Below are 144,179 nucleotides of genomic sequence, written 5' to 3'. Positions count from 1 at the left end.
CCCATACATGCATGTGCACTCTCTCAAAACTCAGTAAACATTTAAAAAAAAAAAAAAAGAAAATGATTTTAAAAAAGAAGCACAGATGACAACCTAGACTTGCCACTGGGGTCTGAAGTGGGGGTGGGGCACAGTCTTGTAGGACTGAATCTTTAACCTGTGGGATCTGATGCTATCCATTTCCAGGAAGACCGTGTCAAAATTGAGTTGAATTGTAGGACACCCAGCTAGTGTCCAAGAACCGCTTGGATGTCTTGGATGTGTGGGGGGAAACCACACACATTGGAACCAGAGTCGAAATTCGAAATCCCATCACAAATGCCTGGGAAAGAGAAGGGGGATGGAGAGGACCCAGCGGCTAAGGTATGATGCAATGTCCCAATGGCAGTGGGGCAGTGGGGCACCAAGCCAAGTGCCGCTCACTGAGCTGGAAACCCCAGGGTTTCCAGAGCCTTTGCTCTGCAACTTGGGCTGCAGCTTAGTCCCAGAACCTGAAAGTCTGTCTCTGCTGGGCTTAGTGCCCTGAGCATCAGGAAATGCAGGGTCAAGAAATAGGAAAAAACGGACAAGTGACTGCGGCCGCAAGTGAAAAAAAATCAAAAGGTGCCACCTTCAAGGACTGGTCGAATAGAATTACTAAAATAATAAGAAAAAGGAGAAGGAAGAGGCAAGACTAGCATTTACTGAGGATTTAGATGTGCCAGGGATGAAGGCTTTTATGTTTCAGTAGCCTTTACAATAAGCCTAGTCCGTTGGAACTAATATTATCTCTGCTTCATAGATGCAGAAACTGAAGTCTGGAGAAGATGCAGAACATGTCTATAGTCACACTGTGAGTAAGGAACCAAGTGCCGACTGAGTCCACATCTGTCTGGGCTTCCATGCAATTAGCCATCTTGCTGTTGGGGACAGCTAAGGGCCCGACAGGGCTAATGCTGGGGAGCTTGCTCCTTTCTTCAAGGGGGTCTCTCCTCCCCGGGTGCTTCGGCCCATGCCAGAAGTTGCTGCACAGCATGATTTTCTAACACCTGTGTGTAGCATGCTCAAGAAAGCCAGAAACAGGAGGAATATAAAGAGTTCCTTGGCTGCAAGGATGCTTTGCCCCAAGCCCTGGGTCACTGTGTCCCTAGCATAGTGTCTGTTATCATTCACAAGCCCCTTTAGGAGATTTTGCCTGCTCCTCCCGGACCACATCTTGCACCAGGGGTCTGGCTTCTTCTCCACCGCCCGCCCTGCTTTCAGGTCAGCCTTCGCTTTGCTTTCCAGCTTCCAGGGAGACCTGATAATAAGCAGGGTGTCCTCCAGTCCCTTGCTGCTCAGAGTGTGGCCCACCGGCCAGCAACAGTGACATCACTGGAAAGCGGCTCAGAAATGCAGAGTCTAAGGTCACGCCTGCAGACCTCTGAGTCAGAAATGTTATTTGAATCGATGACTCAGATGTGCATTCAAGTTTAAGAAGCACTGGCCCAGCCCATAATATATATCCTTTTTTCCACCAGGGGCACATTGCCAGCACTCCTCTTTCTCCCACGGAAACCTGATCTTGAGTGAATCTGAAGTCAGTGTGTTTGTTTTTTTTTCTCCCAACATTAGCCTTTTAACAGCTTTATCCTCAGCTAAAGGAATTCCATGCTTGGTGAACAGCCAAACCATCTCTAGAGAGAGCTGATGGTGTTTTTCTTGCAATGGACTATATGTCTTCTCCAGGCCATGATTACAGACCAGTTTTGGGAGGTGCAATCAATCTCTTTGTGCAAGTCTACCTTCCATAGGAATACATGTTGAGTAAGAAGTTGCAGCATAGAACATACGTTATTAAGCCCCAACTGTTCTCCAAAATAAGCAACAACTCTTAACAAGAGGAGAAATAATGGCTAACAAGAGATACAACGTGGGTGGCAAGGGGTCGTTGGAAAGAATGCCTCAGGGAGACGTTATGAGTCATGGTATGACTACTTAGAATGAATCCCTATATATTTAGAAACAAACCTGCTCTCAGCTATCAACACATACATCATTTTCCTACTGTCACTGGAAACATTTAGGAGCAAAAGAAAAAAAATATCTGGGGATGAAACAGTACAATAGCTAATGAGGCCTTATAATTAAAGGATATAGTTACCCTAGAGGGAAAAAAAAAACACCATTATCAAATCAGCACTATAAGAAAACAGCTGAGTAAGAGCAAACCCTTTGTCCTTTATTATAAAAGGAAAATTATAACCTGGCCTGCTCTTCACACAGCCTTTGATGCTTGGCCATTCTGCCTGATGGTGCACATCTCTGTGACAATTCACTTAGAAAGAAGCAAAATTCAAAACTGAGCCACACCAGCTTACAAAGCTTGAATGGTTTCTACAGAAAGGCAGTGCACTTCTGTCACAGACTATGAGTCTGGAGTTCTCTCTTGTCCAACAAGAGAGAAGATGCAGAATTGAATACGAGAGAGGCTAATGTCCGGAAAGAGAGAAGAGTACTGAACAGGGGTTTCGTCTCTGTATGTATTGAGCTCATAAGATATTACTTACATGGTGAATGTGAAGAAAAGATTTTACACAATTGGACATGGAGAAAACAATCAGACACTAATCATTGTCAGATTAACAATAAGATAAACAATCAGACACTAATCAGTGTCAGAAGCAAAGGGTCTGAGGGGAAAGTGGAGTTTGTGATCAAGGTACAACAGTATATTGGCATCAGATGGAAAGTAATTTCCTGCAGGTGATAGATACAACAAGTTATTCATGATCCCATTAGAGTATCTCGCAAGCTAACCTCAGGTACGTTTTCCCCATGGTGGTGGCTTTCCACCCTAAGCTTTTTTCCTTTTTTTTTAATTTAATGTTTATTCATTTTTGATAGAGAAAGACAGAATGTGAGCCGGGGAGGGGCAGAGAGAGAGGGAGACACAGTATCCGAAGCAGGCTCCAGGCTGTGAGCTGTCAGTACAGAGCCAAACATGGGGCTCGAACTCATGAACTGCAAGATCATGACCTGAGCCGAAGTCAGACGCTTAACCAACTGAGCCACCCAGGCACCCCACCCTAAGCTTTTTTCTAACCCATTTATGTAAGCAGAACCTATTTCCCCACACACTTCCAAAATGACTCAACAATATCACTTAGCACTACAAAATAAGAAATATTTCTATGTGAATATATAAATGTTTCAGGCTTTGGATAATCATTAAGTAAGGTAAAATACATCTTGACCGTTAACTCTAAGTGGCAACCAAATGTACTAGCAATGAAAACGGTGATTTTCTTTTACTGTTTCATCAATATATTGCTTGTAGCCATCTACATCCCTTTTGTTTAAACAAAAACAAACAGTGGGGTGGGATATAAAGCTCTAAATCCTAAAGGATGTAAAGAAATTAATAAAAATCAAAACCAAACAAAAAGGAGTGAAAGGACAGTTACTGGTAGGGATGTGATGTGAAGCCCATAGTGAAGTTTGCGCACAAAATGCCGGTCACGAAGCTCTAGGCACTTCCATGGCAGAACCAAACACTTCCCCTAGTAGCCAATATAAAGAGGGAAACCAGACCGCAGTGTCCAAATGTTTGTTTTGGTCTTTAATGCCCCTCAGAAGTGCAACTGTTTGGGGAACCAAAGGGATTTCTCAAATGGACCTTCCAAGGGACAACTGTGGAAAGTGACGGACAACATTCTGAGCAAGGGCTAGCAGTTATAACCACTCACAGGGCCATGAGCATTTCATGGAGCCAGAGCACAGACAGACCCAAGTGTCATGTGTCATTACTGCATGACCCTGCAGCTGGACTGCAGGGTGCAAACCCTGAGTCTACCGCATGCTCACCTGTGACCAACAGCCACAGTTTATGTAACACCATCGGGATGCATATCTCTGAGCTTCAGTTTCCTTTTCTAGAAGCGAGGAACCTACCTTGTAAGGTTGTTGCAAAGATCAAATGAGTTAATACTCGAAAAGAGCTTAGAACAGTTTCTAGCATAAGTATGTTGGCACTAAACTCATGCTATAGCTGCCGTGAAACTTAGGTTTTTAAATTCTAAATTTATTTAGATTCTAAATTATTCATCTTGCGAAGCAAGATATTCTTCATAGTGCGAAGCAAGATATTCTTCATCCTGTGAAGAAAGATATTCTTCATCTTGCTTCATCTTGTGAAATTATTGAAAATTATTCACTTAGGGGCACCTGGGTGGCTTAGTCACTTAAGCGGCCAACTTCAACTCAGGTCATGATCTCACGGCTCATGAGTTTGAGCCCTGTTTCGGGCTCTTTGCTGACAGCTCAGAGCCTGGAGCCTGCTTCAGATACTATCTCTGTCTCTCTGCTCCTCCCCTGCTAAGCTCTCTCTCTCTCTCTCGCTCTCTCTAATAAAAAAAAAGAAAAGTATTCATCTTGCTGCATTTTGTGAGGCAGATGTTGAAGAATTTTCTAAGACACATGAGCTTATCTATCACAAGGAAAAGAACAACTCCTCCTCCCACCTATTTTTCTAAATGTTTAAATACCCTACAAATAAATGACCAAAAGCCCAACTTTTCATTATGTCTTCAGCATGTTCCAAATTACAACTGATAAATATTTTAGTGTCTATCTATCCCGTATGTATTGCTTTAGGTATGGGAGGGACATCTGTAAAACGGGCAGACAGAAGTAAGGGGCTCTGTACCCTTCATTCACATAGTAAACATACAATCACTGAATTCCTTCTCTGCACCAGGCATTCTCTATAGAATGCCGTTAGTCACCTCCTCAATAATTCCCTTTCATTCTTTCAGAGATGACAACTGAGGGATTCTGATCATTTCAATCCCTTGAAAAGCCTCCTTCACAAGTCAGAGTGCTGAGTGTCACTCAGAGCCCAGCGGGGGACAGACTGCCTACTAGAATGAAGTACTTGGGGAGAGTTTAATAAATTGGCTGTTTGCAAAGGAGTGGAGAGGGGTGAGGGAGGCCTTTTCACGATGGTGAAGAACCTCAGAGCGATGACATCGGAGAGCTCTCCCTGCCACGGGCCGGAAGGGCAAGGAGAGGAAGCAGAACCTGGAGCTGAAACAGGGCCGTAGCTGTAGGAGAAAGTTGTCGGCCAGGAGCCTCAATAGAAGACCCGAGATCCTGTAATCTGGGGGTGGGGGCGTGGGGGAGGGAAAAATGCCTCAGTCTCAATCTCCTCCCCTTCTCTCAGCTGAGCACTTTTCTGTACCTCCCACTGGCCAACTGTGCCAGAAGCCCCAGGGCAGGGGCTGTCCTCGAAGCTCACTGCACCAGGCACGGAGCAGGGTGGGGAGAGTGGAGGGACGGAGGGAGGGGGGGTAAAGGGACCATCTAGGTCACAAGAGGCCTAGGGCTATAGTCTTAAATAATTAAGTATCTGGAACTGCACGACCAAATCTGAGCCAAAGAAGAGTCTTAAGGTCACAGAAAGGTGACTTCTGAGGATGGGACGCAATGGGCATTGGTCCCTTGGAAGAAAATTTGCCCTGCGTGGTTTAGAGCAACACTTCAGAACGTGGCCCCTGGGCTGTCTGGTAAACAAGGGGAGAAATGCAGAGGAAGCATTCTGAAACCTTTGTAACAATTTGAAAGAATAAGGTGGAGTCTTTTGTGTCTAATTTTTTTTTAATGTTTATTTATTTATTTTAAGGAGAGAGCACACACAGTGCAGAGCCTGACGCAGGGCTGGATCCCATGAACCGTGAGATCAGGACCTGAGCCGAAATCAAGTCACTCAACCGCTTGAGCTACCTGGGCATCCCTCTATCTAATTTCTTTAATGGGCCTTGTATTTTGTATGTCTTTAGGTTTTATTTTTCATTTCCTTTTTCCTAAGAATTCATTTTTATTGTTTCCTGGTCTGTGACAGATCCGAAATGTTAATAAATAAAACGCGTCCTTTGTCACAGATGGTTTGAGGAACACTGCTCCAAGCGGCACTGCTTAAGTCTTAGCGCGCTCGTGACCCAGCTGAGGAGACTTAAATGAAGATTCCAGTCCGAGAGGTGCGCGTTCAGGGGCCCAGGACTCTGCATTTCTTGCCGGCTCCCAGTGGATGCCAGTGCAGCTGGTGCAAAGACTACACTTGGAGCAGGAAGGATGGGAGCTGCCCAGGCTGAAAAGGAGCAGGGTTTGGGGGATGGGGATGTGAACGGGTGGTGGGTTGTGTAGCTGTGGGGACAGTGGGGGTGGGGAGGCACACACGGACTGGCAGAAGTGGACAAAGGAAGGCAGGAAAAAATGAGTTTAAACAGCAGCCCGCGAACAGGGGCAAGTCGGGGCAGCCCGGGCAAGGTGCCAGACACACCTGTCCTAAATGCTAGGCCTTTCGGGTCCAGCCCTGCCCAGGCCTGTGCAGCGTGAGGGAGATGCCCTGCCCCTGAAATGCAGGCATTTGCAAAACAGCTGCCCTCCACCCAGTCTCCCTGCCCTGGCTCCCCCAGCACTGAGGTTGGACGCTGCCTTCCACACACCCCAGCTCACCCCCGCCGGGCCCCAGGCCCGCGCTCTCACTAACTGCCCCACTGCCCTGCCCACCCGCACCCTCTGGCCGACGCCAGCCTCAATTCACGCTGCTGTGGATCTGGGGATTCGGGTCTCAGATTTCCCTGAGCGGAAAGAGATTGCCCTGCATCTCCCAGCCCCCAGGCTCCCCGGCCCCAGCCCCCTCCATCTCTCCGGGAGCTCCGCAACACTGCTTGTAAGGGGCAGTGTGAAGGATCAGAGACCAGAGTCTGTTGCGCTAGGATGACTGTGAAAGGCAGGGGTAAGAACCAAATACTCCACCCCAGTATTCTGTGAGGCTGAGAACCTACAAAGGTAAACATACCATCTCATCGCTCAGGGAGCTTAAAGCATATAGAGCGGAGCACATCATGCACGGTGTACCGAGTCGGGAATTCCTCAGCTGTAGAATGTTTACCTTGGTGGTTTGAGAGTCCAAGAGAGAAGTGCAAATAGCACAGGAGCTTGCTGTTGAGTTAGAGAGAAAGGAGCCCGAAGCAGCCTTGTCTGTAGGTTACGCGGCCAAGAAAACAGCCCGTGTAAAGCAGTAGGAATTGCAACACCAGCAGGACATGGGGGAAATGAGACCCAGCCCCTTTGGTCTGGAAGCAGCTGCAGGAGCCCTGGGGAGGTGGGCTGCCCACACTACCTGTGCCAGGAGGCCACCTGTGGCCACAGCTGTAGCCAGGCGGTCTGCTTGGTCTTGGTGGAGCTGAGCCTCTTGGGGGAGGAGCCCTGACCTTCCCACTGTGGGGCTGGGAGGGCAGCTGGGGACACACACGCACAGCTCTTTCCTGAAGGCTGGCAGTGACCACAAGAAAAGGTGCTAGTCTGATTAGGTTTAAGTTAGGAAATGTAATGGAAGAATGCAAAGTGAAAAAGCAAAAGTGAAGAGAACCGTAGAAACTGGAATAGGGAAAGAAGAGGCATCAGGAAGAAAGAATAAACGAAGGTAGTTTGGTCGCTTGCCAGGTGGGGGGGTGGCGGGGGGCTCCAGGGTCACTGGGTTTAGGTAGGAGCCGGGACTCCATGGGGCTGAGGCCGGTGCCCTGGAAGACAGCTTGCGGAGGAGAGGGGGCATCGGGCCTGCGGATTCCCCTGAGACATTATATTTAACTTGAGCTTTCATTGGAAACATCAAGAATTTGTGAAATTCAGTTTTTCCTTATATATGCTTGCCAATAATAGTAAGAGGAAAACTGCCATGATTTCAAGCCAAAATATGCCTGAAATCACAAAAGTTTCACAAGGGAAGAAACATAAAATAGTTTCCAAGATCAGCTAAGGAATAAAATAGGCTCTTTCAAAAAAAAAAAAAAAACACATCAATTTCCATTTACTGGGCATTTTTCTGATTCTGTTGCCATTTAAAGATCTCTCACGGGGCGACCTCACTTGGGATAAAGTGGTCAGAAACTTACATGAGGGGGATGGAAGGCATCAGGAAAATGTCAGGTAAGCTTTTTGATCTCAGATCCTACCAGGAATAATTGTTCCTTTTGTCTTTTCTGTGTTGAACTCTTCTGTTTTCCCAAAAGGAAATATTTTCCCAATCAGCTTTATTGTCCTTATGTACAAGCCCATCGGGGGGAAAGAAAAACCAGACATAATAGCTGACATGGGCTGAGTTCTCACAGTGCTAAAAGTTCTAGAAGTTTTTTCAATATCACTTTCTTAATTCCTCACAACAACCCTACGAGGGTGGTACTAGGTTCATCCCCAAATTTCAGATGAAGAAACTTCCCTGGAGACATTAACTAGGGGGTCCAGGGTCACACAGAGAGAAAGCTACGAAGCCAGATTTGTATATGTAGGAAATAACCCAGAACATCAACATGAAGTACAGTGTAAATGGGATTTACAGAAGAAAGTAAAACTCACCAAGAACCCCACCATCCAAGGAGAAGCATTCTTAGTACTTTAGATTCTCTCTTTTCTTTTTTCTTGGCTTACATACACAAGGTAAACATACCGTGCCATGTATACAGCTTACATACAGTTTGATCTCTTCACAACTGAGGACAGACGTGCCATGTCATGTCATGACAGCCCTGTCAGTGAAGGCCCCCTCGATGGCATCATTCTAACGTTTGATGACCCACTGCATGAATCCATGCCCTCTTATTGGACACGAGATTGTTTCCCAGCTACGTTATTACCAAAAAATGCTCCCTTGCTCAAACATTTTGAGCATTTATTTCATTATTTCCTTAGGATAAATTCTTACAAGTAGCAGTTCTATGACAAAAATAGATAGTAATTTTTTTCATGAAAACATTCTGGGATGATACAATATCAGCACAGAGCTTCCAGAACTTTAGTGTCACTGTATCTACTTTACTCGCTTAGAAGAGATAAAAGCAGCGTAGGCTTATGGGAAGTGCAGAAAAAGGAGAGAAGGAAGGGCATCAGTGACGGTCTCTCTGGGTAATAATAATAAGATTCCACACCTGTCTCATGTTTCAAAAGGGTCAAAGCACATCACCTGCATCGTTCACAAGCATCTCTAGCCACAGTCAGTGAACCCTCCCCACGCTCAGATACCTGGCCCCAGCCCTCCCGGGCCCCACGCCTTGGTCTCTTTCCCACCCTGACCACCTCCATACACACAAAGGTTGGCACAGTGGCCTGAGTTCTGCTCAAGGAGCCAAAGTGACTTTCCTTCCTGTTTGGTTCCTGGCTCCACGTTACTCATTATCACTGCCTGGCACACAGTCTTCCTTCTGTCTTCTTAACTGCATGGCCAACCCTCAGAGAAACAGGATTAACCTTTTCTAAAAGGCACCGAGGACTTTGTTTCTGTTTATTTTTTCTCTCCTTGGCATGAACCATGATCCTGAGGGTTCTCAAGAAACCAACCTCGAGTGTTACGTTTGTGGTCTAACTTCATGAGAGAATACAGTGTGGGCTGATTCAGCAGGTGGGAGGCTGCCCGCTCTAGCACCTGTCCCTGCACTGAAGGCTTCACCTTCCCAAGGGATGCCCAATCCTGCTTATCACTCTGCCTGACAAGAAAGATCCCTCCGTCAACTGCACAATGACCTTGGTCCTTGGACACAGCCAATGTCACAGTCATAACAGTGTATGACACAAGGTTATCTGGCAAGAGTCACCAAGGGGGGGGGGAGGTCACAGTGACCTATGTTTATCACTTTATCATATTAACTTCTATCTGTAGAGAGTTTGGGAGAAAATTCCAGAAGAACAGTGTTGCTGCTTCCTAGTACCATTTCTATTCCTGCTTCTGTCTCTTGGATTTATGTTGTCTGCCTACAGCCTACTGAGCATTTTGGAAGGAAATATTTAACTCATTTTCTGTTATGTTTGTTATCCTTGTGCTGTTTATATGGAAACTAGCAAATGTAAATGTTGGGGATCTTTAAAAAATAAAACAGAGCTGTTCATAGTTATAGCAAGACATATAACAAGATGGGTAATGTGAAAAAGAACCGTATTGGAATTTTTCTTCCCATGTAATTTCGCATGTCCTGAGGACGTAGTACATTCCAGGACGTTGAAACCCTGTGGATAAGAAGAAGACTACTACACTCATGGCCCATGACCTCAAGGAGCTCATGGTGTTCTGCACCTTCACAATACAGCCTAGCAAGTACCTCAGAGTACACAGAGACAGCCCCAGAGGGAAGCAGGAAGCAAGAGAAGGTTTCCAGCAGGTGATACCTCAGTTACCTGAGGCTGGGATCTGGTTAGAAGACTCGTGGGCTAACTGCAGGAAGAGCAAGGACCAAACTAGGGTAGCGTGGTATTGATGGAGTGGAACTGGCTCCGCCATATTAAGGAGCAAGATGTAATAATCCGATGGTAAGAAGGGCGGGAGGGGGAAACGGTGGGATGCAGAAAGGATTCAACGAGTGGTGTGCTTGTGAACTAGCTCTTGGAAGAAAAGCCCTGATTGTTATCAGTTGCCATTTCTGTAGCCTAAGTGCTCTCACTGGGTACAGAGCTGGGAAGATTCACAGAATCAGCTCACCCAACTGATTGGAGCCACCTGCAGCACACCGTGGAAGAGACTGCTTCCCTGGTTAGAAAGCTCACTTCCTCTTTGTGGGCACCAGCTAGACTACTTTCCTGGCCTACTGTGCCATTAGGTGGGTCCACGTGACTGAGTTTTAACCAACGGAATAAGAATTTCCAGAATAAGGGGCGCCTGGGTGGCTCAGTTAAGCATCCAACTCTTGGTTTGGGCTCAAGTCATGATCTCATAGTTTGTGGGATGGAGCCCAGCATCAGGCTCTGCACTGACAGCAAAGGAGCCTGCTTGGGATTCTCTCTCCTCCTCTCTCTGTCCCTCTCCTACTCTCTCTCTTTCAAAATAAATAAATAAACTCAGGAAAAGAAAGAATTTCCAGAATAAGACTATGCCACCCCCAGCCTTGCCCATAAAAACCTCCCACACATAATCTTCCACCATCTTTTCTCATTCCCACTGGCCAGAATGGAGACAGCCTCCAGAGCAATCTTAGCAAACGAATATTGAAGATGGTGGAGACCAAACATGGAAGGAGTCTGAGTCTTTGAACCCTTGTTTCAGGGGAGCTACCTGGCCAAGGTCAGTTATGCCTGAATGGTCACATGAATGAAAAATAAGCTTGCATTGTATTTAGCTACCAGAGTCAGGATTTATCTGTTTCAATCTTAAGTAACTTTAAGTAATACACAGAGTAAATGTTGATTTATTTTATGGCTTGAGGAAGTGAGTAGATTCTTCTCAACATCAACTGAAAAGAAAACTATATCAACTGGGGAAAAAAGGTACTGAAAAGTAGCCAGTATGGCCAAAGAATATTTAGTTTTAGTTCAGAAATGGCTTCCCAGGGGCGCCTGGGTGGCGCCCAGTCTGTTAAGCCTCCGACTTCAGCTCAGGTCATGATCTTGTGGTTTGTGAGTTTGAGGCCCGAGTCGGGCTCTGTGCTGACAGCTCAGAGCCTGAAGCCTGCTTCAGATTCTGTGTCTCCCTCCCTCTCTGCCCCTCTCCTGCTCATGCTCTCTCAAAAATAAACAAACATTAAAATTTTTTAAAAATAATAATTTCCCAGACACTGTTTCCTCTAACAGTGTTTAAGGAGCTTGGAATCTATTTACTTAACATATATTATCAATGCTATTTGAAAGAGTGATGCACAGAACTAAACAAAGTTGACATCTCAGGGATTGCTTGTTGCTCTGGATCCACTCAGCTTCCTTGCAGTTTTTCACATGTAAAAAGAAAATTCCATAGTGCCAGCTTCTTTGTAACATATACATTACTTAAAAGGCATTTTAAAGGGGGGCACTTGGGTGGCTCAGCCAGTAAAATGTCCGACCTCAGCTCGGGTCATGATCTCATGTTTTGTGAGTTTGAGCCCCATGTCAGGCTCTGTGCTGACGGCTCAGAACCTGGAGCCTGCTTCAGTTTCTGTGTCTCCCTCTGTCTCTGCCCCTTGCCTGCTCATGCTCTGTCTCTCTCTCTCTCTCTCTCTCAAAAAAAAAATTAATAATAATAATAAACATTAAAAATAATTTTAAGGCACTTTAAAGGCAATTAACATTTTTAGGTTACTACATAAAGGATAAAGAATTAGCATAAAGAATAAAATTGCATCCCCAGTAGCCCAGGAGGCTTAGTTGGCCCCTTTTCTTATCCACTAACAAATTATTTGCTCCCAAAGGTTGAGTCCCATGATTTTATGTTTGTTAATAGAATATTTACAAATTACAAATTTGTTCTGAATAAGATCTAGATCGTCCAATTATGTTATTGTCTAGAACACTTAAATGATGTTGCAAAGAGACCCAAGTGTCATAAGTGCAACCAACCATCTAATTAATTACAGAGCCAAGAGTGGTTTGCCCAGAGATTTGGTCTCACAGCAACATCCTTCCATTAGTACTATGCCCTGGGAAATCCAGACTGACCCTGAGTCATCCTGGTTTCACTCTACACTCACTCAGTATATTTACTGAACATCTACGATGTGCTGAAAACTGGGCAAGATGTTGGGAGCAGAACATCACATAGTGAACAAAAGAAAGCACAGTCCCTGTCTTTCTGAAGCTTACAGTCTTAGACAATTCCTGAGGAATCTAAAAGACTGGGTCAAATCCTAGAGTCATCTACTTTCTGGATTGAACCGTATCCAACCAGGAACCCAAATGAGTCAGACTTTTAGTGACCTCATCTGCCTGGCATCCCTAGAATCGATTTAACGTCCAAAGCCCATTAGCCCAAGAAGAGCCAGAAAACAGCCCAGGCCTTCCTCCCATCGGCGTTCAAACTAACAAAGGCTACAAAGAATGTCTTGGGTTTATCCACCAAATTCTCACAAAAGTTGACCAGGAAACAACAACAACCACAACAAAGACTCTAGAAGGCCTTCTACATACATATTCACTCCTGGATGGTTGGATCCTATAGTTGCATCTGGCCCCTGGGGAGTTGACTGTCTATGCTGAGTTCATGAAAGAACAGGTAGAGTAATGACAAATTTCTCTATGACCTCTCCTTTTCTTTAAAAGTTATAATGCTGTTTCCTTTGTTATTTAACCTGAGAATGTTAGAAACATTTCCTGAATTTTCTGACTTATGACATTTTAAATAACTTTTTAATAGTGTTTGCTTGTGTGGACACATGTGGGGTGTTCAGGGTCTCGGCCTAAGCCCCCTTTCTTCCTTGTCTTTGTTTGGGTCCGCTCTAAAGCCAGCTCCAGGACAAAGACTGGGTACAGGCAGTTTATTTGGGAGTTGATCTCAAGAAGCATAAATTGGGAATGAGGGGGACACAGAAAAGGGAGAAAAGCCAGTGGCTGCTATGTCTATGGCAGATTCTTACCAGGGCCAACTGGGGCTCAATTCTGGTGGAGACACTCTGAAGAACCCTGCCTTGGAGAGGCAGAGAAACGGGGAATTTTTCTGCTGGGTTGAGGGATGTCCCTGGGGACATTAAATCCTACACTTCCCAGCTGGTCTATACACAGGCTAAGAAGCTGACCTCATTCTATTTGGCCAGATGAGATGAAAGTTTCCTATAAGTAATTGTGTTCTTATCCTATAGCCTAAAACTGATGAATACAGTATCATCAGATGAACTAGAACAGCCTCGTTAAGTGGCCCTGCCTCTAGTTAATCACAGAAACTTCATACATTTGCCACCTTGTAAGGGGAAAAGTGCCCCTAAAGACCGAGTCCTGAAGGTGATGCTTTTGTCAAACTGCATTGTCCAAGAAAAATAACAATGAAAACCACCAAACATTCCAAAAGGAGACAGAGAAAAGTGACCTCCCTCATGACAACATAAGCTGTCAAACTGACCACAGCACATCGAAATCAAATGTTGTTTCTCAGTAACTGGAAAAAAAAGTGATGTGGTAAAAATAAGTTTAGAGTCTATGTTTTATTTCCCAACTACGCATCAGAATTCACACTTCCCTCCATCTAAAGTCTATAGGTCACTATTCGGTTCTGAAATCTAACCTCTCAGAGACATTTTCATGGTTAATTCCAGCACAAAGAAGAAAACAGGGATCCCCCAACCAGGCATACAATACGAATCTTACAAGACAAAAACTAACTGAGCACAAACAGAAAGAAACATCTTCAGCCTGACATAATTTATGCTGCTTTTCCTGTTTCTAGTAGCTTTTCTAGAGTATTCTCTGCATTTTCGTATACAGTATTTTCTAGAGGAGCAGAAGTACTCAGTCTGTTTAATAATGAGCGTCTATTGAAATTTACTTTATTAAATAAAATTTATTTAGAAACCACTGGTCCAAGAGGTTTAAAAATGAAGCAGTTAACTCATTCAAACCTCACGGCAATCCTACGAGATAAGGATGATTATTAGCTCCCTTTATAAATGAGGAAACTGTAGCACAGAGCAGTCAAGTGTATTGCTCAGGGTCACACAGCGAGTAAGCAGTGCACCAGGATGCAAACCAAGGTGAGCCAGCTCCAGAATCCACCATCAATCAACCCCCCTTCAGAAGAGCCTCCCCAGTGGGTCAGAGGCTGGGTGAACACAATCTTCATGCAGAAGGAGGCCATGGCTAATGTCTGTCAGCAGCCAGCAAGCTGCTAAATTGTTCCTATGCTGGTATATGTTCTTTAATCCAACTGTCTTAGTTAGGGATTTTTCAGTACATCAAAAGGGTGCTTTTAAAAGGTAAGTTTTTTGGGGCGCCTGGGTGGCTCAGTCAGTAAAGCGTCTGACTTTGGCTCGGGTCGTGATCTCACAGTTTGGGAGTTCGAGCCCCGGGTCGGGCTCTGTGCTGACAGCTTGGAGCCTGAAGCCTGCTTCAGATTCTCTGTCTCCCTCTCTCTCTGCCCCTCCCATGCTCATGCTCTGTCTCTGTCTCTCAAAAATAAATAAATGTTAAAAAATTAAAAAAAAAAAAAAAGGTAAGTTTTTTGGGCGCCTGGGTGGCTCAGTCGGTTAAGCACCTGGCTTTGGCTCAGGTCATGATCTCACCGTTTGTGAGTTCAAGTCCCACGTCAGGCTCTGTGCTGACAGTTCTGAGCCTGGAGCCTGCTTCAGATTCTGTCTCCCTCTTTCTCTGTCCCTCCCCTGCTTACTCTCTCACTCTCTCCCTCTCTCTCTCTCAAAAATAAATAAACATTAAAAAAATAAAATAAAAGGTAAGTTTTTAAAAATAGCTTTAGGGTAGAAAGAGTAAATCCAGCAGGCATTGGTAATGATAGGTACACATCGTTTTGATGGGTTAAAATTCCCGGTTAACTACAAAAATCTTCAATTAAATAACTGGCCTAATTAAGGTAAATTCTGGTCATTACAGGTAAAATCTCTACTGAATTCATGGCCGAGGTGAGTTATTAGAGGGATAAGACTAATTCATAGTTGAAATTGCGCTTACAGAGTCTTTCAAACCAAGGTCTTCCTGAATTACCTAAGATGAAAATTGTCGGTGAAAATACTCTTAGGAGAGGCCTAATTTAACATAACATATGGTCTAAAGAGGTGGAGAGCCCTTCTATCACCAAACTGTCACCAACTAAAATGAAGATAACACACTCCTTCCAAGAAATCTCAGTGTGTCATTCAAGGTCCAGTCTGTGGGATGCATTGCCTTTTGACTGCTTTCAAGCAATGCTTTTTTTGGGATAAATGTTTTCCTTCTTTTTAACTGAAGTATAGTTAACATACAGTGTTACATCAGTTTCATGTGTACAATATAGTGATTCAACAATTCTGTACATTACTCACTACTCATCATGGTAAGTATACTCTTAATCCCCTTCACCCGTTTCATCCATCCTCCCAACCACCTTCCCTCTTGTAACCATCTGTTTGTTCTCTATAGTTAAGAATTTGGTTTTGTCTTTTTCTTTATTTGTTTTGTTTCTTAAATTCCACATATGAGTGATATCATACAGTATTTGTCTTTCTCTGACTGACTTATTTCACTTAACATTACACTCTCTACCTAGATCCATCCATAATGTTGCAAATGCCAAGATTTCATTCATTTTTATGGCTAAATAATATTTCATTGTGTATATATACCACATCTTTATCTAATCATCTATCAATGTACACTTATCGATTGCTTCCATAATTTGGCTACTGTAAATAACGCTTCGATAAACATAGGGGTGCATGTATGTTTTCAAATTAGTGTTTTCATTCTGTGGATAAATACCCAATAGTGGCATTACTGGATCATACGGTAATTCTATTTTTAATTTTGGGGAGTATCTCCATACTGTTTTCCACAGTGGCTGCACCAGTTTGCATTCCTACCAGCAGTGTGCAAGGGTTCCTGCAGCCTCACCCACCAACGAAAGCCTCTCAAGGAAAGCACCCTGCAGGTCGATGGGTCTACAGCCCCAGCAGAAGCGCTGAGAGCAGGCATCTGGTCAAGGCAGTATTTCCTAGATGAACTGTATTCTCTGTACAACTATGGCCAGCAGAAAGATTAGTTTAACATTAGTATTATTAGTACTATCATTAGTATCAGTGTTAGTGTTGTGTATATTTCCTATTATGAATCAGTTACCAGTCTTTTCTTGGCCTGACTTTCAATAGCTCTTCCCCCATTTCTTTCTCCTCATTGTTTCAGAACTCCTCAAAGTAGGAAGGAGGCAAACCATAAGAGACTCTTAAATACTGAGAATAAACTGAGGGTTGATGGGGGAGAGGGGGGAGGTGGGTGATGGGCACTGAGGAGGGCACCTTTTGGGATGAGCACTGGGTGTTGTATGGAAACCAATTTGACAATAAATTTCATTTAAAAAAAAGATTTCTGTACAAGTTTCGTTTCCTTTCACATTCTCTCTCAATCTTCCTACCGTTAGGTTTTCAATCCTATCATCAAAGCCACCAATGACCTCCAGATTAGCAAATCCAATGGCAAATTATCAGTCATCACCTGTCCTATGTTACTTGACGTAGTATTTGACACGGTCTATTTTTTTTCCTTGATACTCTCTTTTCATGAACTCTTTCTTGTTGTTTCACAGTTTCACTGAAGTGTAATTCACATACCATTCAATTCACCCATCTAAAATATAAAGTCCAAATGTTTCTGGTATGTCCACAGGGTTGTCCAATCAATCATATTCAATTTTCATCTGTCTCCCCCAAAACAAACCATACCTCCTTGGAGTCATCTCTCAATTCCCTCCAAAACCCCCAGCCATAGGCAGCCACTAAGCTACTTGCTTATCTGTGTATTTCATATACATAGAATCATATGATGCATGGTCTTTTGTGACTGGCTTCTGTCAAGCAGAATGTTTTCAAGGTTCATCCGTGTTGTAGCATCCATCAGAAATTCATTCCTTTTTATTGTTGAATAATATTCCATTGTATGGATATGAATATTTGGTTTATTTATCCACCAACTGATTGACATTTGAATTGTTCCCACTTTTTGGCTATTACAAATAATGCTATAATAAACATTTAGAAACAAGTTTCTCTGTGTATATATGTTTTCATTTTCCTTGGGTATATAACTAGGAGTGGAATTGCTGGGTCAGATGGTAACTCTGTGTCTAACTTTTTGAGGAATTACCAAACTGTTTCCCAAAGCATCTGTGCCATTTTATTTTGCCACTAACAATGTATCAGAGTTCCAATTTCTCCAGAGCCTCATCAGTACTTGCTATTATCTATCTTTTGGATTATAGCCACCTGCTGAGTGTGAAGTGGTATCTCATTATGGTTTTAACTTACATTTCCCTGATGGCTTATGATGCTGAGCGTCTTTTCATCTGTTTATTGACCATTCGTGTATCTTCTTTGGAAAACTGTCTGTTCAGATCCTTTGCCTATTTTTTCAAAACTAGGCTCTCTGTCTTTGTATTATAGAGCTGTAAGACTCCCTCATTTTTGATATACTTTCTTCACCTGGCTTTAGGACACCACACTCTCTTGGTTGTCCTCCCATCTGTCATTCCGTACCAGTCTTCTGTATTGCTTACTTCTCTTTCCCAGGACTTCTTAATCTTGGAGCACCCCAGGGCTCAACCCTAGATCCTCTCCTCTTCTCACTCTCATGCTCACAGGTTAACACCATCTATATGCCATCAATTTCCAAATGTCTATTTCAGCACCAGGCATCCTTGGACAGTGCACTGGGGAAGCATTCTCTGCCCTGAAGGTCAGTCTCAACCCCTATTAAGTGTTACTGGATCAGGAGAAGTTCATTCTGGCTCCATAGGCAGCAGTAATAGGAACCAAGCAGGAACCCAGGCACCAGATGAACAAAGCAGACTCGAATAGTATGCACCAGTTCTGAAAACCAAATTGTCATTGAAACCACAGCCTGTAAAAACAGGCCAGGACCTACATATCAAACCTAAACAGGGCGACCATCTGCTAAGGCAAAAGATTTAAATAGATTCAGAGTCTCCTTTTTAAAAAGATTTTATTTATTTATTTTGAGAGAGACGGAGAGAACATGAGCAGGGGAGGGAGGGAGAAAGAGAGAGAAAGAGAGAATGAATCTGAAGCAGGCTCCATGCTCAGTGCAGAGTCTGGCACGGGGTTTAATATTACGACCATGAGATTATGACCTGAGCCAAAACCAAGAGTCAGACATTTAAGTAACTGAAACAGCCAAGTGCCCCAGATTCAGAGTCTCCTAATATAATATCTAAAATGTCCAGAATACAACTGAAAATCATACCAAAACCATCATACCAAAAACCAGGGGAAAATAACAATTTGAATGAGAAAAAACAATCAACAGACCCCAAGAAGAGATGAGAAAACAGATGACAGAATTACCCAACAAAAACTTCAAAGTAGCGATCATAAAAATGCTTCAGTGAGAGAGTACAAATATTCTTGAAGTAAATGAAAATACAGTAAAACCTTGGATTGCAAGTAACTTGTTCTGCAAGTGTTCCACAAGAAGAACAACATTTATAATACATTTAACTTGATAAACAAGCAATGTCCTGCAATACAAGTATTACATGATGTCACGTGTCACATGATCACAAATAAGCCAATGGTTCTTGAAATTCTCTTTGATGTACACGTACTTGTGATTATGGATTACAAGCATGTTTCCAGAATGAATTATGCTCACAAACCAAGGTTTTACTAAAATCTCAGCCAAGGAATAGAAGACATAAAAAAAAACAAATGGAAATTATATAACTGAAAAAATACAATAACTAAAACTAAAAACACACTAAATGGGCTAGATAGGAGAACAAATATGAAAGAGAATGGAATCAGGGAATTTGAAGGGAAAGCAATACAACGACCTAATCTGAAAAACAAGAGAGAAAACCAACTGAAAAAATAAATGAAAAGAGCTTCAGGGACCTATGGAACAATAATAAAATATCTGACATTAATATCATCAGAATCCCAAAAAGAGAGAAGTTGAACTCATAGAAACAGAGAGTAGAATGGTAGTTACCAGGGGCTGGGGGATGGGAGAAGTCAGGAGATGTTGTTCAAAGGGTACCAGTCTTAGTTCCCAGAACTAAGGAGTCTAATGTACAACATGGTATCTATAGTTAATAATATGGTATTGTATATCCGAAATTTATTAAAAGGGCAGATCTTAAGTGTTCTCAACACATGCACACACAAAAAGATAAGTATGTGAGGTGATGAATGTGTTAATCAACTTCATCATGGTAATCATTTCACAAAGTATATGGTTATTAAATCATCACATTTTACACTTTAAAACACACACAATTTTACTGGAATACCTGGGTGGTTCAGTCGGTTAACCATCTAACTCTTTATCTCAGCTCAGGTCATGATCTCACAGTCGTGAGAGCCTGCTTGGGACTTCCTCTCTCTGCCCCTCCTGTACTTGTGCTCTCTCTCTCTCTCAAAATAAACAAATAAATATTTTTAAAAAACACATAAAATTTTATTTGTCAATGATACCTCAATAAAGCTGGAAAAGGAAGGAAGGAATAAAGGTTTTTTGAAAATAGCCCAAAGATGATGAAAGGTATAAATATACAGATTCAATAAGCTAAGAGATCCCGAATATAATAAAATCTAGTGAAATCCATAACAAATGTCTCTTCCAGCCCAGCCAGCTTCCCAGATTCATATCTTCCCAGATTCATATTCACACTAAGGTGTGCTTAGTCCACACCTCCACTTGCACATCCAAAGAGTATTTCAGTGTCCACATGTCCACAAAACTGTCCCTGAGTCTCCAACATCTCTGCAAACAGCAGTTCCAGTTGCTCAGACCAAAAGTCTTAGGAATCATCCCTGAATCCTCTCTTCTGTCTCCACATTCAATTCATTAGGAAAGCATGGAAGCTCTAGTATCAAAATGTATCTGGGACACAATCACCCACTTTCACTGCCACTACTGGCATCTTTCTTGTGGATTATGAGGACACTCTCCTGACTGGCTTCTACTCTTGCTCCCTGATAATCCTCAACAGAACAGCCACAGAAATCCTTTTTAAATATAAATCAGATGAGATCATTCCTCTGCTTGAAACTCTGTAATGGCTCTCGTTTCACATGAAGAGTCCAAGTCCTTATTGTGGCCTAGGGGCCCTACTTGATCTGGCCCTGTCTGTTCTCTTTCTGGCCTTTTCTCTCACCACTTCCCCCTCCCTGACTCTGCTCCAGCCACCCTGGCCTCCATGCTGTCCTGATACTTTCCAGACAAGCTCCCACCTTAGGGACTCTGCAGGGCTGTTCCCTTTGTCTGGGTGACTGATAGCTGCATGATGAATACCTTCACCTGCTTCCAGTCTTTGTTCAACAAACCCTCTCCTGAACATCCTAATTAAAACTGCAAACCACCCTTGTCCCTGGCCCTCATGATCTTACCCCAATCTACTTTTTCACTTTTTCCATAGCTCTCATCAGCTTCTAACATATTGTACTTACTAATGTATATTTTTGTTGGCTGTCTCCCACAACTAAATGTCAGTGTGTTATATGAGGAAATGAATCTCCATCTCTTTGGTTCTTTTATGTAACACAAATACCTAGACCAGGGCCTGACATAAATATTTGTTGAAGGAACAGAATGAAATAGACAGAAGGCACCCTCTAGTCTGAAAGGGGAAAGAAGAAGGTGCATCCGTTTTTCTATTGCTGCTTAACAAATGAACACAAATTTAGTGGCTTAAGCCAAAGCCACTTACTATCTTTCAGTTCTGTATTTCAGGAGTCCGGGCATGGCAGCTGCATTCAAAGCATTCACCAGATGCCTGGAAAGACCCACTCCCAAGTTTGTACATGTTGTTGGCAGAATCCAGTTTCTTACAGTTGTAGGATTGAGGTTCCCGCTTTTTTCCTAGCAGTTGGATGGGGCTGCTCCCAGCTTCTGGAACATTCTTAGATCCTTGCCACGTGGCCCTCTCCACAGGTAGTTTATAACATAGCAGTTTTCCTGTTCAAGGTCAGCAGGAAATTTTCTCATGCTTCAAATCTCTTCATTCGGGTAGGTCCCAGTCCCTTTTAAGAGCTCCCCTCATTAGGAGAAATCCTCAAAGATAATCTCCCTTTTGATCAACTGACTTGGGACCTTAAACATATGTGCAAAATCCCTTCATTTTTGCCATATAATGCCACTTTACCACAGGAGTGACTTCCATTATAGTGCTGCCACACTCAAAAGAGAGGGGATTACACTGGCCATGTGTGCCAAGAGGAAGGCATCCTCAGGGCCATCTTACCATACCACTGGAGAAGACTGAAACCAGGTTTTCTTGTGGACCAGCTGGCCAAACAAAGCCAAAAACTATGGTAGTCGATGTCCACAGAATCAAGATTTCTGGGAAATGCTATAAAAATATCTTGGGGTGCCTGGGTGGCTTGGTCGGTTAAGCATCCGACTTCGGCTCAGGTCATGATCTCACGGTCCATGAGTTCGAGCCCCGCGTCGGGCTCTGTGCTGACCACTCGGAGCCTGGAGCCTGTTTCAGATTCTGTGTCTCCCTCTCTCTCTGCCCCATCCCCACTCATGCTCTGTCTCTCTCTGTCTCAAAAATAAATAAACGTTAAAAAAAATTTTTTTTTTTAAATCTTAGCCACACCCATGTTCATAGCAGCATTACTCACAATAGCCAAAAGGTGGAAGCAACTCAAGTGTCCACGGACAGATGAATGTATAAACAAATGTGGTGCACACATACAACAGAATATTATTCAACCCTAAAAAAAAAGAAGGAAACTGACACCTGCTACAGTACAGAGGAACCTTGGAGACATTATGCCATGTGAAATAAGCTGGTCACAAAGGACGAATACTGTAGGATTCCACTTACATAAGATACCCAGGGTCGCTAAATTCACACAGAGAGAAGGTAGAATGGTAGTTGCCAGGCGCTAGGGAAAAAGGAGAATGGGGAGTTGTTGTTGTTTATGGGTACAGAGTGCCAGTTTTGCAAGATGAAAAAGAATTCTGGTGACTGGTTGCACAGCAATGTGAATTTAACACAACTGAACTGTACACTTAAAAAAATGTCTAAGATGGGGTGCCTGGGTGGCTCGGTTGGTTAAACGTCAGAGTTCAGCTCAGGTCATGATCTCGCAGTTCATGAGTTCGAGCCCCACGTTGGGCTCTGTGCTGACAGCTCAGAGCCTGGAGCCTGCTTCGGGTTCTGTGTCTCCCTCTCTCTCTTCCCCTCCCCTGCTCGTGCTCTGTCTCTGTCTCTGTCTCTCTCTCTCAGAAAATGAACATTAAAAAAATGACTAAGATGGTGCATTTTATATTGTGAGAACTGTACCATAATCAAAAGTAATAACAGTCTCTCTCTGCCCCTCCCCTGCTTATGCTCTGTGTCTGTCTCTCTCTCTCTCAAAAATAAATAAACATTAAAAAAGTAATAATAATAAATATATTTGCCAATAAAACTATTTTTTACTGTTTTTAACTCTTTTGATAGACAGGTATGGGAGTCTGCACTGTGACAGACTGGATGTTAAGGGATGCAAATATTCACATAACAGTCTTCACAATGATTAATGACTTAAAACTGATGCTTATTTTTTAAATACAACTACTATTGTATCAGAAATAACCACAGAAACAATGATCCAAACTAACTTTCCCCATTCCAGCTGGAAGCGTAGCTTACCTGCCCTAGATCCAAGGTGACATTGACTTTGTTGTACTGTGTGCCTGAGGAGAGAGGAGGGCTTTGCCACCAGCGCTCAGATCCGTCAATTGCATTGGTGACTGGATGTGCTTTCCTGGGGTCCTCAGAATTGCAATAGTCACAGAACTGGCCCTGGGGGGAAAAAAGGAAAGCTCTTTTTTTGATTTTCAAGTAATTTTTTCTTATCAATTTAGTAAAGAGGCAACTAAAACAAAGACCACTTCACACGGCTCAGAGATGTCAGCTGTTGAGATTCGTCATCATGTATTCTGCAGACAGTAGTGAGGCTTTTTCGTCTTCATTTAATCTTAAAGCATATCACCCATTTATACCTCTGTTTATCATGATTCTAGGATATATATTATACTTATCTTATCTTCCCATCTTTTACAGCTATGTTTTTCTTGTACCAGACGACACTTTAAGACGAATCTGTTGTACCTGACATGCAAAGATTATCTGCATGTCTCTTTATGTCCTACTCTGCAATCTCCATGTCAGGCACGAGGATACAAAGAGAACCCCCGTTTGCAGTCTCAGTGGAGGCGATAAGTACACAAACAACTGTAAGGCAAGGATATAGCAAGAGTATAATAGAATTCTGGGTCAAAGGTGATACATATTCCATGGGCTCGGAAAACAAGGTGGAAGAGGCAGAATTAAGTTGCTGGTGAGGGTAGACGTGACTTTGGTGAGTATCAGTGAACGGCAAACAGGGAAGGTGCTCCAGGTAGAGGAACCAGCACCAGCAAAGGCACAGAGGCCAGCAGGTCCAGTTTAACAACAGCGTGAGTAATCAAAGACAAGACCTGAAAGATAAATGGGAAGATAAAAGCTGGTCTGTGGATACCAAAGTGAGAAGCTGATAGTTAACTCCATAGATAAATGAGAATCCATTCTTACCTGAAGTGATATCTATTTGGTATTATCATCTTTACTGAATTCTGATTCTGCTGATATCAACTCATCTTTTTTTTTTTTTCATTTTTTTTCATCTCATCTTCTTACTGAATTACTCTTTTGGGGGAGGCAAACTCTTGATTCTGTTTTGTTTTGTTTTGTTTGTGATGCAGAATTTTACAGACATTACCACCTGAAAAGCTGATATATGGCCCTTTCTTATATACTGAATACATTTTAACTGGGTCCAAGGATCATGCTTATCCAGTGGTGAGCTTCACACACTAAACTGCTTTGCTCCCCAGTGAAATTACCTGAGAGCATAACTACCATACAGGAGGGGGATAAAGAAGTAAATTTACACCCACAGCCTTTCCAGAATGTTCTGCGACAAAATGGCAGCTCTGCCCCCTGACAAGCATCTTTAAAGTTCATTCTTTTTTAATTTTTGTAAATGTTTTTGTTTGGTTTTTGAGAAAGAGAGACAGGGCGCAAGCAGGGGAGGGGCAGAGAGAGAAGAAGACACAGAATCCAAAGCAGGCTCCAGGCTCTGAGCTGTCAGCACAGAGCCCGACGCGGGTTCAAAATCGTGAACCACAAGATCATGACCTGAGCCAAAGTCAGACGCTTAACCAACTGAGCCACCCAGGCGCCCCTAAAGTTCATTCTTAAGTGTTCAAAGATAAATTTGATCCTGGTGTGGAACAAAATGTGCTACCAAATGTTTTCATCTAGTGGGTAACTGAGGATTCTCCCATATGTGGTGATATATTTATATACAACTTTATCTTTTGATATTATGTGAAGACACTTGTGGAACTCAGAAGCAGCACCCTGGGATACGCAGCCCCATCAGTTCGTGTGATCAGAGACCATGTGCGTCTTCCTTGTCACCACACTTCAGCCAGCACATTGCCCTGCACATCACAGAAGCCCAATACGGGAAAGATCCCTTCAGAGATTTTTTTTTAAGTTTATTTCTTTATTTTAAGAGAGAGAGAATCCCATGCAGGCTCCACACCATCAGCATAGAACCCAACACGAGACTTGAACTCAAAATCTGCGAGATCATGACCTGAGCCGAAATCAAGAATCAAGGCGCTTAACGGACTGAGCCGCCCAGGCGCTCCACCATCAGCAATTCTTAAAAATAAATGGGGGTTAGGAGTGCCTGGGTGGCTCAGTCTGTTAAGCGGCCAACTTCAGCTCAGGTCATGATCTCGCAGTTTCTGAGCTCGAGCCCCGCGTCGGGCTCTGTGCTGACAGCTCAGAGCCTGGTACCCATTTCAGATTCTGTGTCTCCCTCTCTCTCTGCCCCTCCCCTGTTCATGCTCTGTCTCTCTCTGTCTCAAAAATAAATAAACATTAAAAAAAATTTAAAAAATGAATAAATGGGGGTTCTTTCTACAAAATGTTGCTATTATAATAAAAAGTGTAATTAAAAACTATTTAAGCTAAGACATCTAAACATCTGTCAATATTTTTCCTTTCGATGGTCTTTATTTTTCCCATTCTTTTCCAGAGAGAATTTTACCAATTTAGTTATTTATAAGGGAATTAAATTATGACTCCTCAAAGTTTACAAGATTTATATACAGTTAGAAGCAAATCTCTTCCAAGGATGTGGATGCCTATGACCTCTATTTATCTCCATCTCCATAACGTAGATGTAAGGAATGGAGATTATTCTTTTTGTTTTTTCGGTGATTCTCAATTTTCAAATAATTATGTTAACAATTAAAGTGAACATTTACAGAGCACCTTTAATGCACCGGGCATCATGCAGTTCCTATTTGCACCCTAAGATTATAACTTCTATTTTACAGTTGAGGAAACACAGTGAATTACGTTAAGTAATTTCCACAAGAATCACACAACTGGTAAAATGGTAGAAGCAAAGCTTAAGCCTAGGGCCCCAGAAATATGTGGTCCACCACCCTGTACCTCTCTTCCCCATCGAGGGGCTACAACTCTGGTTTATTAGACATTGTGGATAGTCTGTAACATACATTCCCTCCTGTAACTGGTCTTAAAGATAGCCTTCACAATAACCTAAGAGTTCCTGTTCCAAGGTCTCTCTCATTCAGAATCATATTGTTTCTGCTGATACCCTACTCCTTCTGCTACCCCAAATCAAACTGTGACCTGTTATATTATGGATAGGAACACTGGCTCCAGAGCTTTAGCACTACTAATTGTCTGATCAAGGGCTAATTACTAAAATATGAATTTTGAGTGTGTGAACAACAAATAATTTGAATGTACGTATTCAAAAAATTATAATTTCTTGAGCAAGAGAGCACTGCAGTTATCCAAGTTAGTGTCAACACTGATATTTGGCAAGCTAACTAATATAACAGATACATAAGTTAAAGATGGATTTCTGGGGCGCCTGAGTGGCTCAGTCATTTGAGCATCCAAGTCTTGATTTTGGCTCAGGTCATGACCCCAGGGTCATGGGATCAAGCCCCATGTTGGGCTCCACACTCAGGTGCTTAAGATTCTCTCACTCCCTCTGTCCTCCTCCCCCACTTGTGCTCTCTCTCTCTCTCTAAAATAAAATATAATTAAAAATTAAAAATTATAAAAAAGATGAATTTCTAGTAGTGAACTTTGCCTAGGTGACAAAAATAAGCCAAACCCTTCTGTTCATCTCTACATGTCTACATGTGTCATTAGTAAAACCCCTGGCGTTCTTCAGCTGCTGTTAAGGTGCTTGGTCCTTTTGAGAAAGCTAAGGCCATGTGGGGTCAGGGGGGCTCTCACTTCATCCAATGACTAGCTCCGCACCCAGCGCTCGCCCGCACCATGGCTTCTGTCTTGGAGCTTGCCTGTGTCTGCCAGGCCTTCACCCTGCACAACAATGGAGTGACAGTCCCGGAGGAGATCAGTGTCCTCACTAAAGTAGTGGGCATGAATGTTGAACTTGTCTGGCCAGGCTTGTTTGCAAAGGCCTTGGCCAATGTCAATGTTGGGAGCCTCCTCTGCAACGTAGAGGCTGGTGGACCTGCTGGGGGTGCTGCGGGCTGGTAGCTGGGCAGGGTCAGCGGTCAGTCCAGATGTCTGTCCTCAGTCCATCTACCATCACACCGGACTGCAGGGCACTCTTCCTGTGATGCCCCATGAGAGGTTTTTGTTGGCGGGCAGGGCAGGCGGTCAGACCAGCTGCCTGCCCCCCGTCTGCCTGCTGGGTCTGTAGCCATGCCGATCACCAGGACACTCACTCTGTGCCTCTGGCTATAAGGAACGGCCGCTGGGGATGCAGAACACTGGTGTGTGTGGTTATCTTCCCCTCTTCCCAGAGCAGGAGTCACTTTGGAGTGGCGCCGATCCCTCCTGGGGTGGTTTGCAGGGCGCGTTGGGGCAAAAGCGGCTTTGGAGGGACACATGCCAAATGGGGCAGTGGTGGATGGGGCAGGTCTGCTGGGGAATACACGGGTGCTAGCAGGATAAGTGGAGAGTACTCACACTGGTTCCCAAAACTGTCTCACTATCTACCCTGGGAAGGGAGGGGGCTGAAGAGAAATGTCACCACCAGCACCCCTGTCAGAGTGGCTAGAACCAAAAAGACAAGAAATTCAAGTGTTGGCAAGGATGTGGAGAAAAAGGTATTCTTGTGTGCCGTTGGTGGGAATGCAAATTGGTGCAGTCGCTTTGGAAAACAGTATAGAGGTTCCTCAAAAAAATAAAAATAGGATTACCATATGATTCACTAATTCCACTACTGGGTATCTACCCAAAGAAAACAAAAACACTAATTTGAAAAGATATATGCATCCCTAAGTTTATAGCAGCATTATTTACAACAGCCTACGTATGGAATCAACTCAAGTGTCCATTGGTAGACGAATGGATAGAGAACAGCAGTGTGTATATACAACAGAATGTTACTCAGCCGTAAAAAAGAATGAGATCTCTGAGGTGCCTGGGTGGCTCAGTCAGTTGAGTGTCCGACTTTGGCTCAGGTCATGATCTCATGGTTTGTGAGTTCGAGCCCCACATCGGGCTCTCTGCTGTCAGCACAGAGCCTGCTTGGGATCCTCTATCCCCCTACCCCCTCTCTCTCTGCCCGTCCCTTGCTCTCTGTCTCAAAAATAAATAAATGAACATTAAAAAAAAAAAAGTGAGATCTCATCATTTGCAACAGCATGGATGGACCCACAGGGTATTATGCTAAGTGAAATAAGTCAGACAGAGAAAGACAAATAGCATATGATTTCACTCATATGTGGAATTCAAGAAACAAACAAAATTTATTAAAAGAATTTCTAAAATCTAAATAAATGAAACAACTATTTTCTTGGATAGGGTAATATCAAAAACTTACAATTCCCCAAAGTTGATCTAAAAGTCGATACAAGTCCAACGAAAACTCAATAGAGATTCTCTTGGAGCACAGTAAGATAATTCTAAAATTTATATGGAAGAGTAAAAGACTAAGAAAAGCCAGGATATTGCTGAACAAAGAGAGCAGGGAGAAGGAAGCCTGCCCTTCGAGTATCAGGGCTTACTATGAAGCTGTTATAATTAAAACAGAGCAAGATGAGAGAAACGGTTCTCCAGGACAGAAAAGAGCCCAAAACAGACCGTGCATTTTTAAAACCTTAGTTTATATACAGAGGCACTACATCAGATCAGTGAGCTAATCCATATCCAATGGAAAACAATAAAATCAAATTCCTACACAAGCCACAAATGAAAATCAGCTTCAGATGAATTAAGGACTTCATGTCAAAAATAAACTTTAAAGCCAATTAGTGAAAAATACCAGAGAATATCTTTCAGAATTTGGAGGAAGGAATGATTTCTTAAACAAGATTCAAAAAACATTGACTACAAAAGAAGAGAGGGACTTGACTATGGTACTAAAATTAAGAATATTGGTTCACCTTAAAGAAGTAGAAAGAAGAGTTACAAACTGAAAGACATTCACAGTATACAAGTGGCAGACAGTCTTTCATGACAGCTGACATCAATTCCTTCTGTGTGTGTGTGTGTGAGTGTGTGTGTGGCTGTCACTTCACACATCAAGAGGTAGAGGCTATCTTCCCTGGAGATTATTCTCTCCTCTCGAATCCAGACTGACTTCATTATTTGCAGAAGCAACATTCTGGGATTTTTGAGCAAAGGCCTTCAAAGGACTAGCGGATTCTGCCTTCCTCCTCTTGCAAGCCAACCTCCAGGTAAGAAGGCCAACTACCCCCAGATCACCATGCTATGAGAAAGCCCCCGCTAAGCAAATGGAGAGGACACACGGAAGACCACAGAGACATCTGACATGTTCATAAAGCCTCTGGGACCGTCCAGTCCTGCCTAGGCAGCTACTGAATACACCTGAGCTATTCCAGGTGACACCGCATGGAGCAGAAGAACCATCTAGCTGAGCCCCGTCACCCCACAGAATAACGAGAAAAAAAATTATCGTTTTAAGCCATTAAGTTTTGGGGTGCTGTCTTACACAAGAATCAATACCTGAACCAAAAACATAAAATCAACAAAGAATTCTCATCAGAAATATACGCCAAACTTCTGCCAATCAATAAGGAAAGTATAAACAGATCACTAAAAAGAAGGGCAAAAGTAGGAATAGGTATTTTACAGAGAGGAAACACATACATCAGGAAGCATTCAAAGAAATGTTCACTCTCACCACCGTTAGTGATCAAGGCAGACCACAGGGTAATACTGTTCAAAATGTGAGGATAAGGGGGCTTCTGGGAAGATGGCAGCGTAGGAGGACACTGGGCTCACTGCGTCCTGCAGATCACTTAGATTCCACCCACACCTGCCTAAATAACCCAGAAAACCACCAGGAGACTAGCAGAAACGGAGTCTCTGGAGCCAAGCGCAGACGAGAGGCCCACGGAAGAGGGTAGGAAGGGCGGCGAGGCAGTGCGCACTACACGGACTGGCGGGAGGGAGCCCGGGAGAAGGGGCAGCCCGCCGGCCAAGCAGAGCCCCCCGAGTCTGGCTGGCAAAAGCGGAGGGGCCGGACGGAGTGTGTTCGGACAGCAAGTGGGACTTAACATCTGGAAGGTTACAAGTTAACAGATCTGCTCAGAGAACGGGAGGGCTGGAGGACAACGGGAGGGAGAGTTGTTGAGCCCCGGACGACAGAGCTCAGCTTGGCGGGGAACAAAGGCACTGGCCAGCGCCATCTCCCTCGCCCATCCGCAGCGAAAATTCCAAAGGAAACCAGTTCCTGTCAGGGAACTGGCTTGCACCGGGCAAACACCCAACATTGTGCTTCTGCAGATCCATCCCTCCGGCAGGTCTGACTCCCTCCTGGTGCCACAGGGCCCCTCCCAAAGCTGATCTCCGAAGGAAAAGTGAGCTGAGCCTGCCCCTCCCACCCCTGTGCACCTTGCTGATCCACCCCAGCTAATACGCCACATCCCCAGCACCACAAGCCTGGCAGTGTGCAAGTAGCCCAGACGGGCCATGCCACCCCACAGTGAATCCCGCCCCTAGGAGAGGGAAAGAGAAGGTACACACCAGTCTGACTGTGGACCCAGCGGTGGGCTGGGCAGACATCAGGTCTGACTGCGGCCCCGCCTACCAATGCAAGTTATTCAAGACAGCACAGGGGAAGTGCCCTGCAGTCCCGCACCACTCCAGGGACTAGCCAAAATGATGAAACGGAAGAATTCCCCTCAGAAAAACATCCAGGAAATAACAACAGCTAACGAACTGATCAAAAATGATTTAAACAATATAACAGAAAGTGAATTTAGAATAATAGTCATAAAATTAATCGCTGGGCTTGAAAACAGTATAAAGGACAGCAGAGAATCTCTTGCTACAGAGATCAAGGGACTAAGGAACAGCCAGGAGGAGCTAAAAAAATGCTATCAATGAACTGCAAAATAAAATGGAGACAACTACGGCTCGGATTGAAGAGGCAGAGGAGAGAATAAGTGAACTAGAAGATAAAATTATGGAAAAAGAAGAAGCTGAGAAAAAGAGAGATAAAAAAAAATCCAGGAGTATGAGGGGAAAATTAGAGAACTAAGTGATGCACTAAAGAGAAATAACATATGCATAATTGGTATTCCAGAGGAGGAAGAGAGAGGGAAAGGTGCTGAAGGTGTACTTGAAGAAATCATAGCTGAGAACTTCCCGGATCTGGGGAAGGAAAAAGGCATTGAAATCCAAGAGGCACAGAGAACTCCCTTCAGACGTAACTTGAATCAATCTTCTGCACGACATATCATAGTGAAACTGGCAAAATACAAGGATAAAGAGAAAATTCTGAAAGCAGCTAGGGATAAACGTGCTCTAACATATAAAAGGAGACCGATAGGAGCGCCTGGGTGGCTCAGTCAGTTGAGCGTCCGACTTCAGCTCAGGTCACGATCTCACGGTTCGTGAGTTCGAGCCCCGCATCAGGCTCTGAGCTGATGGCTCAGAGCCTGGAGCCTGCTTCCGATTCTGTGTCTCCCTCTCTCTCTGCCCCTCCCCCATTCATGCTCTGTCTCTCTCTGTCTCAAAAATAAATAAACATTAAAAAAAAAATTTAAAGGGAGACCGATAAGACTCGTGACGGATCTCTCTACTGAAACTTGGCAGGCCATAAAGGAATGGCAGGAAACCTTCAATGTGATGAACAGAAAAAATATGCAGCCGAGAATCCTCTATCCAGCAAATCTGTCATTTAGAATAGAAGGAGAGATAAAGGTCTTCACAAACAAACAAAAACTGAAGGAATTCATCACCACTAAACCAGCCCTACAAGAGATCCTAAGGGGGATCCTGTGAGACAAAGTACCAGAGACATCGCTACAAGCATGAAACCTACGGACATCACAATGACTCTAAACCCGTATCTTTCTATAATAACAATGAATGTAAATGGACTAAATGCGCCAACCAAAAGACATAGGGTATCAGAATGGATAAAAAAAACAAGACCCATCTATTTGCTGTCTACAAGAGACTCCTTTTAGACCTGAGGACACTTTCAGATTGAAAGTGAGGGGATGGAGAACTATTTATCATGCCACTGGAAGTCAAAAGAGAGCTGGAGTAGCCATACTTGTATCAGACAAACTAGACTTTAAATTAAAGGCTGTAACAAGAGATAAAGAAGGGCATTATATAATAATTACAGGGTCTATCCATCAAGAAGTGCTAACAATTATAAATGTCTATGCACTGCATACGGTAGCCCCCAAATATATAAAACAATTACTCACAAACATAAGCAACCCTATTGACAAGAATGTGGTAATCGCAGGGGACTTTAATACCCCACTTACAATGGATAGATCATCTAGACACATGGTCAATAAAGAAACAAGGGCCCTGAATGATACATTGGATCAGATGGACTTGACAGATATATTTAGAACTCTGCATCCCAAAGCAACAGAATATACTTTCTTCTCGAGTGCACATGGAACATTCTCCAAGATAGATCACATACTGGGTCACAAAACAGCCCTTCATAAGTATACAAGAATTGAGATCATACCATGCGTACTTTTGGACCACAATGCTATGAAGCTTGAAATCAACCACAGGAAAAAGTCTGGAAAACCTCCAAAAGCATGGAGGTTAAAGAACACCCTACTAAAGAATGAGTGGGTCAACCAGGCAATTAGAGAAGAAATTTAAAAATATATGGAAACAAACGAAAATGAAAATACAACAATCCAAATGCTTTGGGATGCAGCGAAGGCAGTCCTGAGAGGAAAATACATTGCAATCCAGGCCTATCTCAAGAAACAAGAAAAATCCCAAATACAAAATCTAACAGCACACCTAAAGGAAATAGAAGTAGAGCAGCAAAGACAGCCTAAACCCAGCAGAAGAAGAGAAATAATAAAGATCAGAGCAGAAATAAACAATATAGAATCTAAAAAAACTGTAGAGCAGATCAACGAAACCAAGAGTTGGTTTTTTGAAAAAATAAACAAAATTGATAAACCTAGCCAGGCTTCTCAAAAAGAAAAGGGAGATGACCCAAATAGATAAAATCATGAATGAAAATGGAATTATTACAAACAATCCCTCAGAAATACAAGCAATTATCAAGGAATACTATGAAAAATTACATGCCAACAAACTGGACAACCTAGAAGAAATGGACAAATTCCTAAACACCCACACACTTCTAAAACTCAAACAGGAGGAAATAGAAAGCTTGAACAGACCCATAACCAGCGAAGACATTGAATCAGTTATCAAAAATCTCCCAACAAATAAGAGTCCAGGACCAGATGACTTCCCTGGGGAATTCTACCGGACATTTAAAGCAGAGATAATACCTATCCTTCTCCAGCTATTCCAAAAATAGAAAGGGAAGGAAAACTTCCAGACTCATTCTATGAAGCCAGCATTACTTTGATTCCTAAACCAGACAGAGACCCAGTAAAAAAAGAGAACCACAGGCCAATATCCCTGATGAATATGGATGAAAAAATTCTCAATAAGATACTAGCAAATTGAATTCAACAGTTTATAAAAAGAATTATTCACCATGATCAAGTGGGATTCATTCCTGGGATGCAGGGCTGGTTCAACATTCGCAAATCAATCAACATGATACATCACATTAATAAAAGAAAAGATAAGAACCATATGATCCTGTCAATCGATGCAGAAAAAGCATTTAACAAAATTCAGCATCCTTTCTTAATAAAAACCCTCGAGAAAGTCGGGATAGAAGGAACATACTTAAACATCATAAAAGCCATTTATGAAAAGCCCACAGCTAATATCATCCTCAATGGGGAAAAACTGAGAGCTTTGCCCCTGAGATCAGGAACACGACAGGGATGTCCACTCTCACCGCTGTTGTTTAACACAGTGTTGGAAGTGCTAGCATCAGCAATCAGACAACAAAAGGAAATCGAAGGCATCAAAATTGGCAAAGATGAAGTCAAGCTTTCACTTTTTGCAGATGACATGATATTATACATGGAAAATCCGATAGACTCCACCAAAAGTCTGCTAGAACTGATACATGAATTCAGCAAAGTTGCAGGATACAAAATCAGTGTACAGAAATCAGTTGCATTCTTATACACTAATAATGAAGCAACAGGAAGACAAAGAAACTGATCCCATTCACAATTGCACCAAGAAGCATAAAATACCTAGGAATAAATCTAATCAAAGATGTACAAGATCTGTATGCTGAAAACTACAGAAAGCTTATGAAGGAAATTGAAGAAGATATAAAGAAATGGAAAAACATTCCGTGCTCATGGGTTGGAAGAATAAATATTGTTAAAATGTCAATAATACCCAAAGCTATCTACACATTCAATACAATTCCAATCAAAATTGCACCAGCATTCTTCTTGAAGCTAGAAAAAGCAATCCTAAAATTCATATGGAACCACAAAAGGCCCCGAATAGCCAAAGTAATTTTGAAGAGGAAGACCAAAGCAGGAGGCATCACAATCCCAGACTTTAGCCTCTACTACAAAGCTGTCATCATCAAGACAGCATGGTATTGGCACAAAAAAAGACACATAGACCAATGGAATAGAATAGAAACCCCAGAACTAGACCCACAAAAGTATGGTCAACTAATCTTTGACAAAGCAGGAAAGAATATCCAATGGAAAAAAGACAGTCTCTTTAACAAATGGTGCTGGGAGAACAGGATAGCAACATGCAGAAGAATGAAACTAGACCACTTTCTGACACCATTCACGAAAATAAACTCAAAATGGATAAAGGACCTGAATGTGAGACAGGAAACCATCAAAACACTAGAGGAGAAAGCAGGAAAAGACCTCTCTGACCTCAGCTACAGCAATTTCTTACTTGACACATTCCCCAAAGGCAAGGGAATTAAAAGCAAAAATGAACTATTGGGACCTCATCAAGATAAAAAGCTTCTGCACAGCAAAGGAAACAATCAACAAAACTAAAAGGCAACCAACAGAATGGGAAAAGATATTTGCAAATGACATATCGGACAAAGGGCTAGTATCCAAAATCTATAAAGAGCTCACCAAACTCCACACCCGAAAAACAAATAATCCAGTGAAGAAATGGGCAGAAGACATGAATAGACACTTCTCTAAAGAAGACATCTAGATGGCCAACAGGCACATGAAAAGATGCTCAACATCGCTCCTCATCAGGGAAATACAAATCAAAACCACACTCAGATATCACCTCACGCCAGTCAGACTGGCCAAAATGAACAAATCAGGAGACTATAGATGCTGGAGAGGATGTGGAGAAATGGGAACCCTCTTGCACTGTTGGTAGGAATGCAAATTGGTGCAGCCACTCTGGAAAAGTGTGGAGGTTCCTCAAAAAATTAAAAACAGACCTACCCTATGACCCAGCAGTAGCACTGCTAGGAATTTACCCAAGGGATACAGGAGTACTGATGCATAGGGGCATTTGTACCCCAATGTTTATAGCAGCACTCTCAACAATAGCCAAATTATGGAAAGAGCCTAAATGTCCATCAACTGATGAATGGATGAAGAAATTATGGTTTATATACACAATGGAGTACTACGTGGCAATGAGAAAGAATGAAATATGGCCCTTTGTAGCAACATGGATGGAACTGGAGAGTGTAATGCTAAGTGAAATAAGCCATAGAGAGAAAGACAGATACCATATGTTTTCACTCTCATGTGGATCCTGAGAAACTTAACAGAAACCCATGGGGGAGGGGAAGGGGAAAAAAAATGAGGTTAGAGTGGGAGAGAGCCAAAGCATAAGAGACTCTTAAAAACTAAGAACAAACTGAGGGTTGATGGGGGGGTGGGAGGGAGGGAAGGGTAGGTGATGGGCATCGAAGAGGGCATCTTTTGGGATGAGCACTGGGTGTTGTATGGAAACCAATTTGACAATAAATTTCATATATTAAAAAAAACAAAACAAAAACAAAAAACAAAATGTGAGGATAACCAGGATTGGAAAGGATATGGTATGAGTATGAATCGGCACAAAGACTTTGGAAACTGTTTTGGCATTATCTCATAATGTCGAAAATTCACATTTCTTGTGACCCAGGAATTCTACTCGCAAGCTCATAACCCATAAATTCTTGCACAATCTTGATGACATCATGTTCAAGAATATTCACAGAAGCACTGTTCACAAGGTCAAAATCCTGGGAATAACCTAATTACCCAGCCACAGGAGTGACAATGAATCACAGCAGTGTATTTACACAAGGAATTAATAAATGACCAACAATGAATAAATGAATATATTTGACAACACGAGCAACCCAAATGAGAAGGACTTACTATTTAGGAATATACAGAGTTGTAATGAAAACTGTATACAAAAGAAAAATTAATAAAGGATTCAGAATGATGGTTACCCCAGACTGTGGGAAACAGAGAGACAGGAGGTGAGGAAACTGTATGGTTAGATAGATGTTATTATCAAGGCATTGTTTTTGGTTTTGGTAGCAGATACTTGGATGCTTGTTATACTATTTAAAATCCATCCATCCATCCATCCACATATACATTAAGTCAGACCATGCAAGGACCAATGATGAAAGCATGTCATTAAACAGAGGGTTATGAATAACCCATAATCCAACTCTGCCTCTGAGGTCCAATATTTTTTAAATATCCATAAATAGGGGCGCCGGGGTGGCTCAGTCGTTTAAGCATCTGACTCTTGATCTCAGCTCAAGTCATGATCTCACAGTTTGTGGGTTGGAGCCCCGCATCAGGCTTTGTGCAGACAGCGTGGAGCCTACTTTGGATTCTGGGTCTGTCTGTCTGTCTGTCTGTCTCTCTCTCTCTCTCCCCCTTCTCTCTCTCTCTCTCTTTCTCTCCCTCTCTCTCTCTCAAAATAAATAAACTTAAAAAAAACAACCTTAGGAGTAAATGAAAGCAAGACCAAAACTGAGAGAAGTCAGAGAAGAGGGGGACAAAGAGAAGAGGAGGATTCTTTCACTCTTGTGTTCGATTATTCATCCATCCATGTGACAAACCTGTGCGGGTATTCCTCTGTATTCCAGAGAGGAGGACACTAAAAGACAAGGACAAGGGACTTCTCTTGGGAATAGGGACAAGGGATGCATGCTCTGAATTGTGTCAAGGCTATTATTAGCTTAGCCGTATGGAAAACAGCAAATATAACAGAAGGGGCTAGAAGGAAAGGGGACAGAATTGTTCAAATAAACAATGAAACAGAGTTGAGATCTAAGGTTGGAAGGTCCCAGAAGAGAAGCCCAATGTTTCAGAGACCCACCAAGTGGCTTTTTCAGAAGCACAGGAAAAAAGTCTTTCCTAGTTCCTAACATTTTTGATGATTGTCCTCAGCTAAAATCCTCTCCTATACAATGCTTCCCATCTAAATTCACTGTATAACACTGTAAGGTTCTAAGAAACTAGAGGCCGATATTACAGCAGTGCTCCCTAATATAATTTTATTGTTTGAACACTCATTCCTTTATTTGCCGTTTCAGAACTGTCTACACATGTAGAGCACTGAGTTGGATGGCAGGGATTAAAAACAAACACACAAACACTAAGAGTTGACCCCTGTCCCTAAAGATTTAGCGAGAAGAGAAGTGACTGAAACACCACGTATTACTGAAAGGTGTTGGAATCGAGCTGGCACAGGGATGTGGGAAAGCAAGAGAGGCATGCCATGCTTGATTTTGCTTTATCTTCACAACATTCCCAGGCTTATATCGAGGTATTGAGAACTCAAAGGTTTGAGGAAGAGAAGGCTCAGAGAGGTGAAGTGCCTTACCTCAAACCACACAGCCAGGATGTGTAGGAACCAGGCCCTGTGTGTGGGTCTGGTAATGTTACTCACAGCCAGATGCCTTCCATGCTGATCTAGCTGCTCTGGGAGCTCCATCAACTAGCCCTGTCTTACATTTGGACGGACTGAAACAGCAGTTATGCAACTTTCCACACACCTGCCCCCAACCTGGGACAGAGACCCGGTTCCGGAAAGTACCCTGTCCCACAGAAGTGTGGATGAATGCCCTCATGGCAGGCTCGGCAAACCCAGCAACAGGAGCACTTAGCCACACTTGGCCGTCAACAGCCAAATTACATATCAGCTCGTTCATGCCACCACAACCTTCTCCTAGCCATCACTCACAAAGGTCCCCAAGCCACATGCCTTAAAGGCACTATCTCAAGTCCTCAACCCAAGCCAGCCGGAGCCCTGATGTGCAGAACATTCTGGAGTGTGCCCATTCCAAACATAAGATTGCTCTTCCCAGGGGGGCCTGGGTGGTTCAGTCAGTTAAGTGTCCTGACTCTTGGTTTTGGCTCAGGTCATGCTCTCAGGGTTCATGAGATTGAGCCCAGAGTTGGGCTCTGAGCTGACACCAGGAAGCCTGCTTGGGATTCTCTCTCTCCCTCTCTCTCTCTCTCTCTCTCTCTCTCTCTCTATCCCTCCCCTGCTTGTTCTCTCTCTCCCTCTCTCTCTCCTCTCTCTCTCCTCTCTCTCTCTCAAAATAATAAAATAAATAAACTTAAAAACCAGATTGCTCCTTCCCAGACCTTCTTCAGAATTCCCCCTTCTGAAAGGCACAAAAGCACATCAGCGTGGTTACTGATGATTAAGACAAGCAGTTTGCCTATTTCCTGCAGACCCATATGTCTGCACAGGGTGGATGAAGGGTAATTACACAGCACAAGAGAGCGCCCAGCTCTGCACCCCACAGATTTCACCCCACAAGTGCAGCATACACATGTAGTGTGCTGAGGTCCCAGAGGTAAGGATTTGAGAAATCTTTAAAGCAAAGGGCTCAAGGTTGGTTCCAGGTATTTTTTTTTTAATGTTTATTTATTTTTGAGAGAGACAGAGACAGAGACATAGCGTGAGTGGGGAAGGGGCAGAGAGAGAAGGAGACACAGAATCTGAAGCTCCAGGTTCTGAGCTGTCAGCACAGAGCCCAACGCAGGGCTGGAACTCACCAACCACGAAATCATGACCTGAGCTGAAGTCAGATGCTCAACTGACAGAGCCACCCAGGCACCCCAATTCCAGGTATTTTTTTAAAGATAAGAAAAATTTTTGCAGAGAAGAAAATGGCTACAAAATTTACACTTATTACTCAGAAATGGTGTCCCTACAAGCCAAATTCTGGAGGTTTTCTTTTTTCAACTCATTTCAAAAAGGTGCGTTTCAGAGTAGAACGATGGAGGTTTAAATCCTGCCTCCACAAGTTACATGTTCGCTGAATTATTTAGCCTCCCTTGAGCCTTGTTTTCCTTTGTTAAAATGGGCTAAACCTCCATTCATATGCAGTGGTTGTAAAGAGTCAATGAGATGTCATTCATAAAGTGATCCCTCACCATCAGGATTGCCAGCAGGCCACTGGGGTGTTTGTTTAAAATTCAGATCTCAGGTCCTGCACCCCTGTCTGGAGGCTGTGTCTCTGGGGAGGGGCAGACCAAGAATCAGAATTTTTTTCCATAGGTATTATTATTTTTTTTTTTTTTAGTGTTTATTTATTTTTGAGAGAGAGAGAGAGAGAGAGAAACAGACAGAGTGCGAGCCGGGGAGAGGCAGAGAGAGGGAGACACAGAATCCGAAGCAGGCTCCAGGCTCTGAGCTGTCAGCACAGAGCCTGATGTGGGGCTCGAACTCAGGAACCATGAGATCATGACCTGAGCTGAAGTCAGACGCTTAACCGACCGAGCCACCCAGGTGCCCCAAGAATCAGAATTTTTAGCAAGTGCCTCAGCTGAATCTTCCACACACTGCAGTCTGGGACCACAGAAGCAGCGGTGACAGGCACAGGATGAGTGACCACTAGTCACTAGTGACCCTCTCAGCAGCAGCCACAGAAGTAGCTGCATGGATGGTAGTGATGACCAAAGGGAACATCTACATGCTAGGCAGGACACCTTGCACTTTGCACATGGTGACTTGATTTGCACGATAAATCTATCAAGGTGAGTGCAATCATTAGGCCCTTTTGCAGATAAGGAGACAGAGGCTCAAAGAGGTTGAGCAACTTGCCCAAGTGGTGCAGCCGAGACAGGAACCCAGGAAAGGATGCTCAGATACAGTGTTTCACTCTATTCTCTTTTACTCTCCTAGAAATTAATTCACACATTCTCGATACCTCCTCCTTCCTCTTCCCTCTTCCCTTCTCCTGATGAATTTACTGAATTTGCTCATCTTCCTAACCCACAAATTTCCCTGCATTTGTGCCCACACACCCTCCTTGCCTCCCACTGCTGCAGAGAAGCTGTCTGTGCTCCAAAGTTGCCCCATCTCCCACAAAGACTGAATCTGTCCCTCCTGCCCAAGGGCTCAAGGGCTTTGCATCTGCAATTATACCCTCTAAACACACACACTCTCCTGCATCTCAATTTAGCACTCTACTGGATCATTCCTATCAGGAGACAAACACACAACCCCCCACTTCCCGCTTTCTTCTCCTCAATCACTCTATTCAACCCACGCTGACACAAGTATGTTCCTGCCTCAGCGTCTTTGCATTTACTGTTCCCTCTCTGGAAAACATGCTTTTCCCAGACTTAAATCCCTTCTCTGAGAAGTCCTCCTTGTCCACTCCATCAAAAGCAATGCTGTACTCTGCCATCTGCTTCTATTGTCCCAACCGCTTCTCTGCCTTCTGGCTAAGATCAAGTACACTTCCATTGTCTTATCTGCTTTCTCTTTCTTCTGAGCAGGAAGCACTTACCATTTGCTAATTTTGCCATCATCTTTAATGCACTGTAAGTGCCTTGGTAGCAGAGACTTGTTCACTACCCAGAACAGCATCTGGCAGAAAGTAGGCACTTAACATTTGTTCATTTAGTCGGTCAATTAAAATGGCATAAGCTATTTTGTTACTTCAGGAAATATACTAGAAATTGATAAATGAGTTAATCAGTGATGAAGAGGAGCAGATGGGTAAAAGAAATGTGTGTGTGTGTGTGTGTGTGTGTGTGTGTGTGTGTGTGTTTGTGTGTGTGTGAGAGAGAGAGAGATTTGACCTTTAATGTCAGAAGCTAAACTCCTGATGTTAAAAAAAACAACAGGAAATTATAGACTTACACCCTTGTCACTAAACTCACTAGAAAACACAGTGTAATTAAATCCAATCCTGCTTTTTCTCCTCTAATGGAAATCAACTTGCTCATTCCCTCAGGGACTCCCAGGGCCCATCCTCAGCTCCTAACTTCTGACCACCTGCCTGCTCTGGCCAGGAAGCGCTACTCGTGCTCAACTCAGCTCTCCCATCTTTAGCTGGTACCTCTCCTGTTTCAGAGACTTCTCAGCTACCGACCCTCCTTGCTTACCTTCCCGTCGTGGCCAAATCAGAGAGCAAAGAAAGAAAATGCTGGTCATTCTGTTGGCCATAACATGTTTCTCCCCTGTGATTTCTTTCCATTCAAGAGGTTTCCCTCTCCCAATCTACCCCAGCTATCCCATCTGGCCTCTTTATCAAGGCCTTGATATCTCTACTTTTTCAATAACTTTAATTAGAGTTACCACTTATTAAATACTATGTCCCAGATGCACATGGTTTTCTTCACGTAATCTTCAGAATAACCTTATGAACTAAATGGTATTTATTGTATCCCCATTTTACAAAAGATGAAACCAAGGCTCACAGAGGTTATCTGACTCACCCAGGATCACATCCTTAGGAAGAGTTGCTTTCAGAGCGAGCTCGATTAATTCCAAAGCCCATGTTCTTAATTCTGACACTATACAATCTACTTTTGGGCGTTCCAGGACCAACCGGTTCCTTCTTGAAAGAGCCCCAGAAGTTCTTTCTGCAAGTTTTTAAACTCCTATTTTAATGATCTCCATAGATTCCTCTTCCTTCCACTTCTCCCTCTATTCTCGTTCCATGTCGTTCGTGTTGGCATTTCACTGGCAATAAGGGGTCACCTGAACTTGTACTCGCATGTAGGTCACCTGCTCTAACACAAGCTCAGGTTTACGAAGTGAGCCATGTCACATTTTTGCTTGCCCACTCAGTGCCCCAAACCCAAAGTACTTCCTCCTAAGAGTTTCATGCCAAAGCCTAGATTTGTGAGAACAGGTCTGCCCTAATTGTACATTCATTCAACCATCAGCTACTGACCTGCTAAAAGTGAGACACTGCCCTTAGGGAGATAGTCTGACCCTGATCTGATTCATTCCTCAAGCCAAGCCTTTCTCTTTCAATTCCATTTCAGTTATTGATCTCCTTACAAAGTAGTTATACCCATCACTTCTATTTTCCCACTGTCCCGTTCCCCCAACTCTTTTGTACAATGTTTTAATTTTTTTTACAATTTCAAGTTAATTTATTTATTTTCAGAGAGGCAGAGAGAGAGGGAGAGAGAATCCCAAGCAGGCTCTGCACTCACAGTGGGGCTCAATCCCACAAATGTCAGATCATAACCTGAGCCGAAATCAAAAGTTGGACACTCAACCAACTGAGCTACCCGGGTGCCCCATGTCTAACGTTTTTGAATTTCATCAGTCACCTAAATTCTTTTGAGGACCAGAAAGGGCATAAATACATACAAAAATAAAATGAAGTATTTATAAATTCTGGAAAGGACACAGAAGTCTCTTTCAGACGTAACTTCAAAATACATGGGGCGCCTGGATGGCTCAGTGGGTTAAGTGTCAGGCTTCCACCCAGGTCATGATCTCAAGGTTCGTAAGTTCCAGCCCCGCATCAGACTCCCTGCTGTCAGCACAGAGCCTGCTTCAGATCCTCTCTCCCAATCTCCCTCTGCTCCTTCCCCACTCATATGCTTTCTCTCTCTCAAAAATAATAAATAAAAAAATATTTTAATACATAACTAGGGCAGCATGGCCTCCTGAATTCCTAGAACATGACACGCACATTCCTACCTCCAAGCCCTCGTACCTGTTCCCTCTGCATGGAACACATTTTCCCACCCTCTTGATGGGGCTGATTTCTTCTCAACCCTTGGGTTTCTGTACCAATAAGACCTCCTTAGGAAAGCCTCTCCATCTACCCAACCTAGAGAAGTTTCCCTTCATTAATCACTATGACAAAATCCTGTTAACTCTCTCCAAGACACAATAGCAGTCTAGAATTATATTTGTTTACTCATCGGTTGCAGTCTCTCCTTAGAATGTCACCTCCATGCAGGCAGGGACTTTCCCTGCCTTGTTCAGATTTGTATTCTTGGCCCACTGCATCTCCATCCTCTGTGCCTGGCACATAAATGTCAATTTATATTTGTTCAATACAGGAACAGATGATATTACACACAAATGTGTGTACACACACATCTCCAGGTAGCAGTTCTTTCCTTCATTGATAAGAATCTACATTAAGAAGCATCCACGGGGTGGGGCACCTGGGTGGCTCAGTCGGTTAAGCATCCGACTTTGGCTCAGGTCACAATCTCACATTTGTGAGTTCGAGCCCCGCGTCAGGCTCTGTGCTGACAGTTCGGAGCCTGGAGCCTGCTTTGGATTCCGTGTCTCCCTCTCTCTCTGCTCCCGCTCACTCTCTCTCTCTCTCTCTCTCTCTCTCCCTCAAAAGTAAATAAAAACATTAGGGGCGCCTGGGTGGCGCAGTCGGTTAAGCGTCCGACTTCAGCCAGGTCACGATCTCGCGGTCTGTGAGTTCGAGCCCCGCGTCAGGCTCTGGGCTGATGGCTCGGAGCCTGGAGCCTGTTTCCGATTCTGTGTCTCCCTCTCTCTCTGCCCCTCCCCTGTTCATGCTCTGTCTCTCTCTGTCCCAAAAATAAAATAAAAAACGTTGAAAAAAAAAATTTAAAAAAAAAAAAGTAAATAAAAACATTAAAAATTAAAAAGAAGAAGAAGAAGAAGAAGAAGAAGAAGAAGCAGCAGCAGCAGCATCCACAAAACTTCTACCAGCTCCTTTGAGCTTCCAGGTGCTGAGATGATCAGTGAGGACAACAAGCCAATCTGAAAGTAGTAATCAAAATTGTATTCACTTACTGTAATAGTGAAGGCAAGAGACAAAAGGTGCCGGCGTCCCAGTGATCCACTTTTCCCCATGGTACAGCACCAGGCAGGGGTCAGATGACAGGAGAAGTATCGCACTCCCCAGGGACCCAAGTCCAAAGGCTCCTGCCTTTTTATGAGCCCAGAGGGTTGACAATGAGGAGAAGGGAAGAGCAGGAGTAGAAAAACAGTCAGAGTGGGGAAAACTGCCTCAGCCCTAGCACCCATGAGAAGTCCCCGTGGAGGCACCTGGGAAGTGCCAGGGACCTCCACTAGAGGTCTCTCAATAGAGGCTCCGGGGCTGAGAATGCAGAAACACATATGGGCACGGCTGGTACCAGGGGGACCCGAATCCTTGGCTGCAAGTCCCTCCTTGTGTACAGGTCTGGTGTGGGAAGCACAGCTTCCCCGTGAGCCCTGCCAGTCAAAGCCTTGTAGCTGTCTACGGATGGGCCTAAAAGATGGCACACAGGATTTTGACCTAGCAAAGGGCTCTCTTCTCAAAATATCCCTTCAGTGGTTGAGTACACTCTGCCCTGGCAGCTCTTTATTTTTTTTTAATTTTTTTTTTTAACGTTTATTTATTTTTGAGACAGAGAGAGACAGAGCATGAATGGGGGAGGAGCAGAGAGAGAGGGAGACACAGAATCTGAAACAGGCTCCAGGCTCTGAGCTGTCAGTACAGAGCCCGACGCGGGGCTCGAACTCACGGACCGTGAGATCATGACCTGAGCCGAAGCCGGACGCTTAACCGACCAAGCCACCCAGGCGCCCCTGGCAGCTCTTTCCATGGCCGATCTCAATCCCTTGTGCTGCAACATGACACATCCCCTTCTATTTTGTCTTCAGTGAAGGTGGAGAACCGCCAGTTACAAACATCTCCGTAATGGCTCTGAAGGCCCCTGGCCTCATCTTCCTTGTGGTTAGTCAAGCAGTTCTACCATGGTTTGTTTCAGCCCCGATCCTCCTAAGCTAGAGTGGTAAGTGCTGTATGTAAGAGCCAGAGAAAACAACACCCAGGACCAAAGCAAGCAAGCGATCAAAGAGAAGGAGGCTGCAGGTAACACCAAGTGAATGAAAGTTACAAAGACTTCCATGGTGCTCAGGGAAACGGAACGAAGACTTTATCACTACTGGAAAGAGTCACTTCCATGGCTATATTTTTACTCAGATGGAAGTCTACTAAGTTGACCTAAAAGATCATGAAATAAAACAAAAGAAAAAAAAAAAAAACTCAACTAGTTTATGGCAATCTTACCAAGAGATTTTTCCTAATGAGGTCTCCCTCCATTTTCTGTTCATATTTCTGGTTCATTAAAAACATTCAAAATCACATTAAAGATACATTAAGTGATCAGGTGTCAAAATGAAATAGGAAAGCCACCTGGAAACAGAGAAGACAGACAGGAACATGTGAAAGTCTGACGTTTTTGTTCTCATCAAATCCCTGTGCAAACTACCTTGCATAGAATCTCTGCCACCAGTGCCTTCTGTGCACACAAATCTTCAGCAATATTTAGTCTCTGCAGAGCCAATCCCAGGACATAGGGAATTGGGCCTTTCATTTCACAACCCCACCCTTCCCCTGACGTAGCCCGTGAGCCCTCATTAGTGGGAAAGGAATCATCCAACCACTGGGCTCTATGCAGAAAGGAATCCAAGGCTCACAGTATCCAGGAAACTTCCACGGTCTCATCTGCATTAGTCAATCCTTATTTTACGCCTTCATATTTAAAGATGCCTCAGTGTGGGTGATCCCTAAATATTTGTTCAGCCAAGAACAATACTCATTCTACTTAGAGATATTTTGAGTTGCTAGGTGGCAAAGTCTCAAAAGCAGAGACCCTAGAACTACCTGGAGAGTCTCATGCAGGGCCCTTCATCCTCCACTCTCCCATACACAGATAACTCATACACTGAATAGTCAAGAAGTACTACTGACTCACTGAGAGACTGATTATCTGATTTAAAGTTACTAATATGGACTGAATATTTATGCCCCCCTAATTTCATATGTTAAAGACCTAACCCCCAAGATGATGGTATTAGGATGAGTTGAATGGGCTTAGTGCCCTTACAAGAGAGGCCCCAGAGAGATCCCTCACCTCTCCCACCATGTGAGGACATAGCAAAAAAATATAAACTAGAAGTGGGCCTTCACCAGACACTGAATCTGCCCTTGACCTCGGATTTCCCAGCCTCTAGAACCGTGAGAAATAAATTTCTGTTGCTTGTAAGTTACCCAATCTATAGTATTTTGTTATGGCAGCCCGAACCAACTAACAGTGTATTAGTCTCCCAGGGCCACCATTGAAAACGCTGTGCCATAAACCGGCTTAGAACAACAGAAATGTCTTGTCTCATAGTATGGAAGCTAGAAGTCTGCAATCAAGGTGTTGGCAGGGCCCCGTTTCCTCTGAAATCTGCAGAAGGATCCTTCCTTGCCTCTTGCCGCTTCTGGTGGCCCAGCCCTAGTCACTGGTTTCAACCAGTATATCAAATATCTCTACTTTGCAATTCAACACATCAGGGCCACAACTGTCTTTCAAAGGCAGGTTATTGAAATCCAGGTACTTTTTGGTCAAACAGCACTTCTATCCAGGTGTTGCTATAGTATGAAAATTCTATGATGGTATCAGCCTTTGAAAGTTTCTTCAAAAAGCATCTATTGAGGGGAGGCTGGGTGGCTCAGTCAGTTAAGTGGGCAACTCTTGATTTCAGCTCAGGTCGTGATCTCACAGTCATGAGATGAAGCCCCGCATGGGATCCCCTCTCTCCTCTCTCTCTGCCCTTCCCCCACTCTCGTGCATGCTCTTTCTCTTTCTAAATAAATAACGTAAAAAAAAAAAAAAATGCATCTATGGAGTATCTGTGATGCACCGCCACAGGGAAGACAGACATGAGCAGGAAAATACAGCGCCCTGCTCAGGGGAGCTACAGATCTAATAAGGACATCAGATGTGAAAACAAATGGCTCCCAGGTAATGAAGGGAATTAGTGAGGTGGTGCACAGTTTGGCTGAAACTCTGGGGGAGGGGCAGTTAGCCTGGCAGTGGCAGCATAGGATAGTAAGAGCATGAACTCTGCGGCCACGGGGCTGCACCACGCGCTAGCTTTCTGATCTTAAACACATACTGAACCTCTGTGTGCTTCTGTTTCCTCATCTGTAAAATGAGCATGCTAAGAATACCCCCTTGACAAACTGCTGTCAGGACTAAGAAGTCAGTACATGTAAGGTGCTTTCCACCAGTACCAAGCAAGCATCAGTAAATATTGCCTAAGTGTGAAATTTACACCTTGCACTGAGCAGCAGACTAAGTCCCCTGATCCCTATTACTCACCATGCTGCCTCTTTATTTGGTATCACTTCTGTACACAGTACGTGCAATATATGGTGTAACTTGAACGTAGTAGAGAATTGTTCCTTTTCCCCACTCCTCACAGCTAAGCTATGCATAAATAATCGAATTCAAATTCATCTTCCTTTCTGGCTAATATCCATTTGTTAATTGCATATGTATTTTCTGAGCATTCAGGATGGGAAAACCACTAAGAAAGTACAATATGTTTATGACACTGAAAAACTGGCAGAACACGTGAGACTCCATGAGTTGGCTTTCCCCAGGGCAGTTTCCACCCTGTTGGCATGAGGGATCTGATCAAGGCCCTGCTAGCTCATGCAAAAAGCTCTTTTTATATGAAGCAGAAAAAAAAGGCTCCCTGCCCCTGAGCAGATACAGCCTTGCCCAGGCTGGATTTCAGTCGCCACTTGTCCCTTGGCCAGGAGCCCATGTATGCAGTCAGTTCCACTGACTAGGACCACTGAGGTACCATTGGGAAAGTCTTTTCCTCACTAGGCAAATGGTTCCAGAATGTTGAGCAAGGGTTAATGCAGGCTCATGAAAGCCTAAATCACAACCAGAAAAAAATTTATGATCTGGAAGAATGTATTCTTGCCACCAAAATTGCCCTGAAAAAGTTAATACCTCCCCCCTCCAAAAAAAAAAAAAAATGTTACCTTTTTTTAGAATGATAAAAAGTTGTTTAATGTTTGATAAACAAATTCAAGTGCATACAGAAATTTCCTTGAATTTAATAAAGATGCTAAAAATGTTCTTTGGATTTTTTTTAACAGTTTCTTTTTACATACAGAGAAACAACCCCATCAACTGTCTGCATCAATAATCCTCGCTGGTGGGCTCACCATTTACCAGGAAGACATCATGCGGCACAACCCATCTCACAGACTGTCAGACCAGCAGGGACATCTAACTTGAAGGACCATCCCTAGATCTCTTTAATCAAGACTGCTCATCACCCGGAGGCCTTTAACTACCAACTAGCAATTACCTACGAGATCAATGAACCCAGCCACTGGCTTCACTGAAGTGTGACCACTGCCACTACTGCTAGTGGTGATGTCTATACCCCATGCTGACTTCAACCACTGAAGATGCAGGTGTCGTAAAGAAGAGGAAAAAGCCTCCCTCCCCTTCATGCACAACGTGAAAAGCGTGCATAAGGCGACCGAACTGAGGGTTATGGATTCATCTTGGGAAGGCCAAAAGCAACACTAACGAGATCCTTAGCCTGGTCTACCAGAGGACGGGCCTCCGCAGGAGCACGCTCCACTTTCTGCAACAGACAAAGGGTTGTCACCACCTCCCTGCAAAGGCTTTCTGTCAGATTTTCGCTTCAGGATGCCTGATGAAGTAGAAGGCCCAGGAATGTCTTCTCCTGGAGGCTTTCTCGCATTTCCTTTGTAACTTTTTCCTCCTCGCGTGCTGTCCCACATTTCAATCATCTGTCTCCTTTTTTTGTTCTTTAGGCTGTCTTAGTTTTTCCTTATACTTTTCAACTTGTGCATTCAATTCCGCTGGCATTTTCAAATGAGCAGCTGCTAAAGCCTCTTGTCACTTAAAATTTGTTTAATGTTTATTTATTTTGAGAGAGAGCTAGCAGGAGTAGGGGAGGGGCAGAGAGAGAGGGAGAGAGAGAATCCCAAAGAGGCTCCACGCTACGAGCGCAAAGCCAATGATCTCACAACTGTGAGATCATGACCTGAGCCGACACCAAGAGTCAGACGCAGGAAGCACACCCCTCTGTCTCCAGGGCCGGCCGCACAGACAGCCGCTGCTCATCCAACTCCGCCACCACTCTCCCTGCAAAATGTTTCTTCAACTGATATAAAAATGTGCCCCTATGTAAATAAATAATATCTAAACTAGTCGTTAATACAGTACCAAAACAATTTAACAGTTATTCTGTAAAAGTCTCTTTGCCGGTGGATTATTTAGCATGCCAAATATGTTCAGTATATAATGTACTGTACATTTCATTCTTAAAAGAACTCTTGATAAAAAAAAAATTTTTTTTCAACATTTGTTTATTTTTGAGAGACAGAAAAATACAGAGCATGAGTGGGGGAGGGACAGAGGGAGACACAGAATCCAAAGCAGGCTCCAGGCTCTGAGCTGTCAGCACAGAGCCTGACGCAGGGCTTGAACTCTTGAGCCATAAGATCGTGACCTGAGCCAAAGTCAGACACTTACCCGACTTAGCCGCCCAGGCGCCCCTATTCCAGTGCCAATTTTTATTTATTTTGTGCTCCTTCCTTGGAACCAACTCGTTTTTCCAGAAGCATCACTTGTTTGTTTGTTTATTACGGGTGTGGTGTTTAGAAACCAAGATCTGGGTATGAGGTACCATTTAGTATATGTTCATTGTTCCCAGTGTATCATTGCTTCTAGATCCCTTCAGTGGACAGAGTTAGAAACTTAACTCCAAGTAGGAAAAACTCAGAGAGATCCACACCAAGACACACTGTAATCAAACTGTCAAAAGACAAAAAGAGGGGCGCCTGGGTGGCTCAGTCGGTTATGCGTCCGACTTGGACTCAGGACATGATCTCATGGTTTGTGAGTTCGAGCCTCGTATCGGGCTCTACACTTACAGTTCAGAGTCTGCTTCAGATTCTCTGTCTCCCTCTCTCTCTGCCCCCCCACTGTGCACACACACTCTCTCTCTCAAAAATAAATACATGAACATTAAAAAGAAAAGACAAAAGTAATCTTGAAAGCAGCAAAAGAGAAACAATTTATCACATATAAAGGATCCTCAATAATATTAACAGCCTATTTCTCATCTGAAACCATGGAAACCAGAAGGCACTGAGATAACATATTTAAAATGTTGAGAGGAAAATAGAATTCCGTACCTGGTAAGTTATTCTTCAAAAATGAGGGAGAAATGAGGACACTCCCAAATAAACAAAAGCCGAAGGAGTTTATTGCTAGTAGACCTGCTCTATTGAAGGTTAAAAAGCTAGAGAAGCTAAAGGAGTCTTTCAGCTGAGATTAAAGAACACTAGACAGTAACTCAAAGCCATGCAAAGAAATAAGAAATACCAGGACAGATAACTACATAGATAAATACAAAAGCCAGCATTATTGAATTTTTGGTTTGTCCCATATGATTTAGAAGAGATGCACAGAACAACAATTATATATGTATGTCAACGGGCAACAATGTAAAAGATCTAATTTGTTAGGGCACCTCAGGGGCTTAGTCAGTTAAGCATTGGATTCTTGATGTCAGCTCAGATCATGATCTCAAGGTTTGTGAGAATAAGCCTCATATCAGGTGTGCTGACAGCGCAGAGCCTGCTTGGGATTCTCTCTCTCCCTCTTTCTCTCTCTGCCCCTCCTCCACTCATGCGCTTGCTACCTCTCTATAAAATAAACTTTTTTTTTAAAAAAAGATCTAATTTGTGACAATAACATAAAGAGTGGGAACAGACCTGTATAGAAGCAGAATTTTAGATGCCACTGATGCTAAGTTTATATCAACTCAAGTAATCACTATGAAAATAACCAAAAAATATACAGAAAAGTAAATGAGGAAATCAAAATGGTTTATTAGAAAAAGAAATTAAACACAAAAGAAGGTAGCAATGGAGGAATTGAGGAACCAAAAAATAGAAGACATACAGGAAACAAGTAACAAATGGCAGAAGTAAGGCCACTTTAAATGTAAATGGATTAGGCTTATAAATTATCACTTATCAATAATCACTTTAAATGTAAATGGATTAGACTTCTAAATTAAAAGGCAAAGATTTGCAGAACGGATTAAAAAACAAAAAACATGATACAGATCTACCAGAGATTCACTTTAGACACAAAGACACAAATAAATTGAAAGTGAAAGAATAGAAAAAGGTATTCCCTGTAAAGAGTAACCCAAAAAGAGCTGGGATGGTTACACTAATACCAGACAAAATAAACTTTAAGCTAAAAATTGTTACAAAAGATAAAGACAAACATTACACAATGAGGGAAGGGCCAATCCTTCAAGAAGATGTAACAATTTAAATATATCTATACCAAACAAAAAAGCCTCATATGTACAAGAAGCAAAAATTGAGGGACCTGAAGGGATAAATAGTTCCATAATATTAGTTGGAGACATCAGTTCTCCATTTCAATAATAAGTAGTTTCTCGAAAACTTAAATATAAATTTTCTATGTGATCTAGCAATTCCACAGCTAGGAATCTACCCAAGGAAACTGAAAACATATGTCTACACAAAGATTCGTTTGTGAATGTTCATGGCAGCATTAACTTATAGGAGCCCAAACCTGAAAACAATCCAAATGTCCTTGATTGGGATAAAGAAAATGAGGTGTAGCTATACAATGGAATACTATTTTCTGCAACAAAAAGAAACAAACTACTAAATCATACAAAAATATTAATGAACTTCAAAATCATTACGCCAAGTGAAAGAAGTCAGACGCAAAAGACCACATATTGTATAATTTCATTTATATGAAATTTACAGAAATGGGAAATTTTTAGAGACAAAAATAATACTAGTAGAGAAACTGAAAGCATAAACACAAGAAAACTTTTGCGGCTGATGGAAATCCAGTTCTACAACTGGATTCTAGGGATAGTTGCACAACTCTATAAATTAATTAAAAAATATTTAATTCAGGGGCGCCTGAATTAAATATTTTTCAGTTGGTTGAGAGTCCGACTTCGGCTCAGGTCATGATCTCACAGTTTGTGGGTTCGAGTCCCATATAGGGTTCTATGCTGCCAGCTCAGAGCCTGGAGCCTGTTTTGGATTACGTGTCTCCCTCTCTCTCTGCCCCTCTCTCACTTGAGCTCTGTCTCAAAAGTAAATAAACATTAAAAAAAATTTTTTTAATATTTAATTCACACTTACAATGGATACATGTTATAGTACTTAAATTACACCTCAATAAAGCTGTTAAAAATGACTCATACTTCAGTCTAGTTTTGGTAAAAAATATGAAGAAAATGTGTAGTTTTCACACTCATATGTGCACTGAAGATGTAAAATGCACACAGCTAACTTTCTGTAATGAGTTAAGCACACTTTTCTTACAAGTCCTTTCCTTTGCCTATGACTACATACTTCTTTTTCTCAGATTAAATGATCCACATTCTCAGTGGCACAGGTAATTCAGAGCATGAAGTAAGATCTTGCAATTCAAGGACTGAACATTCACTTTCAACAGCCCTGAAAGTCCATGAGCTCCAGTAGTCTGTGATTTGTTGAGAAAAAATTTTAAAAATGTTTTAATGTTAATTTTATTTTTGAGAGAGACACAGAGTGTGAACAGGGGAGGGGCAGACAGAGAGGGAGACACAGAATCCGAAGGAGGCTCCAGGATCTGAGCTGTCAGCACAGAACCCAATGCAGGGCTTGAACCCATGAACCCTGAGATCATGACCTGAGCTGAAGTCGGACGCTTAACCTACTGAGCCATCCAGGCACCTCTGTTGAGGAAAAAATTTAAATTGCTGACGTCCTGCTATGTGGAACCATGTTCCACCTCACCCTGGGGAGTGAACGTGGCTCTCCAGAGGAAAACATGGATGTTTGTCTTCTCCAAATGATTTGTGCATAAACTTTCATTGCTAAACTTTGGCCAATGTCCATAAACACAGAACTATTAGGAAAATCATTTTTTAAAAAGTATTATTCATCTTTAATGCAAACTGGTGCAGCCATTCTGGAAAAAAAGTATGGAGGTTCCTCAAAAAATTAAAAATAGAACTATCCTACGACCCAGCAATTGCACTACTAGGTTTTTATCTAAGGGATACAGCTGTGCTGTTTCGAAGGGGCACATGCACCCCAATGTTTATAGCAGCATTATCAACAATAGCCAAAGTATGGAAAGAGCCCAAATGTCCATCAATTGATGAATGGATAAAGAAAATGTGGTATATGTTTACAATGGCATATTACTGGGCAATCAAAAAGAATGAAATCTTGCCATTTGCAATACATGATTGGAACTAGAGGGTATTATGCTAAGCGAAATTAGACAAAAAAACAAATATGACTTCACTCATGAGGACTTTAACACACAAAACAGATGAACATAACAGAAGGGAAGCAAAAATAATATAAAAGCAGGGAAGGGGACAAAAACATAAGAGGTTCTTAAATACGGAGAACAAACAGAGGGTTACTGGAGGAGTTGTGGGAGGGGGGATGGACTAAATGGGTAAGGGGCATTAAGGAATCAACTCCTGAAATCATTGTTGCACTATATGCTAACTAACCTGGATGTAAATTTTAAAAAATAAAATTTAAAAAAAGGATTATTCATCTTTAAATTGCTGACTGTAGTCATTTGTCTGAAGTTTCAAAATAACACACCTAAGAATTGTTACAAATGTATCAGTGGAATAATGAATGTCTTCATTTCTCAGCCCTTGTTCAAGACTTTCCTATCAGTTTCACAAAGGAAAAGGCCCTTGTTGAAGCTAACAAATGGTTTCTCTTTCACAATAGTTCTATAAACAGCCTTAGTGAAATTGAGTTTCCTGTTTATGACCATTAGTCCAAGTTACACAAACACACAACCTAGCCTGCTTTGTGCCAAGCATTCCTGCTCTTGGCTGTAACTGACCAGTGTGTGCAAGCTCCCCTACCACTGTCATTCAGGTTAGATACACGTTCCTACACATAAATTATAATGTAATTGAGGAACATACAAGAGATGTGTTGAATTGTCAATGTACAAAATCGGCATCATATATTTGGTAAATAGGTTCACTTCGTTCCTTGTGAGTGTAGTGTTAATGCCAAACTAAACCAAACACAAGGTTATATTTTCAGTGCAGCCTTCCACTAACATTTTACCATCATCTCTAGCCGATGTCAGAAATAATAATGTGTTTTGATTCCATAGGTAAGTAAACATATAAAATTGAAGCATAAAGTATGACAGATTTCAGTGGGAGTTTCTTCTCAGCGGAATAGAATTAATTTGTGCATTTTCCTTGTATATTCTTTTTTTTTTTACTTTTTTTTTTGTTGTTTGTTTTGTTTTTTTTTTTGAGACAGAGAGAGACAGAGCATGAACGGGGGAGGGGCAGAGAGAGGGGGAGACACAGAATGGAAGCAGGCTCCAGGCTCTGAGCCATCAGCCCAGAGCCCGACGCGGGGCTCGAACTCACGGACCGCGAGATCGTGACCTGAGCTGAAGTCGGACGCTCAACCGACTGAGCCACCCAGGCGCCCCTTCCTTGTATATTCCTTACAAACTTCTTTACCACCTTTAGCTGTGTCTTCACCATCCTCTCCTTCAATATTTTCTGAGCACATATACTGTACAGCACATATACTGCACATATACTTTGCGGTTAAGCATGGGATACAGCTGTGAACCAGACAGACAAAATCCCTGAATCACAGAGCTCTCAAACACCAAAAACTTTATGTCTGAGCAGTAACAAGTATATAAAATCTTATTTAATGAATTTGAAGTCCAGAGAAACCACAGCAGATACTTTTCACACAACAAACAAAAACCTCAGACTTTTAAAATCCTCTACCTATCGACACATGCTACCATTCAAGTATCAGAATTATTATTACAGAATCAGAACCATAAGCCCAGGTTTTATTGAAAGACATGACTTTTATTCATTTTTTACATTTTTTGCAAAATCCTTCTGCCTGAAATTCTGAACCCTGGCTGGCCCTAAAGATTTATTTTTAGAAAGCTGAAAGAAATAGAACTTATTAACTCTTCTCCATTTCCCATCTTGAGCTATACATAAGTAAGATTCAACATCATCATCATTCGGGTACAACCAATTGATCAATCCCAGTCTCTCTTCCTTTTCCCACTCATCTCCCATCACCCCACAGTTTTCTGAAAGGCAGGGTCTATACCAGGTGTTGCCAACAATGGGCTAGAGTGAGCATCTCATAGCCCAGCTCTTAGAACTCCCCTTCCCTGTCTCCTCTGTCCTCATTAGGTAAGAACCTCTCACGTGAGCAATCAGTGAGATCGCCTCAAGCCCTCAACTGTGAAAGCAGAAAGCACTATTCAGCAGCAACTTTTGCTCTCCTTATTTTTAGGGAAGAATACGGCATAACACCAGATGGCATTATTTTTCCACTGTCTATGGCCTGGCCTAGAAATGCAGTCTGCTGCATGACCTCAGAAAAGCCACTTCCTACTCTAAGACTGTGAACCAAGGTTTAAGGACCAAGGAAACTCCATCAGACCAGAAAATAGGACTTTTCTGGACCTCCAAAAAGTAGTTATCAACCTATGAGCACTCAAAAACAAAACAAAACAAAACAAAACAAAACAAAACAAAACAAAACACAGTGAGGAGGGAAATGAAGATCAGTCCATTCCTAGGCAAATCCATGGGAGAGGAGACAGCTGAAAATTTCTTTGATACCTTTCTTCTGCTTGCATTTACTCTTTCCATAATTAGGACAGTTCTCTCCAAGCTGGATGTGCCAGACAATCCAATGGGATGCCAGAAGGGAATATTAAAATTTGTTTATTTTACTTAAAAATGAAGAAACTCAGTCTTACTAATATTGAATGTGCAGATGGCATAGGGCCTTTACCCTGTCCTCAAGTCACCTGGTCACAATGGTCCTGAGAGTCTGTCTGTCCAAGGGAAGAGGAGGAGGGGTTCCACCAGCTATCATCTGACCATGACACATCAAAGCTTGCATGTGCCTGGTTAAGTGGACATGTGGATTCTATTCTCCTGAAGGGCAGAACAGTTCCAAACTCGTACTACAAGGAGGAGTGATAATGAAATTGTTTTGATGGCACAGATTCACCGGTTCTCTCATGGTAACCTACTTAAAAGAATTTGAAATTTAAAGATGAGTCACACTTTTTTTTTTTCCACAAAAATCCCAAATCGGCTTATTCTGGGATGACATGGGCTGCCAGTAGTACACGACCTGATAGATATTTACAAAAAATAAGGGTACTTACCAAGGTAAAGGTGTTGTTTTAACGACGTGTGAAAAGGTAAATACTGTTCTAAAGAAATGGATGCTTTGGGTTTTTTTAAGTTTTTTTTAATGTTTTTAAATTTTTTTTTAATGTTTATTTTTTGAGAGAGAGACAGAGTATGAGCGGGGGAGGGGCAGAGATTGAGAGAGACACAGAATCCGAAGCAGGCTCCAAGCTCTGAGCTATTTGCACAGAGCCCAACGTGGGGCTCGAACTCACCAACCGCGAGATCATGACCTGAGCCGAAGTCGAATACTTAACCTACTGAGCCACCCAGGTGCCCCAAGAAATGTACACTTTGAAAAGATTGTTTTGGGAAATAGATGTTTGGAAATGTTTCATTTTTTGGCTGTTGAAAAGACAGAATTGTGTTACTCTAAAAGTTCTTATGTTTGCACATTTTAAAAACAAGGACACAGAATTTTGTAATATATTTTAATATTAAAAAAAAAAGGACTTGCAGTGAGTTTTGAATCACTAAACACACTACCTTCCTACCTTCCACTAAAACACAATACCTTCCTACCAAGAAGTACTTAATGCCATTTGAAAAGCAAACATTGACTGGCCAAGTGTCTACTTTAAAAAATTTTTAGAATAACTGGAGGATGGGGCAGAAAGATGAGTACCATGATTTAATGAATTCAGGCAATACCAAACCTGTGGAGTTACACAGAATCCCACGCTCAGAAAGTCCCCTCGGTTAATTTAATGTTCCGCTATCACCATTTGAAATTCCTAATTTTTGGACAAGGTGCTCCACATTTTCATTCTGCACTGTACTCTGTGATTATGTAGCTGGTTCTGGAACTCAGTGGTCAATGCAGTGCTTCTGGAATCTACCCATTTTTTTTTTTTTTTGAAGTATCTTTCCAGCTAGGACAATCACTAATTTCAAGCATTAATGTAAAACCAACCTTGAATTGCTGGGTCATAAGTGCTCAACTCGTCAAAACTATTTATATAAATAATTACATCTGGATATTTATAAATAGCTCTACACAATAACAAATTAAGTACTTAGAGAAAGCAAAATTAAAAGGCGCTGTTAATAAAATTAAAAGTATTTTCATCATTGTCATTTTAATTTTTATTTCTATTCTTGTGTGTTTTATAGTACACACAATATACTAATAAAGCAATACATACACACAATTTATAACTGCACGTTCAACAATTTGTTGTTTATGGAAATGCACAACCAAGAGTTTCTACAACACTGACCTAGATTCTCAATGACAATCCTTTGCCTTTGGAGCCCAAGCTCCAAAATCACTCCCTCTTCCGGCAACACTTTCCTATTCCTCAGCAATATTTCCCAGTAGAAGGAGGGAGGCAATCATGAATTATGGCTCAGTGTAAAGAAAATTTGGAGTCAGGACTGGGTTCAAATCTCCCTACCCTACTTGAAGACGCTGGCACGTTTCTCAACCTGCTCGCGGATCCAGTTCCCAGAGCTGTTGTGAGGGTCGTGTGTCAGCACCTGGCACACGTCCAGATGCTGATTAAGCACCAGCAACACTATCATTCATACCAGGTGTTCGCACTGAGTCGAACCCTGAGCGTCGGACCCTGAGCGTCGCGTCCATTGCTGTCCATTTCATCTCACTCGCCCCAGAGACCCTGAATGGTGGCACTTCAGGCAGTGCGGTGAGGTGCATCTTTTGGGTGACACCGGAGTGATACTACCTATATAACCTAAAAGTTCTCTCCAAATACGCCACGGAAACCCACTGCTACCAACTTCTCCGAATAAGGTCGGGGAGAAAGAAGGGCCTAGGAGGAGGCGTCCCGGGCACTCAAGGCCTGGTCAGGCGCTACCTGAGTGACTGGGGCAGGACGGCAGGACTGGGCGACAGTTCCGTACTGTGTACGCACTTCGGGGCGCACCTTGGGACTTTCTGCTCAGCGCGCCCAAACTTAACCTCAGCCTTCACTCACCTCGCGCGCTCTACCCGTCCCTGCCTCGGGCGGCGCGTCTGCAAGCCTGGTGCCCCGCAGGTTCGCACCTCCGCACCGCGCCTACCACCGGGGTCGCCGGCCCGCGCGGGCCTGGGGGACCCCGTCCGGGTCACCTGGGCTCTCCAGCGTACGCTGGGGAAAGACCCCCTCCCTCCGCGTGTAGTCGCTGGGCAGAGCACGCTGGGCAGAGCGGGGAGGGGGCCCCGCCCCCTGCCACTCCTCGCTCGCTCTGGGACCTTACCTGGATGGTGTGGCCGCTGCCCGGGGCGGTGGGCCCCCCCACCAACTTGCAGTAGAGCTCGGGCCGGGGCCGCGCGCCGCCAGGCTCCCGCTCCCCGCAGGTGGCGGTGGCCCAAATCCTCGCCGCCTCCGCCAGATTGAAGTAGGGCGGGTGCAGGCTGAGCCGGGCCGCGGCCCGGGGTTCCCGAGAGGCGCTCACCGCCCGCAGCAGGGGCGGCGGCGGCAGCAGCAGCAGCAGCAGGAGCAGGACTGGCCTCGTTGCCCAGCCTGGAGCCCACGCAGCCGCCGCCATCCTGCAGCGCACGATCGTCCCGGGAAGAGCGAGCTCAGCCCGGGGTGTGGGCGGCGGCCGACCGCACCCCCGCCCCACGCGCCTGGAGCCCGCGGCGTGGGGGCGGCTTCTCTGGTCTGGAACCTGCAGCGGCTGGAGCCAGCAACCAACGGAGCAGGAACTGACAGCGCCCAGCCTCGGGCCAGGAGACGAGGTCTCCGCGAACGCGCTGCGCGCTGCAAACTTCGCGGGCGGGGAGCGCGGAAGGCGTTCCCGGGCTCCTACCCTGGCGGTTGCGGCGGGGGCCGGGACCGCCCCACCTTCCCACGCCCCGCGCAGAAATCAGATACTTTTCCTCTCCAGCTACTCACGGTCACACACCAGTGAGGAAAGCCAGCTCTGGACCTCGGACAAGGGAGTCGGCTTGCAGAGAATTTGGGTGAGACATCAGAGCAAGCTGGCGCTGCCTGCAGAACTTACATCAAAGACATTGTGGCTTCCCGGACAAGTCTCAATTGTCAAAAGACAAGTCCCGTCAATTCTCAGACACTGTGCGCCAACGATAGAAATGGCACTGCCGCCACGTACCGAGTCTGGGATCCAAGGAGCTGACGGAGAATTGGGAGTGGCGGGACATACACATTTAAAAGACAGCCAATAGCGGAGGTTGTCGCTTGCCAAACTTGTGCAAAGGCACTTTGGAGGAAATCCTTTAGGTGCCCAATCTGCTAAATTTTACAGATAAACGGAGAGATGTTGAGCGTATTACTGACGCTGTCAAGCTGGCTTCGGAGCAGAGGATACCCCCACCCCGAGGCTGAGATTTGGTCCTGTGTGCAGGACACCTCTCAGCGATTCCTGGTGAGTGTCACTGCTGCCGGCCAGACTGATTTAAGTACCTCAGAGGAAGCAGGACTGGAGCTGTGAAGGTTGGAGAAGGGGGGAAGGCGGTGTGAGAACAGTGCTTGAGCAAAGATGGAGATAAGCATAAAAGTGGTGCAGTTAAAAGGAAAGAGAAATGACCAGCATATTTATTAAATACTGGGATAGGTGCTAGGAAGAAGGCAGTGTACTTATTTAATCTTCTGTCTGCTCTTCAAAACTAAAAAGATAGGGAAAGGAATTCGTGCGTATAACACCAAAAGGAGACGCCACAAAGACTGATAAGCTGACATAAAAACTGAAAGTTTAGTACATCCAGAAGCACCATAACAAAACAAAAATAGAAAACAAATGAGAGGAGAAAATGTTCACCATAAAGGACATAGGATTAATAACTTTAATATATAAACTGCTTTCACAAAACAATTAGAAAAAGCTGAATACTCAAGGATAAGAGACAATATAATTAACAGGAAAAAATTTTTTCTATGCTAATAAACATGAAAACTTTTTTGACCTTCCTGGGAACTGAAATGCAAGCAAAGCACCCATGAGACTCATCTTTCACCTACCAAACTAGAAAAGATATTTTTTAAATAATAAAACAGAATTAAGTGAATGAAGTATCACAGCCTTGGTTGAAGTAAAAACCTTATTACTTTTCAGGAGGGCAATGTTTGCAGTGCTTAGCAAATGACTTCAATGTGCATATATTTTAACCCTAACAACTCTGCTTGTGGACATTTATATCCAGGAAAAAATTAAGGAAGTTTGCAAAGATTTAGTGGCAAGTTTGTATCAGAATTATTTTAGCTTTTTTTTTTTTTAAGTTTAAAAGAACTTAAATGTCTAAAAGTGCAGAGCTGGTTAAATAAAAAATCACAGTGAACTTTTTATTAAATATTTTTATTAAAATATTAAAGCAAAATACTACAAGGTCACTAAAATGATGTTATACAACTATATTTTCTGACATAGAAAGATGTTCACAATTTTTTGAAAGATAAAAGGATATAAGATAATACATGTACAAGAATCAATTGTATTTATGGGGCGCCTGGGTGGCTCAGTGGGTTGAGCATCCGACTTCAGCTCAGGTCATGATCTCACAGTTTGCAGGTTCCAGCCCTGCATCGGCTCTGTGCTGACAGCTCAGAGCCTAAAGCCTACTTCAGATTCTGTGTCTCCCTCTCTCTCTGCCCCTCCCCTGCTCACACTCTGTTCCTCTCTCTCTCTCTGTCAAAAATAAATAAACATTAAAAAAATTTTAAAAAAATCAATTGTTTTCTAAACACTAGCAACGAGCAATCCAAAAATGAAATTAAGAGCAACTCCATTTACTATAGCATCAAAAAAAATAGTAGTCTTTAGAATAAATTTAACAAAAGAAGTTCAAGACCTGTACAATGAAAACTACAAAGCATCTTTGAAAGAAATTAAAGAAGATCTAAATAAGTGGAAAGGCATCCCATGTTCATGGATTGAGAGACAATATTGTTTTATTTTGCTCTTAAAAGTTTTTTTTTAATGTTTATTTACTTTGAGAGAGAGAGAGACATAATGTGAGTAAGCAAGGGGCAGAGAGAAGGAGATACAGAATCTGAAGCAGGCTCCAGGCTCTGAGCTGTCAGCACAGAGCGTGATGTGAGGCTCAAACTCATGAACCACAAAATCATGACCTAAGTCAAAGTTGGATGCTTAACTGACTGAGCCACCAAGTGCCCCAAGAGACAATATTGTTAAGATGGCAATATTGCCTAAAGCAATCTACAGATTCAATAAAATCCCTATCAAAATCCCAGGCTATGTTTTTGCAAACACTGGAAAGTTGATCCTAAAATTCATGTGGGAGTGCAAAGAATCCAGAACCTCCAAAACAATCCTGAAAAAGATTAATGAAATTAGAGGACTCATACTTTCCCAATTTCAAAACTTAATACCAATGTATAGTAATCAAGAGGGTGTGGTACTGGCATAAGGATAAACATATAGATCAATGGAATAGAAGTGGGAGTCCAGAAATAAATCTTCACATTTATAGTCACTCAATTTTAACCATTTTTAATAGTGCCAAGACCATTCAATGGGGAAAGAGTAATCTTTTCAATAAATGGAACAACTGGCTATCCACATCCAAATAAATCAAGTTGGATGCCTACCTCACACCATATGCAAAAATTAATTCAAAATGGATCAAAGACCTAATGTAAGAGCTAACACTATAAAACTCTTAGACAAAAACAAAAAATTAAATATTTGTGGTTTTGGCTTAGACAATGGTTTCTTAGAAATGAAGTCAAAAGCACATGCAACAAAAGAAAAAATTAATTGAATCTCATCAAATTTTAAAACTTTAGTACTTCAAAGGACATCATCAAAAAAGTGAAAAGACAACCCAAAGATGGGAGAAAATATTTGCAAATCATATATCTGATAAGAGATTCATATCCAGAGCCACCTGGTGTGTCAGTCAGTTAAGCATCCAACTTCAGCTCAGGTCATGATCTCACAGTTTGTGAATTTGAGTCCTGTGTTGGGCTCTATGCCTATAGCTCGGGGCCTGGAGCCTGCTTTGGATTCTCTGTCTCCCATTCTCTCTCTGTCCCTCCCCTGCTTGTGCTTTCTCTCTCAAAAATAAATAAACATTTAAAAGAGAGAGAGAGAGAGAGAGAGAGAGAGAGAGAGATTCCTATCCAGAATAAATAACTCTACAACTCAGGCCATTAAAAAAAAAAATTAGATGAGGGGCGCCTGGGTGGCTCAGTCGGTTGAGCGTCCGACTTCAGCTCAGGTCACGATCTTGCAGTCTGTGAGTTCGAGCCCCGCGTCGGGCTCTGGGCTGACAGCTCGGAGCCCGGGGCCTCCTCTGGATTCTGTGTCTCCCTCTCTCTCTGCCCTTGACTCACTCGCATTCTGTCTCTGTCTCTCTCAAAAATAAATAAACATTAAAAATTAAAAAAAAAAATTAGATGATTGGAAAAAATTTTTGAATAGATGTTTCTTCAAAGAAGATATAAAAATTGGCCAATAAGCACATGGAGAGATGCTCAACATCATTAGTCATCAGAGAAATGCAAATCAAAACCACAATGAGACACCACTTCATACCCACTAGGATGGCTATAATAAAAAGACAGATAATAACAAGTTCTGGTGAGGACATGGAAAATCGGAACCCCTATACACTGCTGGAAGGAATGCAATATGGTGTAGACACTTTGGAAAACACTTCAGCAGTTCCTCAAACGTTTAAACATCATGTTACTATGTGACCCATCAATTCCAATCCTAAGTATCTACTCAAGAGAACTGAAGACATACATCCACATAAAAACTTGTACATAGGGGCGCCTGGGTGGCTCAGTCCGTAAGTGTCCGACTTCAGCTCAGGTCATGATCTCACGGTTGGTGAGTTCAAGCCCCGCATCGGGGTCTGTGCTGACAGCTCAGAGCCTGGAGCCTGCTTCGGATTCTGTGTCTCCCTCTCTCTCTGCTCCTCCCCCACTCATACTCTGTCTCTCTCTCAAAAATAAATAAACATTAAAAAAAAAAAACTTGTACATTAATGTTCATAACAGTGTTTATAATAGCCAAAAAGTGAAAACAATGCATTGTTTACCAGCTGATGAATGGATTAACAAAATGTGGTATATCCATAGGATATCATAGCATTCCACCATAAAAATGAATGAAGTTCTGATACCTGCTATGATACAGGTAAACCTTGAAAACATTACACTAGGTGAAAGAAGCCAGACACAAAAGGCTAGATATTGTATGGGGAGTAATTGCTAATGGATATGGGATTTCTTTTTGCAATGATAAAAATGTTCTGGAATTAGTGCTGATGGATGTACAATCCTGTGAATATGCTAAAAACCACAGAATCTTGTACTTTAAAAGTGAATTAATGGTACATGAATTAGAACTTAATACAGGTGTTATTTAAAAAGAGTTTTGCAGAACTGAAATATATCTTAAATATAAAAAGTATATATGAATGTGTGTGTGTGCATGGGCACATGTGTGTGTGAAAGCAGACTGAAAGATTTTGAAAGTTATACAATAGAATGTTCTAGAGTGGATAGATGAGATGGAGAGAAGAGATTTTTTGTTTATATTCTTTTTGCTTGTTTATTTTTTTTTCATTTTTCCAATAATGAGCCTATATCGCTTTGCCCTAATAAGAACTTTCATATTTAAATAGATCGACTGAGTGAATGCCCAGTAAATGATCCTGCCCAAAATGGTCTGGTACAATCTTACTTGACAAAAGAAGACTGAGAAAGAGTGAGAAAGATTTTACATACTATTTGTAAAGTCCTTCCAGACACAAGATTATTTGAAGAAAAATATTCAACACATGGCTAAGATTCCAAAATTATTTCATTAATATGCAAATGCAAAGCAAAATCTAAATTAAAGAAGAAGCTGTCCCTCACCCAGCCAGTAACTCTCCCACCATGCCAGGCCATTTCACTGAGATGTTGAGAATCCTCAACATCAGAACTGACCATCTGTGGATTCAAATCAAGGCCTCTTCCTCACAGAACTTCCTAGTTTGCTGTAAAATGCAACAATGAAGAGCGTGACTTACAAACTTTCTTTATTGTACAAGGACAGTAGTTCTCTCTGATAGGTTTTATTACATTCCTTAGTCAAGGGATATGTAACATCATTCACCTTACATTGTTTAAAAGTAACTTTGTGATGTCAGAGTACAAGTGTGTTCATTATCTTTCTAAAGATTACGTATTCAAAAACAAACATCTCAGAACACCTACCTTCACAGCCCCAGGTATCAGAGATATGATGAGATTAATGATGCTTTGGTTGGGGGAGGGGAGGAAGGCTGCTCTGAAGTTACATGAAGGAATGTATGAGCAAGTGTGTGTGTGTGTGTGTGTGTGTGTGTGTGTGTGTGTGTGTGTGTGTCTGTTTTGGAGAGAGAATACACAAATGGGGGAGGGTCAGAGAGAGAGGGAGAGAGAGAATCTTAAGCAGGGTCCAAGCTCAATTCAGAGCCCCACCGGGGCTCAATCTTACCTTGAGATCATGACCTGAGACGAAATCAAGGTCACCTGGTGGCTCAGTCAGTTAAGCATCAGACTTTGGCTCAGGTCATGATCGCTCTGGGCTCTGTGCTGACAGCTCAGAGCCTGGAGCCTGCTTCAGATTCTGTGTCTCCCTCTCTCTCTCTCTGTCCCTCCCCCATTTGTGCTCCCTCTTTCTCAGAAATAAATGAATAAACTTTATTTTTTAAAAAAAAACATGAAAGCAGCAAATTGAAGGTACACTTGTGTTTTTAAGGCAAGATAGGGCTGTTATGTTTTAATGGGGAAAGATGATGCTTGAGAAAATTAGATGTCTTGTTCACGTCTTAAGGAAATAGGAATAATAAGCAGGACGTAGGACTGCTAATGCCTGTTCAAGCTCCTAGAAGGACTCTGGGAGGACAGAGGAAAAAGCTCGCTGGGAGAGGCCCATCTGAGGTGTGAAGGCTACAGGAGAGTGGCACACAAGAGTTGCTGCTGGGTTACTTAGTCCTACGGGGGTGGGTGTGACAGACATGCATAGTTGGTTATGAACAAACCCAAAGGAACACAAGTGAATTTAGGGTTTGGCTGGCCTCCCAATACTTCAGAAGTGACTCATGCATAGTTATGTCCTTCAAATTTTAAGATGGAAATGCAACTCGCCATGCCATTGTTGAAAAGAATTTCTCCAGACTCAAGAACCTAAACCATGCACTGTGTCTTACAAGGGCATAATCAAAGTCAGTAACATCCCTTTAGCACAGGGATGGGCCTAACATCAAGCTCAGGCTGATGCTCCTGTAGGCAAAACATAGGTTTTTTTCCTTCTCCTTCCTTTCCCTCCACCCCAACCCCCAATATGGCAGCTTTGTCCTTCTGTCCTCCCAAATCCTCCTAGGAATGTGAACTGGGATCAGAAATCCTGGGTCCCGCTTATCATTGCTATTCTTCTTTGAAGTGTATCGTTAAATACAACAACTTGCCTTTGGCTCAGCTTCTCTTAAGGAGCAGGTTAGTTTTCCTTTTCATCATCACTTCATAGAGAAAACAATGATGTTCTAGGCCAATAGCAATGAAAAGAATACAAACAAAACAGAAAAACGAAGGCATTTCTACTTATTCTACCACACACCTGGTGAGGCCACCTCCTTAAAAACCAGAGGCAACTAGATAATGAATGAAGTTCTGCCGTCCAACTGGTTAGCTTCATTGCGAACTCTAAGATTGAAAGCATCTTTTGGAATCTAACTATCCTATCATTAAAAAAAAAAAATTATACATATGTATATGTGTGTGTGTGTGCAAGTATGTGTGTGTGTCCTTTTATTATGTTTCTCTCATAATCTGCTGCTTTGAAAGAATTTCACTAACTGCATTTTTTTTATTTTTACTTTTCTTTGTATCTTTATTTTTAATTGAAGTACACTTGACGTACATACAACATTATACAGCTTCAGGTGTACAACATAGAGATGGGACAATTACATATATTATGAGATGCTCATTATGATGAGTATTGTTGCCATCTGTCACCATATAAAGTTATTAAGATATTATTGGCAATATTTCCTATGCCATATTCCTACTACCACCCATTTTTTTTTATAGATAAGAAGCCAAGGTTAAGGGACTGGCCCTGGTCTTCATTACCATGAAATGGTATCCAGAACCCAGCTGCATGCCTGCCTAGGATTACAGAATACTTCATCCCACTTCCTTTTATTGTGGACCTCCCTGCTCTAGGCCTGTAAATCTAAGAGCTTCTTGTAAAATAGGCATGCTCCCTTGGCACATGGCTTGTGTCTGGCTCGTCTTCGGAGCTCAGAATCCCCAGTGTTAACCAAACCAGAGTAGAAATCTCAGGATCCAGTTTTTCTGCTCACTACAAGGAGATTCTAGCTTTGCTTGGAGCCTTGACACTGGTACCTCCCGTTAGGGCACTCCCTAGTAGGTAGTTCTGCCAAAGACCCTGTGAAGAATGCACATTCCGATTGCATGAATTTCCTCTCCAGCTCTTGCTTCACACACTCCAGTTTGTCCTTTAGGTGAAATATGCAGTTGGGCAGAGCCAGTAATTTTATGCATTTGTTATTAAGGAAGATGCCTTCTTTCCATCCCAGGTGTGTGTTATTACAAGCAATAGTGCTAAGATAAAGGAAAGCACATACATGTGTAATAGTATCTCCTCTTTATAATGAAATGTGTTCCTACCAGCCCAGAGCTAACCCTGAAAGGTAAGTAGGTAGAAATCATCATTTTCATTCTGCTGATGAGTAAAAATAAGCTAGCAGGTAATTAAATCATCTTGCTCAGCCTTAGTGGAGATTTAAGGAATAGAGACTTCATTCTCCTGACATGAAGGTTAGTAATTTATCTGGCAGAGATTTCAAGTGAAAATTAGAAGGTAGACTCTACAATACCCTCTTGTATCATTTTTATGTTGGTTGCCCTATGTTTTAGGATATGAACCCTGTTTAATTGTCTCTATGATGACAAGAAATATCACTCCTGGCAAGTTTAAAATATGTCACTGGCTAGTGTTCAACCACATTGCACTCTGTTTCCATGTCCGAAATACATCACTTCAGAGACATGCATTTGGTTAGAATTTGCCCAACGGATCCAGTAAAGGGCTATTTAACGTTACAGAAGGACAGAGACTTACCCAAGGAATTTTTTTTCCTTTGTGTCTTTTAAGATCTCTGTAGAAGTGCCTTCTATAGAGCAGCAGGTTGCTAAATATTTGTCAAAATTCTGATTGAATTCATTTCACTTGAGGCCTAGAACATAGGTCTAATAAACAATTTTTAAACCCAATCTCTCATCACTTAATACTTTTTAATAACCCCCTTAATGCTGGAGAGTTCACAGAACAAATGGGGGTGTGAACTTCAACACTTCCTTCTTAAGAGGGGAATGTAGATCCCACTTGCTCATTCCTGTAAAGGTTTACTCTAGATTTATACAATATCTGATTATGTTTCTGGGACTTACCAGTTATTTCCTTGTCTTATATTATGTGTTTCCCATAGAAGTAAATTCCAAAGAGGATTCCAAGAATGGCTAGTTAGAGAGCCAGGCCTATAAAACAACTGGAAAATATGAGTAAACTACATGTGTAGCCCTGAGGAGGTGGGAGGAGATGTGAGGGGGACAGGGTCAGTGGTATCAAGATGGAGACAAGAAATACCAAAGAGTAGTGAAGACTATCAACATAATCTAGTCTGGCGTGATGGCGATGACTAGCTTCCCACCAAGGATTGGTGCTCACTTTGCATAACGTAGAGACATCCCAAGAAGTGGCCCCCGCTCGAGGATTACATTTCCCAAGCTATATGCATCTAAGTGGGGTCATATGGCAGATTTTGAGCCAATGAAAAGTGAGGATAAGTGGCCCATCGATACCTTCTTTTTATGCTTGATCTCTTCCTGCCTGGAAGCAAAGGACTCTAAGGCCCTAGGAGATGGAGGTCCACAACGTGGAAGGACCCTGGGTCCCATGTGGAAGGTTGTGCTCCACACAGCTGCACTGGATTGTTATACAAATAAGAAATAGACTTTCATTAAAGTAAGCCACCAACTGGGAAAACCTGGGTGGCTCAGTCGGTTAAGTGTCCGACTCTTGGTTTTGGCTCAGGTCATGATCTCAGAGTCGTGAGTTTGAGCCCCACGTAGGGCTCTGCGCTGGCAGTGCAGAGCTTGCTTGAGATTCTCTCTCTCTCCCTCACTCTCTGCTCCTCACTCACTCACTCTGTTTCTGTCTCTCTCAAAATAAATAAATAAACTTAAAAAAAAAAAAAAAAGGCTGAGCCACTAAGATTTGGGGGATTAGCTGTTAAAGTAGCTCGTGTTACTGGGGCACCCGGGTGGCTCAGTCAGTTAAAGGCCCAACTCTTGGTTTCGGCTCAGGTCATAATCTCACAGTTCATGGGTTCAAGCCCCATGCCAGGCTTCATGGTGATGGTCCAGTCCCTACTTGAGATCCTCTCTCTCTGCCCCTCCCCTGCTCACTGTCTCTCTCTCTCTCTCTCCCAAAATAAATAAGTAAACTTTTTTTTTAAAAGTAGTTAGTGTTAACTAGTACATTTGATCGAATTATTATTGTTGTGGTATTTTTACTATAAAGAGAAGCAAAAAGAAGACCCTCATACTAAAGTGTTCAGTGATAAATAAGCTAACTCAAGCCCTAAAACTAAGTTATTACTTAGTTTTCTCCTGTTTTCTCACCTCACAACCTTATTGTTTTATTTTAAAGTTATGTTGGAGTATTGAACTAGGTTTATTTTGGTTTAGCTGATTTAATATTACTAAGCACCTGTTTTGTTCAGCTGCTGCCTGCTGCTTACACTTTTCTATGCATAACATTCCTTAAAGTGTTTTCCTATTATATTCCTACTGACTTTGAAGGGCAAAGTCCTTTTAGCTATGAAAACAATAGCTTCATAAAATAATAGCAGATCCTGAGAGGACAGAGCATTAAGCCAAAGAGGATTATTCAAAAGCCTCAAAACTTAATAGAATTTGCCCTGCTAGGTTTCAGGTATGCTTGGGACACATGACTCTTTTCTGCCATCCAATTTCTCCCTTTTAGAATGGGAATGTCTATGCTATATTTGTTCTGTCGTTGTATTTTAGAAGCAGATAACTTGTTGTCTGAGTTTACAAGTTCGTGGACGGAAAGGAATTTGTCCCAGGATGAATCATATCCCCAGCCTCATCCATTCTTGATGTAGGTGAAGTTTGGGTTTAGCTTTGATGCTGAAATGAGATAAGACTTTGGGGAGCATCGGGATCGGGTGAATGTATTTGCACGTGAGGGGACAAGAGGGAAGACTATTACTGTGTCCTCCTCCCAAATTCATACATTGAAGTCTTAGCCCCCAGCATCTCAGAATGTGGAAACGGGGTCATTGCAGATGGAATACGCTAAGACGGATGAGGTCATACTGGAGTAAGTTGAGCCCTTAATCCAGTATTACTGGTGTCCTTATAAGAGAGAGACAGTTGTGCACGGATGCACACACACACACAGGAAGAACCTGTGAACATGAAATTAGAGATCAGAATGATGTATCTGTGAACCAGGGAATGCCAAAGCTGGCCAGCAATCCACCAGAAGCAAAGGCATGGAACAGATTCTTCCTCACATCCTTCAGACGGAAGTAACCCTGCTGTCCCCTTGATTTCAGGTTTCTAGCCTCCAGAACTCTAAGACCATAAATTTCCATTGTTTAAGCAAAAAATAATAATAATTTCAGATCTATTACCATGAAACTACCCATTAACAAAATCTCTTAAAACTGTTCATTAATTGGGGCGCCTGGGTGGCTTGGTCGGTTAAGCGTCCGACTTCGGCTCAGGTCATGATCTCACGGTCCGTGAGTTCGAGCCCCGCGTCGGGCTCTGTGCTGACAGCTCAGAGCCTGGAGCCTGTTTCAGATTCTGTGTCTCCCTCTCTCTCTGACCCTCCCCCACTCATGCTCTGTCTGTCTCTGTCTCAAAAATAAATAAACGTTAAAAAATAAAAAAAATAAAAAAAAAAAAACTGTTCATTAATCAAATAAACTATGTAAGTAGGTGTGTGTTTTTTTTAAAAAAAAAAACCCTGCTGCCTATACATCCTTAATTCTCTTTTGTCACCTCCTCAACAAAAATACGTGTAAAAAAGTAAATCTTCCAATTAGACTATAAGTCACATTCAAAATATATGCAGTGGAACTCTACTAACTATGCCCTCTTTTTGGCCAACGCACTTCCCTCAGTGACAACACCAGTTTGTCTAATATCCCACAGAGAAGATTTTTGTGAAAGTGTCTAGCATAGTGCCTAATTCATAGATAGGTGCCTAATAATCCTGAATTCACTTTGCCATTTCCTTTTCCCTATCAGACTGGAAAACATGGATTTCTCATTAACTGTTCTCTTTCCATAGTCCCTTACGTTTAAATGACGTTGATTATCATTAGCCTGAGTTTACCCATTTATCTACCCTCCCACAATCTCCACCTCATCCAGGCCACTCTCAACCACTCCAAGGTCTACTTCCCAGCTGTTGTCTCTGCCTGCAGTCTCTCTCACTTACAACCTGTCTTGCATAGTTAGAGACGACCGGCATTATATGCCAGACCAACGTGTTACTGCCTACCATGTCAATGCAAACCCTGCTGCTCCATAGTCTGGACCTGGCCTCGTTCTCTTAAGTATACTTATTTGTCCCCACTCCTTAGTACTCATTCTGTTCTTGTGATCAGAGCTCCTCTCTCATGTCAAATAAGATCCCAAATTCCACCTGTATCATTTCCTAAGTAGTTCTCAAGTTGGTCACCTCCACGCATTCCCATGACCCCAGCCTTGGTTTGGGATCACATTATTTCACACGTATTCACATGTATTGTTATAAAGTCTTCTAAGTCCTTCCAGTCTTGCTCTCATCTGGTCCATCATCCGTACCGCTGCCACAGGGATTTTTCTAGCACTGAGCTGTCCAGTATGGTAACCAAGAGCCACGTGTGGCTATCTAAAGTCAAACTGAAAATGAAAAATTTAGTTCCTCAGTCACATTGGCTGCATTTCAAGTGCTCAACAGCTACATCTGGCTAGCAGTTATCATGTTGAACAGAGGAGATTATAAAACATTTTCATCATTTGGACAGTACTGTTACTAAAATGTAAATGTGAGGGTGCATGGGTGGCTCAGTCAGGTAAGTGCTGGCTCTTGATATCAGCTCAGGTTTTGATCTCAGGGTCATGAGCTCAAGCCCCACGTTGGGCATGAAGCCTGCTTTAAAAAATTATAAATAAATAAATAAATGAATAAATGAATAAATAAATAAATAAATAAATAAATAAAATGTAAATGTGATCTTGTGTCTACTCTACTTAACATCATTTACAGTTTCTTATCCCTTAGGATAAAGTCTAAACTCCTCAGTAGGGTAGTTTATCACTTGGCCCTAGTTTTCCTTTCTGCCCTATCTCCTTCACCTGCCAGCATGGCACCTTATTCTCCAGGCTAATCAAGTGATTTCCCCCTCAGTGTGTCCCCATGCCTTTGCTCATGGCTGTATTTTCTGTCAGGAATGCCCTTTTCCACCTTAGCAACCTGTCTAACTCCAATTAATTCTTCAAAATTCACCTCAGGCATCACCTTATTTGGCAGATGTTCCTTAACGTGAACTCTTCCCTTGCTCTCCCAGTCAGCCACTCCCATTACTGGGATCGCATGGTGTATTATTCATGCCCCTGTTGTAGCATTTAGATCGGCCTACTTATTAGGCTGTGGTATTTGGGGAGGGGAAGGGGGGCAGCACCAGGTTTAATTCATTTTCATCCCCAGAGTCTAGCAGAGTGTTTGGAATACCAGTTGGTGCCTGGAATAGAATCCCTGCTCTTTCTTCCTGGTTCTTTATACCTCACATCTGGGATAATTTGCTGCTCCAAATGCCATCACATTCCCCACCATTCAGCACAGCTATTCAGCTGTCATTCCTTCCCAGTGCAGTAGGATGTAGCACCATGGCTAGATTGTACATTACTAAAGACAGGAGAACCAGACAGATGCTGACAAATTGTCTTGCAAGACATCTGCTTTCTCAACGGACAAAGACTCAAGTTTGAGGAAGTTTAATCACCTTTCTTTAAGTGGCTGATTTCTCTCGTTCTCTTCCAGTGCCTTCCACCCCTGAGAGGAGAACCAGTGGAGCCAGACAGTGTAGTCAAGTCTACATGCTCAGTCTTGGATTATTAATGGATTATTATAACTCTTAGACCATGACTCTATGTGTTGAAAGCCTCATCAGAACAAGGCATAACCAAAAATTTGAAATTCTTTACTTCTTTATTTTCTATATGGCACAATTCAGCACTTAGTTATACTCTGTCTTAAACTGCTTGCAACATTACTTTTACTATTTGTATTCTCCAACTCCATTGCAAGTACCCTGAATGCAAGAAAAATGTGTCTTCCATACCACTTCGCATAGTGATAATGACTTCATAGGTGCTCATTAATATTTATGCATTGATCAGCTGGCTTGTTGATATAATCTGGTGAGTCTTTATAGCCCCACAAGCCATTAAGAGCCTCTCCAAATACAGGTGCCATCTTACAAAGCTCTAGAATGTGAGCTGGAATTTCCAAGTATAGTTTAATTCTTTCTTATTAAAAAAAACAGAATTTACATCCATATAATTTAAAACTTTTTTTAATTTTATGATGGACCATTACATTAATGGCCCCAGCGAATCATGCCTCTGAGAATTCCTGCCCCTTTGTTGTTCCTTCCTACACTGAGTCTGAGCTTGGTTATGTGACTTGCTTTGGCAAATGAGACGTTAGCAAGTGTGATGCAAGCAGAGATTGGATAAGCACTTGCCATCTTAGAATTCACCCTCTTGGAACCCAGAGCCCATGCCGTAAGGAAGTCCAGCTATTCTGCTGGAGAAAAGGTATGTAGAAAGAGATCCTGTGAGACCATGCAAGGCACATAAATGAAACTCGCTTAGTTATTACAGCCCATTAGACAAAAGCACCTGCATAAGAGACCCCAAGCAGGACCACCAGAACTGCCCAGCTGATCCCAGCCCAGATTGCTGAATCATAAATAAAGAAATAATCTTCCTCGATTTACAATGTAATTGCATCCTGATAAACCCATCATAAATTTAAAATATCATAAATCAAAAATACATTTACTATACTTAAACTGCTGAACATCACAGCTTAGCCTACCTTACTTTAAACATGCTCAGAACATTTACGTTAGCCAACAGTTGGGCAAAATCATCTGACACAAAGCCTGCTTTATAATAAAGTGTTGATGGTGGCAAGGATGGATGAAGCAGAGCAGTGAATCAGCGATATAGAGGACAAACTTATGGAGAATAATGAAGCAGAAAAAACAGGGAGACTAAGGCAAAAGAGCATGATTTAAGAATTAGAGAAGTCAGCGACTCATTAAAAAGGAACAACATCAGAATCATAGGAGTCCCAGAAGATGAAGAGACGGGAAAAGGGGTAGAAGGGTTATGTGAGCAAATCATAGCAGAAAACTTTCCTAACCTGGAGAAAGTCACAGACATCAAAATCCAGGAAGCACAGAGGACTTCCACCAGAGTCAACAAAAACTGACCATCAACACGGCATATCATAGTCAAACTCACAAAATACTCAGTCAAGGAAAGAATCATGAAAGCACCAAGGGGAAAAAAAGTCCTTAACCTACAAGGGAAGACAGATCAGGTTTGCAGCAGACCTATCCAAAGAAACTTGGCAGGCCAGAAAGGAGTGGCAGGATACATTCAGGGTGCTGAATCAGAAAAATATGCAGCCAAGAATTCTTTATCCAGCAAGGCTGTCATTCAAAATAGAAGGAGAGATTAAGTTTCCCAGACAAACAAAAATTAAAGGAGTTCGTGACCACTAAACCAGCCCTGCAAGAAATTTTAAGGGGGACTCTCTGAGGGGAGAAAAGAAGAATAAACAAACAAACAAACAAAGACTAAAAACAACAAAGACTAGAAAGCACCAGAGAACACCACCAGAAACTCCAACTCTACAAGCAACATAATGGCAATAAATTCATATCTTTCAATATGCATTCTAAATGTCAATGGACTAAATGCTCCAATCAAAAGACATAGGGTAACAGAATGGATAAGAAAACAAGATCCATCTATATGCTATATACAAGAGACCACTTTAGACATAAAGATACCTTCAGATTGAAAGTAGGGACATGAAGAACCATCTATCATGCTAATTGTTGACAAAAGAAAGCCAGAGTAGCCATACTTATATCAGACAATCTAGACTTTGACATAACTACTGTAACAAGAGATGAAGAAGGGCATTATATCATAATTAAGGGGTCTATCCACCAAGAAGACCTAACAATTATAAACATTTATGCTCCAAATGTGAGAGCACCCAAATATATAAATTAATTAATCACAAACATAAAGAAACTCATTGATAATAATACCATAATAGTAGGGGATTTCAACACCCCACTTACAACAATGGAAAGATCATCTAAACAGAAAACCAACAAGGAAACAATGGCTTTGAATGACGCACTGAACCAGATGGACTTAACAGATATATTCAGAACATTTCATCCTGAAGCAGTGGAATATACATTCTTCTCCAGTTCACATGGAACCTTCTCCAGAATAGACCACATACTGGGAAACAAATCAGCCCTCAACAGGTACAAAAAATCAAGATCATACTGTACATATTTTCAGACCACAATGCTATGAAACTCAAAATGAACCACAAGAAAGCATTTGGAAAGGTAAAAATTACTTGGAGACTAAAGAACATCCTACTAAAGAATGAATGGGTTAACCAAGAAGTTAAAGAAGAAATTGAAAAGTACATGGAAGTCAATGAAAATGATAACACCACAGCCCAAAACCTCTGGGATGCAGCAAAGGTGGTCATAAGAGGAAAGTATATAGCAATCCAGGCTTTCCTAAAGAAGGAAGAAAGGTCTCAGATATACAACCTCACCTTAAGCCTTAAAGAGCTGGAAAAAGAACAGCAAATAAAACCCTAAGACAGCAGAAGACAGGAAATAATAAAAATTAGAGCAGAAATTAATGCTGTCAAAGCCAAACAACAAAACAACAACAACAACAAAAACCAGTAGAAGAGATCAATGAAATTAGAAGTTGGTTCTTTGAAAGAATTAACAAAAGTGATAAACCACTAGCCAGTATGATCAAAAAGAAAAAGGAAAGGACCCAAATAAGTAAAATCAAGAATGAAAGAGGAGAGATCACAACCAACACAGCAAAAATAAAAACAATAAGAAGAGAATATAATGAGCAATTATATATGCCAATAAAATGGGCCATCTGGAATAAATGGGCAAATTTCTTTCTAGGAATATACACATATACACCACCAAAACTGAAACAGGAAGAAATAGAAAATTTGAACAGACCCATAACCAGTAAGGAAATCGAATTAGTAATCAAAAATTTGCCAAAAAACAAGAGTCCAGGGCCAGATGGCTTTCCAGGGGAATTCTACCAAATATTTAAGGAAGAGTTAACACCTATTCTCTTGGAGCTGTTACAAAAAATAGAAATGGAAGGAAAACTTCCAAACTCTTTCTTGATTCCAAAACCAGAAAAAGACCCCACTAAAAAGGAGAACTATAGACCAATTTCCCTGATGAGCATGGCTGCAAAAATTCTCAACAAGATATTAGCCAACCAGATCCAACAATACATTAAAAAAATATATTCACCACGACCAAGTGGGATTTATACCTGGGAAGCAGGGCTGGTTCAATATCCACAAAACAATTAACGTGATTCATCACATCAGTAAAAGAAAGAACAAGAACCACATGATCCTTTCAATAGATGCAGAGAAAGCATTTGACAAAATACAGCATCCTTTCTTGATAAAAACCCTCAAGAAAGTAGGGCTAGAAGGAGCATACCTCGAGATCATAAAAGCCATATATAAAAGACCCAACGCTGATATCATCCTCAATGGGAAAAAACTGAGAGCTTTCTCCCTAAGGTCAGGAACAAGACAGGGATGTCCACTCTTGCCACTGTTATTCAACATAGTATTGGAAGTCTTAGCCTCAGCAATCAGACAACACAAAGAAATAAAAGGCATCCAAATTGGCCAGGAGGAGGTCAAACCTTGACTCTTCACAGATGACATGATACGCTATATGGAAAACTCAAAAGATTTCAACAACAACAAAAAAACTGCTAGAACTGATTCATGAATTCAACAAAGTTGCAAGATATAAAATCAATGCACAGAAATCGGTTGCATTCCTATACACCAACAATGAAGCAACAGAAAGAGAAATCAAGGAATCAATCCCATTTACAGTTGCACAAAAAACCATAAAATACCTAGGAATAAATCTAACCAAAGAGGTGAAAAATCTATACCCTGAAAACTATAGAAAGCTTATGAAAGAAATTGAAGAAGACACCAAAAAATGGAAAAAGATTCCATGTTCCTGGATAGGAAAAACAAATATTGTTAAAATGTCAATACTACCCAAAGCAATCTACCTATTCAATACAATCCCTATCAAAATAACACCAGCATTCTTCACAGAGCTAGAGCAAACAATCCTAAAATTTGTATGGAACCAGAAAAGATCCTGAGTAGCCAAAGCAATCTTGAAAAAGAAAACCAAAGCAAGAGGCATCACAATCCCAGACTTCAAGCTGTATTACAAAGCTGTAATCATCAAGACAGTATGGTATTGGCACAAGAATAGACACTCAGATCAATGGAACAGAATAGAGAACCCAGAAATGGACCCACAAACGTATGGCCAACTAACCTTTGACAAAGCAGGAAAGAATATCCAATGGAGTAAAGACAGTCTCTTCAGCAAATGGTGTTGGGAAAACTGGACAGTGACATGCAGAAGAATGAACCTGGACCACTTTCTTACACCATACACAAAAATAAACTCAAAATGGATGAAAGACCTAAATGTAATACAAGAAGCCATCAAAATCCTTGAGGAGAAAGCAGGCAAAAACATCTGTGATCTTGGCAGCAGCAACTTCTTACTCAACATGTCTCCTGAGGTAAGGGAAACAAAAGCAAAAATGAACTATTGGGACCTCATCAAAATAAAAAAACTTCTGCACAGTGAAGGAAACAATCAGCAAAACTAAAATGGGAGAAAATGGGAGACAGAATGACAGAATGGGAGAAGATATTTGCAAACAACATATCAGATAAAAGGTTAGTATCTAAAATCTATAAAGAACTTATCAAACTCAACACCAAGAAAACAAATAATCCAGTGAATAAATAGACAAAGTCATGAATAGACACTTCTCCAAAGAAGACATTCAGATGGCCAACCGACACATGAAAACATGTTCAATATCACTCATCATTGGGGAAATACAAATGAAAACCACAATGAGATACCACCTCACACCTGTCAGAATGGCTAACATTAACAACTCAGGCAACAACAGATGTTGGCGAGGATGCAGAGAAAGAGGATCTCTTTTGCACTGCTGGTGGGAATGCAAACTAGTGCAGCCACTCTAGAAAACAGTATGGAGGTTCCTCAAAAAATTAAAAATAGAACTACCCCATGACCCAGCAATTGCACTACTAGGCATTTATCCAAGAAATACAGGTGTGCTGTTTCGAAGGGACACATGCACCCTCATGTTTATAGCAGCACTATCAACAATAGCCAAAGTATGCAAAGAGCCCAAATGTCCATCGATGGATGAATGGACAAAGAAGATGTGGTATATATGTATATACAATGGAGTATTACTCGGTAATCAAAAGAATGAAATCTTGCCATTTGCAACTACGTGGATGGAACTGGAGGGTATTAGGCTAAGTGAAATTAGTCAGAGAAAGACAAAAATCGTATGATTTCACTCATATGAGTACTTTAAGATACAAAACAGGTGAACATAAGGGAAGGAAAGCAAAAATAATAAAAAAACACGGAGGGGGACAAAACAGAAGAGACTCATAAATACGGAAAACAAACAGAAGGTTACTGGAGGGGTTGTGGGAGGGGGGATGGGCTAAATGGGTAAGGGGCACAAGGAATCTACTCCTGAAATCATTGTTGCACTATATGCTAACTAACTTGGATGTAAATTTAAATAAATAAATAAATAAATAAATAAATAAATAAATAAAGTGTTGAAGAGCTCATTTAATTTACTATTGTACTGAAAGTAAACACAGAATGGTTGTCCAGGTACAGAATGGTTGTAAGTGTATCAGTTGATGCCCCTCATGATGGTGTGGCTGACTGGGGGTGCAGCTGCCACACAGCCCAGCAGCACAAGGAAAAATGGTACCCAACCCATCGCTAGCCTTGGAAAAGATCAAAATTCAAAATTCAAAGTACAGTCTCTACTGAATGTGTATCACCTTCACACCACCATAAGGTCAAAAAAGTCTAAGTCAAACTCATTCCAAGTCAGGGACCATCTGTAGTCGTTTTAAGCTGCTGAATTTTAGGGTGGTCTATTATGCACCAACAAACAACCACAACACTCAGAATCTTGTCTCTTCTTATTCATCAATATACCTGATAAATATCACCCGCCATTTGCATGTTCCATTCTTAAATACCTTGACTTAGCATTTGAAGTGAAATACAGAAAACACTCTCTCCAGTTAGGGTGAGGAAGTTTTTACTTCAAGACACTTCTGAGAGATTGAGATTTTAGAATGTGACTTTTGTATTTAGAATTTTTTCCTATGAAGTTAATGCCTTTAAGACAAATTCAGTTTATCTCTTCTCACTTTTTCTTTTTCTTTTTTGGCTTTTGCTCTTGGGTAAGCAAAGAAAAATTTGATCTCATGAATTTCATGCCCTGTTTTTTGCTCTTGCTAAAATGCTCTGTTAACTTCATTCCAAAAAAAAAAAAAAAAAAAAAAGTTCTTGTGAATATGTGTTCTGCCACAGCATCAAGAACAGTGCCAGAAAGGGCAATTCTATAAAAATAGATTTCTTCATTCCTTCATTCCCCATCTATGTGAATCCACACAGTCACATACTCCTTTTGTAGCTATCTTGTGAGTCATAGTTTTTCTCTAAAAGTAACTTCTTGACCATTTGTGATCCTTGTTTGCAAACATAGCCTTGGCTTCATTTTTTTCCCTCAGCTTCGTGTTATATTTTATATCTCTTTCTTTCATTCTTTATGTGCCTTTTATAAGTCGGCCTTTGAAGGAAGCCTTTCCCCCTTATCTCTCAGTTGGGGAAAGTGCGGTTTACCTTGAAACAAAGAGTTTCTTTAAAAATTATCACCAGGCATTGGCAATTCCACTAACATGATAAGCAAAAAGAAAAAAAAATGGAAAGAAACACCAGCAAAAACCAGTCTTTCCATTGTTGAGATGGTTCCATAGTGGTCAAGCCTTGTTTAAATCAGTGCTACTCCAAGTGAGGTCTGTGAACCACTACCAGTCCACAAAATGTTGTTGTAATGAAACAAGTATAAAAGTTGAGAGTGTTTAACTTTCTAGCGATTTGATGTTGCCATGACAGCAACAATGTGATTATTTTTCTCATAACCAAGTTTTTTGTACATTACAAAATATTGGTCAACAATGGATTAGAATTTGGGGGGAACACCTGGGTGACTCAGTCGGTTAAGCGGTTTCAGCTCAGGTCATGATCTCACTCTGAGTTCCAGCCCCATATCGGGCTCTGAGCTGACAGCACTGGGCATGCTTGGGATTCTCTCTTTCCCTCTCTCTCTCTGCCCCTCCCCCACTCGCACATGCTCTCTCACTCTCCCTCAAAATAAGTAAATAAACTTTTAAAAAAAGAGTTTTTTAAATGGTCTTTCTTCACAGATAGTTAAATATGCACTAGTCTAAATGACCTCTCCAAAAGACCTTATAGCCTCATGCCTAAAACAGTGCAGGACCCAGAGTGGGCAACAAAAAACATTTGTTCATTGACTGATTGTTAACTTAGTGGGTAATTCCTAATTCTACGATGCTCCAATATTATGTTAAGTCTTTACCATTCACTCAACTGTACATACGACAAATATGAAAAGTCAGAGTTTCACACTGCTTTTTTAAAAGGCATGAAATAACCTGCCTAATTCTCTTAGCTTGGTATGAGTAATAATTACACCCAAGTTTAGAGAACTCAAAAGTAATGACGCATGGCTAAAGTTAAAATTAGCTTTCACTTATTCCATAATAGCACCTACTGATTTAGCTGCCTTTGAGCAAAGAGATGAGGGAAAGGTGTTGAACTCAGTAAGGACTAAATCCATGACTCATTTGTTATGGAGATGAAATGCATCATTGGGTTATATCAGGTGAAAGCCTGTCCTTACACTTAGTATAGGAAGTCAGACTCCTTAAAGTTATGTATGTTCAAAATTGCTCTTTACCCTAAAGGACCCTTACTAACTCGGCTTTCAGATTAAGGAGGCCTGGATGTACAGCAGATATTACATACTGAATTCATAGTTCTCTTCCTTCCCTTGGCACATCGGCCTCAGGGCAGTCTTGCTGTTGGCTTTGCTCTGACATGTAGTCCCATTAATTGGGTTGTTGCCTTTTTTTTCTGTGTAATTTTAGGCAAGCCACTTCATCTTTATATGTTTTGGATCCCTCATCAAACAAAAACAAAAGGAGGACAAGGACACCGTGAAGGTTAAATGACACAATGTACATGAACATGCCTGCTGGACTGACCACACTGGTGCTCACTCTCATTGCCCTTCACCTTGTTTCTGCTCCCTGACCAAGCTTCCACCATGGAGTGTACTTTCATTAAAAACACAGGTTGTAGAGTTACAGACATGGGGTTAAGTCCCAGCTCCTCCCTCTACTACCTTCTGTGACCTTGTGACTCTGGACAAATTAAATAATCCCTTTACAGTCTCAGTTTCTTCATCTGAAAAAGTTTACCCTTGGCATGAGTTTTGTGAACTTTGAATGAAATCATCATTAGAAAGGGTCCAATGCAATGCCAGGATGCATCCAATTTGGCTAGCTATTCTTATTTTTATGCCCCATTTTAGAAGTAGTCTTGACCCATTGTGTGTGAATTTCTGTCAGGGTCCTCCTGGGGATCCTGGTTTCTCAGAACCTGGAAGCTTCCCTTGCTCTTGCCATGAAACATCGGTCCTTAACCATAGCATTTCTGTTTCTACTTGATGATTCCTTTACAGGACCTAATTCCCTGCTGCCCAATTTTTTCTTTGCTGGAGCCCAGGGTCTTGGAGGGCCTTGTCAGGACTCCTGTAGAAGCTCTCACAGCCATAAGATCCTCTGGTCAGCTGGCCTGCTGTGCCCACCACCTACTGTCTGCTCCCAGGCCCAGGACATTGCATCAGCCTCCAGGCTTCTTTGCTTTCTGTAGATCTCCCTGGATCCCTACCCCCTCAGTGAGCCTGACTAGCTCCAAGAATGAGCCAGAGTAGATTGGCCCTCAGGTCACCTGCTGAGTCCCAGCCCTGACAATACTTACTATAGAACAACTCAGGACATTGGTCCCATCCTGGGATGTGCACATCACAGTGGCATTATAATACCTCTACCAGACGAAAGGCAGATGTTATAAGAACTATTTTGTCTGGAAGTTGTGTTTGATTGTGGCTTTCCCCAGAGCTTTTGCTTACATTTCTTTTTCCAGTGAAATCACTTGGATTTCTCCCCCATACCTTTCCACTTTCTGCTTGTGGCTCCTTCTTCAGCCCCAATTTCATTTGCCTCATCTCAGTGGGAACTGAGAATCCTATACCAAAGCCAGCAGTGCCCAATGCTCAAAATGCACCAAAGCCAGCAGTGCCCAATGAAGGGCTATGATCTAAGCTTGCCTTGATCTGCACCTCTTGGGGAGTGGCGAGTTGGGGTTCAGGGACATCCTGTGTACAAGCAAAAGGTCCCTGGTTCAAATTCATAATTCCAGAGCACCCCCCCACACACACACACATGGGCACACAACACACATACATACAAGGAGACCAGCTAATTTAAAATACATGCAAACACGCAAAGATGGAGTCAAAGCCCCTTAGGAGTAATTTTTAGGCCCCTCAGGGTCCTTCCAGCCCCATGTTGAGACCAGTGATGAGAGGTCCTTGGTGGGGGGAGGGGGGGAAGGTTCTGCTTTCAGTGAAGCCATGATGGTGGCCCTCATGGGAAAATAGGATGATGTCCTTTATTGTTTCCTGTCCAATGGCCTCACTGAAGCTAGTACCACATGCCTTAGATTGCTGAATGAAGGAACCACACAAACATAGACTCCAAATCTCATTAAAGAAAAGAGTATCAGAAGCTTTCGTTCCATATCTGAGAAGCTTGTGGATCCTTAGATAATTTGTGACCATTCATTAATTCATTCAAAAATACTCAGTGAGTATCTACTATATGCTAGGGGCTGGACATGGCATAGGACTGTGAAAAGATTGAGGCAAAATGGTTTCTGATTTCATGTGACTCACAGTCTAATGTTCAATCTCATTGAAGTCCCTGTAACCCATCCTACCTCTCAGCTGTAAGAAGCCCACCAAGGAACCCTCACGGAAAGAATAAGCCCCCTGTCACACTTGAGATTTGCACAGTTTTTAAGATACAGTTGAGTGCATTACATATAATTGGTCGAACAAGGACACCCAAAGCCAAATGTTAATAAAAACATTATATTCTGCTTTTTCAACTCTGGAGGGAGGGAATCTGCTTTCTCCACAAACAAAATTAAATCTGAAGTTCACTCTCGCTCCCATGTAAGGCTGTGGGAGAATGTCCAAATCATGGGAGTCTTCTAGCCCATTTTCCCTAAGGAACGAACTCAGCTTTTTTTGGCTTCTCTTAAATGGTTTTGGTGCAAGTAAAGACTAAGCGAAACAAATGCCAACTTTGCAAATAATTTGGAACTAAGACTGTGTGTATGTGTCTACTACACTTTTGCCCTTTATGGGTTTAGCAAGTTGGCAATAAAACATAAGGACTCAGGGTTCTTAGTACATTAAAAGATAATGCTCTCACACCGCCGGCCCCTTCACAGCCCCAGTGGAAAGCTAAAAGCAGCTTCAGTTAGGATGCACTTCTGGGCCCATCCATGATAGAAGCTCTTATTCCCAAGGGCCAGATCAGTGAGAGGGTACTTTCCAATTATTAACCCGACTGTCTTTAAATAAATGTTCGAAGCCCTGGAAGCTGAGAGAGTTACACAATAATGCTAAGCACCCAAATGAAAATCAAACACTTAAGACAAAAATCTAGGCAACTGGCTAAGATGTGAAAGCTGTAGGGCTGGCCTTTCTACCACAGTGTTTAGTCCACTGGGTCGTAGATGAAACTCCTGGAAAACCTGCCACATATAGGTCACGGTTCATCACGAGATTCAACTCACACAACTGCAAAGTATTTGATGGAACTGTGCCAAAGGCAATTGGCCCTCAAGAAAGCATCATCAAATCCTACCACGGAAGTGAGGGAAATCTAACATTTTGTTAAATCACTATGATGGATAACAAAAGCAAAATTACTAGAGTATATCAAAAAGCCAAGTGTGAAAAGGCCTGGATGGCTCTTGCCCCTTGGAGGGATAGTGGGGCCTTTTTGTGACGTTCCTCTATGTTGCTGCAGCCCTTCTCCTCTCTGAGAAAAAGAGGTAGGATGGAATCCTCATACAAAGACCAGGACTCCATGAGCCAGGGTACTCCACCCAAAGCAACATTCAGATGTCCCACGTAGAAGAAGAGAGAACACGCTTCAGCAAGCAAGCAGAGCACAACTTTATTAATTCATCAGTGAACAATAGAAAAATTTTAGCAAACAAGATCCCAAAGAACATTCTTTTCAGAAGATATGATAAAGAAGAATAGATTGTCAAAGGACGAATCTCCTAAGAAATAGATTTAGGTATCAGAGGAAAAATAGCTAAATCAACAGCAGTATTTACAGCATGCTCATTACAATCAAAAGACCCTGCAAAGTAGATACAGCATACCAACAGCTTCTATGCCATATTTTAATATCATACTGAGCATTTTAAAAATTATTCTCATTGGAGTAAGAATGGCAATAATTTTTTTCCTTTTTTATTTAGGTATAATTGACATAACATTATATTGGTTTCAGGTGTTCAATGTCACTGCCAAGATGGTGACTCATCTACTTAACCTGCTGCCAGTAGACACAAAGAGCCTAAAGTGCTCAGGCCACAGCTGTAGTTTAGAGTTCAATGGGACTACTACTGTGTCTCCTGGTGGAAATGTTCCTTCTTTTGGGAACCAGGACTTCTAAACTGGCAGAGAGTAGAGTTGCTGAGACAAGAAACGCAAGTGACTCATTGAGAATAACTCATGAGAAACTCATTGAGAATAGGGGGGTCACTGGCTTTTACCTCTTGGTCTGCGGACTCACATATTCTTGTGATGGGGACACAGCATTATGGAAAGCTCTTCAATTTAAACTGCATATTGTGTGCTGAAAGATAGTACCCTAAGCTTATAAAGTATTATCTCCAAGTTGATACTTTAGCTAATGCCTTCAACATGCCACCCCACTAAAGTGGTTGTCAGCTTTGGGTAACATGGTATAATATATGACCGGTGGATGCCATGGCCATGAGCCCATGCCTACACCTTCTTTGCTGTAAAGTGCGTCTCTTGCTTTGACATAATGCTATTTTGGATTCTGTGCTGTGGAATAAGCACTCTACTAACTCATGAATGGTAGTGACTCAGGCCCCACGGGCAGGAATGGTAAGCCCATACCTGGAGTCTGTGTCTGTTCCTGTCAAAATAAATCATTGGCCTTCTAGGATGACAAGTGTCAAATGTAGTCAATTTGCCGCCAAGTGATTAGGTTATCTCCTCGAGGGATGACGGCATACTGGAGACTAAGGATTGGTCCCTGTTATTGGCCAGTTAATGGCCACAGTAGTTAAATCACATTTGGTAAATGGGAGTCCATGCTGTTAGGCCCATTCATGGCTTTCATCTCTGCTGCCATGGCTACATCATACATGTCTCATCATGCCAATACTGGGGAGGTCAATAATAGAGGATGGTTGATGTCAACTGGTAAAGTCATTTTGTCTATTTGGTCATCTAGTGCCTCTCTTATGGTGACTGCTCTCCATTGTGCATTAGTATGTAATATAAAAAGTTTCACATTATCTGCCTCTTCCAATATGTCTACCCACAGGTCTCTACCCCCCGCCCCTTCTCCCCAGTCTTGCAATCTATCTCCTGCCTAGGACCTGAGCACAGTTCAAGCCATTCTTCTCTGTCCGTGGGTCATATATAATCTAACCTCGGGCCACTTCTCTCCATGCAAAGTAGGTGGCCATGTCTTCCACCTGAAGTTCTGGTTTTCAAGCCTCCATCAGTCCTAAGTGGTGGTAGTGCAGCCACCATCCATTTTCAGCTTACACCCATATCCATCCCCCCATTCGAACAGCAAGCCACTAACCAAGCTCAAGCTTTTTCCTTCTCCATCAAGATGTCCTAAGGGCTTTCCACAAACAGGAAGTGCTCACTGAAAGAGAGGTGCTGGCGACATGCTCGTGCAGTTTGCTAGTGCCATCTGTTCCTGCTCAGACTTGGTCCCAGATATGCCACTACCTTCTCAGGGTGGATTGTTTCTGGGTCCACCAACCTTGTGACAGAACCTAGCTCGTGATGGGAAATTCTGGCCATAGAAGCACTTGATGTCCATGGTCAAGTACTCTGTCTACTAAGGCTCAGTAGCATCCCACCTTGGGTTCCTCCTGGGCTATATCTATTCCCTGGCTGCGTGGATAGTCTCCCATTTAAGTTCATGTCAGACTTCTGAACTATTATAAGAGGGGACTTCTTATTTCTAGTTCTACTGATTGTTTACATGATTCAACCTCATACTTAAGCTAACTGTGCTCCAGGTACCAGCTGGAGAATAAGACTCAAACTGAGTCATTTGATGATTCAAGGGGAACAGTACTTAACACAGGACCACCCGAGGGTCAGTAGTCCACCCATTCTCCTGGAAGCCAGCCCAGAAGATGCTGTACCTAAACTGCACTATTTGGGGTTTTCCTGAAGGCTTTGATGTTAGGTTGTCAGTTTACATAAAGAAATGTCCCCAAAACAGCTCTGTGAAATTCACTGATGCATGTGCCATTAAGGGATTATTGAGGAAACTGTGCCTTGCTCCATATGATTTCACTTTTCTCTGCAATAGCTGGCCTTCTTTCATGCAGCTGAAGAGTTTTGATTTTACAAACATGATGAGCCATGATCATGGTTGATAGTGTCTCTCCTCTGCATTGATTGCTAAAAAGCTTAGAGCAAATTGTATGTCCTTCCTGCTTCTCTTTTTATGCTTTCCTTCTTTTCTAGATTTGCGTTATCTTTCCTATTTTCAATTTTCTCAGTCCCATTTTTAAATCCTTATTTTATTTTTACCCTGTTTTATTCTATATCATTTATTTAAGAGAATCTAAATATTATCTGGCAGGGGTATGAAAAAGCAAACAGATACATAGGAAGTTTAGTGCCTATAATGTCTGCTTACACTGTCATTGGAAGCTTTGAGAAAAATCTCAAATAACAATGTAACAGTTTAGGTGGACGTATAAAATTGGTGTAGCATTCCTAAAAAGCAATTTTTACTTATGAATTGGTAGTTTTCACAATATTCATATGCTTTCCGTCTGGAATCCTAGAATGTATCCTAAAGAAATAATGAGGAATGTGAATAAACCTTTGGTATAAAATAGTTATTAGCATTATTTTTAATTATACAAACTAAAAGGAACTTATAGATCTTATCCTTGAAGAAAGGACTTACAATAGGAGAAAGGACTAAACGCTGTTAAAATAGGAGGAAGGCTAAATAGAGTATAGTGTACCTAATTTTAAATGCAGGATTTTCAAAGAATCTTTAATGCCAGAGGAAAATACTCACATGATCATGTTTAATTAAAAAAAAAAAAGCAGAGTACACATACTTCCGATTATGTTACTGAATGCTTAAGGAAAGATCAGGGGTATATTTAACCCCTGATGACCCTGGGAAAATGTTTTATAGGCCATTGTTGTCTTCTGCTTTTTTCTCTTCTTTTTGTATTCTGGGTTGGTAATCAGAAAAAAAAAATTCATTTCATTAGGCTAAAACTTCCACCTTAAGAATATTTATTGAGTAGACAGGTAGGGATATCGTCTATCAGAGGCAATAATCAAAATCTATGTGTATCACCTGGATTTAGTTATAGGTTGGGATATTGCCTACCAAAGGCAGGGATATTACTTATCAAAACTAATAATCAAAATCTATGTGTACCACTTGGCTACAGTGCTCCAGCCCCTTCTCATAGTTCCTTGTCAGCAATTTATTTATTCGGAGGGATATCATCTGTAACCTTACGGTTATAAAATGCAGAACAGGAAACTTCATTCTGACATTTACTCAATAGACATTTGCATACAAACCTGGTAAGACAGCATGGGAGACAGAGCAGGAGTTCTACTCTCTTTCCCTGGGTCCAAATACCACTTTCCTACTTCCAGTCCTTGTGATAATGAACAAGTTTTGCATCCACTCTGAGTCTCAATTTCATTATCAATAATAGCTTTCACAGGGGGTTGGAGTAAGAATAAAATTCAGTGACATTCAAAATACAAGCACATAATGGACACTAATCAATGTGGCTGAAGTTCTTGACCCTTTGTCCCCCAAACCTTGCTTCCATTCTCACCCTGTATCAGCATACTTTCAACAGAAAGTGGCTTACACAGCAAGAAGTCCAGGGACAAGGCAGCCCCTGTTTGTCCACATAGACCTTAGTGACACCATCTGTTTGTCCTGCCACCCTCAGGAGATAGCTTTCCTCATCTCATGGTCACAAGGTGACTGCATCCTTCCAGGCATCAGATCCACACAGGACAGTGTGGAAAAAAGGACCTTCTCCTCCTGGGTGTCTCTCTTAGAAGCAAAGAAAACTTTCTTATAGAAGCCCCCAGCACACCTCTTCTCACGTCTCAGAGGTCAGGATTTGTCACATGCCCCACCTAATCCAGACACTATCACCAGCTTAGATCAGAAAGCTTTGGGCAGAAAAGGGGTCTGGGCTCCCTGAAGCATATCCCAAGGAGGAGTATGGTAGATGCCTGAGCAAAATTAGTGTTCTGATACGGAAAAGGAAAGGGGCCACGGATGCGGGGCAGATTATTCAATGCTGGGCCACTACACTCAGGAACGTGTGAGGCTCATCTAATGTAAATTCCAAGTGAAGAGACTGAGCTAACGAGCCAGGATGTGGGGTGGGAGTCAGACAGAGAATGTAGACAGGCAAGTGGTCCAGAGCAGACTCTTAATTGGGGCGAAGGGGCCTGATCACAAAAAAAGAGAAGGGAGACTGCTCAGGAGACCAATCTAACCTACTTCACAGTTCTGTCTAGATCAAGTCCTGCTGGAGCATAAACTGGGACAGTGCAACATCGAGAACATACACATGGCAGTCTGTGCTGGCGTGAACAGAAGGTGACAGAAAATATGGCCTCATTTGAGATGAACACGGATGTCTGTGCATGAGTCATGGATGCCCGCGGACAGACGCGGTGGGACATCTGACCATGGATACATGGAGAACACAATCCCTTGAATCTTCTATTGAATCAATGATTCCTAAACCTTGACCACCTACCATCTCTCCTGCTGCAAACTAGCCCCTGAAGAACATGAAAGATATATTAGAAAACCCAGGGTCTGGCTTTGAAGAATTTAAACTCGGCTGGAGGAATCAAAAGTAACAGAAGTGAAGTCTAGGAGCAACACGAGACACTATGGTGTCAGCAAAGCTGGGAGAGAGATGGCTGAAGGGCAGGGTGCAGGAGGGGGACTTAAGCCAGGAGGAACCCCAGGAAGGTCAGGATCTGAGTTAGGGCAGACAGAAGAGGAGGGAGGGAAGAGAGACCTAGGGACGGGAGGGAAGGTGATAACAAGGAAAACTGCTGACGAGGATGGAGACACTCTGCTGGGTAGTGAGAAATTATTCAGATAGAGAGGGTAGGGATAGAGAGGATGGGGTAGGTAGGGTTTCACATATGAGGCCTGGTGCGTCACTGTTAAATTTTGGATGGGCCTATTTAGATGGAGTTGTCTGGTGGTGATCACAAGGGTTTTGTTCTGTTGGGGGCTCTATTATGAAAATGAACTTAGCCAGGCACATGGGATGATGCCCAGGCATTTTCTTTCCCGCGACTTCCACAAGAATCCCATCAGCAACCTGGCCAGACCACTGCCAAAACCAACTTTGAGCAGCAAGTGATAGTGGAAAGGAAATGGGCCTCGGAGCAAGACAGACTGAATTAAAGGTCTAGCGCCATCACTCAGCAAATTATCATAATAATGTTGCATGGCAACTTCAAAACTATCTCATCCATAAACACCTAAGGCAAGGCAAAGTTTTGAGTCTTTCTTGATTTAAAAATTGAAATTTTCTATCAAAATTTTTAATGTTTTTATTTCAAAATAAAGCACAAAGTAATACAATTTATCCATAGCAGACAAACATTTTTTTTATTTCATCATGAGCTTTTATTTTTTATTTTTATCTTTTACTTTTGAATTAAATATTCATTACCAATTCAGTTGAGAAGAGGGAAGGAGACACAAAGAGAGGTGGTGGTGGGGGGATGAGTACATTCCTACCTTGTGAGGGTGGGAGACAGCTACTTTTATTTTAGCATTTGAATTTTCTAAAAAGACTTTTATTGTCTTTTATGCTTTAAAAACAATATATTTTTTAATTTAAAAAATGTGACTCTCCGCTTTTATTTCCCCCAAACCAACCCTGGGCCAGCAGCAAGTATGTGTGAGGGAGTAAACAGCTCCTGAGACACTCCAGCCGTGAAGGGGAAGGCCAAAAGGAGGAGGTAACCGGTGTAATCAAAAGGAAGAGGGGTATGTGTAATATTTCAAATTTTGCTCTTCACCTTCAAAAAGGAAAATACCACATATCACTCATTCAATCAAAAGGCTTGTTTCCCAGCTCTTTCCCCAGGAGGAAAACAAAACATAACAAAACAAAACAAAACAAACAAAAAAAGATTATTAGGAAAGAAGAGAGAGAGAAAGAAAAGAACATCTAAAACGACAGTAATGAAAATGAAAATAGCTCTTGAAAGGGTGGTAGAACAATGGGTGAATTCTTTTCTCGTGTTTCATCTATATTATCAATATTTGTGCTATAATGAAGGTTGGAAGTCATCTGATGCAGACCGTGTTCTTTTGGAAAACGTGTGGTGTGAGGTTGGGGGTGGGTGTGTAATGTGTATAGGCAGATATGAGTGTGGGAGTATTATGTGAACCTGTGTATGTGTGGAGTCTTGAGTGTGTGTATGTGTAGCAACATTGAGGATGTACGTGGACTGTGTGTAGGAAAGAGGGAGGGTGCGTGGACAGGAGTGTGGACAGCACTGTGTGTTGATGGCGGAGAATGTGCTCAGTGTAGCGTTGTACACTGGTGTGTGTGAGACTGCGATTGTGGCTGTGTGAGCAGTGGTATGTGGGTGTGGTGTGCAGGTGTGGTATGCGTGCGTGTATGTATGGGGTGCGCACAGTGCCAGCGGAGATCAGCGTCTGCTAGGTGAGTTGGCAGACAGCAGGCTCGGATGCTCCTGCTCCAGCGCTCTACCCCGAGCCCTCTGTGGCCCCGCCCCGCCCCGGTGGCCCCGCCCCGCCCCGGTGGCCCCGCCCCGCCCCGGTGGCCCCGCCCCCGGTCCAGTCGGAGGCGGCGGCGGCGGGAGCGGGCGGCGCGGGAGGCCGCCCCACTGCGGAACGCGGCGGGGAAGGGAGGGCGGGCTGGAGCTGGCGCCCCGGGCCGGAAGCGCGCGGGTCGCGCAGGAGCGGCCGCGGACATGTGCAAGATGTCCTTCAAGGTGAGCGTCGCGAGCTCCGGGAGGGAGTGCCGGGCCGGGCGGCAGACCTGCGGCGGCGAGCCCGCACCTGGGGACCTCCCGGGGTCGCCGTCGCCGCGGCCCACAGGGTGGAGTGAGCGCCGCCCAGGGTGCTGGCGGGGGACTGGAGGAAGCGACCTGGCTGGGATGGCTCCTGTGGTTTGTGGTTTTGGTTGTGTGGGTTCTGCCTCAAAGGCTTTCGGTACTTAGGGTCTGGGAGCCTGGCGGCCGGGCGAAGGGGCGGCGGGGACTGTCGCCCGGGTAACGGGCGGGGGCGGGGCGGGGAAGAGTCTTGCAGTCAGCACTTCCCTGCGGCCGCGCCTCGGGACAGACCCGGGCTGCGGCAAGGATTCCCGGTTCTGCGTCCTCATTTCGGAATGCCAGTGGCACCACCGTCGCCTCCTCTCCGGAGCACCTTTTGGACGCTGAAGCTGAGAGCTCATCAGCACAGAGTGGAGCTGCAATTGATTACCAGGCTTCAGTGTCCAAAGGAGTCTTGTTTTCAACGAGTTTAAAGTCATTCCATTTAATCTTCACATTTCAGGATGAAAGTGATGATACTTGATTTGCCTCTGTTGAGAGGTCTTAATAAAAATAATAGTTAAAATATACTGATGTGCCTGATTCTGAGCCAGAGGCACCTGGGCGCGTCTTCTGAATCCTGAGGAAGACCCTTGAAATGGTACGTTCCTGTGTGTCTCTCTCTTTTTTTTTTTTTTTTTTAAACAAGAAGACTAGAACGTGGAGAAGTTAACTCATCACAGTTCTGCAGCCAGTGAGTGGTGTTAACGTTAAAATCGCAATGTGTCTGGCTCCAAAGTCAGGGTAATCCCATCTCTTATAGTAGCTCATGTAAACAGAGGGATGATATGCTGAGATTTGCATGTTAGAAAGATTACTGGCCACAGTTTGGGAAGGGAGCACCTCTGGGATCATCTTGCTAAATGGTAGGGGCTTAGTGAACAGCTGTCTGGGATGGAAGCAAGTAAACAAGTGTGAATGACCAAAAAATTTTAGTGTGTGGAATTCTGTAATATTATTTCCTGAGTTATGGAGGGCTACAGAGGTGAAGATAAAATGTTTGGTTTGGGACATGTAAAGTCTAAGGATGGATGGAAGTCCAAGTAAGACAGATATGTAAATTGGGAGCCCAGGAGTATATAGTCTAGGCAGGAGATACAGATGCGATGTAGGAATGAACTGTGTTAAGTGGTAATTAAACCCATGAGAGTGAATGTGCCCAGTGATACCATGTAAAAATGGAAAATAGAGGACTGATGACAAAATCTTGAAGAAGGTGAAGACTTGAGAATGAGCAGAATAAGAGAAACCCATTGAGAAAACTGGAGAGCAGCTAGAGATCTGTGAGAACAATCATAAGCATGTGCTGATTTAAGTCAAGGATCTCTAGTCCTTCGATACAGATGCAGAGGAACTCAGTGATAAATACCACAGAGAAATTAAGCTAGGAATTGAAAAGTGTCCTTTGTATTTAGTAGCAAAACAGCCACTGGTGATCTTGCTCAGAGCAGTTTCAGGAGCCAGACTGCAATAGTTTCAAAAGAGAGTGGGTGGAAACCACAAGTGTCAAAAACAGTTTCAAAAAGTTCTGCAAGAAACAGTGGCTGAAGCAGGAATTTGGAGTTGGCCAAGGGTTTGTTTGCTTTAAAATGGTAGACACTTGACCATCTTTAAATGATGACAAACATCTCAACAATAAAAAAACAACCAGGGCCCCTGAGTGGCTTAGTTTGTTAAGCGTCTGACTCTTGATCTCAGCTTAGGTCTTGATCTCAGCGTCATGAGTTCAAGCCCTTCATGGAGCTCCACGCTGGGCATGAAAACTACTTAAAATTAAAAATAATAATAATAAAAAAATAAAGACAACTCGATTTAAAGATGGGCAAAGGAGATGAATAGACATTACTCCCAAAAATATATACAAATGGTCAATAAGCACCTGAAAAGACGCTCAAAACTATCATCGGGGAAATGCAAATCAAAACCATAATGAGACACCACTTCATGCTCACTGGGATGACTCTAATCAACAAGACAGACAATGTCAGGTATTGGCAAGATGTGGAGAAATTCAAGTCTTCATACATTGCTGGTAGGAGTGTAAATGATGCAGCCATATTAGGAAACAGTCTGGTCGTTCTTCAAAAAGTTAAATATAGAGTTACCATATAACCCAGCAATTCTACTCCTAAATATATACCCCCCAAAAATAAAAAGCTATGTTCACACAAAAACTTGTACACAGATGTTCATTTTGTTATTCATAATAGCCAAAAAGTGAAAACAACCCAATGTCCATCATTTGTTTATTATTGATTAGCTTGAGCTGCCATAACAAACGATTATAGACTGGGTGGCTTAAACTACAGGCTTTTAATTTCTCACAGTTCTGAAGGCTGGCAAGTCCAAGATCAGAGTGCCGGTAGATTCAGTGTCTGGTGAGAGCTCTCTTCCTGGCTTGCCAACAGCCACCTTCTCACTGGATCCTTACATGGAGGAGAGAAGAAGCTCTGGTGTTTCTTTTCTTATAAGAACACTGATCTCATCATGGGGCTCTACCCTCTTGACCTCATCTAACCTAATTACCTCCCAAAGGCCTCACCTCCAAATTCCCAATGTGATATCACATTGTGGGTATCCCATTGGGTATTAGGGCTTCAACATATGAGTTGGGGGGAGACACAGATCCTCAGCCCAAACCACGATATATCCATACAATAGAATATCATTTAACCATAAAAAAGAAGGAAGCACTGATACATGCTACAATGTGGATGAGCCTTGAAAACATTATATTAAGTGAAAGAAGCCAGACACAAAAGGCCATGTGGTATATGATCCCATTTATATGAAATGTTCAGAATAGGCAAATCCACAGAGACAGAAAGCAGATTCTTGGTTGCCTGCGGCTAGGGAAGAATGGAGATGGGGAGTGATTGTTAATAGGTTTCTTTAGATTAATAGGTTAATAGGTTTTCTGTTAATGAGGTTTCTTTTCGGGGTAATGAAAATGTTCTGGAATAGTGACAGATATACAACCTCAGGAATACACTAAAAACCACTGAATCATGCTTCTTTTAAAAGGATGAATTTTTTTAGTATGTAGACTATAATCTCAAATATTTAAATTTTTTATTTATTTTATTTTATTTTATTTTATTTTATTTTATTTTATTTTATTTTATTTTATTTTATTTTTTGAGAGAACACATGCAGGCTAGGGAAGGGCAGAGAGAGGAGAGAGAATGTCAAGCAGGCTCCATGCTCAGCTCAGAGCCTGACACAGGGCTGGATCCCACAGCCCTGGGATCATGACCTGAACTGAAATCAAGAGTCAGACGCTTAACCAACTGAGCCACCCGGGCGCCCCTCAATAAGTAAGTATTTAAAATAATGATAAGGGGGCTCCATAGAGGGGATGACTAAGCTGAGTGATGAAGCTTTCAGGAGGTTGGTGAGGTGGAAGGCATGATGGGACTTCATTAGTTGTAGGGGTTCCCACTAGACAGGTGGGGAGGAAACCCTCTTCCATTGGAGTTAGAGGAAAAGAGGTGAGGTTGAGGGACAGTATCGACGTTTTGTGAAGTAGAGGCCAGGATAAAGTCAGAATTTGGGGTGGGTAGAAAGGAAGGTGCCAGAATTTGCAGTGAAGAAGGGAGAATGATCAGGAGGTGACAGCTACTAGGTGAGGTGAAGCCCAGAACAAGAAGGTGGGGTGATCTGAGCTGTGAAGGAACAGAGATTTGTACACGTGACTGGAAGGGCAGGATCTGGAAGACAAGTGAGGAGAGCCTAACCCCACTTTCCACCCCAGGGCTAGTGTGGGAGGTGCTGGGGGCTTACAGCAGGGAGACAGAGGAAGTGCTCTGTGCCAGGTTAAGGGTGAGGAGTTGATTCTCCATGAAGTGGACTTCCAAAGGGCACTGAGGGAAGGCTTGAGGACAAGGGAAGCAGAGTCACTGGCCAGTCGCCTAAGCCGGCCCTCGCCCTTGCTACCATCCTATCAAACGTAGTAAAATGTACCCATAGCCCAAGATAATAATAGAGACTTTTTTTTTTAACGTTTATTCATTTTTGAGACAGAGACAGAGCATGAGTGGGGGAAGGTCAGAGAGAGAGGGAGACACAGAATCGGAAACAGGCTCCAGGCTCTGAGCCGTCAGCACAGAGCCCGACGCGGGGCTCGAACTCACGGACCACGAGCCGAAGTCAGACGCCCAACCGACTGAGCCACCCAGGCGCCCCAATAATAGAGACTTTTTATTGTACGTTTTTGGAAGGGTTTTTATACTATTGCTTTAAAAACAACTTAGCCATGAATAACTTTTAATTTACATTTGTCCATGAGTTTTCTGCAATTTTCGTATATAGCCCATAATTCTTGTGTACTGAGAAAATCAGACCTACAAATTATTTTCATGTGCCGTCAATATTTTCTGAATACCAAATTTAGCAATGAAGGGAGTTGACTAAGACAGTACATTTTGTAGCTGTTTATTCATTCACTTTGATTTTAGAGCCAGAGATTAACGGTTTATTTTCACAGGCCTCAGAAAGTCTTATAGGCCCTAATTCCTGGGTCTCCAAAGCCTTTGTTTAAAAGCCCTGGCATTGTTAGCTGAGTCTATGGGAGAATGAACAGAGCATTATAAATCACAAGTTAGCTTCCTATTCATGACTTAGAGTAATCACATGTAGAGCTATTTGCTTCTGAACCACACGGACTTCTTTGCTTCTGTGTTTTCTCCTTCCTCCATTAAGCTGTCAGCAATCACTGCTATCAGTCTGTCTCCAGTAAACTTCGTCTTTCATAATTGGCAAGTTCTAATTTGTTCTGGTTGGGAAGACAGACACATGTTTGTTAGAATTATTTTTAAAGTAAAAGCAAACTCAGGGGGTGGGTCTGGGCGTCCTTGTGGAATAAAGTTCACAGATCTCGGTGCATTGACTTTTGACTTTGTAACAGCTGTTTCAACTACTCAGGACTTATTCTTCAGGGCTGAGGTTGCCAAAAGCCTAACACAATTGAGGAGTTAGACTCTTAACACAGTGAGGGAAGTTACCACTGTAGAGGAAACATTGGTTTCCCAAGAACAATACTTGGGTCTTTCTTGAGCATGTTTTAGCCAAGAGGATAAAGTGTCTCAATACCATGTTTCATCTTGGTGACGGAAACTGCTCATGACTTGGCCAAAAGTATGGGCACTTGTATGTTCCATCCTTGTTCTGAAAGTATGTAGATGATCTCATCATCAGCTCCAGTTCACCAGTCAGCTAAAATTATTTGGATGAGCTACAGGAAAATAAATGTACAAAGCCACATATGTTTTCTTTTAAGTTTATTCATTTATTTTGAGAGAGAGCGAGAGAGCGGGGAGGGGCAGAGAGAGAAGGAGAGAGAGAATCCCAAGCAGGCTCCACACTGTCAGTGCAGAGCCCAACACGGGGCTCGAACTCGCAGATTGTGAGATCATTGACCTGAGCCAAAATCCAGAGTCATGCTTAACCAACTGAGTCACCCAGGTTCCCCAAAGCCATGCATGTTTTTAAACAGCTTTATTGAAATACAAATCACATACCATATAACTCACCCCTGTAAAGTGTTCATTTCGGTGCTTTTTAGTATATTCAGACTTGTGCAACCATCAGCACAATCAAGTTTAGAATATTTTCATCACCCATTAGCAGTCACTCTAGCCCCCAGCTGTCTAGCTTCCCAGCTTTAGATAACTGCTACTCTGCCTTTCTATCTCTATATATTTGCCTATTCCTGACATACATGTCTTAAACAGACTCTCCACCTGGTCTTGAGTTCTGAGTTTGGAAATGCTGGTGTTGAATGGTCCTACCTCCAAGGCAGAATGCTTGGGGTAAATCAGTTTCCTATCACCTTCAGAAGTGTAGCAATACTGACAACACAGAGGTTAGGCTTCTCTAATGTTTATCAAGCATTCTGAAAATTTCAAATACTTAGCACAAAGGGGACAATGGATGAGAATAGCTAGTGACATCTCAGAGTGTCCTTCTGTGCAAGGCTTCTCAGTCCTGCATTCTCTTCTTATTTAACGTGGCCTCTAACGCCAGAGAAATTCATAACTGAGAAAAGCTCATGTTCTCTTGATTGAATTAATAAATGCACAATCAAAACCCACATGATTCTAAACCTTTTTTGAACTCTACCTTTTAAAAGTCTCTACCCCTCCCCATTAGCTTTTAATCAGAATTCCAGTTCTGTACAAGTAACAGTTTCCCTTCTGTGTTTCCTCTCCCCTTCCTTCCTGTAACTAATTGCCGTTAGTATAATAATGAGCAGTGTGTAAGCCAAAATTCTGGAAGTAAAGGGGAGAAAAAAAGGACTTTCTCACAGGGAAAGTCCTCAGACTCTACACTCAAAGATGGGGTTGAATGCTGGCTCTGTTACTTGCTAACTGTATGACCTTGAGTAATTCATTTCTGTGCCTCAGTTTCCTCTTCCTAAAAATGGGAATAATAAAAACACCAATGTCGTGGAGTTGTTCTGCTAATTAAATACATCAGAGCAGTGAAAGTGCTTAGCACACCGGCTAGAAGAGCAAGATCTCAGCCTTGGTTGGTGTTGCTATTCTTCATATCATGACCAGCAAGCCCGAGGGAGGCTCACTGCCCTTTTTGTAGAGATCAGAAAAATCAAGAAAGAGGTTAAATAGCAAAGCATTTCCACATGCATCATCTCCTTCAAAGGCTAGAGGTCTTGCCCCTGTTTCACTCCACAGCATTTATGATTATGTGCATATCGTACCCAGAGGAGGTTTGGAAGCTATCCAGGCAATGTGATGTGTGTAGACCCTAAAGAGAAGGAAGTTCAGGGGACTTTCCGTCTTGGCAGAAGAGGAGCTTGGAATGAGGGTAGGAAGGAGGTCATTGGGGTCAATGCTGCCTTATTCCTTGCTGTCTACAGAATTCCAGGGAGGCAGAACAGTGTGATGGCTAACAGGGCAGCCCCAGCACCAGGCTGCCTAGGCCCGAAGCCTGCCTGTCATGTCTCCCTTAGCTGTGCAGCGGGCTGGTACCGGCACCCACTTCACTGAGCCACCGTGAGGATTCAGCGAGAGAGCATGTGCGGAGGACATACGGAGCGGTACAGAACGAGCACTTAGTATTAGCACAAGATTCCTGCCCTCCACTAAATGTGTCTGCCGCGGTGTGGTGGGAGAACTTACCCATTCTTTGGGGAGTCGTTTCCACCTGGAAGCCCCTTAGGCACTTGAAAGCGTGTTCAAAGCTGAACTCCTTTTTTTCCCAAAGCCTGCCCCTCTTCCGGTGTTTTCCCACTTCAAGGAATGGCACCGCCTCAACCGGGCACTCCAACCAGAAACCTGGGACTCGTTCCAGCCTCCTTCTCCCACCTTCTCCTGCACATACAGTCTAATCCTCCCGTCCCGCTATTTTTGCATGAGCTCGGGCCCTTAAATTCTCTTCCCCGTCTATGCGGTAGTCCCCTAACCCTTGTAGACACCGACCTCAGTCTGGCTCCAGTCATCAATCCATTCTCCCTGAAGCTGCCACAGGTACCTTTCTGAAACACAAAGCCGATAGTATCTCCTCACCTTAAAACCCTGCCTTGACTCCCCAGTACCCCGGCAAACTCCGTCGCACAGCACAGCAGATCCTTTGGGATCTGGCCCTCGCTGCCTATAGTGCCGCATTGTCCCTTGCCCTCTCTCCCCTCCCATCCCTCCGTCTAGCCCTTCCAAGCTAGTGACGGTTCCCAGAATGCTATGGTGAGCCTCCACATCTTTGCTTTCACCGCTCTTTCTGCCTGGGATGCTCATTACCCAGTTCCCCACTCATCTTCTGAGACTCTTCTTGAGAATTCCTTCTCTTTGAAACCATTCCTGGCCGCCACCACCCCCCCCCCCCAATATAGGCCCGGCCATTCTCTGCTCTCCTTACGTTATCCACATTCCGACTCTAGCACCTGTAATAATTTCTGATGCCTATTGGCATGACATGCTTTCCTGCGGGGCCATAAAGCCATTGGAGCAGAGCTCAAGTTTCACTCTTACCTCTTGTCCTAGCCCCTGGCCAGTGCCCCTGTCCCCAATACATGCCAGTGACCAAGCAAATTAAGTCACCTGAACAAGCATTTCAAAGAGCTGTGAGGGATAGCATTTATAGTGACAATTCTTGAGTGTTCACCATCAAACAGTGTTTCCACGTATTCTCCCCTTTAATCCTCTAACGACACATGGCAGAGGTACTACTACTGGCATTATTAGTCCCATTTTATTGGGACGAAGAGAAGTTAAATAACCTGCCCAGGGTCACAGAGCTGGGAAGTAGCAGGCTTCGGACTGGAACTCAGCTCTTTCTTACCCCAAATCGACTACTCTGTCTTGCCTCCACCTCTCGCACTTGAGGGAAAATGAAATCTTTACAGCTGTTCACAAAGCTCAGTTTCCAGAACCTCATAGGAAGCGAGGAAATCTGGCCCTGACAGGAGAGGAGGCCCCAGAGCCATCCTCAAGGCAGGAGAGGCTCCCAGCTGGAGAGCTTATTATGACGATAGAAGTTCGTGGCGTGCAGATGGGTTTTGAAAATAATTTGGGGTTAAAGAGAAACAACAAAATCACTAAAAATGATTTACAATTTATTACTCTCAAGTCTTCATGTTTCAGGAAAAGCCAGCAGGGCTGGCGTATTAAGTTCTCTTCCTAATTCACCCTCCAAACTTCATTTTGGCCTTGTGCGATCTCTCTGCTGAAAGGGCATTGTTTCGTGATTTATGATACAAGGCAGGCCTGCCTGGCCATTGCTTCAGCCAGTTACTGACAGCTGTAACAGTGGAGCCAGCCTGGAACAAGAGCCGCAAACACCGGGTGTGAATGTCACCATGGCAGTTCGGCGTGAAAATTCCCGGGGCCATCACATTTAGGCTTTCAGGGGGAAAAGCAAATTGTTCGTCTGGAATTTGAGGTGACTTTTGTTCCCCTACCTGAGCCAGGAAACTATTTGAAGTATGTTTGTAACCTGCTTAGCACTCCCTGCTTGGCCACGCTCTGCTCCAAGAATGCACAAGAGCACTAAGTTGTGTGTGAGCTGAAGGGCTGAAGAAAAGAAATCCTCATAGCAACAAATGCCACCTTGCCTGTGCCCTCACTGTTCATTTTAGGTGGCTCCGTGGAGGGACACCTGGTTGGCTTAGTCGGTAGAGCATGTGACTCTTGAGCTCAGGGTTGTGAGTTTGAGCCCCACGTTGGGTGTGGAGATTACTTAAAAATTGGGAAAAAAAAAATTTAAACCTAAGATGGCTCTGTGTTGTGGCTGATGTTGCTGTGTTTTCTTTTTAACTTAGCATAAATAAGTAAGATACTGAATTTAAGGGGTGTCTGGGTGGCTCAGTAGGCCAAGAAACCAACCCTTGGTTTCAGCTAAGGTCACAATCTCACAGTTCATGAGTTCAAGCCCCATGTCGGGCTCTGCATTGTCAGCTTGGGATTCTCTCTCTCCCTCTCTTTCTTCCCCTCCCCTGCTCTCTCTCTCTCTTTCTCTCTCAAAATAAATAAACTTAAAAAAAAAAAGAAATAGGTCTGCCTTGAAGAAACTTATTAAAAAAAAGAGATACTGAATTTAATACCTTGTCAGTATACTTAAAATTTTTTAAAATATTTTTTCATGTTTATTTTTGAGAGAGAGAGAGTGCAAGCAGGGGAAGATCAGAGAGAGAGGGAGACACAGAACCCGAAGGAGGCTCCAGGCTCTGAGCTGTCAGCACAGAGCCTGACATGGTGCTCAAACCCATGAGCTGTGAGATCATGACCTGAGCTGAAGTCAGATGCACAACCAACTGAGCCACCCAGGTGCCCCCCTTATCAGTATAATTAAAAGATATCTTGCATAAAACTGGTGCAGCCACTCTGGAAAATAGTATGGAGTTTCCTCAAAAAATTAAAAATAGAACTATCCTGTAACCCAGCAGTTGCACTACTAGGCATTTATCCACGAGATACAGGTGTGCTGTTTCGAAGGGACACATGCACCCCCATGTTTATAGCAGCACTATCAACAATAGCCAAAGTATGGAAGGAGCCCAAATGTCCATCGATGGATTAATGGATAAAGAAGAAGTGGTATATATATACAATGGAGTATTACTTGGCAATCAAAAAGAATGAAATCTTGCCATTTGCAACTATGTGGATGGAACTGGAGGGTATTATGCTAAGTGAAATTAGAGAAAGACAAAAATCATATGACTTCACTCATATGAGGACTTTAAGATACAAAACAGGTGAACATAAGGGAAGGGAAGCAAAAATACTAAAAACCAGGGAGGGGGACAAAACAGACTCTTAAATATGGAGAACAAACAGAGGGTTACTGGAGGGGTTGTGGGAGGGGGGGATGGGCTAAATGGGTAAGGGACATTAAGAAATCTACTCCTGAAATCATTGTTGCACTATATGCTAACTAACTTGGATGTAAATTTAAAAAATAAATTAAAAAGTTTTTTAAAAGATATCTTGCATAAAAGCCCTTTGGGGTCAGATAGGTGTTTTAAGCCCACCCAAAAAGTGCTCTTGTTAAATAATGTCGATGCTAGAAAATTTCCTGAGACCACAAAATTCTTTATTAGTATCGATACTCTGAATTTAATTTTGCCTATCTAGGACATTGAGGAGGGCACTTGTTGGGAAGAGCACTGGGAAACCAATTTGACAATAAATTATATTAAAAAATTTTTGCCTATCCTAACTTTGTAAAGAAAAGTGGGCAGAAAGAAAGAAGCTAGCATCTGTAAGCATTTATGATGTGTTGGGCACTGCATTCACAAGTTAACCTATATTATTTAATCCTTACCGTAACTTTCAAGTCAGGTAGTGTAAGACTCACCAAGGCCAAGTCATTTTCCCAAGGCTGGGGTTGAAACCCAGTGCTGTCTGGTTCCAGAGCCTCTCCTCCAGTCCTTCCCTCCCCTGCCATGGACTGTTTGCTACAGATCCAAATTGATGTGTTCTAGAAAAGGCAATTGGACTGCAGTCAACTCTGCCAGGCTGATTTTTCAAGAACTGTTTGCCAGCTCTATTCCTTCCATAGGCTGGTTCCAATATTATCTTTGCAACTTTAAAATCACACAGCAGTGGAAAGAAGGACCCATACGAGGACACATAACAGCATTTCCTGCCCGTTCTTTATTCTTAAGTGAATCCCCTGGCAAGTTCTAGCTGAAGCAAAGAAAATTAGGTGGAGGGAAGGTGAAACATTTGCCCAGACAGTTGGAATCAGGCAGAAAGTTGAGAGCACAGAAAAGATGTGGGTTGGGGAGGTCAGGTTTGAGAGAGATTTCTCTCTGCTTAGAGGTGAACGGGGGTTTGGGAATGTTTCAAGGAGGAAATTGGATTTAAGCAGGGCTTTGGCCTTGAAGGATGGGGGAGAACTCATTTCACGCAAAAAAGGAAACTGTGAACAAAGACACAGAGGCAGGAAAGTGAGGACATTGGTGGGAGTATTAATAGTGCTGTATTATCAACAACATTGCTCTTCATAAGAGCACTGTGGCTCCGATATCTGGTATGAAACAGAATGTGTTCCATAGCCAAGTATATTACTGTCATCTATTGTTGGAGGAGTGGTCTTTCAGATACTACAACACATCTGGAAATTCTGCCTTTTGAATGGTATATATTTGCGTAGAAGCAGTCGTATTAACTGATGTTGATCCTAAGATCCTGTTTCATTTTGCTTCTGCAGAAGGAAACTCCACTTGCCAACGCCGCATTCTGGGCAGCAAGGAGAGGAAACCTGGCTCTGCTCAGGCTGTTGTTGAACAGCGGTCGGGTGGATGTGGACTGCAGGGACAGTGTACGGATGGATTCATTTGGTATATGCATGCCAAAGACACGCTGGCACGAGAACAGCTCATGAATACATTTCCCTTTGCGATGCTTATCTACATTTTCATGTTTGCCTGCTTTATCCCTTGTAAAAGTCCAAGGTACCCTGGTGAGTGTAAAAACATCCTGGGCAAACCATTATGTGCACAAAACCAGAGGCGGCCACAATAGGGGAAGTGGCACCTCACTGGGAATCAGAATTGGCAAATTCCAAGAAGGAAAGGGTTTTTAGTCCAAGAATTCAAACCAACTCCTTTCATGGAAAGTGGAGATAATTCAGAGCAGAAGAGGGCCGCCATGGATGTGGAAGGTGGGCTTTTCTACGAGGGTAAGAGAACGGAAGATGGAAACCTCTGCCCAGCTTCTTACCTTTTGTTATCTTTGCAAACATCAGTACACTCACTGGCAAGGAGGGGGTCTAAAAATCGATACTACTGCCCACCGGCAGGCATCACTTAGGGAGCCCTCCCTCTCCAGACAGAGGCAGTGATTTCTCTGTATTCAGCAGGACTCTGCATCTCTGGGGAGCAGGAAGACCTCAAATGAGAGGGAAAGAGAGAAGCAGCAGAAATATTTTAATGTTAGGAATAAAAATGTTTTCAAATGAGCCCTATTGTTTTCCCAAAAGCTGGATGTGCCATTTCCAGCTTTTACTGCACAAATTTGCTAAGTAAGATCAGCCACCAGCCTGAGTGAGATAGCAAAGCTTGTTGCACTCTGTGCACTGGGGGCATCAGTGTGCAGTTATCTTGGGTTGGCACCGCCAGATCCACTCAGACCCTTCTCCAGCTTGCTGTGTCCCAGAGACTGAAATGTACGGCCTAGTGGACTTGCTTCCCTCTGGCCTCCGCTTGGGTTTGGCCAATGGGAGCACTGGTAGGAATCAGAGAGTGGGAGGACGGGGACGCTGGGGAACGCAGTGTCCCCTGTTCTGTCTGGCAGCAGTGCTCTCGTTCTGTGTCCTAGGAGTTTCCGCCCTCCCCACCCCAGCCCTGTGCCTTCAGGCCCGGGCTGGCAGGGGAGCCCCACTGCTGCTAGCTCCTAGTGCAACATTGTTCTTGGAGTGTCCCTGTACCCAGGGCACAGCGTTATCAATTATTAAAATTTCCTCCAACTATCCCAGTGCGAATGTGCCATCTGTTCCTTGCCAGGACCCAGACTGGTATGGACTCAGGCATCTGCGAACTGGCCATCCCAGTCTTACTTGGGTCTTAATGGGTAGCAGTGCCCCCTGGACCAAACTGGAGCAGGTTTTCATCATGGCCTCACCCACTGACCATGTTGATGACTGCTTTTCCTCTTTGTCTTGAAGTCACCTGTTTTCAGCCACTCCTATGACTTTTTCCTTATATCCAGTGTCCTAGGAGCCTCCTCACAGCACCACGCACACCCTGCCCCCCAGACAGTACCCCACACTCAGCCTTCCCTGTGCCCTTTCCTCCTCAATGCCGCCTGTCCTGCCACTTCCTTCCCCCCTCAGAGCTCAACCTCTGTCTCTGTCTGCTGGGTGACAAGTAGCTTTTTCAAACAGAGATTTTACTACTAGGCCAGATACCAATATTTACTCCTCCTCGTTTAGCATAAAAACTCATTTTGTTAACAGCTTTCTGGAGAAAAGATTCCTTAACCCAAAGGAGAGAGCCTAAATGATGGTAATTTCAGACATTGATTTTGAAAGAGTCTCTAAGATTGGCGGTGATGGAGACAGGGAGAGGTTTGGGAACAGTGTAGGTGTTGGTTTCCCTTCACATTTCACGGGGAGAGTTTCTACCTCCTTCAGGTACCACCTGAATGTGGAGTCTGGGTCCCAGGATGCCTGTGGTGCTGAATGACCTCTACTCTAGTCCTGCCCAGCCTCTGGTTCACCTGGGACTCCTAGGAGAGCTGATGGAATGCAAGAGGAGGCCCTGGGGCTCTCCTGGGAACCGCTCCCAACCGCAAGTTCACGACCATGTTCAAACGTCCAACAGACAACATTTAAAGAATGAATACATTATCGCTAGGCCACCCACCACATGGCAAAGCTTTGAATTACATTCACCTTCATTTCTCGAGTAATGCTGTCCTCACATGATGTTTACATTTTTTGCTTCCTTCATCTTTCTGATGCACATCTACCACAGAGATGTGCAGTGGCAGCTTCCTCCAGCCTTTTCAGATGTATGAATGAAGGTGTTTCAATGTCCTGTTTGTTGGAGTCTTCACCACGTTTATATCCCCCCATACCCTCCCTCTATTCAAAATCAGCTAGTTTTAAAAGATACATTTTAACATCAGCCAATGAAATAAAGTAACCTTAATCTTTAGAGAATTAGTCATCTGTCAAACTAGCAAGTGTTTACTATAAAGGAAAGACTTTTTTGTAGCTTAATCAAGGGATACTACTTCATAGAATGAATTTGAAGGTTTTCCTTCCTCTTTTATTTTTGGAATAATTTTAGAATAATAGATATCAACTCTTCCTGAAATGTTTAGTAGAATTCACCTGTGAAGCCATCTGGTCCCAGACTATTGTTTGTTGGGAGTTTTTTGATTACCGATTTAACTTCATTGCCAGTAATTGGTCTGTTCAAATTTGTTATTTCTTCCTGATTCAGTTTTGGTCAGTTATATGTTTCTAGGAGTTTTTCCAGTTCTTCTAGGTTGTCCATTTTTTTGGCATATAATTTTTTACATATTCTCATATAATCCTTTGTATTTCAGTGGTGTTGGTTGTTATTTCTTCCCTTTCATTTCTGATTTTGTTTATTTGAATTCTCTCTCTTTTCTTTTTGATTACTGTTGCTAAAAGTTTATCAATTTTGTTGATCTTTTCAAAGAATCAGCTACTGGTTTCATTGATTTGTTCTATTGTGGGGTTTTTTTTTGTTTTGTTTTGTTTTGTTTTTTAGTTTCTGTATCATTTATTTCTTCTCTAATCTTTATTATTTCCTTCCTTCTGGTTTTGGGTTTTGTTTGTTCTTTTTTCAGTTCCTTTAAGTGTAATGTTAGGTTGCTTATTTGAGATTTTTCTTGCTTCTTAAGGTAGGCCTGTACTGCCATAAACTTCCCTCTTGGAACTACTTTGGCTGCATCCCAAAGATTTTGGACCTTTGTGTTTTCATTTTCAGTTGTCTCCGTGTATTTTTTGTATTTCTTTGATTTCTTCATCGATCCATTCATTATTTAATAGCATGTTATTAACTTCCATGTATTTGTGCTCTTTCCAATTTTTTTTCGTATAGTTGATGTCTAGTTTCATAGCATTGTAGTCAGAAAAGATGCATAGTATGGCTTCAATCTTTCTGAATTTGTTGATACTTGTTTCATAGTGTAATATATGTTCTTTTCTGGAGAATTCCATGTGCATTTGAAAAGAATGTGTATTCTGCTGTTTTAGGATTGAATGTTCAAAATATATCTGTTAAACCTAGTTGGTCCAAAAAAACCGAACCAAAACCAAACCAAACCAACCAAACAACCAAACAAACAAAAAAACCCAAAAAACCTAGCTGGTCCAATGTGTATTCAAAGCTACTGTTTCCTTGTAGATTTTCTGTTCAGATAATCTGCCCATTGATTTGAGTGGAGTGTTAAAGCCCCTTACACTTACTGTATTATTATCAATTAGTTCCTTTATATTTGTTATTAACTGTTTTATGTATTTGGGTGTTCTCATGTTCAGTGCATAAATATTTACGATTGTTCTATCTTCTTGTTGGATTGTCTCCTTAATGATTATATACTGTCCTTCTTCATCCCTTGTTACAGTTTGTTTTAAAGTCTATTTTGTCAGATATAAGTATTGCTACCCTGGCTTTCTTTCATATCTGTTTGCATTATAAATGTGTCTCCATCCCTTCACTTTCAATCTGCAGGTGTTTTTTGGTCTGAAATGAGTCTCTTATAGGCAGCATATAGATAGATCTTGGTTTTTTTATGCATTCCATCATTCTATGTCTTTTAATTGGAGCATTTAGTCCATTTACATTCAAAGTAATTATTGATAGGTACGTATTTGTTGCCATTTTATTTCTTGTTTTATGGTTGTTTTGTAGTTCTCTGTTCCATTCTTCCCTTGCCCTCTTCTCTCATGGTGAGTTGGCTTTTTTAACTGATATTCTTGGATTCCTTTCTCTTTGTTTTTTGCATATCTGTTGCAAGATCCATCTATATGCTGCCTGTAAAAGACTCATTTCAGACCAAAAGACATCTGCCAATTGAAAGTGAAGGGATGGAGACACATTTATAATGCAAATGGATATGAAAGAAAGCCAGGGCAGCAATATTTCTGTCTGACAAAATAGACTTTAATAGATGGGTTTTGATTTGTGGTTACTGTTAGGTTTGCATATAACATCTTCTGGATATAGTGGTCTATGTTGATGGCCACTTAATGGTCATTCTTTGCTCCTCTCTCCCCCCACCACATTTTAGGTATATGATGTCATACTTTACATCCTTTTATTTTGTGAGTCTCTTGACTAGTTTTTACAAGTATACTTATTTTTGCTGCTTTTGTGCTTCCTACTTTTCTTACTCTTAGTTATGATCTTTCCTTTCCACTCAAAGAGTCCCCTTTAACATTTAGGTTTAGTGGTCATGAATTTTGGTTTAGTAAGACTGGTTTAGTGGTCATGAATTCCTTTAACTTTTGTTTGTCTGGAAAACTCTATCTCTCCTTCTATTCTGAATGATAACCTTGCTGGGTAGAGTATTCTTGACTTCAGATTTTTCCCTTTCAGCGCTTTGAATATATCCTGACACTCCCTTCTGGCCTGCAAAATTTCTAATGAAAAATCTGCTGATAGCCTTACGGAACTTCTCTTGTACTTAACTCTCTTCTTTCCTCTTGTGGCTTTTAAAATTATCTCTTTATCACTACTTTTTGCCATTTTAATTACTATGTGTCTTGGTGTGGACCTCCTTGGGTTGGTTTTGTTGAGGGATCTCTGTGCCTCCTGGACCTGGATTTCTGTTTCCTTCCCAAGATTTGGGAAGTTATCAGCTTTTATTTCTTCAAATAAATTTTCTCTCTCTTCTCCTTCTGGGATCCCTATAATGCAAATGTTATACTTGATGGAGTTTCTGAGTTCCCTACATCTATTCTCATTTTGCATATTTTTTTCTCTCACTTGCTCAGCCTGATTCCTTTCCATTAATCTGTCCTCCAGGTCACTGATTCATTCTTCTGCTTCTTTTAGTCTGCTCTTTATTCAATCTAACGTATTTTTAAATTCACTTACTATATTCTTCATCCCTGATTGATTCTTTGTTATCTTTTTGTCAAGGGTCTCACTGATGTCCTTCTCTCTTTCTCAATTCCAGTGAGTATGTTTATGACCATTACTTTAAATACTCTGTCAAACATATTATTTTTTAAAAATTTTTAATGTTTGTTTATCTTTGAGAGAGGGGGAAGGAGGGGTAGGGAGAGAAGGAAACACAGAATCCAAAGCAGGATCCAGGTTCTCAGCTGTTAGCACAGATCCTGACATGGGGCTCAAACTCACAAACCACAAGATCATGACCTGAGCCAAAGTTGGACACTTAACTGACTGAGCCACCCAGGCACCCCTATCACGCATATTATTTATCTCCATTTTGCTTAGCTCTCTTACTGTGATTTTGTCCTGTTCTTTCATTTGGAACATATTCCTCTGTCTCATTTATTTTGTCTAACTCTCTGTGTATGTTTCTCTATGTTAGGAAAGTTAGCTACATCTCCTGCTCTTGAAAGTAGTGGCCTTATGAAAAGAAGAAGAGGTCCTGTAGTGCCCTGCAGTGCAGTGTCCCCTGTTCACCAGAACCTGGTGCTTCAGAGGTGTCTCCTATGTGTGTTTTGTGCCCAGCTGTTGTGGTTGAGCCACTTTTTCCACAGTTCAGGTATCTGCAGTGGCTCTCTTTGCCTGTTTTAGGCAGTTTTTGGTCCCTATAGTGTTAGTGGGCCAGTCTGGGGCTATCATGGGCTTGAGTTTAGTCATACTAGGTGTTTGCCAGAGATGCAGCAGCACCAAACTGCAGTGTCCTTTCCCATGTTGTCCAGAGAATCTTTTGTTGGTAGGCGGGGCCTGCAATCAGGCCAGCTGTCTGCCCCCAGTCCACTGCTGGGGTTGTAGTATGACTGCTGTGTGCAGTTATCCTTCCCTCTCCCCAGGTCAGGAGTCACTTTGGAATGGTGCTGGCTCTTGTTGGGGCTGCTTGCACACTACCAGGCTTGTGGCCCTGGTTTGAATAGACTCTGGCCAAGAGCATATTAGAGTGGGTAGATCCACAACATGCACGGAGGTTGGGGGGGGGGGGCGGGGGGGAGGAGCGGCTGTGATGTTAGCAAGTTAGGTAGTGAATGTGGGTGCTGCACTGGTTCCTGCAAGTGGTTGTGTTTTTGCTGGAAGGAAGGGGAAAGAAATGGTTCCTTCCAGCTCCTTTGTTCCTGGAGAAGTCTCCCCAGTGATCCCTGCTCCTCCAGCATACCTCTGAGACTAGTAAACAAATCTCCCTCCCATATACCTGAGTCATGTTTCAAACTGCTGCTTCTGTGCTCTATCTCCATGGGCTGTTTGTGGTGCTGTCTCTTAAAGAGTGAGGATTTCAGTTTCCTCTCACCCTCCAGCCTCTCCCAGAGCTGAGCCACTGATTTTTAAAATTCCAAGATTTAAGTCCTAAAATTCAGTCCCCCTAGTTTTCAAAGCCAAATATTATGAGGACTCATCTTCCACATGCAGGTTCCCCGGTGGAATAGTCTGTTTCTCTCCCTTCTCCACAGCTCCCTCCCTACCCCAACCCCCCACTTCCTGCATACAGCAGTGGTCCATTTAGCTCCCCACCACATCTCTACCCTTCCTACCCTCTTCAGTGTGGGCTCTTCTCTACCTTTAGTTATGGAATTAGTTCTTCCAATCTTTGGGTTATTTTCTGAGTTATTTAACACTGATGTGAGTGTTATCTATTGTAACTCCCATTGTGTATCTATTGATACTCCCATTGTATCTATGGGACAAGGTGACCATAGGGTCCTCCTACTTCACTATCTTCCCAGCAATCCACCACATTGTTTTTGTTTTGTTTTATTTTAATTTGAGAGAGAGAGTGTGCAAGCGGGGGAGAGGAGCAGAAGGAGAGAGAGAGAGAGAGAGAGAGAGAGAGAGAGAGAGAGAGAGAATCTTAAGCAGGCTCTGTGCTCAGCATGGAGCCTGATGAGAGGCTCAATCCCACAACCCTGGGATCATGACCTGAGCTTAAATCAAGAGTCAGACACTCATCCAATGAACCACCCAGGCAACCCCAGATTGGTTTTAAATCAAGGATTCTTCTATCTGCGACCTAAATAAAAATTGTTTACATTCAGGAGGAAGTTAGTAATACCCACTTCTACATACCACTCTCGTCCTGGAAAATACAGAGAAAGGTGTTCAACTCAATAATGGATGGTACAGCCCACATGAATGTCTAACATCAAATACTAAATACAACCACATGAAGGTAGAAAAAATATAGAGTACTTCCATGAGGCCATTAGCTTTTTTTTTAAATCTACCTGTACTTTTCATCCCTAGCAAATAAGACTTTCCCAAAATTAGTATTGTCATTCACAGAAATCAACAAAAGCCAGATGATAACCTAACATTTACTGAAGTATCATAATGTTTCAATATCTAACACTTACTGAAGTCATATCTAACATTACAGTGCTGAGCATGTTGCCTGCATTATCTCATTTACCCATTTAATGTCACCCAGAAGAGGCTTTTATTATTCCCTATTTTACAGATGAGGAGGATGAGCCTTGGAAAGGTTCCATAAGTAGCCCAAGGTCATAGTGTCAGTGGCCATTCAATTCTACTGCCTTCCTACAAAATCCTACTGATGAAATGAAAATGAGGCTTGTAAGAGTCACTTATTACCTATACCTAGCAAGCCTTCCTTCTGTGCAGAACCATCTGTCTTTCTCTTGTCTACCCCCAAAAGGCAGGTTGCTGCAGATGCAGAGGTGGTGGTTAAGATCACCATTCCAAACCCTCCAAAATGACTGTAAATTAAACTACAAGCCCCAAGAATTATAAGCAACTTGCCCCCAGGTTACACTCTTGGTTGAGGACAGAGGCAGACTTGAACCCCAGGGCTCCTCCTGACTGATTGCTGTGGTCTCCCATTTCCCTGAGGTGCCTTTTATCTTTACCTGAATCAGTTTTGAGATAAAGACATCTAAACTCAGAAAGCCAAGTGGTACCACTTAACCCATCTTTTACATTAATAGTCTTTTGGCTCAGGAATCATTTAATAGAAATTATAAAATGAGACCATTACATCCCTACTGCCTTAAAATGCAGTAATTATGGTTCAGTTGGACTGCACTTCTGAAGGTAATGGAATTAAGTGAATTTTTAAATCGAAAATTCCACCCTCAGCAATGTGTCGCTTTGCTTTTTCCCGTCTAGTCTGCATGAGATGCTTTTATTACTGTGAAATTTTGCACTTGGACATGTCCCGAGTGGAGCTGCCTTCTCTGCAGCCTCTTCTCCCGGACCCTGTGTGACATATGATGGCCTAACCGTTCATCTGTCTGTCCTCTGTCTAGCATGGCACCACGCTCCTCATGGTGGCCTCCTATGCAGGCCACATAGACTGTGTGAGGGAACTGGTTCTGCAAGGAGCAGACATCAATCTCCAGAGAGAGGTAGGTCAGGTTTTACACTTGAATAAGAGATGACTCATGTGACACTTGAATAAGAATGACTCAAAATTTTCATAGTAGTGAATTGGCAAGGAAGATAAGAATAATCATTGCTTTTTTCCAACATGACATCAAAGCCCAGATTGCAGGCTTTATTGTGCCTAAATTAAGGCCCAGGAATAGACCATTGGTTGTACTTCAGTTGAATGAATGTTCTCAAGCATGTGTTGTAGTCTGAGGTAACAAGACCTCTAACCACATTCCTTAAACACTCAGACATTTCCTCCCAAGCTTAAATCAGTTCTTCCTTCTTCCCTTGGGATGAGGTGCTTTACAAGTTACAGGATTTTCTTTTAAAAAAAAATTTATTTCTTTATTTTGAGAGAGAGCGCGCGCACGCATACATGCTTGCATGTGCAAACAGGGTAGGGGCAGAAAGAGAGAGAGACAGACAGACAGACAGAATCCCAGACTCGAACTCACGAACCATGAGATCATGACCTGAGCTGAAACCAAGAGTCAGACACTTAACCAACTGAGCCACCCAGGTGCCCCAGTTATAGGATTTTCATAGAGATCATTGCATTTTTCAAAGGATTGGTCACGAGCCTGTTCTTTTTTTTTTTTAATATTTAATTATCTTAGAGAAAATGCATGCAGGGAAGGTACAGAGAGAGGGTGGGGACAGAAGATCCAAAGCGGGCTCTGCACTGACAGCAGCAAGCCCAATTTGGGGCTCAAACTCACTCGATCCACTGAGCCCCTCCAAGCACCCCACCAACCTGTTCTTAATGAGGCTCACTTGCTAGACTGCCTCAACCAACCATTATTTCAAAGGGCTTCTCCGACTAGTCACATTTTAAATAAGCTGTCCCCCAAAAAAAGCCGTGTGGTGAACATTGGACTAAAATGTGAGCCTGTTCCCACACTTCATTCAAAGGCCATCTTGGGAGTTCAGTCTAGCTAGAGGATCCATTCTTGTTCCAGTGCAGAAGAGCAGTGGGAGGCTGGGCATTTTAACACACTTTGGGATTCAGGTCTTAGGGGGATCCATTTATTTCCGAGCAGATTTAATCTAGGGCCTTGTAAATTAACCTTTATGGAGACACAGCCACGGGTCATCCCCGAAGCGAATCTGACCTCTCAATCCACACTGAGTCAGACACAAGATGGCTTCCTGAAGCAAGCTCCAAACCAAACTGGAGCATTTGATTTTCCTTGACCTAGTCTTATTCGAGGGCCTGCCCTACAGTTCTTTCAGAAAGGCTGATTCATCAACCAAACTTTCATCAGTCAGTATGCCCCATCTTCTAGGCTGGACTGCTACACCTGAGTGGAACAAATGAAGACACCCCAGGTGTGAGGGCTGGATAGTACATGGGTCGTCTAAAGTCCATCCCCTCTCCCCTTTGGGTGTCACCTTGGCTGTGGACCATGGAAGATGGGCACTTGATGGGTAAAATCTGGAGTCTGGTTCTCCATAGCCCTGGACCAGCAAGCTCCTCAAGAGGAGCCACTCAGGGAAACTATATCAAGTCCAATCCATCTTCTCACAGACAGATTCTTCTGAGCAATTTCCACAACACTGGAGCATTGTTTTAGGCCACTTTTCATGTCAGCAGCTAATTTTCTTCTGGGAGGAAAATGTTTGGGCCCATTTAGAATTATAGTTTGAAATTACCATAATCTTTTGTTTTTCCTTTATGCTTTACAGCCTTGGTTTATTATAACTTTAAAGAAAAGACAGATCTTCTCTAATAAAAACAATATGATTCAGATCTGCTTGCTCAAAAAACTCTATCCTGAAGGGCAAGTTCAACATGTACAAAAATATCTTCAGAACAATTGTGAAAAGCTGAGAGAAGAGAAACATTTGTTTGATTTCCAGCCAATGTATGGTTTTTATGGTTTTATATCGATTTGTTTGGTTCCAGTTGCTCAACTAATATTCTTGGGAATGAAAACTATTGTGCATTGAACAAAATGGCCCTCAAGGACTTACCAAAGTGTGTCCAATTTAGAGGTAACCTTGTAGTTCAAATGATTATGCTATATGAGTTCCCAGTGGTCCCTTGAATTTCCTGCAGCCATGCTAGTCTCTGTTGGTAGAACTGCTAAAGAGAGGTCCCAACATCACCTCATCTGTTTTGCAAGCTGAGAGTGCTATGGAACTCACTCATGTAACAGGCTTCTACCTTGATTCATTCTTTACATTTTTTTGTTTAATGCTTATTTATTCTTGAAAGAGAGAGAGAGAGAGCATGAGCAGGGAAGGGGCAGAGAGAGAGGGAGACACAAATCTGAAACAGGCTCCAGGCTCTGAGCTGTTAGCACAGAGCCCGACGTGGGGCTTGAACTCATGAACTGTGAGATTATGACCTGAGCCGAAGTTGGACACTTAACTGACTGAGCCACTTAGGGACCCCAACCTTGGTTCATTCTTAATTCATCTTTTCCATTTAATCCATATCAAAATATTTGTTTCCTGAAAAAGTACCTGCCATTGTTTTCTAAGTTTATCTAGATGCACAGAGCTTGCAAGAACCAGAAGCTAATGATCCTGAGAGACCATTGCTTAGAGAACCAGCAATATTGGCTAAAGCTCTCAGGCATAAGAGTTGCACGTATAGTTGTCATGAAGTCTGGCTTCTATTCTCTACAGATGCTCCATTCATGTGCACAATGATTGACAGTAACTGTATGTTCCAAAATTGATTCTAAGTGCTGAAATAGGATTTTTTTAATTAATATATATTTTTAAAAAAACAGTGAAAAACAAATCTTTTTTCTTAGTGAAGAAAGTGAAGAAACAATTTCTAGAAATTATCGCTGGTAGTTTCTTTTCTTTCTTTCTTTCTTTCTTTCTTTCTTTCTTTCTTTCTTTCTTTCTTTCTTTCTTAGAGAAAGAGAGAGAGAGAGAGGGAGAGAGAGAACACTCAGGGGAGAGGGGCAGAGGGAGAGAGAAAGAGAATCCCAAACAGGCTCCACACTCAGCAGCCGAGCTCAAACCCACAACCTTGGGATCATGACCTGAGCTGAAATCAAGAGTCAGACACTCAACGAACTGAGCCACCAAGGTGTCCCTCCCTGGTAGTTTCTAAAATTTAGTATCTGTTGAGAAGATGAGAGTTTTCCTTTTCTAGCCAAGTTTCTTCATCCAGACCCGATTGTATCTTAAGGTTTCTGGAATCCAGTGTCGTCCACTGTAGGAAAGCAATGAGAGGATGCTTCCACTTGTTTCTATGGGAACCAAGGAGAAAATCACTCCTGCCTTGCAGGCTGAAAGGCTCTGGGAAAGATCACATTACCTGTGCCTCCCCAGGGCAGTGTCTGGTTGGGTGCATAGCCCCAAGGTAGATGGTCATGACTGTGAAGTTACTCACTTGTGTTCTGCCACAGTGGCTGGGCTCATTGATCCCTGTCACACACGCGCACATGCCCACATGCATACAAACATACACGCATACACACACACTTAAGAAACAAGCTTCAGAGTGATCAGTGGTCCTTAGGCCACAGTTCTCCTGGCTTCTCCCGCTTGGGTAAGAACCTACCACTTTAACACTTCCAGGTAAGTCATGGAGGGAGGATTTTCTCTTCACTGTGCCTGGGAGAGTGTAGTGTTCGCTTCATCCATGCTCCAAGCGCTGGGGTGAAGAGCGTCTTTATATGAAAACTATGTATTCGCCACAGAGTGGTATGATGAATTTGCTCATGTTACACAATGATTTGGCTACCAGTCTTTGAGTAGGCTTGTAAAAATGGATGGGAGGAGAGGATGCTAAAATGTGTGTCTCGGGGGCGCCTGGGTGGCTCAGTCGGTTAGGCGTCCGACTTCAGCTCAGGTCACGATCTCACAGTCCGTGAGTTCGAGCCCCGCATCAGGCTCTGGGCTGATGGCTCAGAGCCTGGAGCCTGCTTCCGATTCTGTGTCTCCCTCTCTCTCTGCCCCTCCCCAGTTCATGTTCTGTCTCTCTCTGTCCCAAAAATAAATAAAACATTAAAAAAAAAAAAAAGAAATTTAAAATGTGTGTCTCAGGGTATCACTGATCAGTTGAAGATTTGGAATCAGGCTGTTTCTTGTTCCTATGTCCTATTTTAAGGAATATTTTGAGCCCATTTGAGTGAATTAATTAGATTCTTTCCTGCACTGGTAGCTTTCTAGTCTGGGGTGCTTTACTTTGTAGCCGGAACTCTTCCAGAATTCCTCCCTGTGTGAATGAATGCCCATGTTACCAAGCATGTTAGTTCCTTGAGGCTGCTGTAACAAATTACCACCAATTAGGTGGCTTAAAATAACAGAATTTCTACTTTTAGGATTCTGGAGGACAGAAAATTCAAGGTGTGTCTGCAGAACCACACCCCCTCTGGAGGCCGCAGGGAGAACCCATTCTTTAACTCTTCCAGCCTCTCGTAGCAGCAGGCATTCCTTGACTTAGGGCCACATCTCTGCCTCTGGGGCCATATTGCCTCTTCCTCTCCTCTGTGTCAAATGTGTCTTTGCCTCACTGTTTTAAGACAGTTGTCACTGGATTTAGGGCCCACCAGGCTAAGCCAGGATGAGTGCCTCCTCTCAAAAATCCTTAAGTTAATCACATCTCATGCCACATAAGGTAATAGTCACAAGTTCCAGAAATTAGGATAGGGACATATCTTTTGGGTCCACCATTCATCCCATTGCACCAACAATACATTCTCCTTTCGTGTTCTCACTTCTCTGAACAAGGAATATAATCAGTCCAAATGTAGCCACCTCCTAGGCTAGAAGGCTTATATACAAGGGTATATAGTGTTGTCTTGTTTGCAAATGTGTAAGTCACGTGTGATGTAACTAAATATCTTAAAACCAGCCTCTTGCTCTCTCCCAGTCAGGTACAACTGCCCTGTTCTTTGCTGCCCAGCAAGGACATAATGATGTCGTGAGATTTCTCTTTGAATTTGGAGCATCTACTGAATGTAGGACCAAAGTAAGAGAACTTTCTTGATTTCATACCCTGTTGAAGAATTTCAGTAGTCATGAATATTTGTTTCTCTTCATCCATAGTATGAATTTGTGCTTCCCTTTTTACAAAATTTTCAAGCCCAAGAAGGTTGGGTTTCACAAAGTTACTTGTCATGGTTCAAAGGTAGTCCTAGGGATTCAATATAAAATATGACATTTTCACTCTGGGCTCACAACTGGAGAATTTTATGGGGAGTTATTTACATTCTGTCTTGCACTGGTAGCTTTCTACTTTGGGACACTAAATTTTGTTAGCAGAGTGGATAACGGCAGGGGCTTCATAACTTTCCCTGTTTTCATGTGCTTTTCTTCACTTCAAGGTTAATCCCAGTGCTATGATAGGAGTGTTGAAGTATTAAGCCAATGTTAGTGAATCTGAGAGATTTCTAAGAAGGGTGATTTGACAAGCAGTTTACTTTCTGAGATGTCCTCATTGAAATATATAATACATGATTACAGTTGATACAGTCAGGCAAGGAAATGTGGTTCTTCCTTTAAAGAAGTCATTGATTCCTCAAGTTTGACACATGAATGAGAAAACCGAGGTTGCTGAAAGATCAATTTTGTGTTCACAATATGATTTTACAAGATAATGGTTTATAGTAGGAGAGTTGAACTGCTTTAACATTTTTGTAATTGTCAACTTATTCCCAGCCTAATCATAACCAAAAAATTCCTGGAAATTTGCCTTACTTGGGATCTTTTAGGCTTACTTAATCCATTGTAGGTGATATTTTGGTATCAGGGGAGTTTCCAGTGAGTTCTTTTTTTTCTGCTAAGATGCTGTGAATTTCTGTTGGATGTGAATTTCAAATAGGCTCAGTCTGTTCTGAAACCTGCTATTGCACTGTGCACGTGCCTCCAAACATGCTGAATATAATATACAATAACCCAAAATATATGTGTTGCATATATTTTTATATTAATTATCTTTTTATTTTTCATTATAAAAGTCAGACAACTAAGAATAGAAAGTGAAGTCCTACAAATGGAAGTCTCAACTCTTTGAACTTTGAAGTCAGAACGATCATGCACAGCCATATGGCTGCTTCAGTTTTCTTGGTTAACAAGTTAATGCTGGCTTGAAGCCTTTGTCTGTGAGCCAGTTTGTGCTGTCCCAGAAATCCACAGAACACGGGGCCCAGAGCACAATTCCAAATGTTTCCATTAGGTCAGCTGTAGGTATCTGAGAATTTCCATGGGAAGAAGAGAATGTCCAGAGGCTTTGAGTTTTCATATGATCCTGTCATCAGAACTGCCTTTGTTTCCACAGTTGTTCTCATCATTATTGAATCTGTATCCCCCAAAATGTGTCTTTAAAAATAAAAGGTACCAGCTCTTCTATAATAATCACCCTATTTTAGCTCTTCTCTTACCTCATGAGGCAAAGAGAAAATTAACAGAACAGAAGTTGGAAATGTTGGTGCTCATTGCTGCTAGTAAGCAAGTTCTTGTTGCCCACCCGTTCCACCCACAGCCACCCCACCACCAGCCTCAACCCTCCAGTCTCCTACCTCCATTCTCCACCCTTCAAATCACAGCTCCAGGGCCCTGTCCCACCCCCGACAGCCTGTGAACAATGGAGCTCCTACAACAGTGTTTCTCCACGTGGGGCCCACCTGCCACTTGCACATCACAGTCCCCTCATGTGACTGGTCAGAAAGCCTATTTCTGGGCCTCACCCAGACCTACTGAATCAGACCCTGTGAGGGTGGAAGTGTGAGGGCAGGCATTTTGGATAAACACTCTATGCCCAAATTTAGAAACCACACTATCTTTAGTTATGATTTGTATTTCAGAACCAGGTGACATGTTCTTGCATTGTTCATAGTTAGCTCAGATGTCCACCTACTAATTCACAGAGCCAAGCAAACAGCTCACCAATTGTATATGTGCTGCCGAAGTGAGCACACAGCGCATCAAGTGGAGATAGGAGAAGATAATGCCTTAGCTGTAGCACCTGAGGAAAACCATTAAAGGTTTCAGTTGACCACAAACTCAATGAGTCAGTAGCGCGATGCGGTTGGCATAAAAGCTAATTGTAATTTAGGCTGTAGAGATAAAAGTGGAGAGGATGGAACAAAGGAATGTCCCATTCCACATCAGACCGCATCTACTTTTTGGTGCTCTGATTCATTCTAGGGCCGACATTTTAAAAGAGATCTAGACAAGCTGGCACATGTTCAAAAGAAATGCTAAGTAGGATGGTGAGAAGCACGTGGCATATGCTATAGTTATCCACTCTTAATGGATGCTGACCTTGTCCCTTGAAGGCAATGGCCCCAGAAGTTTACTCCATAAATCACCTTAATCTCAGAGGCCCACAGCTGGGGGGAACCACAGGGAGAAGTCAACATTTGTCAAGCGGCTCTCTAGCCAGAAGCCACAGGAGACTGTTCAGGAAATTCCAAGACAGAACTGATTGGTACAGACTTTCTGTTCTTTGTTTCCTTTATTGAGATGCAAATAGATTCTTCTGCATTTGACCCGGGAACACTCATAATAACATAGTCCGATAACTGTAATGTATCTCAAGTCATCCATGTGTACAACCTAATGATGTCTTTAGGATGAACCCGGTTATGATTAGAAAGAAAAAGAGCTAAAAGAGGAAAATGACTTCGTTGTTATCTACAGGAAATGTCTTTTCCAAAGCTCCCACCATGTCAGGAGTACCTGCTTGGTAAATAGGTGCCTGCACTGATTCTAGTGTGTTTACACCTTGCAGGATGGGGGCACTGCCCTGTTGGCCGCCAGTCAGTATGGGCACATGCAGGTGGTTGAGACCCTGCTGAAGCACGGAGCCAATATCCACGACCAACTTTACGTGAGTGCATTTTCAGCGGGACACTGGGTGGACCCTTGCCCACCCTCTCATCACACGTACTACTGCAGTCAAAATTTGGATACCAGAAATGCCAACTTCAAAAATATTTTGGGGGCTCAGTTGGTTGGGTGTCCGACTCTTGATCACAGCTCAGGTCTTGATCTCAGGGTCATGAGCTCAAGCCCCGTGATGGGCTCACCCTAGGCGTGGAGCCTACTTAAAAAAAAAAAATTTTTTTTTTAATGAACAGTAGGACTTTAATCTGAAACATCAAAGGAAAAAATGTACAGTTAACCAGATGAGCTTTTTCTGTGTAGAAACATAATCTTGTTTACCCATCTTGGTTATACCCTTTTAAATCTCTTTTACATATGAGATATTTCATATAACTTATGCAATTAGGATCTTCAAAAATCATATGACACTTGCTTATTCATAACATAACAAGGCCAGCGTTGGACTTGCTGAAAACCAAAATAATGCTCCTGTTGTAGAGTTATCTAGGAGGAAAGCACAAATAAAGGAGAAATCAAATTATTTGGAAGGCGAGTGAGCATGGGTAGTTGAAAACCTGTGAAGTGCATGCACACTGTTGACCTTTGAAAGGCAGCTACTGCTAGTGTGGGTCTGTTTGCAGCGAATTGGCAATTAGCACATTACCCAAAGGCTCTTTTAATTGTCACTGTAATTCCACAGGATTTATGGTGAATGTTATTCTGCTTTTGGACAAAATATATGTGTGTGTGTGTGTGTGTGTGTGTGTGTGTGTGTGTGTGTGTATGTATGTATATATGTATGTATGTGTATATATATATATATATATATATATATGAGAGAGAGAGAGAGAGAGAGAGGGAGAGAGGGAGAGAGAGAGATGAAGTGACTTGATAGAATCTCATGGTGAGGAGTGGAAGAATTCCTACTTCCAATTATCTAGGAATCACATTTTAGGCTATCTTACCATGAGCCATTTAGCCCTATGGCACTATACTTTCGTAGCCGTGGAATGAGATGTGTAGGTGTGACCTTTTCCATTTGAACAAGCTTTCCTGAGTTTACATGATTAAATGACAAGTCACAGACCTCTTTGAAGCAATAGCCACTAGCATTACCCTTTGCAGTTCAAAATCTATAACACCCTTTGAACCTGCAGTTTTCCCATCTGAAGGATTGAATCACTTGACACTGGTCTGAGTGATTCTCAACTCTGGCTGTCATTAGAATCATGTAGGGAGCTTTAAAAGAATACTTCTAGGCCCGCTCCAGACCAACTAAGCCGGAATCTCCAAGGACCCAACTGAGAAGCAGGTGGTTCTGATGTGTGCCCGAGTCGAAGAAACACAGGTCTACAGCTTTGGCTATTCCTTTGGCTGTATATAATGAAGTATATCTGAGAGCATGTTTGAGTATATGTGGGGGGGGGGGGGCTGAACAGGAAGAGCCCAAGTCTTTGGAAAAGGAAAGTGAGTTGAGGTATTCATAACATTACCACTAATAGTCAGCAATCTGAATTGACTGGCATATTTGTACTGTTAGATAACATTCTTCCAAAGGGCTCACCAGAGTGGCACATAATCTTAAAAACGTAGAGTTTGGGGAGAGCCCATTCCTGTAGTAAATTCCTGTTATAAAGTGACTCAAGAAATTTCGTGCACTGAAACTTCCTTTTACCCTTACCCAAACAGTCCAAATGTAAATGTTTCTGCCAAAAACAGCTGGACCGCTAAGAATCCCAGTCAATGACTTCTGAAAGCTTCTAGGGACAGAAATTTGGAATACGCAGTAAAAATTCAATGTTTGGATATCCATTTTAGAAAATTTCCAAGAACTAATAGCTGCTAAGAGCATGGTGGATTTTCTGTGGCAACGCACACAGTAAGGAGCCGCTGAACATTTTATCCCCGTACCAAACATCTGCATAAAAATCTGTATAGGCTGAGTAATTTTTTAATGATTGCCTTAAAAGGAGTCTGGCAGCTCAGTGGACACCCACCAGCACCCTCCACCTGGGCGGACTTGCAGAGAGAGGTGCTTTGTATCTTAACTTGTGGTTAACATTCCTGATGGGAGGAGTGGTAATTAACTGGGTTAGCTAGGTGTTTTCCACTAGGATGTGCTCAGGTTTTCCACTGCAGTCTAAAAATAATGAAGCTCACCACGTTCTGTGAACGCCGTGTGAAGTGAGATTCTGGGGAGGATGGATGCTCTGCACTGACTTCTGTGTTTGCTGACATCACCAATGAATGTCTTTAAGAAAGAAGCAATGCGCAGAGGACATAGACGCTCAGTTAAAACGCAAACAAATAGGGCACCTTGGGTGGCTCAGTTGGTTAAGCGTCTGACTTCAGCTCAGGTCATGATCTCACAGCTCATGAATTCAGGTCCCACGTCTGGCTCTGTGCTGACAGCTCAGAACCTGGAGCCTGCTTTGGATTCTGTGTCCCCCTCTCTCTCTGCCCCTCCCCCGCTCGCACTCTGCCTCTCTCAAAAGTAAATAAACTTAAAAAAATTAAAACAAACAAAACCACTAAAGAAAATTGGGAGCAAGCACTTGCTTTGGGCTTTTGTGCAGGATTGCTTAGTTGTTTGTAGGTGTTGTTGGTGTCTATTGGGCTGTCAGGGAGCAAGTTCATGGATAATTCTTATGAGGGCAGTTTTCCTGAAAGCATCTTTTGTTTCAAAGCTTAGAGAAACTGCATGTTGGGTGAGGGGGTGGATATGGATAAGGGGACAAGAAAGAGAAAGGGGTAGGAAAGATCTAATTAAAAGGACCCTTTGGGGCGCCTGGGTGGCTCAATCAGTTGAGTGTCCGACTTCAGCTCAGGTCATGATCTCACAGTTTGTAGGTTCGAGCCATGCATCGGGCTCTGTGCTGACAGCTTGGAGCCTGGAGCCTGCTTCAGATTCTGTGTCTCCCTCTCTCTCTGCCCTTCCCCTGCTCACACTCTGTTTCTCTCTCTCTCAAAAATAAATAAACATTAAAAAAAAAAGGACACTTCTGATGCATAAAAATATACCAAATAGGTTTGAGGGACTTTGTTGTTGTTTATTAATAGACTTTCTTTTTTGTTTGTTTTTAAACTAACACTTAGCTCTTACTTGACAAAAGAATTGAAATGGAAAATTATATTAAACGTAGGTATTTTTTAAACTAATTAAAAAGGGGATAAACCCTGAGGTCACACAACAAAAACAGAAGGCAGCTAATGAGAAGTCTGTGCAGACAAGAGAAAAATGATGACTGGCTATTTGGATAAGCTGGATGGTACCAGCAAGTGGGTAGATCGTAAGCTCCGTGATCAAGGTTTTGTAGAGTGAACGATCATTATGTATATTTTAAGTTATCCTTATAAGACTGTTTGAAACTTTACCTTTCAACCTGACTTACTGTGATATTTTAGAACTATTCTTCAAAGAATAAAACACTAACCATGAATATGAAAACAAAGTGGGGGACAGAAATGGAAAGTTGTATTAAACGGATGTATTTTTAATTGATTATATTTTAAAATAAACGTGAAAGGTGATTTTAACACTTCCATTTTGACATCTCTCAGGATGGAGCCACTGCACTCTTCCTAGCTGCCCAGGGTGGTTACTTGGATGTTATTCGATTACTGTTGTCTTCAGGAGCAAAAGTCAACCAGCCAAGGCAGGTAATGTCTGCGTGCGCAGAACGGTGGGCAGGCAGGGCCTGTTGTCCTGGGGCAGCGCCTAAGATAACCAGTCAGCTCCGGGCATCTTTAAACCCTTTTGCCTCTGTGACGAAGTCAGTCTTTGATTGGGGTTCTCCTGTTCTTTGCTTTGGGCTCACCTGAAAGCCTGTGAAATCAGGCTGACTTCACCATTTACTATTTTTGAAACATGGGTGTTTGGTATCTGAGGTCAAGTGCATACTTGGCCACCTCATGTTCAAATAAATTGTGGCTGCACTGAGGTAATGAGAGTGGGGTGGGCTAGCCTGGGACGAAGGTAAATAGAGGTGAGTCAGGTAGCCTTGCCCCTGCCCAGTCCCCCTTATCTCTTACCCCCGCTTCTGCTTCCACCAAACCAAAGAGGAGCCCATTTGCCCACTGAGAAGCATTAATGGGTTCCATGCCTTCATCTCTCACAATTATACCACTAATAGAGACTTAATTTACCAAGAGCAAGCTAATGTCTGGCAAATCAATCAGTGGATACTTAAAGGAAAAGAACCACAAGGTAATACAGGTCATACTTTATAAAAGATAAAGAACCATTCAAATCTAAGGCATTCTAATTAGCTTCTCTTATATAGGAATGATTTCTGCACTAATTTATTTTTAACAAAACATTTAAGATTAAAGTAACACTACTTTAAAGATAGTTTTCTTTTTTTTTTTAATATGAAATTTATTGTCAAATTTCCATACAACACCCAGTGCTCATCCCAACAGGTGCCCTCCTCAATGCCCATCACCCACTTTCCCCTCCCTCCCACTCCTCATCAACCCTCAGTTTGTTCTCAGTTTTTAAGAGTCTGATGTTTTGGCTCCCTCCCTCCCTCTCTAACCTTTTTTTTTTCCTTCCCCTCCCCCATGGTCTTCTGTTAAGTTTCTCAGGATCCACATAAGAGTGAAAACATATGGTATCTGTCTTTTCTCTGTATGACTTATTTCACTTAGCATAACACTCTCCAGTTCCATCCAAGTTGCTACAAAAGGCCGTATTTCATTCTTTCTCTTTGTCAAGCTGATTTCTTACCAGTAAATGGCCCCCAGGGAGATTCCCACTGTAATGTAATATGATGCGAGAATGCCCATTTGTTCACTCAGGGAAGGTTGATCTGAGCTCTTGGCCCCAGGCTTCTTCAGTCTTTAAAAGTGCAAGCGCAGGGGTGCCTGGGTGGCTCAGTCAGTTAAGTGCCTGACCTCAGCTCAGGTCATGATCTCTTGATTCATGGGTTTGAGCCCTGTGTCGGGCTGTGTGCTGACAGCTCAGAGCCTGGAGCCTGCTTTGGATTCTGTGTCTCCCCCTCTCTCTTTCCTCCTCTGCTCATGCTCTGTCTCTCTCAAAAATAAATAAACATTAAAAAAAAAAATTTTTAAGTGCAAGTACATGGGAAGCCAAGAAGTGAAAGGGCCTTTGGGCAAAGTGGATTTCAGGTCGAGAATCCTGAGTTCTAGATCCAGCTCTGCCAATACCTAGCTGTGTGGTTTTGAACAAGTGAATCAATCTCTGTGGACTTGTCTGCCTCCACCGGAAAATTAGGAGGCTGGGCAGGATGATCCAGACAATCTTCAAGCTCCCCCTTTTTGGTAGCTGTTTTATTCAATATTCAATCAGTATTTCTTAAGCACTCAGCATACGCAAGATACTATGACTGTGAGATTACATTTTTAGAATTTTAAAGATATTCTTAGATTTAGAGGACCCCAGGAATACTCTTGGGAAAGGAAGCTTTTAAAAAAAGTTGCACTTCCATACCTGCCAGAGGTGACTTTTGGGAATTGGAGTTTAGTATTTTCTTGCTGGTCCTTCTTATTTTGAAAGTGTTGATTTGACTCTGAATCAGAGGCTTCATTTTGCCAAGGTTAACAAAAGGAACTGGTAATTTTTAGATTGCATAAGTTTGATTTGGAGGCCATTATTGAGCATAGTACCATGAAATTAGAAATGAAAGATTGTCAAGATTCTCAGGCCTCTCTATCTGTACATCTTTCTGAAATAATTTCTGGCACTTTGACAAATCTATTTGTAAAATAAATAGTATTAACCATATGCCTAACGCCCTGTTCATAAAAAACCAAGTTGATATAAGATATTATATTTCAAATATTACATGCATTATGTCCACTCAAAGCTAAATTCAGTCATATGATGACACTGAAGGCAAGAAATTAAAGAGTGAGCTAACAGTGCCATGGTGTCCACAACACCCATGGCTGTTTTCACTCCCCACACTGAGGATGACCTGCTCAAAGTGGATGGCTGATCCAGCAGTGGGAGGACCCCACCCTCAGGTCAAAGTCAAGTGACATGACCTTTTAAAGACTGCATCCAATGCAATTGTTTGGAATTATGAATCCAACCCTGAAAATATTGTTATTCAGGAAAAGGATGTTTATAAAATAAGTTTGGGGGGAAAAAAGCAACGGAATTTTTCCTTTTTATAGGGTACACTCACACCACTGTATCCTCAAGTCATAATCTTTTTTATTACCTGCTGTGAGCTGATAATGAAAGGCTGTCTAGCCAGGTCAGACTAGTCCACATTCTGTCTTCTTTGAAAATGTAAACTCTGCATTTTTAATTCCCTTCCTAGAAAACAAGCAGTGTCATAAATATGGCAAAAGTGATAGTAGTCCCCACTGACTTTGTCACAAGTTATGAGGAAGTTAAAAAAAAATTCTAATTAAAAGTTTCCATTAAAATGGCCCATGCATGGTAGAATACTATATTGGCAGGGCATTTGGAAATCGGTGTTTTATTCTGAAATCGCAACTGACACATTAAGTCATTGTTAGAAAAAAAAAATGTTTCTAAGTTTATTTATTTTGAGAGTTAGACAGAGGGGGAGTGAGTGGGGGAGGGGCAGAGAGACAGAATCCCAAACAGGCTCCGAGCTGTCAGTGCAGAGCCCCACATGGGGCTCCAACTCACAAACCGTGAGATCATGACTTGAGCCGAGATCAAGACTCGGACGCTTAACCAGCCGAGCCACCCAGGCACACCCAGAAGATTCTTGAATTTATAAAATAAAGACAAAGATGTTTGCCAGATTTCATTTCTTAGTATTTTTAGATAAATCCAATTTATGATTTTTTTCACTGCCACTCTATGAGGGTCCTGACATTTATGGTACATTGTGACAGGATATTAACAAAGCTGCAATGAAATTATTCAGTTGACATTTGATCTGAGCTGCAGGGAATCTGAACAGTAAGCAGTAGGAATGGCTTTTCCTTGTAACTCTATCACAGATGAACTAACTGAAAACCTTTCTAGGACTTTTGTGACAAGGAATCATAATCACAAAATCATAAGCAGACTGGAAAGACTAAGTTCTTGATGCAAAACTTGAAAAACTTTTCCTCTTAGTTTGTCCTAGATAAAGAGGTCAAGAGTCACAGAGATCATCGTACTGTATAGTCAAGCTAAAAACCTATCTTCAGTTCTTTCTACATGACCTCACCAAGTAAAGTTGATACAAGTCAAGCCTTTTTAATCACCAGCTTAAGATGGCTATTTAGCCTGTTTTTCTATCAGCAAAATTCTTTGACATATATACTTTTCCCAACGCAACTCATCCACCTTATGAAACAATACTTTCATGGAGTGGCAAAGGTCTGAGTGTTTACACAGGGCTGAGTTTAGCCTGTCATCACTCACTTGTCACTAGTCGTCTCAAAGTGCTGATCAGTAACTCCTTGAAGCCTGCCAAAAGGCCATCTCATAAAGTGCCCTCTAGCCTTGGTCTGCATTTGTATGCAGAGATGCTGGGCCCCCGGATAGTGACGGTCCTCCCAGATTGCAAACCTGGAGGGACGAGCCCAGTGTTGGGCAATGGGAGAAAAGAGGACCGATAGATCGTTGCAGTGTCCTGTGGAAGCAGATAGCAACAGGGAGGCACTCCTGCTTGCATGCCCTCTGCACATGGTAGGCCCTCCAAAAAGGTATGTTGACTCCAGAAGAGAGCCTGTGGATTGAGCAGAGCTCCAGTGAGGCCCGGAAGGGAGAAGACATAGTGATCAGTGGCTGCGAACTAGAACTAGACTCAGATGTAGGGCCCAGGCTCATAGTCAGGACACCAGTCCTAGACAGATTGTAAGAGCCAGGTAGGGAGCCAGATCCAGGTCTCTGGGGGGCGAGTCGCTTGTGAGTTATGGGGATATGGCTATCTTAAGGAAATGAAACACAGTCTATTTTGCTTATTAACTGCATGACCTTAAGCAGGCCACACTCCCTGAATTTCAGGGGTTCTTTTGAGTTTCTTTTATTATTATTTTAATAGATAACAGTGTTATATTAGTTTCAGGTATACAATATAGTGAGTCAACACTTCTGTATATTGCTTAGTGCTCATCACAATAAGGGTACTTTTAATCCACTTCACCTATCTCCCCCATCCCTCCTTCCACCCCACTCTGGTAACCACCTGTTTGTTTTCTATAGTTAAGAGTCTGGTCTTTTGTTTGTCTCTCTTTTCCTTTGCTCATTTGTTTTGTTTCTTAAATTCCATATATGAGTGAAATCATATGGTATTTGTCCTTCTCTGACTGACTTATTGCACTTAGCATTATACCCTCTAGCTCCATCCACGTCGTTGCAAATAGTTAAGATTTCAATTTTTTATGGTTAAGTAACATTCCAGTGTGTGTGTGTGTGTGTACTATATCTTATTTATCCATTCATCTATTGACGGACACTTGAATTACTTCCATATCTTGCCTATTGTAAGTAATGCTGCTATAAACATAGAGGTGCATGTATCTTTTAGAATTAGTGTTTTTGGTAAGTAATCCTTTGGTAATTAGTCCTTTGGGTAAATACTCAGTAGTAGAATTAGTGAATCATATAGTAATTCTGTTTTTAATTTTTTGAGGAACCTCCATACTCTTTTCCACATTGGCTGCACCAGTTTGCATTCCCACTAACCATACATGAAGATTCCTTTTTCTTCACATCCTCACCAACACCTGTTGTTTCATGTGTTGTCGAGTTTAACCATTCTGACAGGTGTGAGGTGGTATCTCATTGTGGTTTTGATGTGCATTTGCCTGATGGTAAGTGACGTTGAGCATCTTTTCATGTGTCTGTTGACCATCCTTAGATCTTCTTTGGAGAAATGTCTGTTCATGTCTTCTGCTCAGTTTTTAATTGGATTATTTGTTTTTTGGTGCTGAGTTGTATAAATTCTTTATATATTTTAGATACTAACCCTTTATCAGATATGTCACTCGCAAATATCTTCTCCCATTCGGTAAGATGTCTTTTAGTTTTGTTGATTGTTTCCTTTGCTACAAAGCTTTTAATTTTGATGTAGTCCTGGATTGTTGTTTTTTTAATCTGTAAAACCAGGATAATTATGGTACTTCTGTTATTATCATTCCTATTTCATCCAGGCCTCACTGGAAGAGAAAACCCATCAGGAATCATGGTTGCACTCTTTCTCTCATGAGCCAGGTAGTCTCTGTCATCTCAAAGTCCCCTCTTGCCTCTTTTCCTCTCCCTACTCCTTTTTTTCTAGCATCTTCTACTTACTCAACTTGTATATAGTCCCTAAGTTTATAGGGTCAGACTTCCAAGTTCTTGGGATAGCCATGTCATTGCTGCCACTAGGCTCTGCACACCAGGCCAGAGTGGACTGGCTGGCCTGCCCATCCTTGGTCTGATCACCTGTGGGTTGGGAGAATAGGGTCAGGCTGAGCAATGGAGGCATCAGTTAACATCCTTTACAGAACTATTTGCTGGGCTGTGGACACCAAGCAGGGATCCAGTAATGAGAAATAGGTTCTGGGTCAGGGTAGGGCTGGTAGCAAAGTCATCTTGGTATTGAAGCCACTCTGCTACTAACCAGATTCCTTATGTCTCTTGGGCTTCCAACTTAGAATAGAATTGGTCCCTAAGACTTTGTCTGGCTTGAGCCTGTAGATGGAAAGAGCCTAAGTGTGAGGACTAGAAGCAGCAGAAGCAAAGAGCTAGTGCCACTAAATATACACGTTCCTATGGAAGGTTGTAATTCATTTTCTAAGTAATCTCTAAGATCCTAACTAAAATGATATGACGTTTAGTTTCCAATACAAATCATGTCGGATGCTCATTCTCATACTGTGATCTGTCTATCAAAATGCATTAGATAATACTTGGAAATATTATCTCGGATGGAACAAGGGGATAACCAAGTCAGAAGGAACGGCACAAGTCACCTGTGTAATCCCCTGTCAAGCACATGAATCTTTTCTCTAGCAATCCTGCTGAGTGGTAATCAGTCATTGGTGGACCCCTCCAAGTGTGGGGGACTCATTACTAACTCATCAGCTTATTTAGTCTTTAACCAGCCCTCACTACCACCTCTGTCTACACCGAGCCAAAGTCTTGAATAGTCTTTACCCATCATCCCTCTTTGTGCCACTTGATATGCAAAATAGGCAAGTAATAAATAAAAATATATTTTATAAGAAGCATAAGAAATAAGAAATAAATCCTTTTCTGCTCAGTTTGCACACAGATAGTAAATGACAACTGTCATAACCCCATTATCTCATCTTCTTCAAGCTAAGTGTCCTATTTCCTTTTCTTAAAAAAGGTCCCATAGAGGTCCTAACTTCCTGTGGTTTATTTCGCTGTGATTTGTTTTAACATATTTTAAAACTATATATTTTTGTCAGAAAATATTCACAAACAAATTTTTTAGTGCTTTTTCTTACTCCATTCTCTCAAAACTCAACAAAAAGGAGCTAAACAGGCTTAATGTTTATCATTTTCATTGTGAAGTCATCTTTATAATGAAGATGTGACCATTATAAGAGAAGAAAAAAATAAGAGAAAATAAGAATTGAGGTGTCCAGAAGGGAAAACTTCTCCTCTCCACCAACTAGATAATCAACTGGGAAATACTTTGATTTGACAATAATGCTGTAATTTATATTCAACTTGCTGGGTTTAACCCCAAATCCCATTTTACCAATCATTCCTACCTGTTCTATCATTATCTCACAGGAAAACTGGGAGAATCAATCAAGCATGTAGTGTTTTGTAAACAAAAGCACAAATTAAACTGCTTATTTCATGTGCAGATTCAGTGACCACTTCTAAGCACACACATAAGCCAGTCCTGTGCTCAGCGTCTTTCTGCATGTTTTCCTGTATATGAATATCTCTGGAAGCTAACATTTTTTGCAGGAGAGAACCAAGGCTCCGGGTGATTTGCCTAAGGTCTCCTAACCATAAAGTAGTGACTTCTTTTTCCACCTACCGTGACCATTGCAATTAAAGTGATAGAAGTTAAGTGTTAGCATTACTGTTATGAATTGATGATATTAATAGTTGTTTCCAATACATCACCTGTCAGCACTTTCCCACATGTTAGTGTTACTAACAGCCAAGCCCTTGGAAAGCACATTGAACATGCCTGCTGACCTCTATGCAGCTGGCTGCCTTGCCTTGCCTGCCCTCTGGTGGAGACAGGGAGAAAGAACAAATGAACCCAGAGCAGACAAGGAGGGACAAGAGCTTCAGGCACCCAGCCTCCCTCTCCTGCCCACCCTCACCCTCACCCCTGTTCTAGCACCTATCCCTTGGGCTGCAGTCAGCTGGATTTCCCACCCTGCCTGAAGCAACCACAGCTGTCCAAGCCACTGCACCTGTACATGCTTCTCCTTCTACACGGAATTCCCTCCCTTCAACCCCCAATTGGCAAAATCCTAGTCCTCCTTCAAGGCCCAGCTCGGATATCACCCCAACTGTGAAGCTGACACACAATAAGAAAGCCCCTCTCCTGGTTCATCTTGGGCATTTTTTTCCATATTTATTATAGCACTGTAATCATCCTGAAATTTCCATGTCTCTCCTCCACTAGACTGAGTTTGAGAACAGAGGTCATGTCCTATTTAGCATTCTGCCAGAGATACTTAATAATGGTTGGTTGGTTGAGTGAATGAATGAATGATCCTGAGTTGGGAGAATCAAGTTAAATAATGGATGTACACCTGTTTGTAAACAGAAGTACAAATTAAGGTATTATTTCTATTGCTAATAATAAATAATATTCAGATTCAAGAATATTTCTAAGGGGCCCCAGTGAAAGTATGAAGTCGCTCTCAGTGTTCATCCACCGAGAATGGATGAAACATCCACGCTTTGTTTCAGCACTTCTTCCCCAAGACAGAGGGGTGCCTGTGTCATCCTACCACCCCTCAGCAGCCCCCGATCCTTCTAGGCTCCCAATTTGCCACCACCCACCACTCTGCTCACATGTCCTTGTCCTCCATCACTTTGCTGGGACAGCAGTGGCCAATCATCCTGCGCCCGCTGTGGATAGCAGACTGGAGTTGAAATTACATACTACAGCAGGAAACGAAACTTTACGTCTCTGACTGAATCATCTTGCTCTTCAGCCCTCATTCCCACTGATGAGTAATTCAGTCTTATCCAACCAAAACAGTTCCTTGGGGCCATATTACTTTAATTACCTCAGACCCTAAGTTTAGTCAGCTCTGGTTCCTCCTCCCTCTTCCTGCCCTGCCCTCCAAAGTGGCCTAAGTTCTCAGAGGTCAGACTATCACCCTGGCATGAGGGTGGGGTGGAGTGGGGTGGGGACATTCATGTCTGGTCCTTGTGCTGGTTAGTCCAGCCTCTCCTGTCTGAGTATCCTGCACTGGTACCTTCTTGGCCTGTCATTGTGAAATCATGACCTTCTGTGGCCTCAGCTTTCCAACCCCAGGCTGACTCCAGGCCACGGTTTACCTAGCACTTCTGATTTCACACAGGCAGGCAGGGGGTCCTGGGTGCTCAGATGCCTGGTGGCCGTGGACCAGGGGCACTGGGGGCCTGTCTCAGGTCCATTGGCCCAGATTCCCTCACCCATTTCTATCTCTCAGGCACCAGCCAAGAGCAGAACTTCTCTAAGAGACCTTCAGTTCTGGGTTTCATCCCCAAGAACAGGAGAAAATCCTTTCCCAGCTGGAATTCACCGTAATTTATCTGGGTGTTTCTACCCACCCCTAGATTCAACCCAGGAGGAAAACATGGATGCTCATGCCTGAACTCCCCCTCCCCTACTCCTTGTCCAGAGCTTCCTTCCAGCACTTGGAAGGGTTTTCTGTTTTCCTTTCTGTCTGGCAGGAACCACTCTCCTATCAAATCCTTCTCAGTCCCTTGGATATTTCACCTTTTCTTCTGTGGAGCAACCCATCTCAGCTTTATGGCCCAGTGCTCACATAAACAGGGTCTTTGGGGTAACAATACACAGGAAATATTACCAAAAATGTCCTGCTATACGTCGCTTGTGTACGTGCCTTCCCAGAAGAAACAATAGCACATCCCGCATAAAACTAAAGTGCTGAAAAATGACGTGGCTGGGGTGGGGGTGGATTCTAGACACCAGAAGAATGGCAGAACTGTCTTTAGTTCTCTGACCCTCATGCATCGCCTCAAAGAAAACTGCCCTCTCGTATGTGGGAAGGAGGGCTCCCAGTAGGCGGGGTGTGCCATGCGAAGCCACCAGTAAAGCAAACAGACGAAGTCTGGGGAAAATAAAGACTTCTCCCACGTAGGTTTGTCAAATTTGATTCTGCCTTGCTAAGCAACTCCACCCCTTCCCGCCCCGTGTTCCGTGCGGTCCTGCACCACACTATGTGCTGAGATCCTGCCATCAAATGGCTGGATTATAAACCAAAGCTTGCATATTGGCAATCACGCGATCGTCCAGGCACCGCCAAAAACCCCTGCGTAAAAAGGTTAAAATCTCCCTCCTTGTTTGTCGTCGGGGGGGGGGGGGGCGTTTGCGGGTGCTGCCTTGCTGTTCTGTGGCTGCTACGTGGCCCGGTGGGAGCAAGCGTGTCCCCTCGCCGGCAGGACGGGACGGCGCCGCTGTGGATCGCATCGCAGATGGGCCATAGCGAGGTGGTGAGGGTGATGCTGCTGCGCGGAGCCGACCGGGACGCCGCCCGCAACGTGAGTCAGAGTCACAGCTGCGGCACAGGGTGGAGGAGGGGGGTTTCGGGGGGGGCGGGGGGGGAGTGTATGCACCGAAGCTCCAAAATTCAACTCAGCCTGGACGTGCGGAGAAATCGCGCCTTCATTTTGTCTGTAACTCAGCTGGATTTTTCTCCCAACCTCCACCGGCTCTTTAGCAGGAAAACAAAGGAAATGTCTGAATCAGCTGAAATTTAGCGAGTGCTGCCCAGTCTCTCTAAAGGAAACATGTTTAATCTTCGGAGCTAATGTGACCCACTCCCCTCTCCCAAGTCTGAGTCCAGAAAAGGGAAAAGACACATTCCTGACCACTCTTTGTCTTCCTCTCTTTCTCCCTCCCACTCTTTCTCTGGGCCCCACATCTCTGAAGCCAGAGAAGAAAAATCTTCTAATCTCATTTTCTTTTTTCCTGGTTCCAGCTAAACCCTTAGAGCAGGCTGGGGTATTTCCTTTATTATAGGAGAATTCTGGGAGCTGAATCCTCCAAATACAGCAACTGATATGTAAAAGGAGAAAAAGGAATTGGGGAAATCTCTTTCCAGGTCAAAAAGTGATGACAGAAGCTGAATATAAATTTTTGAACTTGTTTTTGCATTTCTTTTTAACATATTTCAATCTGTCCCCTTCCTACTCCACACCCACTCACCCCAACCCCCCCAGACCCCTAGGGCACACTAGAGCAAGGTTGTATGTAAGAGAAGGCAAAAAGAAAAGCACATATAAAATTTAAAACAGTAAATATAGTTCAACAATTATTTCAATCATTACAAATAGTGTAGCAGTAATTTCTGCTAAGTCATAAGCTGCAGTCTATGGATCTTTGGTCCATCTGTGTCCTAAAATATATTCTCGATGTTCCCTTGCCCTTTACCCAGTGTTCTAAGGGACGGGAAGGGTATGAATTCCCAAATGGCAGGGTTCTAAGATAATAAGCCACATACTTTGTTTAGCATTCTTTCATGCAGAGCTAACTGCTTAATATGCTCTAAAATGCTCTTAGATTAAGAGACTTGGCCTGCTCGTACTTTAGTTTACACCTTTCGTCTGTTCTGATGAGCATATTCCCGGTTCTCAACTAACATGTAGTTCTTAACCAACACACACATATCTTAATAACCAACTTTTATTTTCTGCTTTGTTAAGGATGGTACCACAGCATTGCTAAAAGCAGCCAACAAAGGGTATAACGATGTTATAAAGGAGTTGTTAAAATTCTCACCCACCCTTGGCATTCTGAAGGTAAGACTTAACGAGAAATTTTACCAATCTGTAAAAGAGAGGCTAGAAATTAAGAAGCCCATAGCTGAGGACTGTAGCAGCATCTGAGTATAATTCACATGGTTAGTTGCAGTCTTGGAAGAACTTTCCAACAGTTTCTTTATTTTGGAGATTCGTGGGCACTGGTTGAAATGAAAAGGTGGTAAGAAGAGTGAACCAGAGTCTGTAGTACTAAGTTTTACAGGAAAAAAAAAAAAAAATTAGTAGCAACGAAATCGCTAACTTGGAAAGTAAACTATATTGATACATATCTTTCATTGGACTAAAATCTTCCACAAGTCATGAAACACATGATTTGTGTCCCACAAAATATGGGGGACAGGTGCTCCTGTTCCTTCCCTTCGTTATCTGGAATGAAGAACCACATTGTTACCTTAGATGAAATAAAATAAGTCGCAGATATCTGGACACCTCAAAGAATGTGCCATTCTGGAGAGCTGGGTCTGCCGGGAAGTAGAGCCCTAAAACTCTTTTTTAAATTTTAATCATTTGAGACTAAGATATTTCTAAATTAGAATATATACCAGGGGTTGGCAATCTTTTCCAATAAAGGGCCAGGTAGTAAAATACTATAGGCTTCATGGGCCATACAGTCTCTTGGAACTGTTCAAGTCTACTGTTGTAGCATGAAAGTCATGGGGACAAAGGATGGCTGCCTCCCACTAACACTTTATTTATGGACATTGTATTTCTGGGATTTCGTACTTTCACGTAGTATTCTTCTTTTAAATCTTTTCAATTTCAGCTTGCCAGAACACAGAAAAACAAGCGGCAGGCTAGAATCGGCCCACGGGCTGTAGTTTGCGAGCCCCCAGTATACACTTCTGTTCTCTTAAATGGAGGACAGAAAATCTGTTCTAAACTTGGGACAGTGGCCTAGCACTTTTGGGGAATGTGCCCTCAGTGTTTATGGATGTATAAAAAGTCTACCTGCCCTTGAATGACCCTAAATGCCTTTTGGACTCTGTATCTGATGTCTACATATTTACTCTCTATTCTTGCTACCAGCTGATACTGGTCTGCTGTTATCAGAATGCTGGCCCCTCCTACTGTCCCAAAGAGCAACTTCTAATCTTCCATGAACTTGGAAACCAGAAAGCTGCACTCATTAAAATTGTTTATAAAGTATGAATAAATAGTCTATGAAAGTGAACTCTCTGTGAATAAAAGAAATGAGCTTCAAAAAAAAAAAAAAAAAAAAAAAAAAAAAAAAAAAAAAGAAATGAGCTTCAGAAATGGACTTTGCAATATCTAGTCTTGTTTCAAAGAGCTCTTTTTTGGCTTGGTATTTTATTCCTAACCATGTTGCAAACAGATGAAGTTGACAGGTTGGTTAAGATTCGGATGGGTCTAATGTTACCAGACAAGTAAGTTGTCCTACGTGTTGTAAAAACAGACATGCCGCTTTGGAAAGGAAAGTGCTACTTTGCTGGAATTTTCCTATGGGTATGATATTTTATTCTTTCATGAAATACGGAAATGGTTCATTATTATTATAGTAAGTAGCTATTGTGGAAACTAAACTTGCATTTAGATGCTATTTGTAGACATATGCACCTTCTGGAACAGATGTCATGTGACTATCCATCATTCCTACATTAGATTTGTTACATTCTCTTTCTCTCTCCCCCAGAATCTGGCTCCATACTGCACATAGATGCTGTCTTCTATTTGCAGTAAATTTCATAAAATGTCAGCCACCTATCCAGTAGGCCCTTCTGTGCTCAAAAATGCTCCAACTCAGGGCTCGGGGGTTTCCTCGCCCCACATAGGCTCCCCTATAACTCCGCAGCGGTACTCCTATCCGCTGAGTGAGTGGGGTGCATGTAGCCGGGCTGACAAGTCGGCCTGTTGGCTTGCCAGCCATTTCTCCAGTCTAGACGGAACATACACAGAAACTGTATATACTGTCCTTGAAGGGGGAAAAAAAAAAGAAGAAGAAGGTTTGACATAGCATTGTTTTTCCTGCAGCAAATTCTAATGTCTTTAAAACTGACAGACTGATCATGAGGTCACATGCACCCTGGGCCAGATTCTTGTTTCACTTGGAAGAAAACGTTGGCAGTGTTTATACTGACTGTCTGCTGTGTACCTGAGGACACTGTATTAGGCGCCGACGTGCCTTTGAAAGGGAATGTAAGGAAGAGTAAAGCTCCGACATTAGTCTCATCACTCAGGCTGGTTTATGATGAAAGCCAAGCTCAGTGCTGATGGCTGTAAGCTCACTCCTGACACACACTGTTGTTCTCTCTTAGAATGGGACATCGGCCCTCCACGCGGCAGTACTCAGTGGGAATATTAAAACAGTTGCACTGCTCCTGGAAGCCGGAGCAGACCCAGCCCTGAGAAACAAGGTACTCACCTTATCTTACCTACCTTAAAACTCCTTTGGGCACCTCTACAAAGAGATAAGGCAGTTTCTACCTAAGCCAAGATAATCACCCATGTGCACCCTGGGCCAGATTTCTCGTTTCACTTGGGAAAAAACATTGGCAGTATTTATACTGACCGTCTGCTGTGAACCTGAGGACACTGTTTTAGATGCTGATGTGCCTTTGAAAGGGAACATAAGGGAAAGGAAGAGAAGGGCTCCACCTCTAGTCTCCTCACTCAGGCTGGCCCCAGTCCCTCTCATCATATCTCGGCACAGTAAGGGCGTGCAAGGCTATCAGCAGATATGAATGAGCAGTGCATTTGGACCCAGAGAATTATGCTAAAAACCCTATATTGTCAATGGTGATGAGCCAATAATGGTGCAGCCTCCCAGGACAGGGTGAGGGCAGTAGCTGTGGGGAGTAGAGTTATGGGGTTCTATCTCAAAGAGGTGTCCTAAACACATCGAAGTTCCAGTAGTTTAGTGCTATTCTGAATAAGTTGGACGTTCATATCTTGAGAACTGCTTGTGCTTTGCTTGGAGAATAGAGGAGAAAGGGGAAAATTCGCTCTTATACTGTTAATGGGACTTTGTGCCGCTGTTACAAAACCACCCCGTGTTTTCTATAGCCCCAAATCCTTAGTTTACAATTAGGTCAAATGTGGAGGTGGGAAGATGCCCAAGACCCATAGAGAAAATGATTATCATTGCATTTTTTCCCACTCAACATCTGCAATAGCCATCAAATGTAGAGCCTAGGGGGAGGAGAGCAGCCTGGGGAAAGTCTTGAGAAAACACTAAAGTATGAACTTTTAGGGGCACCTGGGTAGCTCAGTAGGTTAAGCGTCCAGCTCTTAATTTCAGCTCAGGTCATGATCTCAGCGTTCATGAAATCAAGCCCCGAGTCGGGCTCTGCGCTGATGTCAACAAGAAGAATCCCTACTTGGGATTCTCTGTCCCTCTCTCTCTGCCCCTCCCCCTGCGCACATACTCACTCTCTCTCAAAACAAATAAATAAACTTAAAAAAAATAAAATACAGACTTTCAAAGGCAGAAGTGGGCATGGTGCTTATTGATAGAGGAAGGTATGAAAAGCAATTTTCACTTTATACTTACGTACTATTCGAGTTTTTTATAAGCATCTATTTCTCTGTTAATTTCTTTAATAATTAAGGCAAATACGTAGAACCTTTTTATGACATTTTGAAAAGAACCCATTAAGAAGTGCAATTAAACAACATGTCAAGAGTCTCTCTTTTTTTTTGTTTCCATTTTACTTACCATGTGGAGTTATTATTTCCTTGTTCTTACCATTGGAGTGCTTGAAGACAACACTTCTGCTTATCTCCTTCCTGAGATGCAGATTTGTTTTCCATTAGCTGGCCTGGCTGTGTGATAAGCCAGCTGAAATCATACTTGAGCTCTTATCTTTAGATCCTGGACACAGACTTCCTAAAGAGATCGATCTTTCTTACTAAGCCATCCAGCATTGAAGGCAAAGGGAAAATGTTAGTACCTTTATATGGAAACTGAAAAATGCAATTCCTTGTTTGTCTCCTGGAATTTCAGCAATAATGGTTATGGGGAAATTCGAGTGATCAAAATGCTGGACTTTGGATTGTCCCTAGAGCTACTTGAATATACAGAGAGAAACATACAGACTGTTCATGTTGGAGTTTCATACAACGGAAGCTCTTAGAGAGCTGGGAGTAGTTACCAGGGAACCGCACCATGACCCCGCCCCACCCATCTGCCAGCCACCCCAAAGAAGCCAGCCTCTTAAAGGTAGCTCTAGAAGCAAGGGTGTTAGGAATCTGGCAGCCACCCGGGACTTTTGAGGGGATATTCTTCAACTTCATTCATTCAACAAATACTGAGTACCTACTAGATACCATGCACTCTGCTGTGTACTGGGGAGACAATGGTGAATGAAATTCCCATAGTCTCTGCCTTCAAAGATCTCAGAGTTTACTGGAGAATAAAGACAACTAAATAAGAAGTTGTACTACAGTGACAAGAACTATTAGCGGGAAAGTAATGAATGCTATTGAAGGCTTCCAAGAGGAAATGACTTCTAAGCTAATACAGAAGCAATCTTCTGCTCCAGGGAATACAGGACTTCTATTCTGGGACTGCAAAGCAGATGCCTCAGGGGAAGGTAACCAATGGCCCCAACAGCCACTCCCCACACTGTAGCTGTCCCCATGGGTGCAGGGGCCCCATGTTCCCAGTACTCCCAATTGAGGACTCAGAACACATCCTCTCCCTGGAGCAGTAGGGAAATAGAGTGTTTTGATGCTATGGTATCATGAATATGGGCCTATGGTCCTGCTCCATAATGAATAAGGTGGCCTTTGGGGGATAGCCTGGAGCACTAGGCATCATAATGGTCCACACAATCTCAGCAACCTGAGAATTCAGTAGGAACCAACCTGGAGAGAATGAGACCAGGTTTTTAGAACTATATAGATGACATATGGGACAGCAATGCAATTGACCAGAATTTGACAACACACTTTGAGGATATAGAGCCTTTGTTAATAGTAAAGTTTATGGACATTCATGGAGACGGTCACACACAGGAGCTATAACTCAGCAAGCTTATAGATAGAAGTACAGCCTCTTAGATCTTCTCTTCTTCCTGACCATAGAGGATCCTCTGGCTACCTGCCAACCTGCTCACCAAGGACCAATAACCCATGCAACACAGCTCAGTTACTCCTGAGTATACTCTGAGACCGGATGGAGCTTATGTCTGTCTACCAGGAACATTTCTGTGCAGGCCTGGCTGTTAGGCCTGTACAATGTCTGTTTCTGCAGGAACTAACAGTAGAATTTGAGCTTCTGGAGGGATCTCTGGTCTATAGTAACATAGCATAGTAATTTCCTGCCCAATTCAGTCCAGCATCAGCATCAAGGGTCTTTTGTGGTGGGCTGGGGTGCAGCAACAGGACATACTATTCGGCAGACCATTTGTGGCAAACAGAACTCCCAAGAACTCCACGCATAATTCTCGATAAGTGAGGTCCCAGCTAGCAGTTGGGGGTCAAAGAGCAGGACCCAACCTAGAAGGTAGGGACTTCAGGAGTTTCACATAGGATTAGGGTCCCAGATAAAGTAGATGGGGTTCCAGATATGGCTGTGGGAGAAAAAATGTGTGAGGCAAATAACATGTGCATCCAAGCCCTCTACTCCATTCTGGGTGCTTTTCTGCCCTTTAACCGCCTCCCCTGAAATCCCAGGAATATCCTTGGGATTCGTCTATAACAACGGTTCTCAAAGTATGGTCCATGGACCCCGGAGGGTCTGCAAGGCTCTTTCAAGAGATCTAAGAAATCAAAACAATATTCTCAATACAGCAGAGATGTTATTTGCCTTTTCCACTGTGCTGACATTTGCTGTAATGTTGGCATTAGGTTAATTGGCACCTTACACATCAAAGCAGGAGTATAAACTATACTGGCAAATGATTTTACAAAACTTTGTGAGTTATTTCACAGATTTTGTAAATTATTTGACGAAAATCCCAGTTTTAAGAATGTCTTTGATGAAGCAGTAAGCAGTTTGAATTATATTAAATCTTGACCCTCGTTATACACCTTTTTAACATTCTACATAACAAAATGGAAGTACGCATACAGCACTTCTGTACCCTGACGTGCAACGGTTGTCTCAAGGAAAAGCTTGCGTGCGTTTGTTTGAATTACCAAGTGGGCCAGTTGCTTTTTCTTGGAACACCATTTTTATTTCAAAGAACAGCTTGTGTCCACTGTGTGAGCCTGACAGCTTCCCAATCCACCTACAGGCTCTCCTGATGAATCGGTGCCGATATTAATGAATGTGATCTTTTGAGATTGTATGATGCAATATGTCAACATTTGGAAGAGCGGCATAACTCATTGAACGGATATTTTCCAGATAAAGTGTGTGATGTATCAAATCATGCATGGGGAAACATCCTACCTGTAGATAGATAGATCTATGGATTTTTAAGGTAAAAAGTTCATTGACATGGTTTCAGATTCCACGCTGAAATTACCTTTAAGAAACTACCACCTGTTTAGTATTGATGTGGCATCAAAGAAGAATATCTACAATGATCTGAAAAGGCTCTTAAAATGTTTCTCCCTTTTCCAAATGCCTATCTGTGTGAAGCTGAATTTTCTTCATAGGGGCTTTAACCAAAACAATGTATCACAGTACATTAGATGCAGAAACAGATATGAAAATCCAAATGTCTTCAATTAAGCTACACATTCAGGAAAGTTGCAGATCTAGGGGTGCCTGGGTGGCTCAGTCAGTTAAGCGTCACACTGTAGCTCAGGTCATGATCACATGGCTCATGAGTTCGAGCCCCACGTCAGGCTCTGTGCTGACAGCTCAGAGCCTGGAGTCTGCTTCAAATTCTGTGTCTTCTTCTCTCTCTGCCCCTCCCCTGCTTGTGCTCTCTCTCTCTCTCTCTCTCTCTCTCTCTCTCTCTCTCAAAAATAAATAAACATTTTATGGGGCGACTGGGTGGTTCAGTCAGTTAAGTGTCTGACTTTGGCTCAGGTCATGATCCTACAGCTCGTGGGTTCGAGCCCCATGTCAGGCTCTGTGCTGACAGCTCAGAGCCTGGATCCTGCTTTGGATTCTGTGTCTCCCTTGCCCTCTGCCCCTCCTCCACTCATGCTCTGTCTCTCCTTCACAAATAAATAAACATTAAAAAATTAAATTAGAAAATAAATAAATGAACATTTAAAAAATTTTTTTAAAGAAATATGCAAATCTATTAAATAATGCTACTCTTCTAACTTTTTTGTTTTTGAAAATTTGGTTGTTTTTCATTAATGTTATTTATGTTAGCCTATAATGGATTTATGATTTTTAATGAGTTAATATATTTCTAAATGTTCTTATTTTCATTTCTAATAAGTTAAAAACAAAAGCTCATTGGGGTCCTCAATAATTTTTAGGAGCGTAAAAAGGTCTTAAGCCCAAAAAGTTTGAGAACCGCTGGCCCATAACATCAGCTGCAGTTGGTAAGGACTCAGTCGTGAAATAAATGCCTAGACGATGTGTCTCAGCAGCATGAGGAGAAGAAAGGACACACTGAAGCTGCTCTTGACCAGGCATCTCTTACTCTCTGAATGTTTCTAACTCTGTTTTCTCATCAAAAGATAACCTGTCCTGAGTCTCAGGTCCCTAGCAGACAGGCTGCTCCACATAATACATGAATTAAGTGTAAAGTATCAAATTTAACATTTCCAGTATTTACTGAGCACATACTAGATGCACCAGGCATTGTGCCAGAAGTGAGGATACAGTGATTAATAATACGTGGACCCTGGCCGCCAGGAGATTACAATGTGTTAAGGGATATGGCTCAGAGAGAAAAAGAACTCTAACGATGAGATAAGAAAATAACAGGCGATATTTAGACGCTTAAAGGAGACCTTTAATGCCTTAAAACAAGAGTGAGTCCAGTGAGGTTGCTCACCAGCAGAGGAGCAAGTTTGGGTCAGGAGTCCCTCTTTGGAGTCCCTAAAACCATCCCAACTGTGGGAATTCACTAATACCTATCTTATCTTCTTTAGGCCAATGAACTTCCGGCAGAACTAACCAAAAATGAACGTATCCTGCGTCTCCTCCGAAGTAAAGAAGGACACAGGAAGAGCTAACTTAGTTCCATATTTGACTGAAAGATAGAAACCCTAATCACATTGTCCGAAAAGAAGTCGCTTTTCAAATAGTGTTGGAAATTCCATTAAGAAAGGAAATGCTCAGAATGCCCGCCCTGGGTCCCTGACCAAGGAGAGCTGGGCTCTGTGCCCTGAGTCAAGAACAGAAAGGCTCAGGGACCCCTTGCCCTCACTTATGTGGGCTTCTCACACTGGCCTGCGCCCCCACTGCTGTGGGGCCTGGCAGATTCGTGGATTCCACAGAAACTCGTTTTACACTACACTAAGTTGGGTCTCTCAGTTAAACTCTAAGACTTAAACCCTTGACAAGGTTTAAGCAAGATGACAAAAGGCTTTAAAATACTGAAAGTCTGATCTTCAGTGAATCAAAGCACTTTTACTTTTGCATTAAATGTCAGTGTGCAAAAAGATACAGCTCCCTCATGTTTTACACGTACATGTATGTCATGCAAGCGTAAAATGTTTTCTTCTCCCCAAAGGTCGTAGCCACGTTTATTCTGAATCAATGAAGTGTAAATTCACATTAAAAAGCCACTTCTGACATTCCACCATGTGATTTTCAAAGGTGGACTGTTGAACTATAAAAAAGACAAATTGTTGATTTGTGAGTTGATCCTCGTCTTATTCCAAACACGTAAAAAATCATTTTTACCAAGAATCAATATTGAGGTACGGTGGGAAGCAAGTGGCAATTTGGGAAACGCAGAAAATTACAAGCCATGGGAAATTGAGGCTTGTCTCTTTGAACTTTTATTTTGGTTCTCTCGTTGGGAATCCGCTTCCCATGCCATAACTAAGTAGACTTCCTATGCTGTGCAGTCCTGAGCTCCCAGCACCACATTGCTTGACACAATGACTTTGAGGTCCTTGGATGAAATGTGATATATGCAAGTACAATACGTTGCTATTATATTGTAGGAGTATAAGTAATAAAAGACTGTTATTAGTATTTAACAGGTGTTCATCTATGCATGTTCTTGAGCTGATTGATTCCAAGAAAGAGACCTGAGTTTTATTGACTTATTCCTTGGAGGGGAATCAAAATTTATGTACAGTGCACTTTATAATCAATGGTGTCTAAATGCCTCAGTCAGTGCCTAATTGCACACGCTAAAATTAAACCGTCTTTCCATAATAAACCGTCTTTACCATAATAAACACTGATGGTATTTCTGGTATTTAAATACATCTTTAGTTTTCTTTTCATTTTCTGCTCTGATTTCCAGGCAATGTTCTGGATTTTAAAGACATGTTAACGTGGAAGAAAATGTAATCCCCACCGTTTTTTTTAACCAACTTGCGGTGGTCCTGAAAGCATTATCCTTAAGCCAGTAAGTGATCAAATATAATTTTTAAAATTAGAAGATACTCTCTTAAGGTTTGTTATGATTGATAAAATAACCAATCAACAGAAATCAGCTTATTTTAATCAATATCACAAACAAAGGCTGTAATGAGTCACCCACAGAGTCCCCAGGGATGCCTATAGCCTGACTAGCTATGCAACAAGTCAACAATCTAATTTCGGGATAAAAATTTACAAAGATCTGTCTGTATTGCTAAAACACCCAGATATAAACCCTTTAGTAACTATAAAGCAGTGCCAATTTCCTCACTGACTTTCTTTTACTTAGCAAAGTACTAAGTACAAATGCACACTTTCCCCCATGGGAATTTCATAAAGCTATGTTCATTTTGAAGAGGAAAATAGTGTGGCCTTAAATGCTTTATATTTTTCCCCTTTTGTTAGCCCTTGGGCCAAAACTGATTGCTGATCACTGACATAAATCAAAACAGTATTGTGGGTACTGATAACAAAGTTCCGAA

At 42.4% G+C, this 144,179-nt stretch overlaps 2 protein-coding genes across 8 annotated transcripts in view; one reads left to right on the top strand and one right to left on the bottom strand.

Moving 5' to 3' along the window:
- Positions 1-58,805, bottom strand: part of LAMA3 (laminin subunit alpha 3) — a 274,575-nt gene extending 215,770 nt beyond the window's left edge. For 2 of the 4 annotated variants that reach the window (XM_042961482.1, XM_042961481.1), the window contains exons 1-2: positions 58,379-58,805; positions 23,048-23,200 (exon numbers count right to left, since the gene is read on the bottom strand). In XM_042961482.1, coding sequence (XP_042817416.1) covers positions 23,048-23,200; positions 58,379-58,669 — 444 coding nt within the window. In that variant the 5' untranslated portion in view covers positions 58,670-58,805. Of the gene's footprint in view, positions 1-23,047; positions 23,201-40,598; positions 40,638-58,378 lie in introns of those variants that run through there. The other 2 variants (XM_042961480.1, XM_042961483.1) reach the window with 2 other exon arrangements.
- A 32,069-nt stretch (positions 58,806-90,874) lies between these two features.
- ANKRD29 (ankyrin repeat domain 29) lies at positions 90,875-143,510 on the top strand. Of its 4 annotated transcripts, XM_042962624.1 has the most exons (10): positions 90,903-90,966; positions 91,529-91,666; positions 102,736-102,846; positions 116,400-116,498; positions 119,262-119,360; positions 122,918-123,016; positions 132,900-132,998; positions 134,163-134,258; positions 136,553-136,651; positions 142,248-143,510. In XM_042962624.1, exons 2-10 carry the CDS (start codon positions 91,664-91,666, stop codon positions 142,329-142,331), a joined length of 789 nt encoding a protein of 262 aa, XP_042818558.1. In that variant the 5' UTR covers positions 90,903-90,966; positions 91,529-91,663; the 3' UTR covers positions 142,332-143,510. The 4 variants fall into 4 exon arrangements, with proteins under 4 accessions (XP_042818557.1, XP_042818560.1, XP_042818558.1 ...); XM_042962623.1 differs by lacking the exon at positions 91,529-91,666 and having other exon boundaries at positions 90,875-90,966; XM_042962625.1 differs by lacking the exons at positions 90,903-90,966; positions 91,529-91,666 and adding an exon at positions 111,436-111,534 and having other exon boundaries at positions 102,779-102,987.
- Positions 143,511-144,179: the final 669 nt, after the last annotated feature.

The sequence above is a fragment of the Panthera tigris genome, chromosome D3 (genome assembly GCF_018350195.1).
Source record: "Panthera tigris isolate Pti1 chromosome D3, P.tigris_Pti1_mat1.1, whole genome shotgun sequence".
Taxonomy (NCBI): Eukaryota; Metazoa; Chordata; class Mammalia; order Carnivora; family Felidae; genus Panthera; species Panthera tigris.
This window is presented reverse-complemented; position numbering and strand designations above follow the sequence as displayed.

Coding starts and splice junctions, on each gene's coding strand:
- ANKRD29 (XM_042962623.1), top strand. CDS start 90,946: ATGTGCAAGATGTCCTTCAAG. Junction 90,967..102,735: donor TGTGCAAGATGTCCTTCAAG/GTGAGCGTCGCG, acceptor TTGCTTCTGCAG/AAGGAAACTCCACTTGCCAA. Junction 102,847..116,399: donor ATGTGGACTGCAGGGACAGT/GTACGGATGGAT, acceptor GCTCTCTCCCAG/TCAGGTACAACTGCCCTGTT.